General features: G+C 46.3%; 1 protein-coding gene across 2 annotated transcripts; it reads left to right on the top strand.

The window, feature by feature from the left end:
* The first annotated feature begins 86,438 nt into the window (after window positions 1-86,438).
* LOC115600725 (core-binding factor subunit beta) lies at window positions 86,439-129,516 on the top strand. Of its 2 annotated transcripts, none has more exons than XM_030470016.1 (6): window positions 86,439-86,733; window positions 86,944-87,030; window positions 91,566-91,682; window positions 109,137-109,253; window positions 114,281-114,407; window positions 127,197-129,516. In XM_030470016.1, the coding sequence occupies exons 1-6, from the start codon at window positions 86,656-86,658 to the stop codon at window positions 127,217-127,219; spliced, it is 549 nt and encodes a 182-aa protein (XP_030325876.1). In that variant the 5' UTR covers window positions 86,439-86,655; the 3' UTR covers window positions 127,220-129,516. The 2 variants fall into 2 exon arrangements, with proteins under 2 accessions (XP_030325876.1, XP_030325875.1); XM_030470015.1 differs by having other exon boundaries at window positions 86,445-86,733; window positions 114,281-114,376.
* Window positions 129,517-139,005: the final 9,489 nt, after the last annotated feature.

Raw genomic sequence — 139,005 nt, 5'->3', positions numbered from 1 at the left:
GGGATACAGTCCTAGAGGGCAGGGGAGCCCAAGACTGCTGGTTGGTATTCAAGGATCACCTGCTACGTGCTCAGGAGTGTTGCATCCCGACTAGAAGTGCAGCAGGAGGGCCAGGAGACCTCCATGGATGGACAAGGAGCTGCTGAGGAAACTTAGAGGGGAAAAAAGAAGCTTATAGAAGGTGGAAGCAAGGACAGGCGGCCTGGGAAGAATATAGGAGCATTGCCCGAGAAGCTAGGGACCAGGTTAGGAAAGCTAAGGCCCAGCTAGAATTAAGTTTGGCAAGGGATGTAAAAGATAACAGGAAAGGATTCTATAGATACGTAGCAAATAAAAGACAGACTAGGGACAATGTAGGCCCTCTCCAGAAGCTATCAGGAGAACTGGTTACCATGGATTTGGAGAAGGCTGAGGTTCTTAATGACTTCTTTGCCTCAGTCTTCACCAGCAAATGCTCTGACCACACAACCCAAGTCTTGGAAAGCAAATGCAGGGACTGTGAGAACGAACACCTTAGTCCCACTGTAGGAGAAGATCAGGTTCGAGACCATCTTAAGAACCTGAACGTGCACAAGTCCATGGGACCTGATGAAATCCATCCACGGGTCCTGAAGGAGCTGGCGAATGAAGTTGCTAAACCACTGTCCATCATATTCGAAAAATCCTGGCAGTCAGGTGAAGTTCCCGATGACTGGAAGAAGGGTAATATAACCCCCATTTTCAAGAAGGGGAAGGTGGAAGACCCGGGGAACTACAGACCAGTCAGTCTCACCTCTGTGCCTGGCAAAATCTTGGATCAGTTTCTCCTGGAAAACATGCTAAGGCACATGAAAAACAACGAGGTGGTTTGTGACAGCCAACATGGCTTCACTAAGGGGAAATCCTGCCTGACCAATTTGGTGGCCTTCTATGATGGAGCCACGGAACTGATGGACAGCGACAGAGCAGTTGATGTCATCTACCTGGACTTGTGCAAAGCGTTCGACACTGTCCCACATGACATCCTTGTCTCTAAATTGGAGAGACATCAATTTGATAGATGGACCACTCGGTGGATAAAAAACTGGCTCGATGGCCGCACGCAAAGAGTTGTGGTAAATGGCTCGATGTCCAGTTGGAAACCTGTAACGAGTGGTGTCCCTCAGGGATCGGTGTTGGGACCAGTCCTGTTCAACATCTTTGTCGGTGACATGGACAGTGGGATTGAGTGCGCCCTCAGCAAGTTTGCCGACAACACCAAGCTGTGTGGTTCGGTTGATACGCTGGAGGGAAGGGATGCCATCCAGAGGGACCTTGACACGCTTGTGAGGTGGGCCGATGCCAACCTTATGAAGTTTAACCAAGCCAAGTGTAAGGTCCTACACCTGGGTAGGGGCAACCCCTGGCACTGCTACAGGCTGGGCAGAGAAGAGATTCAGAGCAGCCCTGCAGAAAAGGACTTGGGGGTGTTGGTTGACGAGAAGCTTAACATGAGCCGGCAGTGTGCGCTTGCAGCCCAGAAAGCCAACCTCATCCTGGGCTGCATCAAAAGAAGCGTGACCAGCAGGTCGAAGGAGGTGATCCTGCCCCTCTACTCTGCTCTTGTGAGACCCCACTTGGAGTACTGCGTACAGTTCTGGTGTCCTCAACATAAAAAGGACATGGAGCTGTTGGAGCGAGTCCAGAGGAGGGCCACGAGGATGATAAGAGGGCTGGAGCACCTCCCATATGAAGACAGGCTGAGAGAGTTGGGGCTGTTCAGCCTGGAGAAGAGAAGGCTGCGTGGTGACCTCATAGCAGCCTTCCAGTATCTGAAGGGGGTCTACAAGGGTGCTGGGGAGGGACTCTTCCTTAGGGACTGTAGTGGTAGGACAAGGGGTAATGGGTTCAAACTTAAACAGAGGAAGTTTAGATTAGATATAAGGAAGAAGTTCTTTACAGTGAGGGTGGTGAAGCACTGGAATGGGTTGCCCAGGGAGGTTGTGGATGCTCCATCCCTGGCGGTGTTCAAGGCCAGGTTGGACAGAGCCTTGAGCCACGTGGTTTAGGGCAAGGTTTCCCTGCCCATGGCAGGGGGGTTGGAACTAGATGATCTTAAGGTCCTTTCCAACCCTTACGATTCTATGATTCTATGATTCGCCGTGTGTACCTTTGAAGTGATTACAAAATGATCAAACAAAAGCCCAGCAAGGAACTGAGGATGTATCCTGGGCAGTTTTGCCATAAAAAAGTAGTAAGGTCATGTAATTCCTCTATCCATTGTAGCAAATGGGTTATACAGCTGGCTGGCTCAGGAATAAATACGGTTTTAATCTCTTACCCATGCCTACAACAAATCATTCCCAGTGAATCCCAGCTAAAATAACAGATATAATGGATATATTTGAGGAAAGAAAAATCTGCTTGCAAGTGTGGTAAATGGGTTGCTGTGCTCACCTTCTGACCCAGGACAAGGCTCACTCGGACAGACAGGACCATTCTCATGTGCCTGGATGAGGCAGCTGACGTTGGCAAGTGACCCTTAGGCACACCCTGGGGTACTCGGCCACCTTCTGGCACCTTCTCTGGCAAGCAAACAGCATTGTTGGTTGCTGGGTGATGCCAGCACAGAACGGCAGTACAAACACATGCTTGTGTCGCTGGGCTGGTCCAGGTAGGGGCTGGCAGAGCATGAATCTCTGTCTGTTTTCCCTTGTAAGAACTTCATCCCCATGTCTTACTGTAAGATCAGATGGAAGTCTGACAGAATTCATTACTTTGTAGAGAGAAGTGGAAAAGCCTTTTCTGAAGAAAATCTTAACCTGTGCAAACCTCAGATGTCTAAGATCCTTCTCCAGACTGTGATTTACATTTCCTCTTTTCTTCCTGCTATGTTTTGTCTCCATGGTTTTTCTTCTCTCTTAACTGCCTTTTATCATTTCATTCCACACTGTTATTCCCAGGTTTGTTTTGTCACTCGAATTCCTGCTCCCTTTCAGAGAGCACTGGGGATAGCTGGGAAGATGTCTGCACCCCACAGATAAACAGTCTCCACTGCAAGTAACTGTGTCAGCTCTTGCTATGCAGCGACACAGGGTGCTGTAGCTGCCTGTTAAACAGAAACCCTCCTTGGGGAGCGTGTCCTAGCAATCTAGGGAGCTTTTATCTTCCAAATAACTTTAAACCACACTTGAGTCTGAGCTTGCTTGCCTCAAGACAAAACTCAGTAGCCATTGTCAGCACTGCCAAGGCAAGAGGACGTGAGTCTGTGGATACTGGTGCTCTGCTCTGGTTCTGCTTGCTTTCTATGCTTCCAGGAAGCTCTCTGGAGGTGGTTAGACATGGTTTATTTGCACAAGGCTGGGTGCTGCAGGAATCGTATTCACATGACTTCAGGTCAGCTTAGAGCAGCGCAAACCCAGGCAGAAGGATGTGTCTCCCCACCCTGTGTTCAAGTGGGAAAGTCTGGTGGCAGTTCCATTTATTTGGGGCAACATCAAAACACTTGGTTGTGATCCTCCAAACACTCTCCATGCCAGAGTGACAGCCTGAAATGTGCCTTTCTCCTTGTGGGGAGCAGCAGATGGGAGCAGGTCTAGGGAGCAGGAGATGCCCATACCCCCACTTTAGGCTTCCTGAGAAGTCTCTCCTCTGGATCAGCTGTGTGCAGTGGGATGCAGTGTTCCTGTGGCATTTCAGGAAGGTGTAGCAGGGTGTCCTGGGTTCAGCTATAGCAGTCATTTTTCTCCTGCTTAGTAGCTGGTGCAGTGCTGTGTTTTTTAACTTTCAGCCTGGGAACAACGCTGATAACACCGATGTTTTTAGTTGTTGCTAAGTAATGTTTATTCCAACCAAGGACTTTCTCAGTCTCATGCTTTGCCAGGGAGGAGGGGAAGCCGAGAGGAAGCAGAGACAGGACACCTGACCCAAACTAGCCAAAGGGGTATTCCATACCACAGCACGTCATGGCCAGTATATAAACCGGGGGGAGTTACCCGGAAGGCCCTGATCACTGCTCGGGTTGGGCTGGGTATCGGTCGGCGGGTGGTGAGCAATTGTATCCTCTCCCCTTGTTATTTCACTAATCGTTATTATCGTTGGTGGTAGCAGTAGTGGTTTTGTGTTATACCTTAGTTGCGGGACTGCTCTTATCTCAACCCGTGGGAGTTGCATTCTTCCCATTCTCCTCCCCATCCCTCCGGGAGCGGGGGGAGGAAGAAGCGGGGGGGGGGAGTGAGCGAGCGGCTGTGTGGTTCTGAGTTACCAGCTGGGCTCAAACCACGACACAGGGTCTGCATTGCAAGTCTGAGGTTTCCTTGCCAGGAGATTTGCCCTGTTGATATTCCTGTTGTGGTGGTCCTGGGTGGGCACGGTGTAAGAGCAGCGTGGCTGTTCCCTGCTGGCAAAGAGCAACTGAGGCAGCTCCCGTCTGTGCAGTGCCTTTGCTGATACAAACAGTTTTGCTTTTCCCCTGTGGCAGGACAATCTTACCTTGGTTTGCTTGGCTTTGTTGAGAGAAGGAAGCTGAAGGAGTAGGAGTTATCTGAAACTCCCACTCATCCGCCTGGTACATTGCTTCTCTTGCAGAATATTTAGCTTTCAGGCCATAGAGACTGCATCAAGCTTCATCAGCTGATGTTGAGCCTTTTTGAAGTTTCAATTGCTTCCTTGCCTGAGATGGAGCTATCATTTTTTATTGCTTTGGTTGCTTAGGCAGGGAAAGGGAAAGATGAACAAATCAGTCCAGCCCTCTTGAATTAGGATTGATTTTCATGAATTCTTCTTGTTGATTTTGAAACACAATTGTTTCTAAAACATATAATTGATTGAAGTTTTTTTTTCCTCCCTTTTTTTCAGCAGCATTTGTTCTCAGCCATTTGCCACTGCTGGGAGAGGGGGAAAAAAAAAAGAAAACAGAAAATAAGCTCTGTGTGAGATCAAGATTTCAACGCGTTACACACCAAAACATTTGTTGCTATTTACTTTGAAAAGTGCCCTTCTGAGACTGCATGGCTAGAGCTGCCATCTGTTCGGGATTACGCTTCGGAACTCCTGGTTACTCTGCAAACCTCTCTCCTGGCACTGCTGTCTGCAGAGGGAAGGGGTGGCAAGGAAGGTGCTGGCTCTGGAGGAAAGGCACCTTTACAGCTGGAGCTGCAACCCTGGCCAGGTTGTCAGGGGACCACTGAGATGAAAAAAGATTCCTGGTAGCAAAGGTGGCTCCAGAGCATCTTCTAAGGTTCACTGACATGTTAGGTGTTAAAACAGAAGAGGACCAGGACAGGAGTGTGCTGTTCATCTCTTCTATTTAGGCAGATGTCAGGGTGATCTGACAGGCATGTGCTGGAGCCCCTGTGAGGTTGGCCCCTGAGCTGCAAGGAGTGACAGCAAAGGCAGAGCTTTTCCAGACACAGGTGGAAAACACCAGACCTCAAAGAGGCAGGAGTGTAACTGTGTCCTGGAGTCCATTGCTCAGGCAAGGGTGAGCATCTTCCAGGGCTGGGAATCCCTAAGGCAGAAAGTGTGCGCATTGCTTGGTGAAATTACTGAGTGAGGTTTTCTTCAGGAGCCACTGCAGGCTGTGTTTGGCTTTGTGCTTTGGGGACAAAGTGCTTTTAAATGCAAGAAACATAAGGTTTCATTGTGGGCTGGTCTTTTTCTCTCTTTTCCAAAATAATAGGTTTGTGCACAAAGTCTCTGGGCCTTATTTGGCAAGGAGGAGGATCAGCTTCTGTTGCCAAGCATACAGACCTTGCTATAAACACAAAATTTTCACTGGCTCCCAGAGCCTGCACTAGTGCCTGAGGGTGATGGAAAGCTGGAGAGTCTCATTGATGGGCCACAAACCCACTGGAGATGCTGGCTCAGCACACAGTATTTTCAACCCTGCTTGGGTCTGCCTTACAAGCTTTGATGGCAACAGATGCTGATTATTAACATGGCAATTGTCATCTTTGTGGCTGTAACACTCCTCTACCAGTCTGTCTTGTACCCTCAGCCCATCCCAGCTCTGACATCGCTGATACCACAAACGGTTAAGCTACGCAGGAGCCTGGAAGTGGGTCTGTATTTACCAGCTTTACAAATTGACAAATCGAGGTGCTGGGGCCAGGGTCTTGCTTGAGCTTGAACATCAGGGAACTTGAGCACAGGTTTCTGCTTGGTTGAGAGGGTCCTGGGTTTTGCAACACCATCTTCTGGGGACAAATTTATGAAATTGCTCAGAGTTGTGAAAAAAGAGCATTGGTTTTCACAAGTATTCAGCAAACAAGAGCTCTCATTGTGCTAGTGCAGTGTAGATGAAGGAAACTTGTTTCTCTGGGCCTGATTTTGGGTGCTTTTATATATTTTTGGACATGTGGTCTTGGACACCTCGGGGAGCTCTGAGTTATGGCAAATGTGTTAACATGAATCCTTTGGGTTCCCACTATCTCCTCTGAATCCCCAGTATACTTATCATAGAATCATAGAATGGTTTGGGACAAAAAGGACCTTAAGATCATCCAGTTCCAACCCCATGCTATGGGCAGGGACACCTTCCAGTAGACCAGGTTGCTCCAAGCCCCATCCAACCTGGCCTTGAACACTGCCAGGGATGGGGCAGCCACAGCTTCTCTGGGCAACCTGTGCCAGGGCCTCACCACCCTCAGAGTAAAGAATTTCTTCCTCATATCTAACCTGAATCTCTCCTGTTTAAGTTTGAACCCATTTCCCCTTGTCCTATCACTGCAGTCCCTGATGAAAAGTCCCTCTCTGGCATCAGATATTGGAAGGCTGCTATGAGGTCTCCACTTCTGCTTGCAGAGGCTAAATGGATCTTCTTTTCTAGTCTCTTACCTGTATTTATAAATACAGCCAGAAATAATAAACTTTTGAGACTGAGTTTAAACTCCTGAGCGCTTGAGCAGTTTTTAAAGATTGCCCTGATGCTTCTCAGCAACCTCAGTAAGTTAGAGAAATACCTTCTCTTCTGTGCTTCTCATCTATTTACTTACATTTGTGCTGCACAGAAATTATCTGCACAGTTAGCAAAAAGGCCAGCCAAGGCCCATTAATGGCCCACCACTGTTTATAGCTGTGCTGCCGTTTGGAGGATCTGTTCTTGCTTTGGATAACCCAGGCCATGCAATCTTCCCCCCACCCTAGGAGCAGCACCGCGAGCTCAGGGATGCTCAGCACTAGCACCCGTTATTCAGCAGCAAGCTCAAGGGAGAGGGTTTGGTTTCAAACTCTAAGGCAGGGAGAAATCAGTGTGATTCTCTGGCTTGATTCCCAGCTCTCACTGATAAGGAATCGTAGAATCAGAGAATCAGAGAATAATTTGGGTTGGAAGGGACCTTCAAAGCTCATCTAGTTCCAATCCCCCTGCAATCAGCAGTGACATCTTCAACTAGATCAGGTTGCTCTTCATTCTGTGTTCTCCTTTCAAGGACACTGCAATGGACAACACATTCATGACATATGGCCTCAGTATCTTCCTTTCAACAGACTCTAGTGTGAATAAGGAGCTGCTGTACATTTGGTGTGCACAGTACAGCTGCTCCAGCGGAGCCCTGTGATGGGATCATTCAGCCATTTCACTTCATAGGTGCGCCAGATTTGTACCGGTTTATCACTAATCACTTTATATAAGCATGGTGGGAACATATGCAAGGTTGGACATGTAGAGCTTTCCCACTATTTTAACCATGTTGACTCAGAAAAGAGTTTCTATTAACCAGCCTTCTCACAAGGCTTCTCACAGGGGTTGTGAGAAACTGGGAATGGGAGAAAGCACCTCTGGTACTCTTCTGGTAGCCAGAGGGGCTATGCTGCGAAGTTCAATCATTTGGCACATCTATTCTGGAACTAAAAGGCATGTTAGACCTTCTCTACTCGTCTAGGGAAGTATTCTCCCGTTCTTTGTCTGTGTGTCAGTAAGGTCTGGACAGAAAGCGTGCCAGTGTTCTTCCACATAATGGAAGCAAATGCAGAAGGGAAAAATAATGAACTTCCTGCATGGGTACCCAGGGCTTGCAGGGCTCCTTCCTACAGGAAGGATGTTGGCTGTGGGCAGAGCAGGAGTCGAGGGCCACCTTGATAGCACTGGTCTGGGAAGGCTCTGGCCAATCTTTTCTCTGACTAATCACATCAGGCAATGGAGCCAGCAGGAAACTGTGTCACAAAGAATGTAAAATACTGACAGCATCCCAGGCCTCTCCATTAGGTCTGGACTTCCCGTCTCCTCTCTCTCCTTCCTCAAGCCCATGTTGCTGCTGGTCTTTCTTGAAGAATTGAAATATGTCAGATTCTGGCTTCTGTCAGGTCTTGGTGTTGTCAACCCAGACATCCTGGGGCAGTGCTGTGCCACAGCCCAGGAGAGTCTTGGGGAATGTGCTTTCTAAGTTTATGAAATCAAGGCTTAGATTGTAATAGAGAATTAATGTTCTCAAATTCCCCTTTAACCTGTGAAGTTCTGACCATCTCTGTATCAATATTTTAACTGGGTTTTATAAGCTTGCTCGTAAAGTTGGGGCTGAAGGAGGTAGGATAGGTCCTTCTCCTTGTTGGAAAACAACACTCTTTAACCCTGTGGGTCTGGTACACATGGCTGGAGGGAGTAGGATTTGCTTTTTGCTGAAGACTGAGGTTAAATCAGGGCTGACCAGCATTGTGGTTTTCAGCTTCTTCAACATTTTCCACCAAAGGCTGGGCTAGCAGACCATACACTGAGGTCTTCACGGAACTGTGAGCATCCCGTCCTTGCTCCACCACCGTCAGCAGCATGGCCACATTTAGTCTTGCTTTTCTGATGTGGCTGCTAGCTTGAGCTCAGGATTCAGCAACATTTTGGGCAGAGATCAGAGGTTTCCTCAGAGAAGAGTGGTGCCATTACCCATGTTTGGTCTCTAATCAAAATGGCAAAACCCGTCAGTAAGTCTCACTGACAGGACACGCAGGGTGGTGGATCCCTTCCCATTTCTTGCCACCAGTGCTTGGGAGTTGACTTTGAGTTTCGGCTGCACGATTGTGTTCCACAGTTGTCAGGCTGTGTTTAATTATTTAATTAGTCATGCAAATTTTGCTGGAATTTTTGTACATCTAAGTCATTACTCCAGCAATTAAAAGGCTGCTTTGATGAGCTCCTCTTGCAGTGCGTGGCACAGTGGAGCCTGCTCAGCAAGGTTTGGATGGGGTGGGTGGTGAAGTGCCAAGGGAGCTTTGCTTTCTGGCTCATTGAGGGAACATCAAGTGTGTGGAGAGGAGTGGTCTCATCCCAGCATTGCAGGACCCTGCATAAATTTGTACCAGCTCTTAGGAAGCTGAAGATAACAAGCTGTGGAGTAAAAAGCTGGGGTCGGGCACTGCATGAACTCATTACTTGCAGTGTTATTGTTGCCAGTGAGAGTCCCTCATAGGATGCATCATCGGCTATCCAACTGGGCAGAAGTTTCCCCATTCAGAGGGGCTCACTGGGAACCATCAGGAGGAGATTTTTCATGGATAGCAATGAGCTTTTCTGAAGGAGAAGGATGCAGGGCTATTTTCATTGGTGCCTTCAGACCAAATTGTGCATATTTCCTGGTGTAAATTGGACTAAAACTGGCCAAGGTAACTGGAAGAGCAGCAGTCCTCAGGCTTATGTGATGGGGCAAGTATTTTCCTGGGACTATGTGCAGGCTAAGAAGCAACATGCATAGGTACTTATCCTGCCAGAGGAATCGGTGGTGAAAAGGAATAGTTTCCAGTGGCCCATGAGGACAAAAGGAAGAGGGCAGTTGTATTTCCTCACCACTTTTGGCTCTGGAGCTGGTGGCTGTGGGCTGGGAGGTTAATGGTGGTGCTCATTGTGTGGACTGGCTCATTACAGGGAGTACAAGTTGCTTTTGTGGACAGGTCTGAATTTTATGGGCCTACAGAGGCTTGAGGTTAGAAACACGTTTTGTTGGTCCTTGAATGGCAGGAAGGACCCTCTGGACAGAGGCGGCTCAAAGGGCACTGCCTGTGGAGTGCTGGCTACTTTAATTCAAGCCACTGTCAGTGGGCCCAAAGTAAACTCAAAAGCTTTGATTATTGGTTCTTTGGAAACCCGTTTATCATGCCTATCACCCCCCTAAAATCAGGTTTTGTTTCTCAAAGTGCTTGAATTTGTCAAATACTGTTTGATGGAAAATCAATCTCAGTGTTTTTGCTATTGCTTTCCCAGTGAAGCTACCCCTTTCTCCAACTTATTCCATTAATATTTATTGCACTGGCAGGTAGGATATGAATTAAAGTTTCTGTTACTTGCCCATCTCCCTGATGCTTTCTCTGTACTTTTGATCAATGTTGAGGTCGCTTTCACTCTATAAATTTATTGCCCTACATTTTCTGTTGCAGCCTCTAAGCTGCAGCTGTATTTTGCTTGCAGGTCTCCTGAAGCCACATCTCCTTAGTACTGTCTTCTTCCAGCCTCTTCTGTCTCTGACTCTTTTAGATCCCCTGTAAAGAAGAAGCTGCTTAAGGCCTTGTCAGCCACTGCTTTAATCAATGCTGCATTTGAGCCATGTATCTGTTGATACTGGGGCTATCTGGGGACAGATTTCATGTTGGAAACTATTAAACCACTGGAAACTATGAGACCACTGGAAACTATTCCTGTTTGCCACTGGTTCTGCTTGCAGGATAACTACCTATGATTGTTGCTTCTTAGCCTGGACACATACCCAAGCACATATTCCCAAGAAAATATTTTCCCCCATCATGGTGGTGAAGTTCTCTGTGGGGGAGGCATTAGATTGAGACACTGTCCTTCTCCAAACAGAAGCATGGCATTGGGTACACAATGATTTTGGCATTAGTGACTGAAGTGCAAATTCCTGTCTTTCCTGGCCTCCTGGTACTGAGTTTTAAGAGCTAAACCTGTCCTGAGCTGGGCTCTGCTCTGTTTCAGAGAGTGACAGTTTCTGTATGTGGACATGGGTGAATCACTCCATGGGGGGTGAACGGCTGCTTCTCGCATGCTGCCACTCGGGATGGGTAATAGAGATACAGGCTAACTTGCAGCTTTGCCTTTCAGCATGGGAACAGGCACGGTAATTCCTGGTTTTGCAGTGACTCCCTGAAAAATTAATGTCGTGTCTACAGGGGTCCTGATGTGTTGTGCCAAAGCCCTTAAGATGGGCGATGGGTGCATGGCTGGAGGGAGCAGGGCACGCACCTCTGTTCATGTGTAGATGATGCGATGTGCTGGGTGTGTGAATGACCACTTTGTGCCTTTGCCAGTGAGATGCTTGATTACTCTCACTGGGAAGCAGACTTCCTGGAAATCCTGGCTGGGAAAGCATGGAATCAGATGAATCCTCTGGGAAAATTCACTGAATAGAAAAATGTTGTTTCTGCCTTTTGGAGCAAAACAATTCTGGGGCCCAGTGGTGGTCATCTGAATGGGCTTAGCAGGATGGGCTCTGCCCAGTGAACCACAGCCCTGAACGAGGCAGCACAAGGCACCAGCCAGGGAGGTGAAGCTTCCCAAAGGCAGTGTTCGTCTCCTAAAACATCTCCCCTTTTGGGGCAGGGGAGTTGAAAAGGTGCGTGGAGTGGGGTTATCAGCATTAGAGAGCAGGTTGCTCAAGGCCCCCTTTGTTACATGAGGCCACGTATAATTCAAGGAGCTCCAGATCGCTTCGTAATTGAGCATGGAACAAGTACAAGAAGTGAGAAAAATGCATTATTTAGTGATAATTTATTACTTATTTATATTTCCAGTTGGTTCCGCATCTGAACGTGGTGAATGCAGGGACCTGTGATGCATGCTGTGTTCCACTAGGGGCTGTGTCCCAGCTGTGTGCCCAAGCACAGGATGCTGCTGCATGGTCTGGGAGCCAAAACCCAAATTGTAAAGGCAAGTGAAAAAAAAGGGAACTTTCCCAAAGTCCTGGAGAGGAGATGGTGTTTGTGCAGCCACTGAATGCTGCACAGATGGAAAGCCAGGGTGGGAGGAAAACACTCCTCGGATGAGAGCTGAGAAGACACCCATTGCTGCACCACCTTCCTCAGACCTGGGTGTTTTAAAAAGCCTTTTTCTTCACCTCTGTCCCTGAGCCAAAACTCCAGCCCCTAGGCAGTGACGTTCCCTTGCTCTATGGCTGGGGGTGGGTCTGGCCCCTCAGAGTGCTGTTGCTGGACCTTTTTGCTTGTGTGCTGGATGCAGAAGGCACATCTCCCACGAGGAGGATGGTCAGGGTACATCATGGCCAAGTCCCCCAGCTCAGCCCTGGGCATCCACATGAGGGGAACCATGGGCTGCAGCCACTGAGGTGCTGCCTTGGCTGGTGGGAGCTTTGTCTGCAGCCAGTATTTGCCAAGCCAGGCCCTTGCTTTTGGTCAGTGACTTCCTGGAGCTCATTGTTCAGCTGTGCTTCCTTCCTCCCTGCCCCACACTGGTGAGGGGCTCAGAAGGTCTCAGCTCCCCGGTGCTACCTCACCCCATTTTGGCACATCCCTCTCTCCATCCTGCTGCAGCACCCATTTACAAGGAACAGTCAGGCTGCAGAGGAGGGCAGAGATGCTCTCTGCCTGCTCTCTCCTCTACCTGTCCTTAGGTCCATTGAACACCCAAAATCCACCACTGTCTTCTGAAACTAATCCTCGTGACAAGCTAAGTCATGGCAAAATTGGGGAAAAGCATGTTTGGATGCCCTGACCAAAGTGGCTCACTTTGATAGCTTCGTATTTTTCGGCTCTGATTAAGTAGAAATGGGTGATGTGAAGAAGATGTTCTTCAGAGGCTTTTGTGTCTTACAGAAAAGGAGAGATAAATGCGAGTGACTTGAAAAGTGCTGAATGAATGATGGATGAAGCCCAGCTGTGTCCAACTGGTATATGTCTTCTGCAGAACTTGGTCTGGCTCATCATTTGGCACCTACGCTTTGCTTAACCTCAGAAAATAGGTTCAGTCCCTTTCAAATATGTCCAAAGAGTTATTCAGTCCTGTCTGTAACAGGATTTATACCTTTCTCAAGAACAAACTGATCTCATCTGTGCTCTGTTCAGCCCATATTATCTTTCTTCTTTGTGTTGCTTCCTTTCAGCCCTCTCTTAATAAACCAGAGCTAAATTACACCCTGAAAAGATAATGCAATAGGTTAATGGAAATGATGAGCAGAAGTAGACTTCTGGGAGTAAACATCCATTTCTAGAGGCTTTTGAAGGTGGCATAGCTCCCCAGGGAAACACATGGCCTTGTGGAGGATGGGACAATGACTGGAGCAGAGCAAGGCTTGGAATAAACCCTGTGTCCAGTGCAGAACTGCATCCTTCCTGCTCCAGCTGTGCTTGGAGGCTGGTCTTAGCCCCAGAAGATGCCTGGTCTGGCCAGATTACCTCATTTCAAGACCCATCTTCAGCAGAGCCCTCCTATTTGGCTGCTCCCAGCCAGCTCCTGGGCTTCCCGCAACTCTGGCAGGTTGCTTGGCCATAGCTCACTGCTGCTGTTCCTGCCGCAGCGATGCCAGTGCATGTGGTGCATGGAGCAGGGATGCTTGGGGAGGTTCAGCACCTCCTGCTGTTGCTCACCTGGCAGAAAATGCTCCAGTTTTCTCCCGGCTTTCTGGTTTATGGTATCGTGGTAGGATTTTTCAGCGGTTTAATATCATCTTTCTTAATAAAAAGAAAAATCATATTTGTCTATCTTGCTTTGGATTTGTAATTCTGTCTTTTCACTTTTTCCCTTCCTTCTCATCACACTGGTAGTCCAGCTGGCCTTTCCAGAGTGGGAAAAAGCCCTTTTCAGAAAATACAGGGAGAGATTTTACTGTCTATCCATTCTAAAAATAAAGCTGCTCTGCATTTCTGGAGCATCTTTCAGCTACTGATTTCAAGGATCCTTGAAATTTGCCATTAATGAAGCTTCCCAGCTCTCTTGGGAAGGAAGCACTGGGTATCATTATTGGTATGCCCATTACTGGTATGTGCAGGAAGGACTGTTGCTGGTTCTGGGATTTGTACAGTCCCTGACACTGCAAGGACCTGCATGACAAGAGGGGATATGAGGGGATTTGAGCCCTGGCTTGCCCTCTGCCAAATCTTAGCTGAGCAAAAACTCTGTTTCTTGTCCTAAATTAGGAGATTTGGTCCCATGCTCCTGCATCCTCCCGTCTGCATCCCTCTGTCTGCATCCTCCCCCTGGCTCTTCTCTTGTATTTCAATTGCAAGAGGTGAGCTGACTTTCTTACTTTAAATTTTGCACTGCACTGGGCACAGCCAGGGCTTAATCCAGAATGCCCCGCAAATTAGAATGTGTTAAAATTAGGTTTTTTTCCACCGAACAGGTTGCGTTTCAGTGGAAGAAGGGATGATTCCCATGTCTGATTTGGCAGAAGATCGATACAACAACCCCATGTGCAGGCTGGTGCAGACATACAGACACAACTCAGGCTCCCCAACTGTCCTTGAAGCATTTCATCCCTGCAAGAGCAGAAAAGTATTCAGCATCTGTGTAAATTCCTCCAACACAACCCCATGTACTGAGCAGGCTTTCAAGGGCCTCTTTTTTTTCCCTTTTTCAATGAAGTGTCCTTGAAATATACCATTTCTCATACTAGGTGCTTGTTAAAAGCTGACTGCAGAGCACCCTGAGCCCCTAGCTAGGGGAGAAGCCTTGGCTGGCTCTTAGAGCAACCAGGAGCATTGCCTCCCTGCACCCTCTGAGAGGCTCAGAGCAAGGAAGAGCAGGGATGGGATAGCACAAACCAGAGCTCTTGGGATCTCTTCCAGGGCTGGGGGAGGGGTGGGATGGAGGACGTCTATTTTAGGATTTGTGGCTACTCTTCCCAGCTCTGGCAGTGGCCATCGAATGTCTGCTTGCACAGGCTCTGCCTCTTCTGGTGTTGGGTGTTGCATTGAGCTTGTGGTGGGCTGGAGATGTTTGTAGAAAAGGGTCTGTCGGTTAGCAGGGAAGATGGGGAATTTTCTTTTTCTCAACCAGTTAAATGCATGGAGAATGAGATATTTTTTTCTCTAAACCCACCCCTTCCCTTTCCAAGACCAGCCAAATAATGTTTGAGTTAGATCAAACTGGTGAGTGGAAACTTCTTGATCTTTCTTAATAAGATGTCTTGCACTCCTTTGGGGATTAAGGCTCTGTGGTGATCACTCCCTGCCCCTGACTACCAGCAAGGGATGTTTCCCCCTCCCCTTTGGGGTACTCTGGTAGTGGCAGAGGGAGGAGGGATGCATATTCCTGAGGAAAGCAGGAGAAGGGAGAAAAGCAGATGCTGAGGCATTTTGAGTGGTGCACAAGCTCCTTATATAGCCCTCAGGCCCTGGTTTCAGGGGTTGGAGCCCTGTTGCGGTTTTCCCGTGGTTACCAATCCATGCTGCCTGCTCCATTGCCACTGTGCCTGCTATTTCCAAAGGGGGCTGCACAGCTCCACAGCCTGCAGAACTCATGGCAGTGAAGTTTTGCTGCCACAGGAGCGTGTGCGATCCCTGCAGCCTTTGATCCCATTTTCAGCTTTTTTATCTTTCCAAGAATCACTCTTTTCCAATCCTATTTTACTATCCCTGTAGCAAAGCTTTCATGTGCTGAGGCATCAAAAGCTTGTCTGAAGTCCAGGGTAAATCATGCCCACTCCTTCCACCTTCCTGTGGATTTGATCGCCTCCTGAGCAGACAATGGCCCTACATCCCACAGTCTCTCCTGCTGGAGCCTGAGCTCAGCCAGACCCAGTCCTGGCACAGGGGAACACAGATCCATCCTTTCTTCCTGTGAATCACGAACCTAAATATCCACGTCTATCCCACAGCCAGCTCCGGTGTCAGGAGTTGTTCAGGTGAGGAAAGGGGAGGAAAAAAAAGAAAATTTGTTATTTTTTTAAACATGATTTTCAGAATTATTTTTGGAATCTAGTGCTTGAGTGTGAATCATGGGTTTTGCCACAAAAACCTCCTTTTCATCTTTTTACCTTGCTGTTTTATCTGTAGTTTGACATCTTTTATAGCCAGCCTTGCAGGCAGCAGGAAGAAGGGCAGATCTGCTACCCTGCACTTGCAGTGCTGCGTATGCAGGAGCCTATTTCAAGCGACAATCCTCTTTTTGTTTTATTCTTATGCTGTTTATTGTTACTGTACATACTGCTTGTTGGCTTAGTCTTCTGTTTCATGCAAAATACATCCCCAAAAATGCCACGAATGCTTGAGGTTTGTTCATTATTCTCTGTGTTTAGAACTATCTCTTAAAAGCTGTCACCTTACAAAGTAACTTCCCTGCACTGCCTTCACTCGCCCTGCACTTGCTATCCCTCTGGCTCCATTTCCATTAGCACAAACCTTACGAGCTTTTAATCAAACTGCAGACAGCTCTTTGTTTGCAAAGGGTTGGAGCCATAACTGTGGGTTTGTTCCCAGAAATGGGGAGCTTGTCCCTTAGCTTTGATTTGATGGTTGGCTGGTGGAGCTTGGTACTAGTTACATTTCTTTGATGTGGCTGGTGCTGTGGGTCTGTGATGTTCATATGGCTTTGCAGTGCTGCTGGGTAGTCATTATCCCATCACTAATTGTCATGCTGCCTACAGCTTTTTACATGGCCTTCTCCCCACACACCCCCCCTGCCCCAACCCCTGCATTTTGAGACTAAACAAAAATACATCAAATGGCATTTTGTCCTCTGTTTTTAATCTGTCCCCAGCCTGCAGTTTTGGCGCTAAGGAGAGGGGTTTGTATTCATATGCACTGGGATGCAAAGCCTTCCTCTGCAGTTCTACGGAGGGAACTGTGAGAAAAAAAACCCAGAACAACACCTAAGCTGTGGTGTTGACCTTATGTCTTTGAGCTGTGTTTTGGGTTCCCCCCAACACCTCTCCCTCTGCACACAGCGGTAAAGGGCGGTGTTGGTCCTCTCAGCAAGGCTAGCCTGGCTGTAATGCATTGGGGATGCTCCGTGAGAGGAAGGACTGGGGGGCACAAGTTGCATGCAGGAAGACTGAGGCTCTTTTCTCTGATCCAAGGTAGGAAGTCACTGATGTCCCCAGCTAAAAGTGCAAAGCTCTATGCTTCTGTTCAGTGGCGTTACACAACCTGGCGCAAGGAGATCTCATTTATTTTCTCCTATCAGCCTAATGTGATGATTTGGGAGAGGGGGGAACAGGCCAGGCAGTGATCTCCCAAACAGTTGGGCTGGGATTACACTTCTTCTATTGAGCTCATCACCGTAATGACCAGGAGCTCTGTTTATCAGCCCACCAGCCATGCCCATTTAGCAGATTACCATTTTTCCAATCTCATAAAAGAGGATTGCTGCCCGTTGCCTCCCCGTCCCAAGCCCCTTGCTTATGAGCATTTATCTGCTCAGAGTGTTTATGAAACCCCAAGCAGGAAACTTCTGTTTATCCTCTGCGTCATCAAGAGCTGGAAACTCGATGGGATAATTACTCTTTCAGGAACATACGTATAGCAGCCTATCAGTAGACTTTTGCATCTTGCTGGTGTCAATAATACATACATTCACCCTGTGGAGATGTGTAACACTTATTTGTTTCTCTTTCCCATGCCTTTAACTTGGCATGAGAAACCCATGGCAGAAAGCCAGGGGTTTCTGGCTTTCAGGGTGTCTCGTGGAACCAGGAGTTTTTACTTAAGGTCAAGGAGGGGTGCCTCTCTTCTCAAAGGAGGTGTTATTGAGGGTGTACCCAGCAGCAGGGGACATCTTGCCCATGCAGTGCCAGCCCCAAGTCACTGCTTACCCTGGCAGGGCATCACTGACTGCAATTAGAGAAGCCATATGTAGAGACAGCTCCTTAAGATGCTAACATGAGCACCTAGCCTGGGAGAAGGCTGGGTAATGAATCGTTTATTTGACAGAGCTCTTCCCTTTTCTCTCTCTGCAGGTTGCAGGGAAGATGTTATGACTCCCTTCACCCTTCAGCCACCAATTTTTGAACTGTTGAAAACACAGAAGTAGTTCGTTAGCGATATCCACCCAATGAAATTCAAGACATGAAGTGTTTTGACTAGCACTGTTCAAATAGAGGAATCACTCAGGAGTATATTGCAATCAGTGCATTAAGATAAGATCCCAGAGCATTTGGTTTCCAGAGCATTGATTATAGATTAGCATCCCACTGCTTCAGAAATGGAGTCTGCAGTCCCCGTATAAACCAGGACACCCGATGGATATGGATGGACTCAGGATGAAGTGGGGAACACTGGAAAACACCAGTGTGCAGCACGGCCCCCAGTGCCAGGGCCAGCTGAGCATTACCATGTATTTTTGTATCAGAATATTCCCAGGGGCAGCATCTTCACTCTGGCACTGGGGCTTCCCTGTGGCCCCCAGGAACTCTCTTGCTGACCATGCATTGAGCAGGTTCTCGGCGAGGCTGGAAATGTGGAAACCTCTCGTTGCTGGTCAAGGCAGATTCATTCAAAGTGAACTAGTGCTTGCTTGCCAAGTTTCCTTTTTTTTCTGTCTTTAATTCTTTCTGGCTGTATTCACAGAACACAAATCTGCAGGCAGGAACAGGAGCTGTGTTTCTAATTTGGTACAAAACTTTTATTCCCTCTTGGCGCAGAGCAGTTGCGAATGATGGAGGCTGTTCCTAATCCTCTGCCCTGGGCATTGAAAATGTGCTCCGTCCGGCTGGCACTCTTGGAGTTATTTGCATTGCATAGCAGTTTTCAGGAGATAAATACGAGGTTTGGTGCTTGTGGGGAAAAGGACGTGACATCCTTACTGCATCGTATGCAACCAGAAAGCAAAGACAGCAGTGAAGCAACCCAAGAGGGCCTGATTTCAGGAGCTTGTAAGTGCAGGGCTGCAGAAAAAACCCTAAAATCTACTTTTGCCTTAGTAATCAGAGTATTTTCAAGATCCTGTTGGAGGAAGTAAACACTTGGCTGTGTGCTTAACAAGGTGACTTGCCCAAATTTTGTTCCAGTCAATGGTGTTAGCTGCATGTATGGGGATAAGTGCCTGCTTAAATAGTGGGGTGTTGGGGAGTTGTGGAGCTGTACCCAAGCAGGGCAAGTCCTGCTGACCCCAGAGAGTTTCAGGTGGTGCTGGTCATCAGTCAGGATGTGATGTGGGAACACATAGGGGTGTGAAACGTGCATTGGGAGTAGGGGTTGTCTCCAAACTCCTTCACCAGTCCAGAAACTGGCAAACCAAATAAAACCAACCTGCCTCTTATTACAAGTAAATGTGTTCATATACCACCTAATAGTACCACTCTTCTGCATCTCCCAGCATGACCTCGTGCTTTCCATCCAAGATGAAACCAGACCCACAGCTGGATGTAGGTGGAAATAATATCTCCTTTTTGATAATGTTACTGCCTTCTTTTTCATGCCCTTCCTTGAATTTAGATGTTTTCCTTAGAGATGGGCCAGATAACTCTGGCCCAGACAATACCCACAGAATTTGTAAGAGGGTTTAAAAATCCTTGTCAGTGTCATTATAGCTGCTAACACTGCCAGGGACCACGGCAGCTCCACACGGCCATCAGCTCTGGGCTGGTGTCCTCTTTTCTCCTTTTCCTGGGGCCGTATGTGCCAGCAGAGCACTTGTCTTGAGGCTCCCATGGTAGAAGTGGATAAGCATCTCCTGCAAACTGTGAGCAGGGTTTGCATCGCTGCTAGTGAGGGGCAAGAGCAAGAATTCCCTTTCCAGTGGTGTGTTTTTTCTGGCAGGTGACAGATGCTTCACCTGCATTTGCAGAAGTATTTGTGAGTTAATAGTGGACAAGATGTGGAGGAGGGCGACCAGAGCAGTGTTTTGAAACATGGGGGAGGAGAGTGATTAGTGTGATAAACTGGATATTTGTCAGAACTTCTGTTTCATAAAGGGTTTAATAGCATAGGGGAACCACAGGACTTCCAGATCCCAGAGGAGAGAAGTTTGATGGTAGTAAGAATAGCTCTGCAGGCTGGCACAGTGGGAACAAACTCTTGCTCCTTCACTAAACCAGCGCCATGGAGCAATTCAATCCCTCTGGAGCACTGAATGGAGGATAGCCGGCACAACATCTCGTCGAGCTGCTTGGAGCATGCATCCCTCCTTATACAGCCGAGGTGCTGGCGTGACACTGTTAAATAACAGCCTGGGAGAAGAGCCGAGCTGCAAGGAAATGTGTGTAGGAGGCAGAAGGGTCAGAGTGAGGATAGCAGGGCTGTGATTATTTGCCAGAAATCTATTTGAGACCTGGGGGCAACAACTTACAATGAGAAAAAGCTTTATGTGTGGGTCTTATTCCTCTCATGGGAATGCATATCTTGCATCACCCCAGGCCAGGAGCCAGCTATTTTCACATGCCACCTGCAAGTGCATCAGGCAGAGAGCAAGGCATGCGTGCCTATGGGATCCTCCGAATTACCGAGCAGATGGGTTTGCTCCCTACCCTGCTGCTCCTCACTGCTGCCACCAACCAGAAAATACCACGAGGAGCGACGGGCTTAGGGCAACGCCAGCCTGGGTGGGAGGGAAATGTGCCTACGGAGATGCAGCGTCTGACGTGGGGCATCTCTCGAGGTTGGGAGCTGCCCAGCCTGGCTGGCACGTGTGTGTGATGCTAGTTTCCATGGAAACCCAGCAAAAGATGTGGAGGAGCTGCCAGTGAGGCAGGGTGGTCCATAGGGTGGATGCTAGTCCCTGCATCGGTGGCATGCGGGGACTGTAGGACAGAGGGGACACACAGACCTGCTGTGGGATGCAGCACCACAGAGCATGTGCACCGTGCTGCTTTTGGGGTTATGCTGGGTGCTGCACTGCTTTTGGGGTGCTGCTGGGTGCTGTGCTCCTTTGGGGTGCTGCCCTGGAGGGAGGGGGATATCATTGCCCTTTGTTCCTCACCTAGGGAATTGCAGGGGTGTCCCATGGAGTTTCAGAGCAGCTTCAAAGGCATCCCAGGATGTGGAGAGAACACCTTACACAACCCTGGGATGTTCAGGCCCTGGCTGAGACAGGAGCAGGGCTGAGACAGGCTGAAGAAGAAGCCAAGCTTCTTCATGAGGTTTTTGGGATGTCTGTGGTTTTCCTTCCTCTAACGGCTGCTCAGATGTTAATGCTGCATTAAATTGCATTGCAATTTTCTGGCCAATGGAGACAGCACAGCATCTCCAGGTGGGGATTCATCCTGTCCAGAGGCAGCTAATGAGAGCCATGTCCTGGGTGTCTCCATCGACCCCCGTGCAGGTGAGGCATCCACCTCTTGGAGATGCAATGCCCCAAGCCCGATGGCCTTGAGCTGCCCGTGGCAGTCTGGCCCAAGAGATGTAGCAGTTGATACACCACCGATCTACCCCGACCAGGGCAGAGGGGATTTGTCCTGCCTCACTTCCGCTGCAAGGCTGAATTGGAGGCAGCTTGGGTTGGTGGAAGAGGGAGAGAGCAGGATTTAGCCCACAGGGGCCATGTACCCCCATGCCAGAAGCTGGAATCTGGCAGCCACAGCTGGGATCAGTCACTCCAGGCTTAGTTTATCATCCCAGGAGGAAAGCAGTATGACACAGTGTCTGAATGCAGAGGTGTGCTGGGGTGGCTGCTGTAACTTATGCTGCCTGTGGCTCTCTCCTGGCTATGTGCTTTACAAGGGACCATAGAGCTTAGGGGTAGAAATCCAACTCTTAGGTGCTGGGAGTTAGCTGAGCTGAGCCTATGACCATCTCACACAGTCAGAGTGCAGCACCCAGTGGATCACGTCCTAAAATCAGAAAGCAAACTGCCAGGAGGAGGACCTGGCACTGTGACACCCAGCCCAGGGACCTTGCTGCTTCCCACCCTTCCTTACAAATCTGGGCTTCTCCTGCCCTCCCATGCTTTACATCCCATTCTCTGCTTCCTGCGGCTTGATCCTCCCATTGCCCAGATTGCTGGTTCCCAGTGGAAAACCTGCCTGCAGGAAGTGGTACCCAGTCCAACACCTGCCGGTGTCTGCAAGGAACAAGCGTGCCTAAAGAGGATGCTTCTCAAGGTTGGAATACAGAGTAGACGGGCTAGTGCTAAGTTATGTGTTGGTGCAGAGGCAGCACTTCAGCTGGTGAGGGCTGGGAACACTGGTGTCACACACCACTGAACCAGCTGGGGTGTGCAGGGACGGGGAAGCGGTGTCTGTGCCTGTGCTACCTTTGCTGGGGTCTCCTCCAGACCAGGAACCAGAACCAGCTTTGCAACACATTCACCTGCCAAGAGCCTCAGCTGCAGAATGGAGCTTGTCTTCATGGAGATGCTGCAAGGGCTGGAGCATCTCTGCGCTGGAGACAAGCAGAGAGAGCTGGGCTTGTTCAGCCTGGAGAAGAGAAGGCTCTGGGAGACCTTAGAGCAGCTCCAGTGCCTAAAAGGCTACAAGAAACCTGGAGAGGGGCTTTGGATAAGGGCCTGTAGGGACAGGACAAGGGGGAATGGCTTTAGCCTGACAAAGGGGAGATTGAGATGAGATCTTGAGAAGAAGTTCTTCCCTGTGAGGGTGCTGAGGCACTGGCACAGGCTGCCCAGAGAAGCTGTGGCTGCCCCATCCCTGGCAGTGTTCAAGGCCAGGTTGGACGGGGCTTGGAGCAACCTGGTCTACTGGAAGGTGTCCCTGCCCATGGCAGGGGGTTGGAACTGGAAGAGCTTTAAGGTTCCTTCCAACCCAAACCAGTCTGGGATTCTGTGATCTGCTCCCTGACTCAGAAGCTCCTCACCACTGTTTTCCTCTATTCCAGCCCAATGCCCCAGTTGCAAGGCTGTTGGCTGAGCTGGAAGAGGCTTTGTTTGTTCTGCAAAGAATGGCCATGGTGTAGCCGTCATATTGAACTTTTGGAACTGATTTCTGGGTGGGAAACCTCCAGCCCCAGAAGAACGTATTCTTTCCTCCCGCCCTCCAGCTGGGGGTGCTGGGAGGGTTTCAACCATCTCTCAGCCTTTGCTGGTGTAACTCCGAGCACACTGCTGCTCTTGGGCATTATTTTTTTGGTGCCCAGGTTTCCATCAGCTGCAAATGAAGGCTTAGGCATCTGACAGATGGTCAGGAGAGGGTTTTGAGGAGAATAACATTGGTGTAGGTGAATGTAAGTGATGGCTGGCCCTGCCTGTCCTAGCTCCTGGTCTTTGTATTCAAGATGGAAAATCACTTGAGCCCCTGTAGAGCCCGTGGCATGGAGACCTCCAATGAGCTCTCTGCTCAAGTTAATCACCCTGCTCAGAGCAGATAAGGAGTAATGAAATGGGCTGTGGGAGATGCACTTAGTTCAAATGAGTGTGAACACGTGGTGCCCAGGAGTCTCCTTGGTGTCACTGTATGTTTTGTCTTTGGAGGTAAAGCAAAGCCCTGTGGCTAATTAAATGGAAACATAATCTCCGGGCCTTTTTTTTTTTGGGTTTCTCAGCTAATCCCGATTCAGCCCTTGCAATGCCTTTTAGATTTAAGGCAAGGGCATGGCTCCCCAGGGAAAACTGAGCCACAGGGAGGAGAAAGGCAGCTCTCCCTGGGATGCTGCCCATGGCCTCCGGCTGGTTTTGGGGTCAGCCCTTCCCCAGAAAGGATTGACCCAGGAGGGCTGGTTGGGTCCAAGCCGTGGTGATGGGCTGCATCTTCCCACAGTCCTCGGCTGTTCCCAGAGGACATTGCAGAGGTGGGGAAGAAGTGAGCAGAGCGACTCCGGTTACAAATGTACAAGCATAGGAAGCAGAGTAGTATATACCCAGAATATTATTTGCCTTTGAAATATCATGTGTTTTCCGGTGAGCGGGTACTTTAGGCAACTGGATATATGATAGGAAGGAGATTGTGTCAGGCGGCAGAAGGACGGCCACGGCGAGAGGTGGCTGGACACCACTGAAGGGCTGGATGCTGGATGTGGAGCATCCCGATGGCCCGGAGATGTGCTTGTCACCCACATGCCCTGTCCCCCATGGGGGCACTGCCCTCAGACACTGCCCTCTACTATGGTTGTGAAGACTGATCTGGTGTGGGACTCATCCCTCACTGAGCACGCTCAGTTTGAGAGCTTAGTTCAGAAGAAAAAGCTTGAAAACACTTGGGTTTAAGAAAAAACAGCTCCAAAAAGTGCTATACAGCACCATGGTGTGTTCTGAACTGGGGAAGACGCACGATCTCTCCCAGTATGTAGGGCAGAGGCTGGACAGCAGGATGCTGCTGGGAATAGCCACTACGGTGCAAGTGGAGATGTCTGTCACGTCGTCACCCTGTGAAACTTAACTACAGGAGTCACTGAGAAAGGTATTTTCTGTATGCTACTGCTGGGCTCAGATGTCCTTGATTGGGCTCTGTAGGTCAAAGCTGCATTTTGAGGGGCCTTAGTATGGTGTAAAACCACTTCTGCATGAGGGCTAGCATGCCAGCCAGTTCCAGGCAAGGCTGGTACCTCCACTGGGGTCTGCCTTGGCCACTCCTGCCATAAAGGATCATAGAATGATAGATGATGATGAAGAGGCAAACCAAAGCCTGGGGGAAGGCTCTAGGCTCTCATACTAATGCTTTAGCACAGAGCAGCAGGAAAACCAGCCATGTGCCTTCCCAAAATGTCAGAGCCTTTTGTTTCACCATTTTCTAAATGAAACACTGCAAATGTTGACCTTGAACTGGCCTTTGGTCACAAAATTACCTTGCCTCAATTAAATATTAAAACTAAACAAAAAGTTCTGAGTGTGGAATGAATTGTTTCGCTCCAGCTATAGGAGTTATGTTTTTTACTTCAGTGGAAAACCTAAAACCCCAGTGTCACACTGGCTCACCCTGAAATGAATTTTTACTCTGGCTTATCATCATTAAATGGCATCAAATAAAGAAAAGCAATTATCTGAAGAGCATTGTTCATGACATGAAAATACTTCTCACCACTACCACCTCTGCTGGGATTTACGTGACTTTTTTTTTATGCTGGGTCTAGGGGAGACCCACAAAACCAGTTGGGCTGATGTGCCAGGGTCTCCTTCTCTGCCCATAGAGATCCTGCGGCAGGGTCCGAGTTCTTAGTGGTGGGAATTGTGATCCTCATGGGATTTTCTTCCATAAGCCTTTGCTCCTGGAACTCCGTGAATTGTAAGATGATCTTATCTTATTCATCTGCGTTTCTGAATGTTTTTTCCAGCTTTTGTGGTTTTGCAGTCAAGCTTAAAGGACAAAAAAAAAAAAAAAAAAAAAGAAAAAAAACACCAAAGAAGAAATACCACAAGATCAGCGAGTAAATAGAAAAATTAACCAGTGTTCAAGCCGAGATGCCAATGCACAGTCACAGAAAAGAAATTAAGGAAGAGATTCTGAGAAATTGTGACCAGTGATGTGTTGCTTCTCCCTGACCCAAACCACCTTGTGAACCTGGTAGTGGCACCTCTGGCTCCATCATCCCCTGGGCTCTGCCCAGAGCCATCATTGCTCTGATTGTGTCCCTCTCCTCCAGCCCTGGCAGCAAAATCAATGTGCCTAAGGCTTAGGACCTTAAAAAGTGTTATGCCCTTCCCAGTGTGCTCCCCATCCATTTGCTGTGCCTGAGAGCCTTTGGATGCCTTTCACAGCTTCCCCTGCACAAGTTGTAGACATTTCCATTTGGGAAAATACTACTGTGAAGTTGCATGGTCGTCGTTTGCATGCTCGGTTGCTTTTCATGCCTGGTAGGCCCAGGATGGATTACATGAGATGGTCCTGTGGCCACTGCAAAGTCCAGAGCCAAGTTCTTGCTGTTCCTTGGTCTTCACCTACATCAGCACATTCATTGTTTCACTAGAGTATTTATTCTATGTGGCTGCTTTGTTGGTTTTCCCTTTGGGATGCTGAAAAATCAGCACATTTAAATACCCCATGAATAAAATGGCACTTGAAGTGGATACTGACCTTCTTATCAACCTGATAGGAAATGTTTCCATGAATTACCCTCCACAGTAGCCCAGACCATTCCTGGGCTGGCTGCCGACCTGGTATGTTGATGTTCAGCAGCTGGATTTCACAGCAGGTTTGTCCCTTCAGTCCCTTTGCTTTTTGGAATGGACAGGATGGATGGGGTGGATGGGATGAGATGAACAGGATGGATGGGATGGATGTGCCTACCAGCATCACGCACACCTGAGACACAGATCTCATGCTCCAGCCTGGGTCACTGCAGGTTAAACATGATGGCGTAAACTGGCCTGGAGCGAGATTTACAGCCCCAAATCCCATCCTGACCCTGAAGATGGATATTCATATTTCATTCAACAGGGGTATTTACCTACTTAGGAAAAAAATAATACAACACTAAGAGCTTTCTTCCCCAGGCATGTTTTTGCCTGACAGTGTGTGTAATCCTAATCCCTTGGCAGGGCTGAGCCAGTGTCTGAGCAGGCAGGTGCCTGGCACAGGGAAAAGGCAGGGTCTGGTGCGGTACTGGGGCTGGAGAAGGACTGGAGACGTTAAGCAAGGTGGCTGTGGCAGTAGAAGGTGAGAAAGAGTTGGTGTAGATAAGAGGGATCTGGGTCCCACACTCTGCTAATGGCAAAGGGTACCCATGGACAATGAATTCTGGGACAAAGCTGCGATGTAGGAAAGCTCAGATCTGGTTCGGAGGAAGACCATGGTGGGCTGAAGGTGGGTAGAAGGGGCTGGAGGATGTCAGTGTATCAGGTCTCCAACTGGGACCTGGACTTGGGGCCCTCCCCAGCACCGTCCTCCCCAGAAGCTGAACTTGGCCAACTTCTAATGCAGAAAAGGGATGCCAAAGGAAGAAGGAGCTGGTTGATATTTTCCTGAGGGAAGCCAGCCTCTTGCACTCTTCCCCCAGCCAGGCAGGATTAAATTGCAGCTCTGCATATGTACAAACATCCTGTTGTTTTTGCAGCACTGAGCTGGTCTAGGGGGCTGACGGGTCATTACTGAAGTTTGGGTTGGTTTGGTAGCAAAAGGGTGACTCAGAGAACAAGCTCAGGTTATGTTTATCATAGGATTACGGAGAGTTTTAGATTAAAATCTTCTTTAAAGTCCCTGGATCTCAGCCAGATGCCAGATTCCTCTCTGAGCATCCACCCCATGGGGCTCAGCTCCAACAAGGAACCTCTCGAATACAGTGGCTTTTACTGTGAGCAAAGAAATTGAGCCCTGAATGCCACAGAAATATAAAAGACAGTGGCTCATGTAGCCCGTGGCTCATGTAGCCCATGGCTCTGCCTCCGAGCTCTCAGGGTGGGCAATCCTCTGGTTTGAAGGGTTTGAATTTGGCCCCTAAACTGTTAATAGCTGCTGCAGGATGAGCAGCAGCCGGTGGGTTGCTCGTGGGGATTTGTCTGCTCATGTTTAATGCAGCAGCCGCAGCCCAGGAGCTCGGCTTAGTGCGCTGTCGCTCTGATTTCATAGCAAAGAGCATCCTTCATATCTCTGGTGGTGCAAAGGCAGAGACGTGGAGTGGAGGTGAGGTCTGCTCTGCTCTATCAGGGCTCTTCTACCCAAAATCAACCCTCTCAGCTTCCCGCTTGCATGTCCATCCTCTTTCTCTGCCTGCTGCCCATCTCCTGGAGCTGAGGCTTCCTGTGCCTTCCTGGAGTCAATGACCCCATGGGGACCTGAATGAATGTCTTTGCTCTGAATTAAACCTGAAATTTCAGCCTTTGCTGGCAGAGATGGGTGATGGTGAGCCGGATCTCAGCACTGACTGTTGCTAGCATCCCCTGTGCTGCCGAATTCTTTAAAATGGCTTAATCTGGGAAATACTGCAATCCCTCAGCAGACTTTGCAGAGAGAGAGATCCAGGTGGCATTTTGCAGCTCTAGCAGCAATCCTGTTATCTTGGCTGCATGTTTTAAACTCCCTTCATCTTGTTGTCCCTCGAAAAGATGAGACCATCAGCTCTGCAACCGTCAATGCTACACAGTAGAAAGTTCTAGAAAATTAGAATCTTTGCAGGGAAAAAAGCGGTGCACCAGCAAGTCCATGAAGTCTGAGATGTTTTAGCTCAGGAACAGGGCAGCACCAGGGAGCCTCCTTTCCCTGGCTGCCAGAGGATCCTAATAGGAAGCAACCTGAAAAGAAATGAGGAATCCATGTAAAATCACGGCTATTTTGGTGGGAAGAAAACAAGCTGGCTCCTCAGCCCACTGGGGAGATGAAAATAGCATCCTCTGGGGCTTTGCTTTGGAAAATAGTTGGAATATTTTCAGAAAAAAAAAAGGAAAAGTCAGAGTTATGTTTAGCAGCAGAAGCCGGTTGGCTCCTGAGCTGGAAGACAATGTGGGTGAGAGTCACTTCAGTACTCCAAAATCACACGTGGCCACGCACCGGCATTCAGGTTCCAGCTCCACAAGGAAGATCCCGCTGCAGAGAAGGGGGATCTGAGCTTTGCAGGGTGGCTGTGGTGGGGACTGGGGTGCTCCCAGCCCCATCAGCAATCCCAGGATGCTGGATGGACCTGGTGTATGCAACACAGGCAGTCACCAGCCAGGTGATGGTCACACTCCCTTCCCTTATGTGGGCAGGCCCTTAGCACTGTGTTTGTCATTAGCGTGATCCATAATTTATACCTTTTTCGAGCCTAATGATACAGGAACACTGGACGCTCATAAATAATGTCCACTGGTGCAAGGTTGCATTAAAGCTTAATGAATGTTCTTCTGGGTCAAGTAAGTGGCCACAACCGCAGCCCTTGGTTGTTCCTGTTCAACTCTTATCACTCCAGTTAGGTGCTCTCCACTGTTGTCCTTCCCATCCTCCACCACTGCTCTCTCCATCCTCCACCATCACCCTCTCCATCAATTGTTGCTGCCCTCTCCATCATCGTCTTTCCTATTCTCCATCATCTCCTTCTCCATTTGCCATCATTGTCCTTCCCATCCTCCATCACTGCCCGCTCTATCCTCCATCATCTCCTTCTCCATCCTTCATCATTGTGCTTCTCTTTATACATCACTGCCCTATCCACCCTCCATCACTGTCCTCTCCATGTGCTGGGTAGCTGTAGGGGATGGCAGCATTGCTGCACCCTGGGCCTGGAGGAGCCAGCATGGAGGCTTGGGAGCCCCCAGCCAAGCTCCTCTTTGCACATAACCTGGAATTCAGGGATTTCTCTTGGTGTCGTTTAGTGGAAAAGGAGTTGAGCACTCACGTCTGGTTCCCTAGCAACACTGCTGCTTCCAGTTCCTGAATGTTTTGTTCTTTTGGGGATCCTTCGCATATCGTGCTCTGAGCCACAGAAAAGCATTGTCCCTGCAGCAAGGGAGAACCTGGGCAGGTGACCAGTAACAACGTGTCCATGAACAGCCAGGGGCAGGCAGGGCAGGATACAAACATCAATGTGATGGGTACAGAGACACCCAGCCCTCCTTTTGCAGCACAAACTGCCTGGTTTTCCAAACAAATGGCATTCATGGGAATGTGTAATTATGGGGAAGCCCTTCCCAGCCCCATAGGTGCTGGGTGCTGATGTCAAGTCCAGACATAGGTGAAATGATAGTGTTAACTTTCCACAACTAATAGGTGATTTTCCATGCACACAGGAGAAGTGATTCAATAAATCAGCCATCTTATGGACTCATAGAATCCCAGACTGGTTTGGCTTGGAAGGGACCTTAAAGCTCATCCAGTTCCAACCCCCTGCCACAGGCAGGGACACCTTCACTAGAGCAGGTTGCTCCAAGCCCTGTCCAAGCTGGCCTTGAGCACTGGCAGGGATGGGGCAGCCACAGCTTCTGTGTGCCAAGGCCTCACCACCCTCACAGGGAAGAACTTCTGCCAAAGGTCTAATCCAAATCTTCTCTATTTCCGTTTACTTCAAATAAAAACAATTACGTTCTTAAACAAGGAGGGGAAGAATTTTAAAGGCATATTCAAAGCTATTTTAAATTGTGCCATTGCTTGGAGGAGAATTTTCCTTGCTGTGTTGGAGCAGAAATATGTGTCATTACTGGTTAGGGCGGGTTTTTGCTGGAAATGGTGGTTTCAGGCTTTGTGGGTTTGGGTTATGAGGGGGAATGCTTTCCATGGGGAAAATAAATAGTGCTCTGATGAGGACAAATGTTTTTGGGGTCCTTTAGGTCAGACATCAGGAAAACTCTCCCAATATTGTTTAGAAGGGAAAATGGCAAGAAAACAAATATTTCACGGCTTTTCAGTGTGGCATCCACCCCAAAACCCAGGGATGCATCCTCCTTGCCTGGCAGGGAGAGGATATGGACCCATAGAATGATAGAATCAACCAGCCTGGAAAAGACCTTTAAGATCATCAAGTCCAACCTTTATCCCAGCCACCACTAAGGCCACCACTAAACCATGTCACTATGGGCCTCATATACATGGTTTTGAACACTCCCAGGGATGGTGATTCCACCACGGCCCTGGGCAGACTGTTCCAATACCTCCCTGTAAAGAAATCTTTCCTAGTCTCCAGTCTAAATCTCCCCTGGTGCAGCTTGAGGCCGATTCCTCTTGTCCTACCACTCATTACTTGGGAGTAGAGACCATCTCCCCATGATTTCTGCCAAGAGGTTTTGGGGCTCCCCAGCCCTGCTGCATTCCCCAGCACCTCTCCTAAATTGTCTCCTAAATTGTCTGAAAGGTAAAATGAAGCTAAAACCTGGGGGAAAATGCAACACACACAGGCTGCAAAAATCAGTCTACAAATGTCAAATTGGGACCTTTTTTTTTGACACTCCCAGGTCCCATGGGTGCAGCTGCATAGGATGTACCTTAGGGAAGAGCTCAGCTGTGTTTCACAGAGCTCCTTTGGTTTTCTATAGCTTTTACTATTATTTTTTTAAGCAACATAATGGAATGTAACACAAAGTCCTATCCATGCTGGAAATTTCTTTTGCAAGGAAAAGCCTGCCCAAAATGTATGATTTAGCTCTTTCAAATATCTAAATACACATTTGCATGCAAATTTGTAACTTAAGGTTATAAATTGAAATGTGCATTTCCCCTCTGCTGATGTTAGGAGTGTTTTCCTTAAGCCAGAAACATTATCCTCATTATCTGACCGAAACGTGTAAGAATCTCATTGCCTACAGAATAAATGTTCTGGCTATTTAAGGCATATTGAAAAAATTTCTATACTATTCTCTTGGCTTCATTTCACAACAAATGCATCATTTCCGATGACTGACATGGAGCAGGAGCTGAATATCAAGTGTGTCTAAACCCAGATGGTTTATTCCCCACGCGAGTGCAGACATGGCCAGACAAAGCCAAGCGAAGCCGGCTGCTCCTCATGCCGGGGCACAGTCCAGCCATGGGCCAGATCCTGCTCCTCCCAGCACCTTCCAGCTCAGGCTTTGCTCCTTTTCTTTGTATTTGAGACCAGAAGGGATGAGGATACCTGGTTCTTCATCCCCGTGCCCATCATTGCATGGAACAGCACAGTTTAGCACCCGCCTGTCCTGAGCACATGGGATGACAGTTCAGCCCTTGATGCTCCTGTGCATTTCTATGTGGTTTTAAAGGCAATAAGCTCCCCACAGAGCTTCTTTTGGATTTAGCATACTGGAAGCTCCCATTTTCCCTTATTACTAGCAAGGGTGCCCCTGCCCTTGCAGCCCTGCATCCTCACACCATTTAGGTGTCCACAGGTGATGCTCCAGCTCTCCAGCTGCCGAGCATCCCTGACCCAGGATCTGAGCATCCTGGTGCCATGGTTTGCAGCTCAGCCCCATCTATCCTAAAATCTCTCATCACCTGTGTAAAATCATACATCCCTTGGGGCATATCGCCTGATCTCACCCACCGTGTTCCCACCTACTCCTACCAGAGCCAGGATCAACCCCTTGGGAAAGGAATATCCCCTCTGGGGCATCACACCGCCTTACACTGGTCCTAAGGGTGCTCGCTGGGCTTGCAGTGGAAGCACTGTCTCCTATCTGGAGCTGTGCCAAGCAGCATCTTGAAGGATGCTCCAGGTGTTAAGCACAAGACTGTTTTGATCGCTCCTTTAGGGTAATATTGCTTTGACAATTCTTTTCTTTTTTTGGTGTAAGCAAAGCTACAGTAATTACCGAGGAGAAAAAAAAAATTTCAAACCCTTCAAATGTTAACATTTATATGAAAAGGGTCTCATGATGATTAAATATTTCAATGGGTTGCTCTTTAGTAATGCAAAACTAATCAACTTCCAGATGATATTTAAAAAGCAGAGAACGGTGTGTGGTTTAATATCATAATTTCAATAGGCCAGGTTTTAGAAGACAGCTAATTACAAAATAATCCTTTTATGTTGTGTAAAACATCATTTTAAAGCAGATCCTCACTACAAACACTTCCTTCTTGCTGGAGGTAGTTAGCTGGGTGCTGATTTAAAATGGGACTGCTAGTGTGGAGCAGCTCTTGGGATATGCTGAGCTGATGGAGCTGCTTTGGGGGTGAAATCTCCACTCTTTCAGCTTGGGACTGGCTCTGTTTTACCCTAAAGGGTGTTTTGGCAGTGCAAAGTCTCACCAGAGTGGCTGGGAAGAGGGCTGGAGGTACACCAGAGCCTGGTGCCATAGCACAGCTTGATGAGAAGAGGGGTGATAAATGATATGGGTGAAGCAGCTGTATAACACAGCCTGGTGTACCCCACAGGGCCATGTCTGCACCTTCACTCCATTTCTATAATATCCCAGCAAAGCATCCCATGGGATGTGCTTCAGCAGAAGCACGGGGTGCCAGATCCGTGAACATCCCGGCAGGCTGGAGCCAGGTTCTTCACTTTGCACCGGGGGTGGGATGCTCCAGAGCCAGTGCAGAGCAGCAGCAGGCAGGAGGCTCCCCAGGGCCAGGCATCCCCTCGCAGGCAGCTCTGGAGAGGGGTGCAGAGCTCTGTCTCCTGGCAAGAAGCACAGCCAGGCAGCACCTCACAAATCCCTCTGCACCCCAGTTCTGGGGCAGGAGCAGGTTAGATGAGGGGGAACCTCTTTTCTGTGGTCTCATATCCAAGGTCTCGCTCCCATGGAACCTGCTCCAACAGCAAGCAACAATTAATTGGAGTCATAATTAAAGCCTGCTCTGGAGCATCCCAACTCTTCCCGAGGGCTTTCCACCAGTGAGCAATTTTCACCAGGTTTTTCAGCTTTGTGACTCTAGTTTTGCCCCCTGAGAGTAGCAGAAAGTGATGGGAATCAGCGGCAGGAGCAGCACTGAGCAAAAATGAATTAACCTGGAATTTCCTCCCTGGAGCTAGTGGGAAAACATTCCCAAATGACCCCTAACACCAAGTCAACACAGGGATTTAAGGATCTGGATGGGATCAGCACTAGGGAAGAAATGCAAAGGGCATTGCACATGGCAAGCACAGAGGCAGCACGGCTTCAACTTGTTCCTTGAATTATAAACACTATGGAATATATTTAGGCACACTCTGCTCCTGCCAGCCTGGGAAGTGCTGTAGCAGTGTGTTGGCGTGGGGTTGCTTCCCAGGAGCATGAGGAAGCACATAAAATGGGACCTGGTGAGCTGCTTGCGCTGCCCATTTCCCTGCCCTCACCAGGACTGAGGATGCCTAGCCCAGGGATGCAGCCCATGCCTTCCCCTGCAGTTACAGCACATGCATATTTCATGCCCAATAATGGGATTTTGCTGTCGATACCGCTCCCAGATTTCTTTCCACCCTGCTACGTTTTCAGGTTAAATATATGTAAGTCCCTGGGATCCCTCCAGCTCTGCAGGAAGGAGGTTTCCCTGGTGAGCTGGCCATGTCCCACAGTCGGTGGCCAGCACTGTGGGGGCTTAGGCTTGCCAAAGTGCAAATAATGTGCAAATCCAAACCATGGCAAATCATCTCTGTGAGTCCAGGCAGGGCTCTGAGGGCCGGCTGCAGCCTGACCAGATGTCTTCATCCCGCACTTGTCCTCATCTCTGCTGGTGGCCTTTGGCTGAGGCGGATGAGGACAGGGATGGGGAGCGCAGCCCCAGCATCACCCATGGCTCTGCATGCAGAAAGCACCCACTGGGGACCATGAATGTCCCTCCCCAAGAGATGGGAGAGCAAATTTCTCCAAACACCCTCCCCATGGTCCCAATCCGCTAATAGCCCAGTAATCCTCTTACGGGGGTCAGCCCGGGTTGCCGCAGGAGCTTTTGTGTAATGCCAGGGAGGAGAAATGTGTTTTCACTGTGATGGCAGAACATCGGCACTCGCTGGCTGCTGCTGCCCCATGCCTGGACCCAACACTGCCCCATGCCCATGGCTGCTCCCAGCGCGTCCCAGCTCCAGCCCTGACAGCCCCTGCCCTGACAGCCCTTTTGGGGAGCTCCCTCACAAAAGCATCCCTCATTCAGGCATTCCCTGGCCTCGGCAGCCTATTTTGGGACCCGTAAGCAGTGCGCTCCGCCTCGGCTCTATTAATATCCTGCCCAGCCTCTCTGGGTGGTTAAGCTCCCATTTAACGCTGGGCTGGTGCCAAGCGGAGCCTCCGGGAGGATGAGGCTGGAAATGAAGATGAGGATGGTTTGGCAGCTGGTTGGGGTTGCCAGCCCCGATGGAGCTTTAGGATGTGCCCAAGCCCGTTTGGCCACCATGGATTGGGCAGGGCTGGCTGGGTGCGCAGGTCCTGCCTCTGCTCCCAGGCTCTCACCACCAGCAGTACAGCATCCCATGGGACTAGAATTGATGATGCGGCGCAGGAGGACTGCACGTTAATATGTATATTTATCTGTAGCTTCTTCCTAAACCTCCTACTTTTTTCTGCAGGTAGAGGAAAATGAAGTGCAAATTCCAAAGCAGCCTGGATTTTATGGCGGCACCAGGCAGCAGTTGGGCACTGAGTGCCAGCAGATGGAAAAGAGCCATATCGCAAACTCTGGGGATCGGTGGTGTTGCTGAGGAGGCGCAGGGTGATGTGCTTGTGCCCATGGTGCTACCAGAGCCATGGCCATGCCCTAAGGCGCAACCCCAGCGTGTGGGCTCCGAGCCCAAAACCCAGCCCAGCCCCTTCCCCAGAAGGCAGGAATATGTCCTTTTTATATCTGTAAGACCTTGCAAACTCAAGCTCAGGGCGTTATTTACATTTTGTGCAGGTGCTGTGCTGGTGGCACATCTCTCCTGGGCCGGCACGGGCAATGCTTCAACCAGGGAGAGGGTTTTAGGGTGTCAGACCGTGAACCAGTGTTGTCACCAGCTTTAACATCCCTGGCAAATGAGCTGCTTCCTGTCAACAGATTTATTTCTTCATTGTAGTGAGGCAACTTCATTTCTGCGGGTTGCTCAAACAGCGCATGGCATCTGATTATTAAAAATGCTGCTGGAAGCCAGCCCACAACCTACTTAGGATTAATCTTCCCTGACAGATGCTGACGAGGAATCGCTCCAGCAGCCAGGACCTGCTCCTCTGCCCAACATGCTTCATCCATTAAAAGCTGGGTATTATCCCCATTACTGCCAGCAGGAGCTGGTGCCTAATACCAGGTCGCCAGGAAACGTTGAGCCAGGTGAGCGGTGGGACAGACATCTCATGTGGAAGCTGCCGTATGGACCGACATGAGCTGGGAATGCTAGTGGTGAGCAGCGTGGGAGCTGCTGCCTGCACCGGGCAGCAGTTTGAGTCACAGCATCATGTTGGGGGTTTCTTTTTTTTTCCTCAAACAGAAATAGGCAGAGTCATGTTGAGTCGAGCATTTCATGAACTCCTGTTTTGTTCAACACAGTTTTTAGGAAGGGGGAAAAAAAAAAAAAAAAAAAATCCATGTTTTCTTTTCCCCCCAAGTCAGACTCTTCACACCAGTTGTCTCAGAAGGATTTTACACTTCTTCTGTACTGACATTTCCTCACCAAATGTAACCCAGCACAATTCAAAGAAGCAATTCAGGCTCCAGAATGAAACATTCCACCTGAGTCAGTCTCCCTTTTCTCATACCAAGCCCAACTAAACATTTTATATCTTCATTTCCTCTCCACAGAAACTCCTTTCCTGACGTCTTTTCTTGCCTTGTGGTCTGGAGAAACCCATTCTGGTTGCTGCTCTCCCATGAGCTCCCTGGTGCATAGATTCAGGGTGCAAATATAATACACGAGCAGCTGAGTAATCACCTCAATAGGATAAAAATATGTATTTCTGGTGCTTGCTGGGACCTTCTGAACATCTGAGGCCTCTCGGCAGTTTCAATCACCACTGCTAGACAGAGAGGAAAACCTGAGGAATATTATCCTGATGTTTCAATGGAGCTGTGACACCCAAGGGTGCAAGTGTGGGCTCACTATCCTCCCCCTACACCTGAGGCTGGATAAACCCCCCAGACCACAGAAAAAGCCCAAAGGAAGCCATACAGGCAGTGGCAGCAGCACCCCCAGGGCTCCTCCAGAGCTGAGGAGTCCCCTGGCTTGCAGGGGGCAGTGGGGATGTGACCAAGGCCATCAGGGGAGCTGGTGGCAGGGGCAGCACCGTTGCTGTCAGCATCTCCCGTTCCTGGGAAAGCAGATGGGAGGAAACCAAAGTGGGTCTGGCACCTCGGTGGAGCTTTTCTAGCCCTAATTGGGGTGTGGATGGGGAAAGGCAGATCCCCCCCAGCTCCCAGGGCCCCTGGAGATGAGAGCATGGCCACGTCAGCCCATCCAGCTCCGCCTGCCAAAGTGAAAAACCTCCATGAAGCAAAGCTAGGAAGTCTTGGGTGCTCGTTGCCTTCTGTTTGCTGCCTTGAGATTATTTCTAGCAGCCTGATACTGGGAGAACAGCAAGGAGCCAAGGTGACACACAGCAAGGCCAGGCCCACCTCCAGCCCCAGAGCTGCTGGCCTTCCAGGCACCCACGGGTTCTGCAGACGACCTTCTGGGGACGTGGGCACTGGCGGGGGGTGTCCTTGCTGGGGTGCAACAGGCGCTGGCTGGCCTCAGTTTATTGGTGGGGCTGATAGAGCAGGACTGCTGTGTCCCTGGGGGTTATGAGACCTTGGTAAACTTCCCCTCCCTCCTTGGAGCTTGCTGGCTGTGTTTTTTCCACTAAAACCCTTCACCCAGCACCCACATAATGTTATAGGTCACTATAACCTCATAGCTTTGCTTTAGCTTTAGCTATAGGCTTTAGCTTTGCAACAGGGGAGAGCAACTTAAGCCAGTTTTCCTGCTTCACTCCAAATCACCATGATGTCCTCACAGCCTGGGCATCACCTACATGCAGCTTTTCTCAAAGAAAAGATGACATAAAACGGAGGTGGAGGGCCCAATCCAGCCCCCCGCACTCACCCCTGGTGTCCGGCAGCCTCTCCAGGATATCCTGCGGCCCTGGCCGGATCTGGGAACAATGCGCAGGGCATCGCGCAGCCACCGAGAGAGATGCCGGTTCCTTCCCGTCTCTCACCCCCTTCCCTGGGGTCGACGGCACTTGAGCCCGAGGATCCGCAGCTGCAGCTCCTTTAGCACCCGCGTTTCCATCCAGAGGCTCTTGCTTCCCACTCCAGTGAGCTGAGGCTGCCCCCCTTCCCTTCCGCTTTGTCCAAGAACAATTGCAATTAATTAGGATGATGGCTTCATCCTCTGCCACTCTGCCAATAGCAGGGAAATTAGCAGCTGCGTGGCATTCATTTCCCTCTTCTCCCTGTTTGTCAGGAGCCTGCGGGAGCTGGGCAGCCCGGGGCCGCAGGAGATGCTCCGGTCTCCTGGGGTGTTCCTGTCATGCCCTCGGGCCTTGTGCCCCTTTGCAGGACACCACTTCTTTGCTTCCGAGTTCTTTAGCCCAGCTTCCCCCCTTTCTGCATCACTGTGTGCTGTACAATCGCTGAGAGTAGTTGTAGTGCCAAATAAACGCCCTGGGATGGGGAAAGGAGCATTTCTTGATGAAGGACAGGCTGGAAAGTGGCAGTTCCAATGCTTTTATTCCCAATGGCAGGAGAGGGTGAAGGTGCTTATCAGCTCTAATGGAACTTTCGGTAATGAAGAGCCATTTTGCAAATCAGCTTTCATTAGGCAATAGCTCTCCCTACCGCAGATCCCTGGTTTTACAGAAGCCAGATCTTGCACCCTCCTTACCTGCCATGGTTTTGCATCCTCAGGCTAGGGGAAGCATCCTTGCCTGCAAACAGCTCACAATGAATTTGGGCTATCAATTGCCAAATTCATTAGGCAATAGGCTTTCGTTAGGGGAAAGTTGGCTGCTTAATCACTGCTAAGCACCAAATCTGCCCCCTTCTGGCACTTCCTGTGTGTGTGAAGACAGGGGGCAGCTTTGTTGGACACCCAGTCCTGGCTCCTGGAACAACATTTTCAATGACCTCATGAAGCCCAGGCACTTGAGATCACTTTGGAACTGCTGCTTAAAGATGGCTTTTGATGGGTTTAATTCCTTACCCCGAAGCCTTGCTCTCTGGATTCTACTTGGATTTTAGGGTGAGGGTTTGTTGTCTGGTGTTTAACCTCTTGGAGTTCAAACTCCATGAATATCCTCACTCCTTGCTGAGTTTGTGCTGGCTGCAAGGCCTCCTGAATCGCAGGAGCCCCAGGGCTGCTGCAATTGGGATACCCAGGGATTTTGCAGCACTCAGAAGAGCTGGGATTTGGGCATGAGCCTGGCCATGTCCCACCGGCAAACACGGCCTCCCTTGCACGCTGTGAGTGATGCTCATTTGATTTTCTCCACACTCTGAGCTTCTATATAGCTTTGTTGCTGCTTCCACTGAGTGCTGGGTGGTTCCTATTCCTGAGTCTTGGAGGACTTTATCAACAGGGAGAGCACTTTGTTCTGGGAACAACAGAAAGAAAAATGAATGTGTCAGCTCCGGTGCATTGTTAATTTAAAAATAAGCCTCTGAAGTGACTGGGTTTTGTTTTCTTCATTACTACTCTCCAAGATGCCTTCATTCCTATTTTTTTTACCCTTCAAAATTCCAAACATTCCTTTAAACTGCACAGAACTGAAAACAATTATTTCTGAAATGAAGCATTTCCCATGTGACAAAGCAAATCTCCCTGATTTGAACTTAATGCTGGAGGGGCAGGGGAGCCAATTCCAAACCCAAACCATATTCTCCACGAATTTTGCAGCACGGCATTTCCAGCCTGGCAGGTGGGGCCCAAATGCTGCTAATTATGTGCCTGATTGCCTCCCTCATGCTTTAGGAGCCAGAAGCATCACTTCTTGTTACCCTTGCTGGCCCGCCGAGCTGCAGCTGCTGCACCCTTGGCTCTGTGGCCTGGAATGGAGGGTGCTTTCCCTGCATCTCCCTTTCATCACCCAAAATATCTGCCTACAAGGCTTGTGCAAGCGAGGGAGCAGCTGGGTTCACCAGGAGCCACCATGGCATACTCCAGAGCAAAGCCTCTGGAATTTGGATGAATCCTAGAATCATAGAATGGTTAGGGTTGGAAAGGACCCTAAGATCGTCTAAGTTCCAACCCCAATGAAATACACTGAGCAAAAAGTATATCCAAAGTATGTTCTCTTCAGGGCAGGAGGATGGACATCAACACAAGCTCTGCATGTGGCTTGTGTGGACTTAACTAAGCAGCACCAAACCCTGCTCTTGCCCATGAGCACATACATGCCATACCTGGCTTTTCTCAGGGTTGTAAGACTGGGGTTTATGAGCTTTGGGGTTTCTTTGTTTTTGCTCCTGGCCTACAGCAAGAAAACTCTATGAACTCATGGTTTTCTTTGCAGGGAGGTTTGCTGCAGGCGAGTTTGCTTTTGCCGGTGCATGCTGCCATCTTCAGCATCTCATAGGAGAAGCCACCTCTGCCTCATCACTTGCCCCCTCCAGCTGCAAGAACGGGCTCTTCGGCTCCTTCTGACTCAGTAGCGTTTGCTGCTGGTGTGTTCATTTAGTTATTAAAGAAGAAATCCCAGCAGGAGGTACACTTGGACACACACAGGCTGGGAGGCGGAACGGGAGCAGCCGGTGGAATAGCATGAGCTGTGGAATGGCAGCTGGTCAGTGGTGTCCCAGCCAAGAGCTGGTGGGTGACAAATGCAGCACAGCTGTGTAATGATTTACAAGGGCCTGTAGTGACAGGACAATGACTTTAAACTGACAGAAGGAGAGATTGAGATTAGATATTAGGACTAAATTCTTCCCTGTGAGGGTGCTGAGGCCCTGGCACAGGGTGCCCAGAGAAGCTGTGGCTGCCCCATCCCTGGCAGTGTTCAAGGCCAGGTTGGACACAGGGGCTTGGAGCAACCCATCTAGTGGAAGGTGTCCCTGCCCGTGGCAGGGGGTTGGAACTGGATGAGCTTTGAAGTCTCTTCCAACACAAACTAGGCTGGGATTTTGTTAATTAAAAAAAAATCCCAAGCACATGAATGTGACATTACTGGAGTGTTCTGTGTTAGATGGAGCATCTCACACACTAAGCAAGCATTGTAATGCCTATCTATAAAGCAAATCTAGAGGTGGTTATAGTAGGAGACCACAGGTGATGGTGTGATACAGACATGCAGTGTCCATAACCCCAACAGCTCCAGACCCGCCATATCCCCAGCATCACCCCAATGACTCTACAACCCCAGGCCCAAGCCATGGGGCTCTGCAGCTCCTACTGTCAGCACAGGCTGGAGCTACCTGCTTTTTGGAGGTACCTGCTTTGTGGAGCAGAAGGTGGCCGGCAATTAATTTCAATTCCCTTTTCAGCCACCAAGAGCGGCTCCTAAAGGAGGGAATTCACCGGCGGGCTGGGATCCCACATCCATCCTGCCTGCTGATGCTCCACACTGCTGCTGCTATTAATCACAGCTGCGGTAATGAAGTTAACGGTCTGGGATCTCTTCTAATTACGTCTTCCCCAAACTCAGGCCTGCCTCTGCCTTTGCTGAGGGGACTTAGTACTGGTGATTCAAACTCCTCATGCTACTGATGGCTCAGGTGTCTAAATTGGCTTCAGTTCACAGGATGGTCTTATCTGAAGTCCCGTGTTTCCCCCAGGTAGGCTGACCTTTCATTGTTTTTTTCGACAGCAGCCCTGGGACTACTTACAAGGGTTGTTTAGCTTTTGTAGCCAAAGGATGTGAAAGGTGGTTGCAGTCTGTAGCATCCCCCAGCAAGAACACCTCTCACTGCATCCTGAACACACAATTTTTTAGACAACAGTAGGAAGACTTCAAAAGTTTCCATGGGTGATACCAGTTCACAGCTCTGGAAGCTGATCAGGTGCCTCAAATGATAACAACATCATTAAAACTGTAGTTGGGGAAAAGCTGTATGGTATCATCCTAAGCAATGCTTTAATTTCCTCTGTCTTCACCAGCATTTTATAAAGCTTAGATGTTTAAGACTCCCCAAGAAGTGGCTCTTACTAGAGCTGGGGACTTTGTTTCTGGTTTGCTGAACCCAGATTAACTGTAGCCCTGCATGGGCAGCAGGATGAATGTTGCTTGCTTCTTGGGGCAAAAGCAGTGTGTTAGCACAAAGCACATTTATAAACTCGTGGGGGTTTGAGGTTTGTTTGGTGTTATTTTCCTCCCTTTCCCATATTCTTCAAATTTGAGCACTAAATCAACACCACATGATGCCTGGTTAATTTTCTCATTAGAGCAGCTCTGTTGGCTGTATCATTTCCCAGCGTCACATTGCAGCTCTGCTGCTTCTCCAATGCTACCCCAGCAGCTGTCGCTTGCATGTCTGAGCATCGAGGTCTGCTTTCCACAGGGATAAACCCCAGTTTGGCTCGTGGGGGTTTCTCTGTATCGCAGGAGGCTGGGGAGCACGTCCTTCCCCCCCAGCCCCTCCTGCCCTGGTTGTGTCCCCACCAGCCATCTCCACACCCAGTCTGACGCGGCTGCTCCAGGTGTCAGGGCTTGCTCATTGAAGGGTCTGCTTCTGGGGCTGTGGTGCATGCAGTGCCCCCAAGTCTGGCTTGGCTGTGGGCTCTGCTTGTCTCATGCAAAGAGTTGTGGTAAACGGCTCGATGTCCAGTTGGAAACCTGTAACGAGTGGTGTCCCTCAGGGATCGGTGTTGGGACCGGTCCTGTTCAACATCTTTGTCGGCAACAGGGACAGTGGGATTGAGTGCGCCCTCAGCAAGTTTGCCGACGACACCAAGCTGTGTGGTTCGGTTGATACGCTGGAGGGAAGGGATGCCATCCAGAGGGACCTTGACACGCTTGTGAGGTGGGCCGATGCCAACCTTATGAAGTTTAACCAAGCCAAGTGTAAGGTCCTACACCTGGGTCGGGGCAATCCCAGGCACTGCTACAGGCTGGGCAGAGAAGAGATTCAGAGCAGCCCTGCAGAGAAGGACTTGGGGGTGTTGGTTGACGAGAAGCTTAACATGAGCCGGCAGTGTGCGCTTCCAGCCCAGAAAGCCAACCGTATCCTGGGCTGCATCAAAAGAAGTGTGACCAGCAGGTCGAAGGAGGTGATCCTGCCCCTCTACTCTGCTCTCGTGAGACCTCACTTGGAGTACTGTGTACGGTTCTGGTGTCCTCAATGTAAAAGGACATGGAGCTGTTGGAGCGAGTCCAGAGGAGGGCCACGAGGATGATAAGAGGGCTGGAGCACCTCCCATATGAAGACAGGCTGAGAGAGTTGGGGCTGTTCGGCCTGGAGAAGAGAAGGCTGCGTGGTGGCCTCATAGCAGCCTTCCAGTATCTGAAGGGGGTCTACAAGGGTGCTGGGGAGGGACTCTTCCTTAGGGACTGTAGTGGTAGGACAAGGGGTAATGGTTTCAAACTTAAACAGGGAAAGTTTAGACTAGCTATAAGGAAGAAGTTCTTTACAGTGAGGGTGGTGAAGCACTGGAATGGGTTGCCCAGGGAGGTTGTGGATGCTCCATCCCTGGCGGTGTTCAAGGCCAGATTGGACAGAGCCTTGAGCCACGTGGTTTACGATTCTATGATTCTATGATTCTATTCTATGTCACCAATCGGTGGGACACAAGAGCATGTTGTGGCTGGCACCCAACACCCACACAGTGGGGTCCAGCCCCGCGCCTCAGCTCCCTTTTGTAGAATCACAGAATCCCAGACTGGTTTGGGTTGGAAGAGACCTTAAACCTCATCCAGTTCCAGCCTCCTGTCACCTCCTGTCCATCTGGAAACCTGTGCTGTGTGAGCCACCCCTCCAGAGGAAAACACCATGGGATCTGGCGCCAAGCTCACCCGTTGCAGCCCAAACCTCTTCTTTTTGATCAGTTGATAATTTGGCATGTACATTGTGCAGGGCACACAAAACTAACCATATGTTGACATCGTTTGCCCCACTGGCAGCCCTATTAGCTGGCTGCTTACCTGCACCCCAGTGATGTTCTCAAAGAGTGAGGGCACAGGCAAGGAGGATTTAGGGGTGGTGTAACAGGGTCTAACCCCCATCCCAGGGTGATGCCTCTCTTTAGCTGCTCTAACGTCATGCCACATCTGCAATCACTTGCTACACAAGTGAGCATCTGTTTGCATTGCAGCACCACCGGAGCTGCTTGGTGCTATGGAGGCATCCACCAACTCAGCACCACTTCTGGTCAAACAGAAAAGGTGTGGAGCAGAGCCAAAACAAGGAACAAAGAGAGGAACTCGCCTTGGCACTGCTGATGGGCTTAGCCATGTCAGCATGTGGGTGGGTGGTGACAGAGGTCCCCATGCTGAGGTCCCCCCGGCTGCCTACTTGCACTCTCAGAGCCCAGCGTGTCAAATGGCTGGCTCGAGGTATCAGGATGCGGTACCCGGGCTGTCACAGGTGAGGTTTTAGGCCAGAAATGTGGGTGATGACACCACGGATGTGCGGTGCAGGCCTTCTCCCAGCTCCAACAGCAGCCATGGGTCGAGCACCCAAAAAGCTGTGTGTCATGTCTGTGTTGGTGTGCCATGCCTGTGCTGCTGTGTGCCATGACCATGCTGCTGCACCTGTCTGTTTTCCAGTACCAAAGCTATGAGTACTCAGAGCATAGCACTGCACAGGGTGTCCTCCCCAGCGAGGTGTTCTATTTCCATTCCTGACTCCAGGGTCAGCACTGTCAGGATGTTTTCAATAACAGAACCAAGGTCCCATGCAGAAATCACTGATGGATGAAAGACGTTTGGGATGCAATGGGTGAGCTTGGCACCAGATCCCATGGTGTTTTCCTCTGGAGGGGTGGCTCACATGGCATGGGTTTCCAGATGGAACCAATGGGTCAACCCCTCTGCTGTTATCTCACTCCTGAGATGGCTGGAAATATCCCTGCAGACACGCTGGTGCATAATACCACAAACACTGAGACACTGCCTTACATTCGGAGTCAAAACTCAAGATGGAGAGATTAGAGATTGGCACATGGAATTGGGATAGAATATAGGAAAAATGTGAACAAAACGTTGAGACAGAGGGGACACAATATTTTGTTTCCAAACTGTGCAACGTTTCACTCTAAATTTTGCAAATAAGTCTCCAAGAGCGTTAGGATCAGCCTGTTGTGTGTGACCCGCAGCCCCAGTGGAGCAATTCACCAGTCATGTCATCCCCTCTTTGGAAAAGAAGGCCTCCAGAAAGTGTTAGTAAACAATTTTCAGTGCTGGAAAAAATTATTTACAACTCAGTGGGAGTAGCCAGACATTAAATAGCTTTTAAATGCTGTGGGATTTCACAGAAAATGGCAGCTTTTCTAAAAGCCTGGTAGGATTGGAAATAGAATTTTCTCCTGGCTGCAGGGAGGAAAAGCTGCTGCTGATGGTGAAGAGGAGGTCTCCCAGTATCCAAAGAGGCTACAAGAAACCTGGAGAGGGGCTTTTGACAAGGGCCTGTAGGGACAGGACAAGGGGGAATGGCTTTAACCTGGCAGAGGGGAGATTGAGATGAGCTCTTAGGCAGAAGTTCTTCCCTGTGAGGGTGCTGAGGCGCTGGCACAGGTTGCCCAGAGAAGCTGTGGCTGCCCCATCCCTGGCAGTGTTCAAGGCCAGCTTGGACACAGGGGCTTGGAGCAACCTGGTCTAGTGGAAGGTGTCCCTGCCCATGGCAGGGGTTGGAACTGGATGAGCTTTGAGGTCCCTTCCAATCCAAACCACTCTGGGATTCTGTGATTTGGAGAAGCCACCTTGCTCGGCAGGGTGCAGGCCACCACCTCCTGCAGCGGGGGGGTTACCCGGGACAGCCCAGAAGGTTCTGCAGGGATCTCTCTAGCCCAAACATCCCCCTTTGTCTCGCTGTTTCCCGCACTGTTCCCGGTCCGTCCCCTTAGGGCTGTGTGCCGGGCGATGCGTTATAACCCCTGTCCGCCGCCACCGCTCGGGGGGACGCGCCTCCTGCGGCCAGCAGGGGGCGCCGCAGCGTAGCCCACGCCGCGCCGGGCGCCGCGAGTGGGAGCTGGAGGGGGGATGGGACACGAAACCCGCATCCCCGCGGGGGCAAAGCAAGGCGGAGAGGGGGTAATTGCTTTGTAATTGGTTTAATTAACAACCCACACACACCCCCCGAGGGCTGTATTGTGCCCACAGATGCAGAATGGCACCCGGGCCGTGGAGCTGAGCCTGTCCCAGCCTGGGGTGGGGGTGGTTCTCACACTGCCAGACAAGGGACGAGAGCTGTGATTTCTGGAAGCTGAGCTCTGCTGCTCCTCCACCTTAAACACATTTTAATGCTGTTGTTAAACAGCTGCCTGCAAATGCCAAGCGAGTGTTGCTCCATGCCACTGCGGTACCGACAGGCAGCCCGGCCTGCAGTCTCTCCTTGAAACTCTTCCTTGCCTTTATTGACTTCCTCGCTGGGGCTTCTTAAGGTGCGGACCTTCAAAACGAACCTCCACCTTGGAAATGGCCTTGCCATGATGAACCAAATAGGGCTTGGCAGCCTGCTGTCCTCGGAAATGAGGCTGGGCTGGAGGAACACTTTCCGGCCTGGAATAACCATCTCCCCATCAATGTGCTGTCAGCTCGAGGTCATGGCCGCAGCTGCCCCATTGCACTGCAGTTGCTGTCCCCACCAGACGGGATCACCTCTCATCCTGTGCACAGATTTGGCTCCCAGTGTGGTTTCCAGGCAGAAGCACCACTGTGCCCAGGAAAGCCAGGCACGTGGTACCCACAGCTGCCTTATGGGATGGGTAAGGGCACAGGTTTGCAAATCCTTCCCCAAATGAGAAAGATAAGTGCCTTACAAATCCTTCATCAGGGTGAAATCCCAAAGTGAAGTCAACAGGATAACCTTAGTTTACCTCATTATTTTTAACTCCTGGATACATTTTTATCAGTTCCTCTCTCAACTGCTTTTATTCTTTCACACTTCTGACAAAATTTTCCTCCTTCTCCCTTTGAACCTGTGGATTTGGCACACCGGGGGTATACCCCCTGCTATGGGATCATATGCTGGGTTAATCCCCCCAGGAGACCTTTCCTTTCTCTTCTCCAGCCCATTGATAATGTTCTCTGATTCCTTGGCCACTGTTCAGAAGTACAGATTCTGATAATCAGCTACCCAGGTGCCAGCCTGCATCCCAGCGCTGCCCATCCTGGGCTGGCACGCTCAACTGGGACCCACATTAATGTCTAGTGCACCCCTGGCCGGCCAGCACCAGTGTCACTTGGCACATCAGCGTCACAGATTTATTCACTGGGATAAGCGCTAGCACAGCTGAAATCATCTTTCCTGGCCTTAAACAGGAGGTGGGAGCAGACAGAGAATTCAGTCCTAGTGGGGGTCAATGGGGAGTGAGCCCATGGGATGCAGCCATGGGGGTTTAACCTTGGGAGAGGCTGACCACAGGTGGCAAAGCTGGATGGTGGTAATGGGGAGAGGCTGCTGCTGCAGAGCAGAGAGCTTGCAGACATGACCACCCCCAATCTCATCTCCCTCTTAGTCCTGCTGCTGGTGTGAGCCATGGTGGTTGTTATCCATCACAACCATCTCCAGTGCTGTGGAAATGGTTACCAGCTCCTTCCAGAGATGGGGATGTTTTAACAGCAGTGAACAGAACTGGCTGTGAAACCAAAATGGGAGAAAATTGGGCTGGGGAGAGGATGGGCAAGGGGACAAGCTTCCCCTTGGGGAAGCGCAGGGACCAGCTCTCCTGCACACCTCTTATATTTATGGCATGGCTCTGCTGCCTCTGAGCCATAAATTTGGCAGTGCCTGTGCCTTGATGCCTCTGGGAGATCGTCAGCCAGGATTTACTGCTCAACTTTGCAAAGGAGAAATATGGCACTGGCCACAACTCACGGTGCCGTACCTGCTGGGATGCTTTCCCAGAGCCGGGCCCCAGGCAACATCGCTTTATTTAAGACCTTGTTTACTGCTTCGTCGCAGCTCTTCAGGTCAGGATCTCTTGCACTGACATGTCTTTGAGGTAAGCAAGAGAGCCAGAGCTCCAGGGGTGAGCAGGGTCTGTCCTCGGGGGCTGCAGGCAGAGGAGCGTGGTGATCCTATCGTGTGCTGTTGTTGGGTTTTATGTGCTACGCACAGGCTTAAGCTTCCTGTCCTCTTTGATATCTCAGAGCCCATTAAGGTTTCACATCTCATGTTAGGAAATATGGCACACATCAGGGTTTTTTTCGCCTTCCTGGGCTCCTCTCAGCTTTCAGCTCACCGCCTGCAGCCCTTCTGTCCAGCAGCATCCCAGAGGGGCTGGTACCCACCACACCACTCCCCTCCCTGCTGATGGCCCCCAGGGAGCTGGATGCCCCCTATGTCCCTTCTGCCCCTTCCAGAACACTGCTGAGCCTGGCTGCCTCTTCCAACAGCTGAGGCCAAGCCCTCTGGCTACAGGAGTGGCCACCCCATATGCATCACTGCTCTGCTTCTCCTCCTGCGCTTAACTTGAGAGGATTTTGCCCATGGAGTGATCCACCCTCGGGGTTTTATGGGATTAGCCTGGCCCTCCGCCACCTCGAGCAGGCGGGAGGAAGTTTCCCAGCTTCTCCTTGGGAGCAGGACAGCCCTGGAGCCAGGGCAGTGGGTATGGTGGGAGACAGGGTGCTCCCGTGGTGCACTATCAGCCCCGGCATCTCCACATGCGCCTTCCGGGGGGATTTATCTCCTCCAAATCTGCAAATGGGAGCAGATTTTCCCTCTTCCGAGTGCGGGGGAGGGCTTGCGGCTGGAGCGGAGCAGACAGATATTTGAGGCTCGGAGCAGGGATCCTGCTGCGCCACGCTCAGCGCTGACCCCGCGGCAGCCTCGCCAGCGCCAGAGATCAAAGATGCTGTTTGCCGTCGCGATCCATTCTTGGCAGCCACGGGCTTCCCACGGTGAGCAGGATACTTCATCTCAGGAAGAAGAGCCATTCCATGTCCTCATGGAGGGGACAGGCACTGTGTTTCACTGTGCTTTCCAAGCCCAGTGGGCTGGCCACCCACAGACCCAGGTTTCTACACCAACATCCCTATTTCTCAGCAACATCTCAGCTCCCTGCTGGCAGCAGATGAGGATGGTTCCAGCTGCCCAACCTGGTGCACAGAGACTGTCTCCACATTTGTGTTTTTTTAGTGATTTCCCCCTTTTGCAGCTCTCACAAAATGGTAGGTTCAAAAGGTGATCCTAATGACTTGCATCCTGATTCTGCTTAGCTGTAAGGCACGGAAAATAACATTAAGCCAGACAAGGGTTAAAATAGCCTGAAGTGTAAACAAGCATGTGAGTATCTGGACTCAAATGCTCAGCAAGGAGATTTTTTTCCCCCCTCTGGCCTTTGAATCCATCCCCTCTCCAGAGCTGGAGGTGCAATAACACGTTGGCAGCTGGCTTGCTACAAAACCTGCCTTGGGGAAGGGAATAAAAGCAAAGACCCTGGGGGTGGGCATCCTCTGCACTGAGGAGGAAGATGATGGTGACCCAATCTGCTGACCTCCCTGCCCTCTGCTCGGCACAGCTCAGCAGCAGCGTGGCCAATTAGTGTGGGCTCTAATTGGGTTGGGGGTCACCAATTAGGCAGCAAGGTGCCGGTGATGCCGTGCGGCCGAGCGCCCGCTGCTGTGCCGTGATGAGATGATTGGTGCCCGGGGCAGCTCCCGCCCGGCTGGCTCTTTCAACACATGCTTTTGTTTCTTTGCCACAGGCTTGTTGCTTCCCCAGGCTCCCCAAAGGCGGGGGCTTTGTTTGCACCGGGAGCACGGGAACCTGTGTTCTCCCTCCAAAAGCCGAGGCTGTTCTCCCAGTGCCGTGTGATGGGAATAGCAATGTCAGCCCTGGCGATGGCAGGGAGCGGCTTCCCCTCCACGGTGGCCATTGAGTGATGCTCAATTTAATAATGCTCTCCCAGTGTTCCCAGTATAAATAAACGCCCCCAGCTCTGAGCAAGGTTGATGGCTCAATGCCTGCCTATGGACGAGGGCAGTGGGAGGGGAGTCCATCACCCCTTGGCTATGCCAATGGAAGAGTCTTTCAGGGGAGCCGCAACCCAGGCAGCAGAGAGTTAGCAAAGCCAGGCATCCCCAGCACGCCTGCGCTGCTCCTGCATGCCAGGGTGCTCCCACCCACTCCCTCTGATGTGGATTCTCTGGTGTACAGTAAGGGTTGGGTCCCCCTCTGTCTCCCTCCCCAGTGCCTGCTCCCCACAAGGAAGAGGAGGGGGCACACAGTGTGCAAAGGGGGATGAGCAGACACAGCCACAACAAACTGCAACTGCTCAGCTGGGAAGGCTGCGTGGTCACATCCGAGCTGTTCATTAAACCACCCAGCTAATTAAAGCAGAGCACAGTGTCTGGTGAGTGGCAGCAGCCCCAGGTGCGACTGTGTGGGCCGGGGCCACCCAAAGCCACAGTGGTGGGTGCCAAGGCTGCAGCACCCAGGGGAGCAGAGCTGCAACACCACCTCCCTGCCTGCTCCTGCTGGCCATCGCCCTACTGTTCACAGACTGGTTTGGGTTGGAAGGGACCTCAAAGCTCATCCAGTTCCAACCCCTGCCATGGGCAGGGACACCTTCCACTAGACCAGGTTGCTCCAAGCCCCTGTGTCCAAGCTGGCCTTGAACACTGCCGGGGATGGGGCAGCCACAGCTTCTCTGGGCAGCCTGTGCCAGCGCCTCAGCACCCTCACAGGGAAGAACTTCTGCCTAAGGTTTCACCTCAATCTCCCCTCCGTCAGGTTAAAGCCATTCTCCCTTGTCCTGTCCCTACAGGCCCTTATCCAAAGCCCCTCTCCAGGTTTCTTGTAGCCCCTTTAGGCACTGGAAGCTGCTCTAAGGTCTCCTGGAGCCTTCTCTTCTCCAGGCTGAACAAGCCCAGCTCTCTCAGCCTGTAATTCACTCGTCAACCCGCTGCTTCCAGCAAGCCCCTAGAGACCACAGCAGAGCAGAGCTGCAGGGCTGCTGTACACGAGCCCACGGGCACCCCCGGGCTCCTCCCCACTGTCTGTGTCAGCCTGGGTAGCACCAGCAGCGGATGAACCCCTGGATGCTTCCCAGGGCTGGCAGGTTCTTGCTGCCGTGGGCCAGAGCACAGCAGCACTTTGGTGAGTGATGCTATCAGAGGCTGGTGTGAGGCATTGCCAGCAGTGACTTTGCCATTGCCTAAAATAAAATCCACGGGGAGGGGAAGAAAAGCATAAAGAAAGAAGCCCGTCTGGATTAATAATTCAAGCTGGCAGGAGAACAAAACCTCCAGAATCCACCTTCCATTATGTGCCCACAAACCACATAAAATGGAAAAAGAAAGAACAACAAAATGCCCGACGACCTTGAGACTCAGCGGCAGCCCCAGAGGTGCAGGGCACAGGGTGGAGGCGACGGGGTGCAGGGATGGTCCCTTGGAGGGGGTTCAGTGCCCTCCTGCTGCCGGGGCCGGGCAGGATGGGTGCTGGGGTGCCAGCGGTGAGGCAGGGTGTGGGATGCCACACTTGGGGGTGGCCAGACCACACAAAAGGCAGCCTGGCCATCCCTGAGCCCTCCCTGTGAAACACCGCGCAGCAGAAATGTGCTAAATCCTCAAAGTCAAACAAGGTTTGCCCACCACAAATTGCAGGGGAGATTTGGAAAGGAATTTGCTACCAGAAAAGCGGTCGTGGGCTGGCTGTTAAATATCTGGGGTGGAGACCTCCAGGTGCTTTGTAGCCCATGCATGGGGTGGGGGGATGCTTTCTTTAGCACTGAGCTGGGGCCGGGCTGCGAGAGATGGTAGGAAATAACTAGAACCATAAACAGGTAATTATAGCCCCCTTTCCAAAAGAAATCCCTTTGAAGGCTCTTTTCGTTCCATGCTCACTGCCCTGCCCGGCCTGCCTGGGAGCTCACCAGCATCGCCATGGAATGCGGATCCCAGCCCCATCCTTCCCTGCCACCTCTCCATCCGCTGACCTGCCCTGACCAGGAAACTCTCGTGCTAGTGAAGCAAATGAAGCATTTCAGCCCCTTTCTCTCCCTGTCACTTCTTTTTTGTTGTTGTTGCAATGGGAAGTTGTTTGAAAGATACCCTCTGCTACCAGATGTCTGCCTGGGCAGTCTAGGGAGTTAGGGAAGGGGATAAATCCTGCCTGTTCGAGGCTGATGGAGGCTCCCTGCTGCCTTCCCCATGGAGGAAGCGAAATATTGCCTTGAGGAACCCTGGCAGAGCATCCTGGGAGAAGCCCCCAGGTTTGTGGTCTCTGTCTGGGTTTTGTCTGAGCCACCAGCTCAGGGAGCAATGCTGCCTCTAAAGCCCTGCCTGGTGCCCAGAACAATTCACTTCTGCCAGACAAACAGCAAAGAAACGCAGTTTAAACATTAAATATGCTGCTTACTCCGAGCTTGGGAGCGACGTTTCCTTAATCTCCTCAAACAGAGACAGGAAGTGTCACTACAAGTCTCCTTCTCCCTCACTCTGTTTTGCATGTTCAATATTATTATTATTCTTTTCTTTTTTTTTGTTAAATAAACTGTCAGCACAGTGTGGCTCCAAGCACTGCTTCAGCCACTGCTGTGCCAATTCAAACCTCTGATTTGCTATTAAAAGCTCCCAGCATCTCCCCAGGAAGGTGTTTTCCACAGAGGTGGGAAGGGAAAGGGATGCGGAGGGGTGTGGGACAGGAGCCCTGCCCAGCCGCGGTAGACAGGGGCTCCGATGGAAATCCTTTTATCTTAATCCCACCCTGGAAAAATTCTCCTGCCTGCCCAGTTTCCATCTCTTGTGGATTTGGATCTGCTTCATGCCCCGGTGGCAGCACCACGGGGGTCTCACCCTGCAAAATGGGGCGATGGTTGTGGGGTGAGCAATCCTGCATCCTTCACTTAACCAGCATGTATGTTTATATGTGCTCTTAGGTCATGGGATAAAGCCAGGATGAAGGTTACGTATCTCTATTTCCCCAGCCCAACTGGAGTGTTGCTCCAGTGACCCACAATAAACCCCTTATCCCTGGGCTGAAAGGGGAAAATATCCATAAACCCACTTTTAATCCCAAGCAGGGTAACAATCCTGGCTCTCTGCAGGACTGTGCATGCAGCAGAGCAGGACTCTGGCTGCTCAGGCTGGCAAGGAGGGACTGGAAATCCAATACCTCTGGACAACAGGGGAGTAAGCATTAATTGAGCTGTATTAACGAGCCGGCAGCCGGAAGGCAAAAGCTTTTAGCGTGGGAGCTGGCGGCCACGGGATGTTGGGCAGCATCGTGACAGGGACCCGGCCAAACCTGCAGCTGGGAAAGCACAAACCCCCGTCCTCCGAAAATCAAAATATATATGTATATAAAAAAACACAGGCGTTGTAATGAAAAAGCTATATGTGGTTTGAAATCCCCAGCTCAGCTCATGCCAAAGGAATTTCCAGGCCTGGTTTAGATCTGATTCAGCAAAGCTTTTATAACTGCGTGGGGTGTGCGGTGGAGCTGGGGCCACGGGAGCTGCCAGGGTGCAACAGGCCCTGCCCGTGCCAGGGTGCTGGGGCCAGGCTCACCGTAGGGAGCGTCTGGGTGGGAGAAGTCGATGTGTGAGCTCGGGGATGCTTGTAAAGCCTTTATTTTTATCCTCCAGCCTCAACCCTGCAGCAAACGAGGCTGGTGCCTCCATGGGTGGGATGTGTGTGGCGTTTGTGGGATTTGCCCCAAATGCTGCACAAGGAATCAGCCCAGTGGCATCCAGGATCAGGGTGATTGTGTGTCTGCAGAGTTCATGAAATCTCTGGCTGGGGTATAGGGAGAGGCTTTCACTGCAAGCACGACCCTTTCTAGCCACTGGAGAATCCTCAGTGGGGTAGCTCCTCCAGTGACCAAGCACTCCCCCAGCCTTGCTCTGCTGCTGGGGGCTCTGGCAGCAGGAGAACCTCCCCCTGCCCCGGAGTGAGTAGGTCAGAAAAAACAAAGGGAAACGTCAAAAGCCGTGGTGTCCCAGTGGTGGGCACTGGGGAGGATGGCTTCTTTAGGAGGAAGCTGAAAGAAAAATAAGTGGTGCCGACAATTATTTCCCCCGTGAGTCACTCGGAGGGCTGGGAATTTTCTTTCCATGTCTAAGAGTTCCCAGAAACGGGTGAGCCATTTGTCTGGGGGTGTCTGTCGGGGGTGTCTGTCGGGGATGTCTGTCCAGGAACGGGTGAAGCAAACCAGCCATGACCCCAGGGCTCTGTGGGTCCCCCCAGGCAGCGAAAGACCTAAAGCCGGAAAGGGACCTGGGGTTGTTTCCAGCATCCATCCCCAGGGATCTGGAGCCTCCCAAAACCCTGCAGACACCTCCACATCCCCCAACCCCAGCTGCATTTTATCATCAGTTTTAATAGACCTTTTTTCTACAGGAGTATGAGAGAGAGACCAAACAGACCATCAGGGCTTCAGAGTCAGTACTAGGAAGCAAGTTCTATGTTGAGTGTTAGGGTACTTCCACCCGTGTATGGACTGTCTGCAACAAGCATCCCTCTCAATCCCTCTCAATCAAGTCCTGGACTTAGATCCCTCTGGCTGGGAGTTATCTGAAATCTGCAGATGACAGCCCTGTAGCTCAGGGTGGACCTGCAGATGGAGATGCCGCTGCTTTGATCCAGCTCTTCAGAAGCTTGATTTAAAGCTTGTGAGCCTCTTCTGAAACAATTTTCAGCCTTTTTCAAGATAAAAGGAAAAAATCCCCAACCAAACCCTCCTCTTTACTCCTGATTTTTAAGATAAAGACTTCAGACAACTCCGTGGGGTGAAGATGCCCCGTTGCCAACGATCCTGGCCAGGGGCTGCACCGGCACAACCCATGCATTACAGCTCCCAACTATGACTGCATACTCTCCCCCCTCCTCCTCCTTTCCTAATTATATTCCATTTCAAGATTATTGAGGAATAATTGCATTACTAAAGACAGCTCTAGTCTGGCATTAAGGAGCACTTCTGCCCAACTGCACAGCACTGAAGGTACCAAGCCCTGGCATGTGGTAATAGAGCTTACCGCAAGCACTCAGGAAAAGAGCTCCCATTGCTTCAACTAATACACTTATTTGCTTTGAGCGCATCCTGAGTTTCTGAATCTCTTTCCTTCTCTCAAAAGCCCACACTTGCCAAGAGTGCACCCAGGATGGTGCAGGGTGATGGCTAAGGGGAGGCTGAGCAGCACAGTTGTTGGACATGCCTGTGGGATGCATGGCACTCCTTTCTCTGTGTCCTAATAAACCACTGCAAGGCTGCAGACAAACCGGGTCTTCATAGGAGGCAGAGTGAAGGGAATGAGTGCATCAAAATACAGATGGATGTGTGCAAGAAGGGTGCAGCGCAGCGTTACAGACTCGCTCCCCTTCTTCCCTTCATCCTCCTCCTCTAAAGAGGAGAGAGCACCTTCAGCAGGAGCTGGCCCCCTCGGCACAGCCGCTGAGATCCTTTTGATTTGGAGCCAGGTTTTTCGTTGCTACCTCAATCCCTGATCCCTTTGAGCTGCTGCCACTGTCTGCCTTGTGGTTCTTATCAAAGCCTGTCTTGAAACCCAGATAACTGGAGGCGTGTGCAGCAAGGCTCCCAGCCCTGTGTGTAGCCGCTCAGACACGCTGAGAGATGAGCCAGGACCCAGCCCTCCTCTGCCTGCCTCGCTCTGCCAAGAGCCCTGCTTAAGCTCATGATAACAGCAAGTGGGTCTCCCCGAGCCTGAACACTTGCTCGCACAATAACAAATGACATGCACAACTGTGCCACACAGACATTACCCCTGGTAAAGTGCTGCACAAAGGGACAACATGTCTATCTGAAATGTATGGCCCTCAGAGCTGGAACATGGTATTTGGAGCCAAATCTGGAATATATTTTGGCTAGTGGCTGGGCTTGTCAGCATTGCAGATGGATGAGCTGTTGTCACAAGCCTTATGACAAATGCTCTCATGAGTTTGAATGTGAAAATCTGAAAAGGATCCAAGAACAAGCCCACCTCCAAGCTCAGATGAGGTCTGGATTTGTCGTCATCCCTCCTGTTCCCATGTAAGGGGCTGAGTGAGGGCCAGGCTGTCCTTGGGGGCTCTGCACCAAGTGGGATGAACCCATGGGGAAAAGCACTTCTATCATGAGCAGAGGCAAATCCAGACTTAATATCCCCTGTTTGGAGATGGGAGAGATTGGGGGACTTGGGGAAGGCCACAACAGCAAGAGCCAAGCTCAGGCTGCAGCTCTCCACCCCAAAAAGACCATGATGTTGGGTGGACAACGTACCATTTTAGCCTTGGTAGAGAAGAACAAATGGCAATGCATTAAGATTAAACAGTGGCACTCAGCTGAGCAGCCGCAGCACTCTCTGCAAGGCTAGGTATCACTGCCTTGCTTTGCAGCTGGGGAAACTGAGACAGGAAGAGGCAGGGTCTCATCCCGGATCACCCTGCAAACCCGTCTTCTCCTGCTGATGCTCATGTCTGCCACTCACCCTCTTAACTCCACCAGAGCCATTTCACACCCTTGGTCCCACCACAGCCAGCAATGCCAAGCAATAATGATTTATTATTATTATTATTACTCCTGCTATTATTATTCCTGCCTAGATAATCCCCTGTCAGAATATAAATGTGCCACCCCTTCCAGTGTGAAAGTGTCCTGCTTAATGATGCTGTTTTCCTCTCACTGGTACCTTCAGCTCGGACATATTGAATGTTAATGGCACTGGGAGAGCATTGGGTGCTCTGCTTTTTCAGAAGATGGGTCATTATAGCATCAGCCATCCTGGTACAAGTACTGCTCTTCCCTCCTCCTTTATTAAGATTTGCTTCTCCTCGATTAAATTAGCTGCACACTGCACAGCTTGCTTCCGTGGGAGGGATGGATGCCTCCATTATCACCTATTCCCTCTGAAAAGGATGGGGGGAAAAAATATACAATGCAGCCCAGGATAATTGAATGAAAATTTAATGAGCACTTGCGAGAATACGTTAAGAGAAATGCCAATCGATAGCAAACTGATTTCCCGTTTTTAACACCAAATGGACTCGTGCTGGAGAAGTCAATCCCCTCTGCCCGTGGCAGAAGGCACAGGAAAGGCTAAAGCAGCCAGAGGCGGCTGCACATCAGGGACTTGGAGGCAGAATTCAATTATTAAGGCCCTATAATCATTGATTAGATGAATACCCAGCGTGTGTGTAACAAACTGCCCTCTGACGGTGGGCAGAGCGGGGCGGCTGTTGTGTGAGCAATAATAGCCACCGACCACAGCAGAACATGGACGGAGGCTCAGCTGCCCCTACTGCCTCTATTTCTCATGTAGGTTTAACTGTTTGGCACCAGCCAGATGGCTAAGTGGTGGGGATGGGAAGCCCAACCTCCCACAGCGAGGATGGAGGTGGTCCTGCCACCTCCAAGGCTCTTGCATGAGCATCTTGACACAGGGGTCCAGCCCCCTGGTGCCCCACACACCTCCCACCCCAGAGATGCCAAGGACGAATGGCCTTTGCTATCCTGTAATTGCCTCCCTGGCTGACCTGGCTGACCTCCCTGGAGGGAGATTTCAGAGGAGAACCATGCCAAGTTTGCAAAGAGCAGCGCACGTCCCAGCCAGGTTTTCCCAGCCTAGATTTTCCTGGGAGCTCAGCCCATCACCTTCCCCAGCTCAAAGCCTCGTCGGCTGCTGAGTACTTGATGAAAATGTGGTGCTTTCTCTCTTAGGGCCAAAGGCACCCTCAGTGGTGCTCCCATGGAGGTCACTGGAGCAGCACCAAGATTCAGTCCTGTGGGTAAATCCTCAGTAAAACGAGTCTATAAAGTAAATCTACCTGGGAAGAGTGGGGGTTGCAGATCTCTGCCTCCTGCCATTGGGAAGTGGTTTTCACGCTCTTGATGAAAAAGCAGGAGGCTGCGCAAAACCTGCGCTTGATTAACTAAAACAGCCCCACGTGGGGTTCTTGGCAAGCAGCACGGGCTCCTCCCCGCCTGCAGCAGGCACCCTCCCGCAAGCCAAGGCCCTGGAAACTCAGGGCCACTTTTCCACTTTTTATTAGCATCTTTCCAGAAAGAAAGGCTTTGACCAGCCACCCTGGCAGAAGCAGGAACCAGGCTGCCCCACAGACACAGGGGCTGTCCCCATGTCCCCAAATGGCCCTGGAGCACTGCTGGAGGTCCTTCTGGACACGCTGATGCTCTCATGTGCACGTCCACCCTGCCCAGCCTACAGACCATGCCCACCTAGCCTGAGTTCCACCGCGCCCTGGGAAGCTTCTGTTTCACCCCACATGCCACAAGGCGGGGGGATCCCTGCACCTCCCCAGGCACCCCCACCCTCCCGCAGCTGCCCCACACAAAGCAGCTCATTCTCCGCAGCTTCCAGCGCCGCGCTGCAGCAGTAAATATTGCATTAGCTGCGGTGGGCCGGGGCTCTGGGCCCTCCTCCAGCTTGGCAGGCTCCTCTCAGCCAGGCAGCAGAAGCAGCACGGATTATGTGAGCTGGGCAAAGGGCAGAAAGCAGCCCTGGGGGGAGCGAGAAACGTGACTGCCGGGGCAGCAATGGCTTATCTCCATCCTGCTTCCTAAGCCAAGATGGGTGACAAAACCCTTGTGCAACATGTGGCTTTGGTGGAGTTAAAATCTTCCTCTTGGGGGAGGTGGGAGAGGAAAAATAATGTTTTTAGACTGAAGCACTTGGGAATCAAAGGCGAAAAGGCTTCCAGCGTCGATCTGAAAAGTGCTTTTCCGCTCCCAGGCGATGCTCTGGGGTTTTGCCGTCGCGATTTTGAAACTTTCTGGAATTTGTTGGGTTTTGTTTCTGCTTGCTGGGAAAGGTCACAGCTTCCCGGGCAGGGAGGGAGAGCTCTGCTTTCCGACACAGCCCTTCGCTCCCTGTCATTTGGGAGCCTGACTGCCTGAGCTTGCCCGCCGTGGAGGTGTGGGGCAGAGGGAACCCAAGAAGATGAGACAGAAGCATTAATAGGTCTCCACGAACTAAACCTGCACACAGAGACCAAAACCAGTGGGACAAAATAAATCCGAGGTGGTCCTTCCAAAACTGCCTGGCTAAGTGAGTTCCTGATCCTGACTCCAGCGTTTCCCCTCCGTTCTGCGCACAACAGGCCTTTTGTTAAATTTCACATCCTGAAAGAATTTAATAGCATTTTTATTTTTAATCCATCACATGTGTTTTGTTTGGACTAATCCGACGGGGCTCCGCTCACAAGCAGCTCTTTTCCAACATCACTAAATTTCTCATGACTTAACCTGTTGACAAGGACAGGACGTGTTCAGCCCTCGTTACACAAGCATCATTAGGTGCACAAGGACTCTGCAGCCTGGTGAGCAGATGGGGTGGTCAGGGTTTTTTGCTGAGGATGGGAAGAGAAACAGAGCCCTGCTTTGGAGGTGAAGCTGTGTCCCCTTTCTTTCAGAGGGGACTCCAGGGCTGCTTAGCAGCTTGCGATGATTTTGCATAGACCTGTGCTTCTGCAAACCACACCGTCTTGCCCATAAAATGTGGTTTTGCTGGGGAGGAACTGGCATTCCCGTCTCCCAGCTGAAGGACAGAGCTTGGGACTGTCTGGAGCAGCAGCACTAATGTCCCTTAATTGACATAATTCAATTAAGTCCTGCAGCGGGGTGCAGCCAGGCAATGAATCAGCCCATCCACCACAAGCCAAGAGCCGGTATGTGGACAAAGCACGTTCAAGCCTGGGCTTAACATTAAGCCCGGGTTGAAGACTATCTATCTCTGCTCAAGAAAGCGTTTTCTCCTGACGTGATGCATCCTCAGGTCCTGTTGCTTTTCCCGGGCTCAGGCGCTGGGCTGCACAGCAGACCTGAATTGCATCAGTGGTGTTCCAAAAGGGATCAGGAGGCTCTGTGGGCACTCAGCCTGCCTTCAGGCTTACGCATGCTGCAGATGTGCCTTTGAGCACATCTGGATCCTGTCATAATTTGGGCCGTGAAGAAAACACACCGACGCGAGCTAACACCCCCGTGAAGCGCCTTTGTGTGATCCCTCAGAAGTGCCCAGTTCCCAATCTGCGGGTTGCTGCTCTAATCAACTCCAGACCTTGTTTTCAACATCAGATACATTTCAGTTCACTGCTCCAGAAGACATCCCTTTCCCCTCACTCATCCCCGAGCGGGAAGCGGGGAGCATGTACACCCGCTTGGAGCTCCCTGCCTGCTGGGGGCAAGGAACTGTCCCCAGACTAAGGCTGGATGGAGGCTTTCAAGGGACAATAGCACAGCAAGGAATCCTACTTCAGACACTCCTCACTCAAGAGAAGCCTGGCCAAGAAACCAACACCAAGGCTGTGGGGCTCAGATGGAGCCCTGGTGCGGCCACGACCAGGATGTGTGGCTGCCCTTGGTGCCACTTCTGTCCGCCAGGCTCTCCTGGGGGTTGATTTCAGCTGGGAGTTTTTTGAGGGGAACCACATTGTCCATGGGTCACTCAGATGATCATCTGGGTTAAATCCAAGCCAGCAAACACGGTTATCACAGCACATCATCTCCTGGGCTGGCAGCTGGCTGCTGATGCAAGCTGTGGATGGGGAGGGTGCACTTCATAAAAGCCCATTATTTTGAGCTGCTTACTGACAAACAACTGGATTTTCCTCCTTGTTGCAGACAGCAGCCCAGTGTGCTGGGTGCAGGAGTGCCCTGGTCACAGGAGGACATGGCTCTGCGGAAGTTTGCTGGGCTTGGTGGCCAGTTGGGTTTTGGAGCATCACAGTGAGTTGCCATCTACAGCTACCAGGGTCTGGAGGTCTCTGAAGCTTTGGTTTGATCAAAACCAAAGGCAGAATAAGCAGTTAAATGCAGCTCCATAAGCCTTTTGGGAGGTCTGGAAAGTCCTGCAGCAGTCACCTGGGGACAGCCAGCAGGTGCCCTGCGTTTATTTATCCCCTTCCTTAAAATGCCCAAGCATCTTGTGCCAAACCAACACGGTCCTCTCATTAAATCAACATACGCCCCAGTGTGGCAGGGCTTCGAGCCCGCCCAGTAGGCCAGATCAGGGGTGGGTTCTGTGTTTGGAGTTGTTCTGACACTGGAGTCAAAATGAATCGTCCCACAAACCCAGGCTTTGTCACAGATTTGCAGTAAAGCCCCAAACTAGAGGAAAACTCTGCACTGGGTGGAGTCCAAGGTGCCGCATTGCACACGGGTCATGTTCAACTGGTGGATTTATTTTGCCCCCTGGAATTGGATCCCTTTGAGCTGGCTCCTGGGCTGGGACAGCACAAACCCCAGCCACTCCCTGAGAATAAACCTGGCTGGATAAACTGTGAAGAACTGGGAGACAAACATCCCATTCACCAGCTCTCCTGGAGAAGTTGTTAGGATAAAAGCTGTTGCCAAAGCCACTGTAACAAAGGCATCTCTCTCCAGCATGCTAGAGTGGGCAAGGATGAGCCTGCGGTCAGGTCTGAGCCAGGGAGGAGAAAGGAGCCATACGGCTGTCAAGTTTGCTGCATGGCCATGGGAAACCTCCTAGTGTGGTGTTAATCTCATCGGAGAATCTCTCGGTGTGGGGCTTTGGCCTTTCGCCTGCAGGAAAGGACATCAGCGCTTCTGCACCAGGGAGTTTCAAGGACAAACTGAGGCTCTGTCTGTAAAAGTGGACATTAGTATGAGGAGAAAAGGGACTGAAGAATTGCTGGTAGGAAACAGAGAGGGGACTGAGGCTGCTTTGTGCCCAGGCAGGCCTGCCCGGATCACACTTGGGACCTAATGCTGGGAACATGTTGTGAGCACGTTGGGGAGAGATGAGCTGCGCTTTCTGGCTTGCTGTAGGACAAAACCCCGTACAGCCCTAATCCTGCTTTGCAAAGGAGAGCTCTCATCCATGCATGCACCCCTCCACCCATGTGCACCCCTGTGCCCATGCATCCCTGGCAGCACCCACCTCTCACCAATGCAGTGACTCCGTGCCTGCTTTTTATGGGTTGATTTTCCACTTAAACCACTTATTCAGACCAGATCCCAAACTACTGCAGATCCAGACCTGGCAGCACCCATTTTTAGAAGGAAAGGGTCACTTGCTGTTGCTCATGAGTGCGGAGCTGCTCCACTCCATCCACCCTGGGTGGGAAGTTCCATACGGGGCAGGAAGGGATGTGGTCCAGAGCAGGATGCTGCCATGACTCACTGGCTCTGCCCTCTGTTGTATATCAAATAATAACTTCCTCACCCAGGGAGAAGCATCCCCAAAGGCATCCAACCCCCCACTGCCTTTCCTACCGGAAAATCCCTGTCCTGTGAGCAAAGCCTGCTCAGGTGCGGCCTCATCGGCGCAGCATCCCATGGAGGATGTATAGGATCCAGATGCCAGGAGAAGGGTTTGGTTTCCTTTAAATATAAGGCATACGAAAAAGTCCAAGCAGAGACTATTTATTGATTTTAATGAAAATAGCATGTTGCCTCAAATAAGGATGTTAATTAAAAGGCACCCACTGCTGTTTATCGCTGGCTGAGTCTCTGGCAGCAGAAAAGAGAGAAACGAGTTGGAGAGCTCATGCCAAAACCTCCCCATGGGGAAGGTGGATGGTGCCGGGAGCAGGATGCGGGGCCAGAGCATTCCCGCTCCTCTGCTTGGAGCAAGCAGCTCCGAAAATAAACTCCTGTGAAAGCTGGGCCTTGCAAGCCATGTTACTGGAAAAGGGGGACTAAAGCTTATAGTGCAGCCCAGCAGCCAGCCCAGTCCCACACAGCACATGGATGTGGGCAAATCCAGCCCCGGCTTCCCTGTTTACTTCATAATTTCACACAATAGCATCCTTTATATAGATAAATTTTTTGTTTTTCTTCTCCTTGTTATGCATCAGACCACTACGCAGACAAAGAGGCACCATGCGCATAAAAACTTGCTCCATCTTGCCTAGAGGCAGCAAATTTAAAAGCGAAATTGAATTCTTAAGGCCCCATGGAAAGTCACTGAACCTGCCATGCAAGGTCTGCTGGCACAAAGGCAGGGACGCTAAACAAAACCCCCTGGGTGCATGCTATATTTTTCCGATACGGATCCAGCACACAAAGGCTCTGAGCACAGAAGCAGGGCAGAGGTGGTTTCTTTGTCTGGAAAAGAAAGATGATTTTGCCTTGTGAAGGAAGCATCTTGCTGGTAGCTCCCCAGTGTGTTGGCTCACTGGGTTTCTGCTCATGCCCCATTTCTGGCACCTCCTCCCTCCACAAAACTCTCTGCGGTGTTTGGGGGATTTGGAGGGTTTGGAAGGTGATTTTTCCTCCCAGTCTTCAGGAACCCTTGAGCATCATCCTCAAATTTCTCCTCTGAAGTCACCTTCTAAAGAACAGTGGTGGGTCAAATGCAAGGCACAGACTCCCAATGCAAGGCACAGACTCTACTCCCATCTCTCAAAGAGCTTTGATTTCCTTTCAACCCTCCTTTTCCTCCACCTTGTACAATACACTTAGGCAGACAAAATTCCCAAATTTCACCTGGGAAGGGAGTGTTTGAGCACAGAACTGGGCTCCTCAGCTGCCCGCAGAAGGGCTCACATCCCCATGCACACCCCAGCTCTCTTCAGGAACATGGGCTGAAGCTGACGACAACGAAATCTATAGAGAAAATACATTTGGCCTGCTTTTAGCAATAGTCCATTAAGAGCGCTTCTGTGGGCTATGGCCTACTTACTACAGAGCTTGGGGCTAAAAGCAATGTCAAAGCCAAGATCAACCCATTACTGAAGGTAATTCCTATAATTTTCTATTAGATTACTGGCATGAGATGTTCAGTAAGCCTTCCAGAGGCTTTTGAAGTATCTGAGCTTTTTTCTGCTCTTCGTTTTGGCATTAACTCTCCTGCAGCCCACCCATGGCTGGTCTTTTCTGGGGGTACCCTGTGTGTCCCCCACCATGCACAGAGGATTTATGGGCAGGCAGGGACATGCCTAATGTGGCTGTGCAGAGGTGGAGCCTGGGGTCCATGCTGTCTAGGGGTAAATGGTGCTCAGGAGACTTTTCAACCAACAATTAGACATGTTTGCTCATGTATTAGCCAAAGGTGCCTCCCTGAGCTCCCAGTAAACAGCATCAAGATCCACCTCTCCTCCACAGAGACCTCCTGGGGCAGATCCTCATGTCCATAAGGCTTGTGGTAGGGATGGCCACATTACCCTAGTCCATGGCAGTGGGATACCCAAGTCCTGCCCACCAGATGGTGGCAAGTTTGTGTAGATGGGGAAGAAAAGAGCGAATGCAGCCGTTCACCTGTATCGGCCCTGTTCCTTCCCATGCTCTCCACATCAAACAGCCCGTGTGGGTTACTCAAAGCGGGCTGGCAGCCTCCACAGGGCTGGTCTCGCAGCCTGCCCCTGGACACATCGAAAACAAATGCAGTGAAACATTTGGTTAGAAAATGGTTTGGGTTTTTTCCTTTTTTTTCTCCTTTTTTCCCCCAGGTCTGCAAGCCAGGGCTGAGTCATCTCCAGCTTTCCTCAATGAGAGATCTAAAGCACTTCAGAAAAAATAAAAAGAGACAAACCAAAACACGTCTGTTGTTTTAATCACGGCTGGGTTTCACAAGACATAGCTGGTCTGGGCTGTGATGCAATCGGGTCTCTTCTTCCAAGTCACACACATGGGGTTTGTTTCTTCTGTGATCCTCTCCCAGGCTGGCAGAGCTGCTCCATAAGCACCCTCAGACACCCCTGGGACCTCCTGCCCTGTATGTCTGGGAGCACATAACATCAACATCATAATCAGCAGGACTTCTTGCCTTGTTTTGGTCCTCTCCAGCTTGAAACAAGGCGGTTGCTCTTCTTAAACAAGCAGCCATTGCGATCAGCTGCCCAGCAAGGCAATGGCGTTGCTGTGTGTTAATAGCCGAACAGCCAAGTGGTTTAAGGAGCCAGCCAGTGTACCATGACCATGCACACTGGTGGCCAAACACACCTTGCCTTGTCCTCTGTCTTAGTCCTCACTGTGCAAAGGCATCCATATGCATGCGAGGAAAGTTCAGGCATGATTTGTTTCACCCGTGGGAAGGGGGAGAGCTGCAGCCATGGGGATTTCTGATATAAAATAACAATCAATCTTAGGAGAGACATGGACCTGCTTGAGCAAGTCCAGAGGAGGCCATGAAGATGCTCTGAGCACTGGAGCACATCTCCTATGGAGACAGGCTGAGAGAGCTGGGCTTGTTCCGCATGGAGAAGAGAAGGCTCCGGGGAGACCTTAGAGCAGCTCCAGTGCCTAAAGGAGCTACAAGAAACCTGGAGAGAAGCTTTGGACAAGGGCCTGTAGGGACAGGACAAGGGGGAATGGTTTTAACCTGACAGAGGGGAGGTTGAGATGAGATCTTAAGAAGAAGCTCTTCCTTGTGAGGGTGTTGAGGTGCTGGCACAGGTTGCCCAGAGAAGCTGTGGCTGCCCCATCCCTGGCAGGGTTCAAGGCCAGGTTGGACACAGGGGCTTGGAGCAACGTGGTCTACTGGAAGGTGTCCCTGCCCATGGCAGGGGGTTGGAACTGGATGAGATTTAAGGTCCCTTCAAACCCAAACCAGTCTGAGATTCTGTGATTTATCCGGGGGTAAAACACAGCCACAACCCAGGGCACACTGTGCAGCACGGGCACAGCCAGCACTGTCTGCCTTCTCTGGGAATGATCAGAAAATGCACCAACGAGAGTCTCAGGGGTTGCTGCTGTGCCTGCAAAGGTAGGCAGCCATAAGGAGCCTGCATGAGGACACTGGAGCAAAGGGCAGAGCTGTTTTCTCCTGCAGCAGCTAAACCCAGGCAGCTCCATATCCAGAATTGCCAGGTTCTTCTTCCTTGCCTTTAACACAAAAAGAGAGCCCACAATCCCGATCTGGTCCATTTCCACCTTCTCCTCCAAACCCAGCCACTCCCAAATTGTAGGGTGAGTGGGCATGTTTATGAACTGAGAGAACATCAACCACAATGCTATTTATAAATTTGTTTTTTGATGAGCACCTCTGGTTTTTCCACGATGTAAATCAGCCTGTGGGTTGCATTCTGCTGTGAGGTCGTTTTTTTGATCTGAAGGTGATAGCTCCATCACTGGGAAACACCTGGAGAAGGCTTGTGTCCTGCGGGAGATCCTGCTGGGCTCTTCCCATCTGTTGTTGGGATCATTTGCCGTGTGTTATCTTTTAGAAATGTGCTCTTTTCATTTCGCCAGGCAGGAAAAGCAGTTGGAAAACATCACAGGCAGGAGCCTTTTCCCTCCTCCCCTGCATCCCGTGTCTCCTGGGGGAAACAGAGCACCTGGTAGGTTCCTCTATAACACTAGACAGCCTGGATCCAGACTGCAAGTCTTAAGAGAGCTGATGCTGAGCATCCAAAAGAAGCATATCCAAAAGGTGCCCATTTAGCTCCAGTGGGCACCAGCTCCGAACCTGCAGTGAAGTGTGGGGAAGACGCTGCCAGCACCCTCCTTTGCCCTGTGATGGGCTCAAGCTCTTACCACACAGAAATTCCTACCTTCTCTTGAGAAGCATTAAGTTTTCAATGTGCCCAAACATCAGCTCTCAGAAATCTACCTCTCTACAATGCATGGAAAATGTAGCCCTGGACTTACTATGACAAATGTGATCAGAATGCTGGAGCACCTCTGCTCTGAAGACAGGCTGAGAGAGCTGGGATTGTTCAGCCTGCAGAAGAGAAGGCTCCGGGGAGACCTTAGAGCAGCTCCAGTGCCTAAAGGGGCTGCAAGAAACCTGGAGAGGGACTTTGGACAAGGCCCTGTAGGGACAGGACAAGGGAGAATGGCTTTAACCTGACAGAGGGGAGATTGAGATGAGATCTTAGGCAGAAGTTCTTCCCTGTGAGGGTGCTGAGGCGCTGGCACAGGCTGCCCAGAGAAGCTGTGGCTGCCCCATCCCTGGCAGTGTTCAAGGCCAGGTTGGATGGGACCTGGAGCAACGTGGTTTACTGGAAGGTGTCCCTGCCTGTGGCAGGGGATTGGAACTGGATGAGCTTTGAGGTCCCTTCCAACCTTCCAACAGTCTGTGATTCTATGAAATATACAGTATAAAAAATATTAAACCTGCTTACTCTATTATATGTATTTTCCAGACAATGGCTTTCCTTCAAACACAAGGCTAACCCTGCTCATGTAGGCACCTGCTTCCCTTGTACCAAATCTGGATCTTCACTTTCTCAAGGTGACAATTAACCCCTGAATCCCCCACAGGGGATGTGCAGCCCAAGGGGCATCCCCCTGGGGGCTCTGCCCTCCTGACCAGCAATGTGGTGGGCTTAGGCACAGGGTCGCTTTGGTAACAGGGTGGTGGGCAGCGGGAAGGTGGCCATGGGTCTGGTTTCAGAAGGGATGGGATGTGGGAAAGAACTTGTCCCAGCCATCTGTGGGGCCCTGCAGCTGAGGAGCATCAGGCAGTTGCCCACAGGGCTATAAAAGGCTCCAGGCAGGCTGGGGATGTGCTTATAGGGGTATTAGTGATGTTCTTGTAAATGGAAAGGGCTTGTGCACTGCTTTTAGACTGAGGAGCTATTTGAGTCTCTGCTCCCTATGCAAAGGAAAGCAATGCTGCAAAACAGGTAAATATGGAGCAGTGAGATGGTGCTGCTGCTTGTGGGGTGTTCTGCTCTGTGTGGCTATGCTCTGGGTCTGGGCACCAAAGCAAGGAGTGGGGAGGTGTTAGAATAGAAGGAGTGTCTCCTGGTGGAAAAAAATAAAGCAGTTGGGGCTCTCAGCAACTGCAGGAGTCATCTGTGGGTCCTGGATAGAGGATTTTCTTTCTAGTCCAGGAGCCTGCATGTAGTAGCAACAGAGCAGTTTAAGGAGCCTCTGGGGCCTGTGTGTGGATGCTTTGCTAGGAATTAAATGTGCCTTTACCCTGTGGTGCTTTAGAAATGGGTTGTCTGATTGTAGGGGTGAGCAGGGCCTGGAAGCACAAATGCAAGAGTGTATGCTTGTGTGTGTGTATAGAGAGGTTTTGACACCAGAGGGTGGCTCTTTCCAGGCTGGTGTCAGCTGGTGCTGAACCACAAGCTTTGAGAGAGAAGCTGTGGTGGAAAGAGTACAAGATGTTGCATGACAGGGATCATAGAATGACAGGCTGGTTTGGGTTGGAAGGGACCTTGAAGCTTGCCCAGTTCCAACCCCCTGTTGTTGGCAGGGGCACCTTCCACTAGACCAGGTTGCTCCAGGTCTGAACCCAACACTGAGGCAAATGCACTGGCAGGCTCTCGGCTGAGATTTGTGGGGGGTTTGAGAGTTGCAAAACCCTGTGGGTTATCAAACACCTCTTCAGCCTCCCCTCCCGCCATGGAGGAGGAGGAGGCGTGCTTCCTCCTCTTCATGTGGTGAGCCACATGTGCCACCGCGCTGCAAGCTCACCAGAGGCTCTGAGATGGGTGAACATGGCCTTGCAGGAAGGCTGCTTGCTTTACAGTGAGGTAGGAGAGTAAAAAGCTTACACACATATGTTCTTTCCTACTAAACATCCTAGACACTGCAGATGGCCTCCCTGTGTGTGCTGTTGCACCCGTACAGTGAGGTACTTTGGGACAGGGGTATCAACCAGCCACTGCTACAGAAGGGGTTTTTGGGGTGTTCAGGGGGAAACAAATTGAGTGTTTACTTTCCAGGCTGCTGGGGAGTTAATCCAACTCACTCCTTGCATGCTAGAAAGGGAAGAGAAAAGGCTAAGTCTCTGCCTGACCCCAGCACTGGTTGCATGTGGCTGATGTGACCCAGGAGGAGGGTCCTCACTTAGACCCCAGACCACAGGGCAGGCAGGAGGATGTGGTTGCTGCTGGCTGAAACAAATCAGGTGAAAGGGCTGAGGAGGACCAAGCAGCAGCAGCATGGTTATTTTTGTCATCAGGCCTTGATTTGACTACAACAACAACCACAGCAGCAGGAAGGCGAAGAGCTATGGTAGTAGATCTAGAGAGTGGTTACTGCTCCCCACATTGCTTCTCATCCCTGCTGCCTGCCACAGCTCGAGTCTCCTCTGCCTGGTCCTCACAGCTTGCTGCACCTCCTGAAAGGGTCCTGGTCCCATCCACGCACAGCCACAGCAATGAGGTCTGCAGGGCTAGCTGCTGATGCCTGGGCTTGGTTAGTCCCCAATCTGCTGAGAGCCGTGCTGGCGTCCTCCTAGAAAGCATGAGGTTTTCTAACTTGGAATAAGCTATTCCAGTGTAAATCCTGCCCAGAGCTGGCATAGGAGCCAAGCTTGCACAGAGGGAACATGGTGGTTCTGACTGCCTCGGGGAAGTGGGCTGAGAGCTGGGCAGCTTGCGACTTGAGAGTGGGCCTGCCCTCTCTGCGCGTGCTGTGAAATCAGGCAGGGAGGCTCTGGAACTGCTGGGAGGAATGACCTCAGCAGTCCCATACTGTGCCCCAGCTGAGCCCTCCTTCTAATTTAAAGCAGACCAGAATTATGTGAATGGTAAAATCTGCCAGTGCCCACCTAGAGAGTCAGGAGCACTGGGAAGCCCCAGTACACTTGCCATGGAGAAGGAAGCAGTGCAGGACCCAGTATGCATGCCAGCCCCATGCCACTGGAGGATCATCCTCGGCCAGCTTTGCCTCACTTGGGGTCAGCCACAAGAAACTGGGGCACAGTGTCTGTCTAGCAATGGGCATGTAGCTCCCTGCTGCGAGCCTCAGTGGCAGAGCTGGGTGCCAAGATGCCCTGTTTGTGGCAGAAGAGGAAGCAAGAGCATATTTGCATGCTGTGGCTACACCCTGCCTCAACCAAAATACCAGCAGATGAGCACAGGCACACCTCCTGCCTGATCCCCAATTTATGGCAAGGAAGGGAAGGTGAGTAGGGGAGGGAGCAGCAAGCATGGCCATTATACATGCAAATACAGTAATTTCTGGTTCTCCAGTGCTTTACCTCTGGTGTATTTTCCCACCACTAGCAAACTGGTCATTATTCTGCACAAGCTGGGGTGCAAAAGGCTTGGCGCGGTGAAGGATGGCTGGTGCCATCCTGTCCCTGCTGCAGGTGCCAGCAGTGCTCGGTGTCTCCATTGCTGTGCCAGCACGGGGCTGTGTGCGGGCAGAGCCAGTGCCCACGCCTGCCTGCACAGCCCATGGGAATGCCGATGCTCCCAGGCTCACCTGGCGCCGCCACACACCAGGGCTGGGATGGAGAACAAAGCCGGCACTTCACCTCCCCAACGATCCGAGCAGGCTTCCTCCTGGGAGAATTTATCATGTTTCCAAGGCAGCTTCCCATGGGGATAAGCCAAGCAGAAACACCTGTGGGGTGCTGGGGAGGAGGTGGCCTCCTCATCTACCTGGTAGAGCTGCTGCATCTGAGAAGCCCATCTATGAAATGGGGGATGCACCAACTGCCCCCTTGCTCTTTTGGGAGGCACAGCTCAGCCTTGGTACCTCTGGCTTTGGGTCGATCCTGTTGCAGAGGCTGAGATTTGCCTGTTCCTGCAAATCAGGAGCAAACCTGCTGAGCAACTTTGGTATGAACTCAGCTAGTCCAGGCTTAGGCAGCGGGAGAGCAGGATCAGTCCATTTGCAGCTCCTCCAGAGAGGCTGTGTAATGAAGCGGTCCTTTGTGCATAGCAGGAATGGAAACAACAGCCCTCAAGTCTGACCCCAGACAATTGTTTTCAGCAGAGAGAGCTGGGGAGGCAATTAATAATGTTTAAACGAAAGAAATAAAAAAAGCAATACTGTATCTAGAAATTCTTCTGAGGACCGGAGCTGTGACAGAAAGATATATGGTTTAGCATTTCTGCCAGAATAAATGACCCTCCTGAGAACAGGAGGTTTTGAGGCTCTTTCTGTCCCACTGGACATAATTTAAGCAATGCATTACTGCTAAAAATCACTAATTTTACCCAGTAGATGATTTCCAAAGGGTCATGTTTTTCCTAGTATGCTGGAAGGACAGGGGATACATTATTAAAGAGCCACAATGCAAACAGTAGTTTCTGATTAGAAGAGAACATCATCAGCATTTCTCCAATTAGGCATGGGCATCAAGTTCTCCACACGCAAAGGGGCTGCTAGCAAACCTTCATCTCCTCTGCTGAGAGCGAGGAGCAGGCTGAGAAAATGCAGCCCATCTCCTCAGAGCCGCTGTGAAGCTTCCCAGCAAGAGCCAACTTTTCCGCTCCAGCTGTCAGTGTCTCAGTGTGCTCCAGCCCTGCCAAGAAGGGACCCCCTGTAAGAATGAGAAAGGGTGTTTTTCATGTCTCCTTCCAGACCTTGCCCTTGCAGAAGAGCTGTGCAGTGCTGGTTCTTCTATGACATGGCCGCTCATCCCCTGAGACGTGACCCCAGACCACCAAATTCATTTTGCAGAGCCCACCAAACGGCCATCTGAGATCAATTAGCTTGTCATTACTCATCCCCATCAGATCTGAACTGCTGACCTATGAGTGAAAGTCCATACATTTATCTCCCAGCAATGTGCAGACCTGTCCAGCTATCTAATGAGATAAAGAAAAGAGGAGGAGGTTGTAAAGAAAAGCAAAGAAGGTCATGCTCTGGCTGTCCATCGCCTGCTCCAATTAGCTTGAACCCAAGGGCCCAGTTGAGCTCAGTTGATGGAGAGACTGGAGTCTCTGGGGTGTCCAGCTCTGTGGCAACAGGCTGCTGACCAGAGCAGAATAGCTCCTGTTAGTGACGGTTTCAAACAATTTTAGAACTTGAAATGCCATTTTAACTGTGCATTTGAATGGGTGCTTTGTTACTTTAAACTGCTATTCATAACTAGTTAGTAGTTGAAACTAGAGCCTTATTTATTGAAGAAACTAAATATGCAACTCGGAGGCAGTATTTATTGGGTTGTGTGCATTGAAAGTTCATTATTTAGATGAGGATATTTAAGGTGGAAGGAGATATAGCCCTTTTAATTACGGGAACATGAACTTGACTGAAACATTTGCTGCCTGCGAAGGCTGTAATTACTGCACATGATCCAATTCTTTACTTAAATCTAAAAGATCCATAGCCCCGTTCCTCATTTAAATTTATGTGTTCTTGCATATCTGTTTTATGGTAGTTTATGGGGAGCCCTGTGAAATATCATTAGTCTGAATGCTGAATTACTTCAGTATGGCTGGGAGGCACTCTTTGGGAATGCTGCTCCAAGCTTCCAGAGGTCTGGCACGTGTGGATGCCGTGGTACAGGTGTAGTGGATGGTGGTTGGGTGTCTCAGCATATGGGCTTGGGAACAGGCTGGAGCATCGTCAGAAGCAGCAGTTCTTTGTGGAGGGTTGTAGGTCTCCTCTCTGCCCCCTGCTCTGCAGGAGATGGTCTCCAGCAGCCAGCCCCTCAAACAGCACCATCATTATCCTGCACATGACTCAACACATGGCTCAGTGGGATTAGTACCTCTGATGGGCTAGGTGCTGTCAGCATCACTAGGGCTTTTACTACTGCTTTTCTGGTTGTGGGTAAGCTTGCTCAGTGACAGCTTCATGACAGTGGCCAGCACAGGGACACCACTGGCATGGCCAGTCATCTCTGGCTATGTTCATCTAAGAACAACTGTCAGACTCACGTATAATTCAGAGGGTTTACTACTGTTTCATTTTTTTACTTCAATATAGAATCCCAGGCTGGTTTGGGTTGGAAGGGACCTTAAAGCTCATCCAGTTCCACCCCCCTACCATGGGCAGGGACACCTTCCACTAGAGCAGGTTGCCTTAGACTGATGGAGAATTTTATTGTAAGCTGCATTTCCCCAAAACCTTCTTGAGAGGGTAATAGCTATCAGGGAAGCAAGCACTGGCCCCAGTGGGTAACTCTGTGTCGGTGTTGAGCTTCTCCACTTTCAGTGTGGGTGGGGTGCAGTGCTGGCTCCTCTAAGATTGTTTTAATTAGAAATACCCAGAGGCAAAAGGCAGCAGAGTGTGACAGATGAGGCTAGTTTGGTGTTAGTGCTGCATCGTAGAAACCCAGAAAGTGCTGTTCTGGTTTTCAAAAGCAACATGCCTCAATGTAAACTGTTGATATAGAGAGCTTTTTGGAAATTGCCACAGCTTGGAAAATAAAAAATAAAAAATCCTAGAGTTCATCAAAACTATACTCTATGATTAAGACTCTTCAAATGTTTTCTTTGCTATACCTTTAAATTCCAAATAAATCAATGCCTCTATGGAATTATTCAATTGACACAAATTTGTTCCACCTAAAATGAATAGTAAGCCTGAGAAAGCAATAGGAAATTGTTAATTCATCACTGCCTGCCTTCCCCCACCATATATTTCTCCTACTCAAAATGCAACCTGATATTCAATCCAAGGAAAACATTTCAAAAAGTCCATCATATGCCACAAGCTTTCAAAACTTTTCTAAATCTGATAGGAAGAAAACATCATACATCTTAGTCATTAATGTATGCTGTGGAAAGATAAATGTAAGGTTCAGCTTTTACCACAGCTGCAGCGACCTGTAATTGATGGCCTTTCCACGAGATTCATGAGCTGATGGAACAGCGGTAGAGGGACGTTTCAATATACTGTGTTACAGTCTTGGGTTTCAGTTTAAACTTGCAAAAAAAAAAAAATCCTGTCTTTTAGGCCTTGATTCAGAAAAAATCTGAAGCACAAGTGTGAGTCTCATTCAGGTCAATGGCTTTTAGGCATTTGCTGAATAAATGTCTTCCTGAAGCAGGGCCTTACCAGTGAGCACCGGTCATTGGAAACATATTGGTAATGCAAAGAAAGCAGCTGCTCTTCATCTGGTATTTCTGCCTTCACAAGTCGGGATAAAGCTGTGCTTGACAAGCCAAGCCCTCGGGGCTAAGACAGTACATCTTGCAAGAAAATCCTACAAGAGTAATGAAACTTTGGAAGAAGCTTATGTCGTGTTGCTGTTGAAGCACCTCTGAGCTCTATGCTAGGTGTGCGTGTATTGCGCTGGGAGTGCCAGAAATGGAAAAGTGTCCCATCCTTCACCTCCCAACCCATGGGCAGCTGGAGCACCTTCTGCCCCAGATGACTATTTTAATAGCTGCTGCTGGCTCAGAACCCCAAGAAGCTGCAATTGTCTTTTTGAAACCCCATTTCTCGCAGGTGCTTGGCACTATATTTAAGTTGGAGTTTCATTGACAGCAAACAGGCACACTGTAGGGGAATGCTTGTCATGGCAAAGGCTTCACATGCTTAAAATGCAAATTAGGAGATCAAAAAGACAATGAAGGTATTTAAATAGCTTGAGTAGATTAATGGAAAATGCAGAAAAGTAAGAGAGGGAATGTGGTCTTTGCAAGGGCCCAAGGGTTTCTGAAACATCTGGTGAACTAATGATAGCACAAGGACACACTAGGAGAATTCAGTGCTGGGCAGCGTTCACAAACCTCTAAGCAAATAGTTGGTGGAAATAGAACTGCTCCAAGAAACAGAAGCTGTGACTCAAGGCCTTTGAATTGCAGCTGGTACTTCGCCCTAGCTAGCTTTTATGGAGCTGAGCAGGAACATAAACTACACTTCAGTTTCCCCACCTCTGCTCTTGGGATTTGGGGTATTCCTGTAACCATCTCTAATCTGTTTTCTTGAGTCTTTGAAGGGAAAGCAGGATGAAAAACGTGAATACTTTGTGGGACTGCTTATGCAGTCAAAGCACTGAATTTTAGTCTCCTTTTAATCTTTCGGCAGTCATGTGTTCCGTGGCTACATATGTTTTCTTACAGAGCAAAACATAATCAGCTTTGCATCCTGCATTGCCACAAGCACTTCCTCTTCAGTTCAAAGGCATTGCAGACGAATTGAGATGGAGAGACCCATCTTCATGTTCATATTCATGCACACCTCTCCTTTGACTGTATTTTGAATTTAGGATCTTGCACTTCATAACTTGTTTTCTCACTTCTGTGTTGTGGCAGTGTTGCTTTCCCTGGAGAAAAGCTTGTTTGTCATTAAATATCAGTGTTTGAGAAAGAAAGCGGAGGAGGATGGTGCATTCAAACCAAGGGCAGCAGCCTGTTTAACAGCCTGCCTCTGTGCTTGGGACTGCAGCTAGTTACTTACCCAAGGTACTCAGTTTTGTCTACGTAAGCATAAAAAAAGATGGATTACAGGCAGCTTCAGAGAAAAATGTGCAGACCTGACTTGCAAAACATTTTGCATGCCCTTCACATGAAGCGGAGTGAAAGCTGGTGTGCAGGCTGCAGCTATGGGAGCAAGAACCTCCCAGGCAGCGAGTTCAATGGCTGTGCAGTGCTCCTGGGCTTTTGTTAGATGTTTGCTGACAATCACCTTATTTCTAAATGCAGTGTTAGTGATAAATGCTGGGAAACGGACCCACAGAAGAGTGCTTGCTAGGACTTTGTGTTCTCCTGTGCCTGGGTGGAACAGTGATGGCGTGTGGCTTGGACACTGAACTCTCATTACCTGAAGACCAGACTGACTCAATCGCCTTTAATTTCAGCATGCCCCAAAGTAATTCAGGGGCTGTAACTAACTGAATTTTTTTAGTGGACAGAAAGTGGAGGCTTTTCCCAGCTTTGTGGTTCTCAGGGGGGATTTTTTCCCTGAAGACACTTTCAGGTATCTATGGCTTCTTCTATGGGAGATCAAACTCCAGCCATGTATGGCTTAGGGGAGAAAACCCACTGAAATTCAGCCTTTTGTAACCATGTGCAGACTGACGCACCTTGAAACAGGGAGAGTTGGACGTTAGAGTTCTGCTCTTACATTGAAATGCTTGAATTAATATCTTCTGCTAAGAACAATTTCCCAGGTTTTTGTCTTGTCTGCTCTCAGCCGAGCAGTGCGCAGCTTATGTCTCTCCTTTGGCAAAGAGAAACAGGTCTGCCATGGCAACTTATTAATTGGGAAGGAGCTGCAAAGTAATGGTTAGTTAAGCTTGTTTGCTCCTTCATAATGATCTGCAAGCCTTACCTCGGAGGTGATGAAGGACTATGCTGCCTGCAGGCAGATCTATCAGGAAGGTAATCCTTCAGTACCATTGCAGATTGTCTTCAGCATACTTTTATCCAAACTGGTTACTAGTGAAGCCAAAGGTGTGAATGCCTTGAATCTATTTGGCTTTTACTGGAGAAAGAAGCCTGAACTGGGTGGCCAAACATAATCCTTCCTGACCCTAAGACAGTAGCATAAAGAGTGCACCTGGTTTTCATCTCTGGAAATGAATGTTGCTTCAGGTTCCTGCCAGATAAAGACATTAAAGGGCAAAATTCTGAAATGGCAGCAGACTCCTTATGAAAGCAGAAAAAAGCCATCAAGACACCATGGTGGAAAATGAGTGCATTGCCAAACTGAGTGAGAGCAGATGTGATAGAGGCCAGGATCCAACACTATGGGAAATTACTGTGCAGAGTGCAAAACAAGAGCAGATCCTGAATTAGTTGTAGCTGTTTCCCCTCTAGAGGCAAATCAAAGAAAAAACAGGTGAACAATTTGGTGCTACTAAGAAAATGATCATAAATATGAAAGCCATGAAAATCAAGTCTAAAAGTCAATGGGGTGAAAGAAACCAAAAACCTCTGGATCTCAAAATACCTGTAAAGCTCAAGTCAAACCTGATACTCATAAATTTGTTGGTATGTGCTTACATCAAGGAGGCTGATGTGAAGAGTGAAAGAGAAGTGGTGAGGAAGCAAGCTGTTCCCACGGTCATGAGCTGCCCACCAGGCATCCTTGGTTGGGCAGCAGTAGGTCATTCTCTGTTGAGTCTTATGATACTCTCCAGTGGCTTCTTCTGATTTCCACAGGTTTCCTATTTGACTTTCTACAATTAAAATGAAGCCCTGAAAGAAGAGGAACAAAACCAGCAAATAAACAGGAATCCCCATTTTATTAAGTAGTTAGACATAGAGTGAAGACCTGCAAGGTTGGAAGTGAAAGGAAGAAGTTGAAAAGTAGGTGATGAAGACACAGAGGAAAAGCTCCCATCAAGGATCTTTCATCAGAAAGATGAAGCACAGCAAACTGCTCGACAAAAGGGATGTATGCAACCTTGGATCTGACAACAGATTGGAAATCCCCTGGCTGAAGAAGAGAGGATGAGGTAGCTGTAAGCAGATCCTAGAGCACTGGACTCAAATAAACCCTAAAGCAGAAGCAGCAGCAGCCCAAAAAAGGAACTCCATCAATCTGTGGCCATGAAAATGTGCGTGTGAACTTTTCTGAAATTCCCAGGGAGAAGAACAATTTGGGTTGAGAAGTGCTGGATGCAGAACTCTAAATACTGGTGTCATCAGTCCTACACAAAGTAGTTTTTGATGAGCATGGACAAGTCGCACAACATCCATGTGCCTCTGCTTCATCACTTCTGTCAGATGAGGGTAGAGATATTGTCTCTGTTAAAACATGGATGTGAAAAATAGATCACTTCAACTACAAAATCTTTCTACTTAGGAAAGAGCATTATTGCTCATTGTTAGCATGTGTAAATGATTGTGTATAGAGTAAATATTGAGTCTCGATTTGTCACCTGGTTCACTTTTTAGCTGCTCTTTGCTAAGGCAGGGATGCTTTTACTCCATCTGCTTCTGACTACCTCCCAGGGTGGAAACTTTCTCTTGGGAAATCTATCCCAGGACTCAAGTTATCTTCACAGTTCGATGTTCTCCTGTTACCTAATCTTGATCTTGCTTCTGTCATCTGAACCCATTCATTACTGCTCACCCTATCTGCTGTGGAGCACAGGTTTTTGTAGATACAAGAAGTGTCTGCGTTTTTATGAGTGGGTATGCACTGATCATGTGTGCCAGGTGGTTTTCATTGTGAGAAGCAGTCTGACTGCTTACAGCTTTGCCAAAGCTCAGCTATTTAGGCTAACGCTTTTCCATGCCAGTCATTTCCCTCAAGCTGTTTTCCACCTCCTGCTTTTTTCTTCCGCTTTGCCTTTTTGTTTTAAAATGCAGCCAAAAATCTCAGCTGTTTCTGAGAACGACCTTAGGGAAGGATACTGCTGAATTATGGCTGAATGGAAGAACTTTGGTGATGGGACTATTTCTGTAAGTCTTGAGTGCTCTGATTGGAAATCTGGGAGTGGGGTTGTGACTTGAAGATCAGACAGCTGGGTGTTTACTCCCCAAAATGACAGCTTTCCATGGTGGACATGGGCCAGTTGGTCTGGTTTCAGCCTGGGAATATCAGTTGATACCGAGATGTTTCTTGTGAGATGTTCAAGAGTTCAAGCAAATTTGAAAGTGGGAGGGAAAGGAGGTTTCTGAAATTCCTTCAAAAGCTTTTAAATTAGGTGGTGTCAGTGAAAGGGGAGAATGGAGGTGCAATACCAGAGGAAACCAACCTACCTTTTGCTCCCTAGAGTTTCAATGCTCCCCAGAGTAGCCTGTGTTTATGTAGAACATTGTCATTTGTTAACACCTTTGTGACAGGATCTAACTTTGAATTTGAGCTGTATTTTCCCTCCTTCAGCTTGCAAGGGTGGCTTTTTTTCCCCCCAAACAGCTAAGACTGTTCAAAATCTAGAATCTCTGATGAAACCAGATCTGCCTTTGATACACATTAATCATGGCTGGATTATGGGCTTGGAGTAGCCACTGGAATTTCTTTCTGGTGAAACTGGAAGTGACCTTTGTTTCTCCTTGTTCTTGTGGGTCAGTCTCAAGCTTAACTGGACATCTACAAATGCTGCAGCTGCTAACGGAGACCACAGAGGTGACTGAGAGGTGAAGAGTAACCTCTACTGCTCTTGGGCATTGCTTCTTTTGCTACTACTATAGCATTGGCTCATAGATGTCTTGCTGATCTCCTTCCTATTGGTAAGCATAGGCCTAGGCAGGGGGTGGAAAGCACAAAAATGCAGCAAATTACAACCTTAAAGACTATAGGGAGGAAAATCTACATCTAATAGGAAAATCCTATGGTAGAGCATGCTGAGAAATCTGTCTTAGGACATGAAGAAGGCAAAGGGGCAGATGGAAATCTACCCTTCAACTTGGAATATGCAATCAAATCTGCATGGGGAAATTCTTGTGCACCTATGAATCAACCATAGAATAGTTTGGGTTGGAAGAGACCTTCAAAGCTCATCTAGTCCAACTCCCCTGCAATGAGCAGGGACATCTTCAACTAGATCAGGGAAATCAAGGGAAGCCTGAGACTTCATTCTGACCCAGGGTGCACTTGTTTGCATCAAGGTGGGTACTGGGGCCATCCTAATTCCTAGTCAGTACAAACAAATAGCTCTAGCAACAGAAGAGAAGCATGAAAACAAAGCTACTATCAACACCCTGCCTCTTTGAAATCCTGTCCAAATTCTCAAAGGATAAGATCAATTGAACAAAAACAATAACAGCACTGTATTAAAAGAAAGTGAAAAGGCAGCTCCCTCAGCAGCGCACACCCAAGAAATGGGCTTGGCTTGGTTTTGGTTTGCTTTCTTGGAGCTGACATGAAGCTGGTGGATTTCGATAGCTCCTCAAAGCAGAAGCCAAGTATTTTTTTTTTTTTTTAATCTTTGCATGCTTCATAATGAAAGCAGCAGTTGGCACCCCTGTGCCAGAGTGCTCCAAACCCGCCTGTGATGGAATGTGCTGATAACAAGGAATATTTCTTTGCGGACTTGGTCTGAGACACAAATTTAAATATTGCTAATTTCTAACATCAGCCTCAGCAAGAGACTTCACCTCTCAGTCTTTCATCTGTAAATGATGGCAGCTCTTCCCACCCTTGAATGTTTAATTAGACAATAGTCTTCACAACTTCATCTCTCAGTCTCTGCATTCACTTCAGCGGAGCCCTGAATTCTCTGAAAGCACATTAAAACAGGCAACAATCCACTTGTTATGATACAATGAGGCATCCTGATGTGTTAGGTATATGGAAACAATTTTGATCATAGGATGGTTTGTGTTGGAAGAGACCTCAAAGCTCATCCAGTTCCAACCCCCTGCCACGGCAGGGACACCTTCCACTAGAGCAGGTTGCTCCACGCCCCATCCAACCTGGCCTTGAACACTGCCAGGGATGGGAAATAAATGTGGTTAGTGTGTAACAAGACAGCAGAACTCTGCTTGGTTCTGAAATGCAACTTTTGCTGTGAAAATTAAATTCTTTAACTAAGAATAGGATTTTTTTTTTTTTTTTTTTTTTTTAATAATCTGATGGTTTGACAGACAACATTCTTCCTGCCTTTTATGAGGGGAAATCTAAATTTGAAAAAATCAAGTTGGGTGTTTATTGTGAAGGTGGATAAAATGTGCACGACCAAGAAGACCGAATGGCAGTAGTAAACTTTTAACTTATAGTATCTTCAGGAAAACTTCCTAGAAAGAGAACAGGGGATTTTAACAAAATTCTCATTAAGATTAAAGCAAGTTGTGCTGATAAACTCCCTGGAGCTGCCTAACTCTTCTTAAGAAATATAGAATTTTGGAAGGAGAGATCTTTTTGTGCATAAACTTCTTTGTTTCTCACCAGCAAAACCACTTTCAGCTAAGATCTGCTTGTGGCAAACCTCCCCTCCTGTGAAATTTATTGTTTTTTTTAATATCAGCTGGCTAAAGTCTTAAAATCCTTAACTACAGTCGGGAGTTCATTTCTGCTTTGTCCATAGAGAAGTTAAAAAAGCTTCGTAAATTCAATTGCTTTCCACCACTGGATCTATGAGAGGAAAGAATTATAGCTCAAAGCTTACAAGAATAACCTCTTTTGAATCTAAGAGTCAGTTGGACATTATCTGCATTGAAGCACCTCTAACAGTTGTACTGAGTATAATCAAAAGTGTCTCAGACTATAACACAGCTTGCTCAGTGATAAAAATTTGCATGTGAAACAAGAACGGGGCTTTGAGTCTCTGTTTAGCTTTCTCCCCCATAATCTCAAAATCGTCCCATGAACAGCTATCTGTACAAGTGTTTGGTTTCCATGCTTTGAATGTATGCTGTGCTGCTCATGCAGGAATATGAAAGAGTGGCTGTAGGACCAGATACTCGTGCTGTCCTGCATGTGAGCTCCTCTCTCACATCAGCCACCAACTTGGTTTGTGTCAAACAATTCCTTAGTGCTGTGTATGCTAACAAGGAGGGATGCCACGGGATACCAAAAGATGCTGAAGACTGGAAACAGAAGAGAAGCAAGTAGAATTACTCCAGACAGATGATGTTGCATTTAGCTTATCAGAGATTTGGCTAGTGGAGGCTACTAGAGCATGTCTGACTGTTCCTCAGGCAGGGTCTCTGCTTGGGACCACTTTGTGTCACCCTTGTTCTTTCATATGGAAAAAAACCTCAGATATCCTTGGTGGGCAGCTCCTGAGCTGCCAGAGTACTACAGTGGCTTGTACTGGGCCTGAGGAACTGAAACTGTCTGCATCATCCATTCTCATGTTGCTTCCTGGAAGCTCTTGAGATCTGAAAATCTGCAAGGACTTCTAGAACAGCTGCAAGATTACAGATCTTGTCTGGCACTTCTACGTCTTGTTGCGCTTCATGTTTCTAAAATGTGTAAAAGGCTCTCTACCATAGCATGCCACCCCAAAACCCATGCGTGTACTTTTGAAGAAGTTTTTACGGGATTAAGAAATGCAATGTTATGAGACAGTGTTGCAAATAACAGCTCAGTAGATAGGACACATCAAAACGCGTGCCTGAACAGCATAGAGTTGAGTGCCATTAGCATTGTCCACATGCCAGCAACAGCATCTTCAGAACTCATTTCACAAAGGCAGTTTTTAAGCACTCCCTTTTACCTATGTAGGCTCGGGTGAGTCATGCCTTGTTCTCAGTTAAACTTTCTCCTCATTGCTCCACATCAGGGGTAATGACAGTGCCTGGCTCTTTACATAGAGATCTTGAGATCTTCATCTGGAGATTTCGAGTCATTTGGTAGGTGGGGGAATTGAGGCATGAGGACTCATGAGGTGAAGTGATACGCCCAAAGTCACTTAGCAGGCCACAACGAAGGCTGGAAGAGGCACCCAATCCTGCCCTCTGCTTGCTAGACAATGAAGACTCTGAGTTCAGGTAATATTTCTTTTCACATTTGTGCAGTGATTGGTAAAATAAAAAAAGGGGTTTAAATATAAAAGCTGCATAGTTCCATTGCAAAAACCTGTATAAATAACACAAAGTTACACCTACTTTGCCCATCATCACTGTTCCAAATAACGAGTATGAAAGTCAAGAAGCCTTCTGGGATAATCTGTTTAAGTTCTCTGTGCAGTTCAGCCTCTGTTGCATCATTGGAGGAGTAATGGTTCTGAGATTGAGTTTCGTTTCACGTTGGTTTCCAGAAAGACCTGTAATTCCCCTGGTTAATTGAAAGAATTTAAACAGATTTTCAATTCATTATGATGTTGTATTCTTCCAAGACAGTGCCAACCTCAGCAATCAGAGGCCGCCTTCACTACATCTGACTCTCTACCTGGTATCACACTGTACTTCCACAGTTGCACATCCTTGATCTTTTTATGGTTAGTTGCTGGCATGCAAGTGTCAGAGTGTTTTCAGGTGGACGTCTCAGGCTGTACAGGCCATGCTTTTGTGGGAAATGCCACACGCAATGTTATTGAAACAAAGGCTATTTCTTTGAGAAGCACAATGTTAAACTGCCAGGGCTCAAAAACAGAGATAGCCCAGGGTGTGTAAATTGCCTGACTGTGAAAGGATGGGGTTTTTTCCGGCTTTTCATTTAGGCCTGCCCATGAAGACTTAGGTCTTTTGTTGCACTTTGATAGTAACCCAGGTTAAAGCAGAGGTGTGAATGCTGAGGCTGGGAATTTGGGACTTCAGTGTGGGAAGGGTCTCCTATATCCTGGTTGAGTCCTCCAAATGCTTGGGAACAATAAAGGCAGGCAGGAGTCCTGTTCTGGTAAGGGAGAGTCCCATTTGGTTATTTCAAGTAGCAGTTGCAGGCAACTTCTACGAAAAAAGTTCCAGCTTTGGCATTGGAGCGAACAGATATATCTGTCTTGTAGCCTGGTTTAGAGAAGAGAGACGTCAGGTGCTGCTTCCTCTCACATACCTATCATGCTTAGCATTTTTCAACTGGTAGGCATCTTCCCACTCAGAATACAAAACTAGATCATTTTGTTTAACTGTTGTGGTTGGGCTCTTATCTCTCTGTGTGCACTATATGAGGTGTTTAGATATCAACTTTGGACTTAGCCAAGTCCTGAAAGCTGTGTGTTGTCACATTTGGAGTCCTTACATCCATCTCTGCATAAAGTGATTCCACGGACAGGAGTTGACTGATAGCTCATGGCTCTCTGCATTGCCCATATCCTTATTAGGGTTGTTTTGCGAGTCCTGAGATAACACAGATCCTTATGCTGATGTATGCCGGCTAGACACGAAAGGCTGCTCTGGAGGTGAGTTGGAGCATTTCAGGGTGGCATCTGCATGTGACTGTGGGTCCACAAACAGATCAGTAATACCCCACGCCACTGGTGGGGTGACTTCAGTAAGGATATTCTGGCTGGGAGCATCGGTTGTGGTAGTAGAGAAATGAAAATTAGTCTGGGGAAAGAAGCCAATTAATCTGCTTAATTTTCCCCCCTCTCCCTGAATTTTGTAGAACCCGTAAGTGTAGACCTTGCGTAAGGGGATTGCATTTCACGCCTAATGTGCATAATTATATCTTGCAACCAGTTTAGTAATGGATCTATAATCACAGTGTAGCTTGTATATACATAACACTGGTGTTTGATTAAGCTGCAGCTGCCATAGATCAATGGATACACAGCAGTCTTGCTTATTAGTGACTCACACGTGTGAAGTCTAGAGAACAATATAGTATCGGTGCAATGCAGTTGTTCATCAAACACTGCTACCTAAGGGAAAGCAGAGGTTTTAAAGACATGGTAGAGAAGGGTTGTAGAAAGAGCAGTACATACAGGACTTGGCACTTGAAGAAAGCTCCCTTTCTCAAAAACATCCCATCTGTAAATCTTTAAATGGTGGTCTGCCTCAATTGCCCAGGCACTGTAAACACATTAAATCTCATTTTGGAAAGGAGTCTGTTCTGAGAAATCACTTTGAAAGCAGCATGCCTACAAGCGTAAGCATTTCTGTTTTCTGTAGGTGACTCACTCAGTGGCCTGATGAACAGCCTATGTCCTTATGAATCAAGAGAACAAGGACCTGAAGACTAGGATAAGTCTACTATCATCTGAGCAGCCTGAACCACCCCGAAAGGGTTTGCAGAGGTAGCACTGAGACACCTTTAGGAAGCAGTTGAATTTGGTTATGCACAGGGAAAAAGGTTTCTCGTTTTGGTGTGTTGATGATACAGTGCCAAAAAGCAAAAAAAAAAAAAGAGTTTGAGCTGCAGAAGTCCCATGAGTTTGTACCCTACCTCCAACACGATAACCTTGGCTTTCCCTGTCATGTCCCCCAGCTACCACCTGTGAAGTTGCTTCTGATCTCTGTTGGCTGGCTGGCTGGTGGCCAGTGACTCTGGCCAAACAGGGTAAATAACTGCGGAAATCATGCTCTTGCCTTTCTTGCAGAAGCTATGTTAATTTGTGTGCCTCTCCTCTGACTAGCTAAGAACAAACAAAAGGGTAGGAACTTCTGTCTTTACGACCTTGTTAGATGTTGGGGGCTGCATGGGGTGGAGAGAGGAAAAGCTGCTCCAATTTCAGCAGCTTTCCCTGATGACAAAACAGGCCTAAAATAATTTTCTCCCAGTTGTATCTGTTACAATATAAAGTAATCAGTTCCTTTCATTAGAGAGGTGTTCTTCAGGGCAGGAACTTTTTTGTGTGTGTCTGCCAGCTTAGCGTAGAGAAACTTGATAGGTTCAGAAGAATAATCTGAAACCATGCCACTGCTTACCATCTCGTCCCTTCCAGCTATCCTGTTTCTGCATCAGACTAACTAAGGCCACAAATAAGAGGGAGTGTCAGATCTGTTACAGGCTTTCCCATAATATTGACTCAACTTTGTTTAAAACAAAAAGTTTTGTGGAGAGATGAAAACTCCAGCATGCCAAACATTAAACAAAGAGCTGCCCGGAGGAAAGCAGTCACATTTGATACTGTTTCCAAAGATCTTGAAAAATAAATGTCAGGGTCAAAACCCCAAACTTGCTAGGTGATTGTCTCTTGTCTTATTTTAGGCCTTTACAACCACACATCTTGCTTTTCACCTTGGTAAATTCTTATTATTTTTTAATTTTATTTACAAATTCTTGTTTGGAAGAAGGCCCAGTGAACCTGTGGGGGTGAGGAGGTGGGAACTGGGCAATGTACTAGCAAGAAGTGAAAGATTATTGGAGGTTAAGAGAGCAGATTTCTACCTTATGGACTTGGCAGTTCTCCTGCAGGTCTATGGTCTTGGTATTGATCTTGCTGTAAGATGGATAGTGATACGGATTTTTTTTTTCTTTTTTAATATCTTATTTTGGGACCTTTTAAATGTGCCTGACATTCAGCAGAATTTCGCTTAAGGCCTGGTATTAATCTAAATTAATCAAGGCAATATACAACATTTTTTGTTTTCAATCTCAGTGTATTTTCTTTTCAGATTTGGTTATTACTGAAGAAAAGCTTTTAAAACAGTTCTTTCGGTGCTTTTAACTTCTGAATTTACACATGGATCTGCATTAGTAACGTCAAAGGTCAAAAATCATGAGATACAGCTTAAACACATATGGTGTTATTGCCTAAATCTGTCAGTTCCTATTGATCAGAAATGTGTTAAACTTCTCATAGCATATTTTCTACATTGAGGAAGAAAAAAAATATTTTTTATGAAGTATGTATGCAATCAGTTAAGGGATACAGACAATAACCTCATTATTACTTTTATTATTAATTTGCTGATACTTGATTGAAGTCATGCCTTCTGGCTAACCTTAGCATTGCCCTCTTCCAATTTACATGAGTATATTCAAAGTTAAGATTGTAATACTGAGAGATTAGAAAACCTCATTTCTTTATCAAAAGATCTAATATGCTCTAATATTTTTTTATGTTGGCAATAGGTATCATAATACCCAGCTGGTTTTTGGCATGTGCAGCTATCCTCACGATGCTCCTGAGCTGCGAGAAACCTGGAGGAGTGGTTGTAGGAAGGAAATAACGAAGGTATGTCTTGCTGTGTTCTTTGGCTGAGTTAGCTGTAAAATGTCTATTCATGAAGATGAAGAATCAAGAGTTGAGGCTGCTGGCTTGGTGCTGTGTTTTTAGCATACAGGTAAGTGAACTTTGCAAGCATTGGTGAAGCAAAGCACTGGGTGTTTTGCTCTGGGCTGACACCAAGTTTTCAGGTCAGCCCTGCTGTGCAGCTGGATGTGGTGGTGCCTCTGCTCTCCTTGGGAAGGAAGAGGCCTGGGCTCCAGCTCCCTGCTGCTCCTGCACTGTCCTGCCAAGGGGACCGATGCGGCCCCAGGATGGGTGTGCTGGGGATGGCAGCCAGACAGGGTACCTCCAGCAGTGGTGGGGCTTGGTGCTGTGACTGCCCTTTGGGCCAAGCAAGGCCATCATGGAATCATAGAATCAACTATGTTGGAAAAGACCTTTAAGATCAACTCCAACAGTCACCCCAGCACAGCCAAGGCCACCAGTAAACCATGTCACTGAGGGGCTCATCCACATGTTTTTTGAACACTTCCAGGGACGGTGATTCCACCACTGCTCTGGGCAGCCTGTTGCAATGCCTAAGCACCCTTCTGATGAAGAAGTTTTTCCTAGTATCCAGTCTAAAATCTCCACTGGTGAAGCTTGAGGCAGTTTCCTCCTGTCCTATCACTCATTACTTGGGAGAAGAGACCAGCCACCTCCTGGCTCCATCTTCTTTCAGGTAGTTGAAGAGAGTGATAAAGTAACCCTGACCCTTCTCTTCTCCAGACTAAACCCACCAGTTCCCTCAGCTCTTCCTCACCAGAATTGTGTTCTGGGCGCTTCAACACTCTTGATGCCCTTCGTGTGCTGGCTCCTGAGCTGGCCTCAGCCCACGCTGCCCTTGAGGGAAGCCCAATGGGTCAGCATGACACCAGCACTGTCTCCGGTCACCATCACTGGAGACCGAGAGGGTCATGGTGCCAAAACATTCTGGACCCAAGCAGGGTGGCTGGCGCAGGGGCGGCCAAGCCCACGCTGTGAGGGGACATTGCCGCATTGCCACCATGGCCGGGCTGAGGTGAGAGTGATATGACAAGAGGAAATGGCCTCGAGCTGTATCAACGGAGGCTTCGATTGGGTGTTAGAAACAACCTCTGAGAGGGCAGTCAGGCATTGGAACAGGCTGCCCAGGGCAGTGGTGAAATCACCACCCCTGAAGCGTTTAACCCCCGAGCAGACGAGGCCCTCAGTGACATGGTTCAGTGGTGGCCTCGACAGTGCTGGGGCAACGGCTCGACTCGATGATCTTAGAGGTCTTTTCCAACCCAGCCGCTTCCATGCTTCTTTGAGGCAGCTCCCCTCGGAGCAGGAAGCCGGAAACCATCGAGACAAGCCCTGTGAACACGGAGGAGAGGACGAAGCGGAGCGACCCCCCCCCCCCCGGCTCCCCTCAGCCCCGCGGGGTGAGTCACCGCCCGCCCCAGGGCGAAGGGGGGGGCACTGACTCACCCCCCCCCCCACCCCGCTTCCCGCCGCGGAGGGCGGTGCGCGGCGGCGCATGCGCGGTGCGGGCGCCGGAGTTGTGAATGGTGCGGCTGTTGGGACGGAGTTTACGAGCGGGGAAGGAAGTCGGGGGGCGGCGGCCGCGCGAGCTCCGGCGGCGGGAGGAGGGAAGAGGAGGAGGAGGCTGGGGGGGGGGGGCTAACAAAGGGCGAGGCGAGCGCTGGGGCTGGGACAGCGCGGGGCGGGCGGGCAGCCGGCGGCCCCACCACCATGCCGCGGGTTGTCCCCGACCAGCGGAGCAAGTTCGAGAACGAGGAGTTCTTCAGGAAGCTGAGCCGAGAGTGTGAGGTGAGGCGGCGGCGAGCGCGCGCGCACACACACACACACACCCGTTCCCTCCCCTCCTTTACCTCCGCGAAAGTTTCCGCGGAGGGGCCGGGGGAGCTCCGCGCCTCGCCTCGGCGGGGAGCCGGGCCCGGCGAGCCGCAGTCTGTGCACTCCGCTGCGCTCTTATCGCCGCGATTGGCCCCTCCTGATTGTGCGCCCTGTCCTCCGCAGATTAAATACACCGGCTTCAGGGACCGGCCGCACGAGGAGAGGCAGGCCCGCTTCCAGAACGCCTGCCGCGACGGCCGCTCCGAGATCGTAAGTGGCGCCGAGCTCCCCTCGGGGCCCGCTGGGGCCCGGCGCCGGGCAGCCGCGGGTGGGAAGCGGCCGTCCCGCGGCCCGGCGGCCGCTCCGAGTCGCTTCCCGCGTCGGGTGGAATTCTAAATGAAAAGTTCCAGGGAGCTTTGGAGGGAGGAACGCTTCGCAGTGCCCGAGCTGAAGTGCAGGGAGCGGCGGGAGGGGACGGTGGTCGGTGCCCGCGCGCAAAAGTTTTCCTTGAGGAAAAGAAAAATTCACATCTGCCGCCCTTCAGAAGGCGAGGGAAGGGAGGCTTTCGTTAAAAGGCAGAATTTCTTTCCCCTTCAGAAGCGCTTTTTTCGCTGAAGCGTGTCGCTCTGTCTTCGCCAGCAGTGAAAATGTGGTTGGGGGGCTTGAAGGGAGGTGATGGGCAGGTGAGGAACATCTCAGAGCCACCCGCGAGTGCGAGCTGGCGGTGCTGCCTGCACGTGTCACAGTCATAACCTGCTTATTTCAGTATTCAGCTCCCCCCCCACCCCCCCTTTTTTTTTATTTCCCCAGAAACTAGCTTTCAGAAATGCATAAAATTATTCAGGAGGCGCTAGTTAAAAGTCTCGACTGAGCTGTGTGATGTGCTTGTGAACTAAATAATGGAGTCATAGAATGGTTTGTGTTGGAAGGGACCTTAAAGAAGTCAAATGTTTTTAAATAAGGCTTTGAAACTTGCAAGCTTAGTCCCATTTCTCTCATTCACTGAGGTTAGACTACTTGCTTCTTCCCAATTAAGAAGTGAGATGAAGTATGGCGCGGAGTGGTCAAGAACTGACTATATATTTCCTGGTTTGATTTCTGCTAGGTGTTGCTTCTGCAGAGTTAGTATCTCATAGCGTTGTTAAATTCTGAACTCTTTGCTATTCATAAAATGAAGAAGTAGCTTCTCATTTATAGTATATAATAAAAGACAAGGTAAAAATTCTCTTTCCATAGAAGAGAACTCCTACTTTCACCAAGTTTGATTTATGATGGTTCTTTAATTTCATGTGGTATAGATACTGCTAGTCAGTGCACGATAGAATTATTTGTATGCACAATGAAATTATTCTTAGCACATCCCAGCAAATTGAATACCAGTTACTGCAACTAATCTTGTTCATTTGCTTTTGTGAATAAAAGGATATACACTCAAGTACATGCTTACCCTTTACTGGGTAACTTTATTTTTAGCTGAATCTTAGCCTGTGGTTTTAGAACCTGTGATACTATTTTGTGAGAGGGCCCCTGTAGTCTGTCTCTTAATTTTACTACTACTTTTTTTTTTTCCACATTCATTTTTCATTGTGCATGTTTGCTTCCTCTAAAAAGTCACCAGGGAAACAATGGGTAGGTAAGGAAAACGTAGTTTGCTAGCATTTGAAGTTCCTGAGCAGGTGAAATTGTGTGGTATACCTGAGTCCTTCCCTAAAAATTAAATAAATGGACATGTAGGTTGTAATCTAGGTTTCTAATGCAGGCTTACACAGTTACCTTATATAAATGGGAAATCACTGTAGCTTCACGTCTGTACTTGCTGCTGTCTTTCTTAGGCAGAACTTCATCTGTTGGAAGCAACCAGCAATACCTATTCTGTGTATTTTTACTTCTACTTAATTACAAAACAGCCTCTCAATTTCTTGATCTGAAACATCTGGTTTTGGTTTGTGAACAGGGCACAAGTAGTCAGGTTTATTTAGAAATGTAGTGTGTGTAATGACTGATGTTAAAAAGAACTAGCTATTTTACTTTTTTCAGTCTTGAATGTTTTTCCAGACATCAAGGATTTATTCTTTTATCTCCAAAGGGAGCCTTTGCAGATGACCTTACATATTTTCAAGCAGCAAAAAAATGCAGAGAACATCTTAGGGATTTAATATAGAACCAGCAGTAGGTTGTTGGTTACTTCTGTCAAAAACTCTCGATTGAATAAAGAAAATAATTACCAATATTACTGAGAAATTTGAAGTAAGATTTCAGGCTTACTCATATTGCTTTGATAACCTAAAAATAACTTACATGTCCAGTCTGTTTTGGGGGGACTCCCTAATTACTTTCTTGTGTGGAAGGCACTAGTATCTATGTTGCCTGCATGTGGGTCAGATCACCCGTGTACTATCTGATAAGGATTTTGCAAAATGCGGGGCATATGTGTATGATAGCATTTCAGGCTGAGCTTTAAAAGGGTCAGCATAGAAAATTATAATTTTTCTTACTTTCAGGTTTAAGCCCAAACTTGTGATGTAATTTTTTTTTTTTTAATTATTTATCTCTTTTTTTAGAATTTGCTTGTTACTAGAATAAGATTGTTGGGTTTTGTGTAGTCGTGTATGCTTACTAGCAAGACTGTGCTCAAGTTTTTTGGTATTGACCCATGGTTTTGATTTGAGAAGCACTTGGACGTTTTAATTGAATGGTTTTATCTGTTCAAAGACAGGGAACAAGCTTCAAAAATGCAGAGAATAAATATCCACGTAGCTTTTTAGATAGTCTTTGGCTTAAATGTTGCCTGCGTGACTCCATGAGGATGTTGGAATTTGTATACTTTTGTTCTCTGATATTTTTCCCATGTTTTTTCTTAACCCTCTAGCACAAGTTGGGGGGTGGAAGCAGGGAGGCATGGGCACTTCACAGTCTTGCTCGGTTTCCCAGAAAGCAAGTACCGTACCCTTGGGGCCTGAAGAAACCAGAGTGGTCCAGAGGGCTGCAGTGGTCAGCTGCTTTGCACTCCTAAGATCTCACTCCTGGGCATTTTAAGCCTTATAAATTAAGGAGTATAAATATGTATTTGCTAAAGATGCTTGGAGGCGGGAAGGTAGTTCTTGAACAGGCTACGTGGTGATGACATAGAAGTCAAAAACATTTGGAGGTAGGTATAGGTATAACTTTTTTTTGTTGATACGTAAATAGAATCCCTTAGAAAAGCAAAGGTATAGTCCAAGCTAGTCAGCCTGATACTGGCCATCTGTGGTCTTGCAGTTCTAATTCTTCCTATTTGTGCAAGCGTATCATCAATGAAGCTTCTATTACACTGATTGAAATGCTTGGTTTTGCATCTTGTAAGGCAAACCAATCCTAATGTACCAATGCAATATCCCCCCCCCAGTATTACTAGGACTGATTAGTCAACTTTAATGACATTGAGAATGTGCTTAACAGGAGATTTAAAAAAAAAATAAAAAAATCTGCTTTTAAGGATAGTCTGGAAAGGAACCTGATTGCAGAGCATTAGTCTCCCTTGGTGGAGGGCAAAAAGTCAAGACAAAACACTTCTGTTTTCAAAATGGGAGGTATTAATCCTGTGATAGACAGCGTTGCAGTACGTGACCGGAACTATCTTAAATAACATAGAGCTATTGTGTCGTAGGTAGCAGTATATAGTTGCACTAGAAAGTTACTGATTCAGGGTTGCTTGAAAAGAATGTGCTTGTCAGGAGATTCCAACTATTAGAGCAGGATTTGTACAGCTTTTATGAAAAACTGTATTCTGGATTAATGACCATTTAAATCAAAGCTATTATGGTAATCAATGCAGTTATTTGGTTGCAACAAATTACATTTAACCCTGGGATTTTGGGTAGAGTTATATTCTGGGAGCATGCTTGAGCATTCACATGCTTAGAGGACATAACAGTGTGTGCAAGAGAAGCGTATAAACACTGTGAACCTGACTTGCAGAAATTTGGTTTTTTTTTAGTTGAAATAATGTCTAGAAATTTACATACTCTTCATGGCTTGGAGTTAAGATTACAAATAAGTAGAGTTTAGAAAGAAAACTGAATCTTATTTTTATTTGAAAGCATAGAAAATTATTTACTTGAAAGCAGCCTATGTTTCTAATATGGTTAAGTCAGTCCCTTTAATGATTTTACCAAGGGCTGCAGCTGAGAATTCCATTGGTTGCCTATTCTGACTGACACAGTATCTGCTGATTTGGATTTCACTGGTGTCCTAATGTGGCAAGAGGGCTTCATTCTGAAGTTTTAATTGAGCTGCATATTGATGCTGCTTGCCTGTAGATGACAAAATAGGAATATTTACATTTCGGTTAAGTACTTACCTAGGTACAGGTAGACTGTGAAAGGAAACAGCCCTTTCTTTTCAAAAAGAGTTGTCCCAAGTAACTGGTCTCAGGAGTTCATTTTCTTGCAGCAGTACTTCTTTTAGAGATATGCACGGTCTTTGAAAAATGTGGGCAATTTTTAATACTGCAGGAACTAAGTTGGCACAGGGTATCCAGACAGAACTGAAAGGACAGATTCTAATGTCAGCAAAACTGATTTGAAAGAAGTATTGATTCCGTGTTGTATTTTATATCAGACGCAGCCAATGGCAAATGTTGTCAAAATGGAATCAGATGTTTGTAACTTAATATTTAAGAAAAATGATGAGTGCATGTTTTTGACTTTAAGTATTCTCTATGCTGCCTGGCTTAAGACATAAACTGATGTAAAAATAAATGACTGCCTGCATAATTTATGTAATGTCTTGCTCCCTGATCCTGTTTGTATTGATTTTTCTAAAAGGCTTTTGTGGCCACAGGAACCAATCTGTCTCTCCAGTTTTTTCCGGCCAGCTGGCAGGGGGAGCAGCGCCAGACACCGACCCGGGAATATGTCGACTTTGAAAGAGAAGGAGGCAAGGTAAGGGGGAAATTGTTATGACTGGAAGAAATTTCTATGTTCTACTCATGATCTTATTAGTATGGGCCACATGTATGATCGAAAATTACTAATATTTCACATCTCAGTGCACGAAGGTAGTCTCATGAGTACAGATGAAAGCTGGTTGGGTAAAATCTGGTATCGCTTTGTTTTAGAGCATATTAATATTTCTGGACGGAAAGACATGGGCAGTCCTGGGGGCTTTTTATCAATTTGAAGAACGGAATTTTATTTCTGCTGTCATGCTGCAACAAAATTTTGGGGAGCAAATTTGGTGTTGAGTAGGTGCTTCAAAAACAGTTCAGAAATTAGACTTCTGGCAGTGAATTGCGGTAGACTAATGAAAATTCGCACTTTGAATAGGTTACTTCCTTAGGTCTTAAGTTTCCAGTTGCTACAGCAAGCATTTAACTTGCTTCTTAATAAAGCTTTTTCTCTCTGTTTCGCCGTGAGCTGTAACACAGAAGCACCATTGCTTTCAGAATTGATTTCTGACTTATTATTCTTTTTTCTGAGGTAGTTGTCCCATAGATTGATATTGAAAGCTAGAATTCCCTGATAACAATGATGGTTACTGTGAAGCTGTATTAGATTTAAAGGCAAAAAGCTTGCTTAGTCTCATCAGAATAAAGTTACTGAAATCACTTGCAGCTGCTTTTGTTCTACAGGAAAAACATATCTTTAAAAAGTAGATGCTTTCTTTTATCTGTGCTGCTGTAGATGGCTTGGGACTGATCCAAAGATCACTGAATTCAGTAGGAGACTTTCTTCAGACCCCAACAGGTTTGGACCAGCGCTTAAGCCCCCCCACAGCCTTTCTGTTTCAGGCTAATTTCTGTATAATTTTTTTATTTAAAGATTTTTAGTAGACCACGGAATTCTTGCTTTTACCCCCTCTTGTAACAAGTAACAGCTAATGCTACCAAACCTACTGGGCTGGAGGAAATATTTGAAACATATTCAGGTTTAATGGCATATTGGGTCTTCTAAATGCTTCTAGGTGGAAGATAAATATTTCCTATAGTGGGAAAAGTTGATTGGAACTAAAAAAAAAATTCCTGAGGGCAGTTATGGTATTTGGAATTCAAGTTAATGAGCTTTTTTGGAAAAAAATTGTTTTCCATTTAGTCCTGTGAGGCTTGTAGAAGTTTGACAAATTGGAGGAGGAGGAGTGAAGTTGGCTGTGCTGGGTACTGACTGCTTTGCTAAGGAAGCTGAATTGAATCTGGCTCTGACTGAAAAATATTGATTCTGGCTCACAATTGAATGAGGAATTTTTCTTGTAATGTGTAAGAAGACTGAAGTCTCTCTCCTTGCCAGTTCAAAATTAATTTTATTTACTCCTATGATTTTTTCTTAACTTTGTTTTCTCTGAATGAATTCTTAAAGTACTGAAACTACTTCATCCATTTTCTTGTGTTGTCTTAATCATGTAAGAGCATGGTAGATATGCTGTGTATTAAAATAGAACACGAGCCTCGTCAGTGAATGCCACTCCCTGTTTTATGTGTGTTTACAGTAAATTCTAGAGTGCTTCGCTAAAATGTTTAGAAGAATTCATCAGAATGAGGCTGGAGGTGGACAAACTAATAAATGGGAGCAGTGTAATTAAACTTTACTAGTGTCAATCACATCTGAACGCAGGCTTGCTCTGCGTAGAATTAAACTTGTCTGGGAGTAAGCTGCTCCTGGAGCTTCAGAAGCGGAGTTAGCAGGATGAGAGAGTGTTCCTCATGTTATCAACAGAAACAGTTGTTTCATATGAATTGTCCTGAGATTTTGTCTTCTGTAGATTTTTCTTGTTTGGCTGCATGAAGAGTCTCTTTCATAGGCTCCGGCAGCCTCTTAACACAGTGTGATTTTTTTGTAGCTCTGCGCAGCATTGTTTTATGGGCTTTGATTCTTGAGACTGTGCATAATGTGTGTTTGTTCATCACTGGATTTAAGCCAGCAAGGCATGTTTTTAATTATGTGAATTAAAAAAAAAATCTACGGGGGGAACTGTCTATTATTATTTTAAGCATTAGTTTGAGATCTAGAATGTGGATAAATTTCACAACACTAGAATACATTTGTTCTGGAATTCTCCTTCAGTGTTTGGCTGAGCAAATGATGGCCCAAAATAGTTTATCCAGAGTTGAAGTATGTCAGTATTGTGCCTAAGCAGTTTTGTACAAAAATTGACAAAAAAGCCACCAATGTGGCATCCGCTAGAACTGCTTCTTAAAGTGATTGAATTGTAGGAAGAGGAACACCCTTGTGAATCCATGTGAAAGTCAGGATTCTGTGAATACTGCTTCACAGGCTTGAGGTTTCTCATTCTGGTATTTCTTAACTGAGGGGGTTTTCATATGCTTAATTTGCCTTTTAATTTGACCCGTTTGATGTTCACAATGGGTGGGTAGGCCTCTAGTGGGTACCCTGTCTCTGTTAATTCAAGAGTTGGATAGCTTAGTGTTCGCTTAATGTTTCAACTTGCTTTAAACTCAAGCTTAACTTTTCTGGGGGGGGGGGGCGGCGGGGAGATAGTTTTAACATTCTGTGCTGTCTTTGACCTGTAGTAGATTTAATTGTCTTTGAGCAATTTTTATGTCATAGCAAAAGAAAAAGTAGAACTAAAAACAGGTCCCTAGATTTGTAAAAATGATAGAACATTGTTTTTCATTGTGATCGTGGGTGTGTGGAGGGTGCATCAAATTCAGTGCATGACCTGTTCCTGGATATCCAAACCATACCAAGGCTTCCTGATCCTTTGTTGTCAGCTAATGTCCAGTTTGTGGGGTTTTTAAGAGTTTTTTTGATTGATTGTTGGGTGGGTTGTTGGTTGGTTTTTTGGGTGGGGTTTTTTTTTGTTGTGTTTGGTTTTTGGTTTTTGGTTTTTTTTTAAGAATAAATGAATAGATAATGTTAAGAAATTCAAAGGCAGACAGTGTAGTAGTCTGATGTATTGCCTGAAATATCCCATAATTGAACCCTGGAATAAAATGGAGAGCTTTATATTCACCTTGGTTCTCTGGTATCATTAATAGCTTAGACTGGTTTTTGTTGTGCTTAATGAAGTTCTTGAATTTTTACTTCAATTTTTTGCTGATACCATATGCATTTCAGGCTGAATCATGTGTGTGGCCTTCAGTGCTTCTCAAAATCTGATTTTATTGAAAGTCACCTTGTTTTGGTAAGGACTGCGTGATCAACTTTCTTTGCATGATTCATTTTGTGTACTTGTTACAGTAAGATGTTACAGTTTTCATTTGTTGAGATGTTCATACAGCTCTTGTCTTTCTTACCTGAAATAAATGTGTTCTTTCTTTCTCAGATATTCTTTTTTTATTGTTTCAATACCAGTCATTAGGCTGATGAAGTGTGTGAAGTTGTTTTACTTCCCCTCCCCTTTATAATACTGTTCTCCATCTCGCTTCTAATGCAGCTTAACTTCCTGTCTGCTGTTCAGCACAGCTGCTCATAAACCAGGCTCTTCCACACAGGCTTATTTCAGTGTAATATGCTGTGAACTCCACAACTCTGGAGGAAAGCACATCAGACATAACTGAAATTGATTCGGGGTGCCTGGTATGCCACATGTGTGATGTAGCTAGGATTTCTACTCACTAGAAATGTTCTAGCCATAATCAAAGATTACCAGACTTCAGCTTTCTTCCTGAAGAAGCTGAGTTTCTACTCATTCTGGTTTTTGTTGTAACTAGGAAATTACATTTTGCTGTAATTTAGTGTTAGGTGCTTGGATGAGTCTAAAAAAACTGAGAAATCTCTGTGCTGCAGATGTTACAGCAGTTGCAGAAATGTAGTGATAAAGAAAGGTGCTTGAATGGTATTTGAATAAAAACTATATTTATATGACATCCAACAGCACCAATTTTCCGTTTGTGTCCTCTTTTCTCGCTAGAGATTTGATAGATACGGCTTGTCCCCAAACCAACTTTTTCTTTTCTGACCTTATCAATAAATTTTCATAGCTTATTTGGTTGGTGTTTTGGCTGCTCCATTTTCCGATCAAATGCAGTTTCTAGTCAAACATGTATCCGAAGGAATTTTCTTGGAAAATGAGGTTTAATTTAGGAGAAATACCTGAGTATTAGTGCTAATCTGTATTGAATCAGAAGTTTTATTTTCTTTACTTTCTTTGGACCCCAGCAATGTTAGATGAAACATTGTCATTCAAATAAAGTTGGAGTAGCAGCTTTCTTTTTGCTTTAGGTATGCTTACTTTTGAAAAATGGGTACAGGTGTCTGGGAAACTGATTTACAGTTTCAGCACCCATTTTACCCTCACTGTAGTGCTAAAGAGCCAGATTCTTTAAGTTTCTGTAATTTCAGTCCACCTGTATTTGTGGTTTTTGAACTGTCACTATCTAAAATGTTCTCAGAGTTAGCAGTCACTTGTGTGTGTTCCCTGCAATCTGTTGTACCTCTGGACAAAAATGATTTGAATTTAATTTTTTTCCAGATGAGTGAAAAAGGATGGCTGGTGTTAGGGATTTATGGAAAATTAAAAAAGCTTGCTAGAGCCATAATATTAATTAAAGATCATGCTGTGGTGTGCCACAACATGGGGTAAATGATCTCGGCCATGAGATTCATGTGGTCTTAACTGTTATCAAGACTTCATCATTTTATTTGCCTGTAGTAATTTAATGCTCCTTCAAATTATTGTGAAGGTCTCTCTTTAAAGCACTTCAGGAGATAGGGGTACAACTCTGAAGAGTTGGGCATTACCTAACAGAAGTTCATGGAGTTGTTTGTAGGTGGTGGAGGCATCTGGGATGTAACTTATTTAAAAACCTAGCAAATGTCAACCTTTAAGGGATGTCCTGACAATGCTTGTGGACTGTCTTTTAAGATGGACATGGAAGGGCATCTTGTAAGGACATTTTGTTTTGCAGGAGCTGTCCTGCTCATAAACAGTTTCTCTTCCAGATCTGAAGTTGAGTTGAGGTTTGTTGCATAGCTCTGCATAGTCGTTGACTGATTTTTAGCTAGTCCCTTAATGCACTGGTGGGTCAGGATAATGATATTTTGGGATCAGATTTCTATCACATTCACCTGCTGTTCTCTCCCTTCATGCTAGCAGAATGACATGGAAGTCCTCTTTTGGTTTAGTTTCATCTTGCTTCGGGAGTGTGGAGTATCCTCCTGCTCGAGTCTACGTGATGACTGCACAACCCCAAAGCATTGTGGTAGCTGGGAGAGATTCTTCTGTGAAGAGCAGCTGGTGGTCAGTGAAGGCACACCATCTGCTGAACTGTGTGCTCTGGCCTTGGAGGTGTTTTTGCCTACTTGAGCCAAGTGTGGTGGTGTTGCCACATCACTGTCATTCCTTTTTGTCTTTCTCGGGCTTTTTCTGTAAGGCTTAAGCAAGAAAGTTGGTGTGCAGTTATTCGGGTAGCAGATGAATGGGTTTGGCAGTATATTCAGTTTGTACCCAGCCTGGCTGAACAGCTGAATTTTTTTCTTGGAGTCATATGGTGGGAGTCCTGGAAAGGCTTGGTTAATGAGGAGAATCTACTTTCCTGGGTGGTCCCCTCTGTCAGTTTTCATCCAGGATCCTCTATATGGTTTGGGTAAAATATTACTTTTCTGCAGATGCTTGTAATTCTTAATTTTATTATTGTTTGTGCTTAATTTTATTTAGTAGAGACTGCTCAGTTTCTTGTTTCTTTTTTCTTGTTTTCCAGATACTTAATTTCTTTGTTTATGTTCCTGTTTTAGAGGAGAGTGAAATTTTCTTGTTTTGCCTAGATACTTTGGGGTGTTATTCATTATGACCTGCTGTTGCACAGAGGAGAGCTATTTAATTGAAACTCCATTTGAAGCAGGGTGCTTGTAAGTGTGTCTTTTCTCACTTTCCCTCAAAACTGGGAGATGCATGCAGTTTATATACTATTAAGAGCTGGGAACTTGGATTTTGGGATGAGAAATCTTCAGAGCTCGTATGTTGTTAGGTACATGTTGTCCTGTGCTGGCAAGCAGCCACCATCTGACATTTGGACAGTTGTTGCTGAAGAGTGATTTATCATAGGTTGCCTTCTGTCACCAGAGTGTGAGTCACACCAGGCATCTCTCATGTGACAAATATCCACAGCCTTTTCCCTGTAATCCTCTCACTCCTCCTGTTCTCCAGACACTTTTGTTACTGCACGAAGCCTTGTTCCTGTATTACAGTGTGTGCAGCAACAATGCCATTTTGAAACTGAGTGTGAACAATACTTACAGGATGGCTCTGCTGTTTGTGATGCCTACCTGTCAGCCCTTTCTGAAGTACTTATGGTCTGCCATCAGTAAACCTGCTTTTGATTAGCTTTTATTACATGTTGTAGAGCAGTTATTCAGTCATATTTCATCCATTACCTTGAATTTTTTTAAATGCATTCACTGGAGTTGTGTAGATAAGGCTTTAAACTTACTCATACGATCACAGAATCATAGAATGGTCATCCTAAAGTTCCCAGAAGAGGAACAAAGCCAGAGTTATTGAGCCAAATACTACATTTGGGAGCCAGCTTTATATAAGGACAGCGCTGTGTGGATGAAAGCAGTACTTGACATCTCTGCAGCAGAGATACTGGAAGTTAACCAGAGGATAACTAGCCAGAGGATTGTTGAATCCTCTTGTTTGCTTATCAGTCTCCACTTACTAAGCAAAGTTGTTAACATTACGCTTCTCTGCTCTTCTTACAAATGAATGAGAAAAGTAAGAGCATCACTGTTGAGGATGTCTGTTTCTTCATGAAAATTGCTCAATGCTTCATATTAAAAAAAAAAAAAAATCAATAAGATGCTGACATATTTGTTACAAGAAACTGTCATTTTTCTGAAAGTTACCAAAATGCTGCTTCAAGCTTTATTATCCAAAGCGTAAGTAACAAGATGAGCTACATAATTGTAAGATGGCTTACATGGCTTACATAATTGCATATTTGATGTTCAACAAGTTGGCCTGGTGAAATATGTACTGTGACAATAATATGGAGGGAAAAAACCTCTTGCACAAGACTGCTATTCTCAGAAGATGAGCACTAATGAAAGGATCATTTTTTTGGGAATAGTTGATGCTGCAGATGTTTTATCTGAGCAGAAAGCCTATATAATTTCTGTAACGGTGGTATCTAGACTTGAATATGGGATCCAAATTGTAGCTACTTGAGGAGCCTGTGCAGAACTTATGCTTTCTTTCTGTGTGTAAGATACTTTGCCGAGAGAGTTGCAGGCGGCAGCTCTATGTTGTGGGACTTCTGGATATGCAACTTGTTTTACCTGTTCATCTCAGCATAAATACAGAACATAAAACCAATGGAAGGTGACAAAAGTTCTTAAACCTCGCATAATTTTTACAGTAAGGGTCATTAAACATGTAATTTTTAATTGAAATACGGTAGCTAAGGGCAAATGTTGTCTGTCACATACTTCAACAGGTCAGAAACTTAGGGAAGAAAGCAGCTCTGGAACTTGGTGTGGGCTTTTATGTCCTGATGAATTGTCTCTTGATGGCAGTTGAGGAATAGTCAGCATTGTCCCACAGAACAGGTTTGAGGTGACAAGAAGAATTTTTAACTTCTTTTTGGGCTGTGTATTCCTGGGAGAAAAAAGGGGGGGGAAGCTTAGATTCTTCAGTAGAGGCAATATTGGACCTTCTCTTTTTGGGAAACTGGTATAATGCTTAAGAATAGGAAAACTAAGCCAGGAAGGCATCTAGACAAACAGCTATAGTATGTTTTGTTTTGTTTTGGTTTTTTTTTCCCATGCTACTAAAAAGCATCTGGGGATTTCTATTAAACTTGCATGCTTCTCTGTTTTTTTCCATTGTTTTTATTTTTTTAATATATTGATGGCGAGCATTTTCACTTGGGTAGAGGGCAGTGGGTGATCATCTTGTGTTCAGATGCCAACTGGGGGAATCAGTGTACAGTACCCTGCAATGTGCTTGCACCACCTGCTAGCCTGGTGAGTTTTCAGTGCAGAAACCATCAGGATTTTGGTTACAGCAAACCAGAAAGCTGATGTTTCTTACCACTTCGGAAGGTCTGACAACAGACAGTTAATGAAACATACAGGATGGTAATTTCCAGATGAAGCATTCAGAGAAGCAGTTTGAAGTTGTTTTTTCTTTTTTAAGCTCTATTCTGATATCTAGAACTTGAGAACCAGACTTTTGAGGAAGTATAACTTGTGTCAGCTATGCATTTTTTAAACTTTAAGAAAATCAATCAGTAGATGGTTTACAGGGAATAAAAATAAATAGTGCATAAGGGTTTAAATAGTTTCCCTCTCCTGCAGATTGTACAGTGTTGGTTCTGTCCTTTCCTGATCTTGTGCAAGAAGAATTCGTGTTGCATTTTGGCTGTTTGGAGAACTTGGTATTAAACATATATCTGAAAGTGCTAATTGCTCTGATAAAGAAAATTCCCAGCCATTGCTAATGATGTGTCTGTGCAGAAGCTGATAGTTTTCTACAGAATAATTATGACAAACACTATGAAATTTTACTGGGTGATGAAAGCTTTGTAGTTCTTATGGTATACAAAAGACAAAATAATTACTAACTTGCATTATTTTAAGACCTGATGTGGCACTGCTTGTTAAATAAATGTTCATGCCAGTTTTCTAGACTTGAATCCTGCTTAAGGGGAAAGGGTGAGGCTGTCATGATGCTCAAGAACGTAATGAAAGCCCAGGGGCAGAAGAGGCAACTTTTCTTGACCTTCTGCTCTGGTCAGTTCCTGCATGGTTTTTGAGCTCCTTGCCTATGTTGTCAAAATACGGTATTTTCTAGTTAAGTATATTTGCATTGTGCCTCTGAAATTTTCAGGTTTAATCTTTTATTTGCACACAGGTAGCATGGTGTGTAAATGATGTGTTTTAGATAAACCTCTCTTTCTAACCCTCTGTTAGAGTTTGTAATTACAACTCCTTTTGCTATGCTATTTTCTGAAACCTTGAAAAGACCTAATTTCCCAACCAATTTTGAAATTTCCGTCTGGAAAATATATTCTGTCAACGTGGCAGAAATCTGTGTGTGTTGTCCCTGTTAGTTAACTGGTTTGGTGAGCGTAAGCATTTGTTGGTTACATGCATGTATACTTGCAACAGGAAACCAGCAACAGTCTCCTGGCAATGTTTAGCTGCAAAGACATTGCTCTTTTTAAACGTTGCAAGAAAAATTGGGTCTTTTTTGATGTGTGCCATTTCAGGAGAGTAGATGTAAAATCCAGCCATCTCTTCTGATGTGGAGTCCAGTGGTAAAGATGTACTGATGAAAGACCCTGTAAAGTTTCACAGGGGAAAACCCCAGTGTGTATTTGCCTTTCAGATTATCCTTATATTGTGCTCATTGCATTTTTGTTGTTTCTCAGTTACAGCTGTGTGGTTGGTTTTGTCTTTTTGAAGGCAAATGGAGTGAGTCTGAGCCTGAGACGTATTTCATGTTGGGAGGCATTAGACCTTTTGTAGTAACGCTGCGGAAACAAGAAGCCACTTACTTTTTGCTTTGTATTGGGATTATTTTGGTGGTTTTGATCAAGCGTAGTGAATGTTTCCTGCATTGCAATTGCAATATTTTGGAATGATGAACTGTGAAGGCTATTAAATGATGAATAAAATTTCCTTGCAGTAGTATTTTAGAATTTTTCTCTGCTAGCTTCTAAGCATAAGTACTGACCAGTGATCTTAATCTGGGAATAAAATGCTGTAGTCTTCACAGGTTCGAATTGCACTTACTCTGACATCCTTAATGCTTCATATCTGTTCTTAGTTATAGACTTGTTTTTTAGTTAACTGACATAGTAACCTGCATAATTTAGTGAAACATAGATCAGCTTTTGAAAAGGAGTCATGTTTACATAGTTGAGCTAACTACGCAGGAAAAACCTAACAACCAACCACCAAAAAACCATGAGAATATCAGGTTTTCTCGAAATGACTTGTAAATTCTGTCTCTTCACTAAAGCAAGGAAGATTCTTCTGCTGTTCTTTGTTTGACATTTTAGAAACCAGCTATCACTATAGTATTTCAGTACTACAGAATGCACGTTGAGAGAGGGTTTGTCAGCTCTGATACTACTTACAAAGGCATTTTTCATGTGAGTCCATACAGGGATGTTTTTACTACTTAGAATTGTAAAAATGGATTCCATTGCATCTAAATTTTATGTAGATGGGCATTTTCTAAAACTTTAGTGATACTTGTAGTAAAAATAGGTGACTTATATAAGCATACTTAAAAATAGGCTGCAGTACATACTACCAGACCATCAAGTTTTGCTGTGAAGTAGAAAACTGTAGCAAGTATTTCCTGAAATGGTTTTCCATTTGTGAATTGGAGGGCATTCTTTCATCAGCGAATACACAAAGGGAATGCTATCACTCATAATCAAAACACCTGCTGTAATTAGAAAGCTAAAATAGATTTTCATGGTGCTGGTGTTCTTGAATGGAACTTACTGCAAAAGTTGTTCGAGATTTTTACTTTGCTGTGAAATGTCTTAAGCTAATATTTCAAGCTGTATCTTGAATCACCTTTGACATTACCACTTATATCTAGACATGTAAAAGTTGATAGGTTTCCATAAGGGGGGAGGAAATGCCTCTAAGAGATTAAAACTTAGATTTAAAATAAATAAATAAATATTGTATTTCTCTGACTCCTGAGCCTGTCAGGTACAGTATTTTGATATGGGTCCGACTAAATCAAATATCTTTCTGAGAAATTAAATCCTACTTGCAACTTTATTAGTAGATTAGCAGCAAAACTAGCAGAAGAATAATAAAAGGAGGAAAATACAGGGGTTTAAAATCTTTAGTAATTGTAACTGCTTATATACAGCAGTTAAACCCCTGCAAATAAGAGTTAAATTTTAGCCTTGTGTTCAGCTGTCTTTACTTGTTGCTATTAGGATTCTAATACAGGCTGTTAGCAATCCAAGGGGTTTTTCTGTATTTCAGCAAATTCTTTAAGATACTTTGTTCCCTGAAGTCAGTGAATTTGTATTTCCACTGCTTTTTGTAACCTGAAAACATTGTGGTAGGAAAGACTGTATTTAGAACTTACTTTTGGTTTTTTTTTCTAAGTGTAATATTCTGGATCGAGACTCTTAGCAAGCAGTACTGTTTGTTAATATTTCTGGGTTTGCTTGAGTTGACCTTTGTCATAGCTGATGAAATAGAGTAGCCCTATTTCATTTTGACTGTTAAACTTTCTTTCCAGAAATTCTTGTGTTCTGTGAAAACTAATGCCTGGGTAGTTGTTTTTTGGTCTATTTCTGGTTGGGTTTTTTTGGTGTTATGGCATATGTAAGTAGCACAGAGGAAAGAAGAAAACTGACAAGTTGAAAAGGGCTTTTTCCAAAAAATATTTCATGCATTACAGCAGGCCTGGTTATTCTTGGTGTTACTAGCCCCTCTTCAAATTATTTATGTAGCCTAAAGTTGCAAGTGAAAGTCTTTGTGTGATGACAGGAAGGAGGAACTTCCATGAAGGGACCAGGTCACAAGCAGAGGAGCAATGGTGCTGGGCTCAGTAGTGTCTGCTGTGCTCAGCCTGGAGTCCAGGCACCATCCTGGCAGTGCCACGTCCAACCAGCAAGGGCCTGTCGTCGGTGGAATGATACACTTGCGACATAGGTGCCACCCTTGAGAAACTTAGAGCTGTATTCATCTTGAAAGCCACGGCTGTGTCATCCAAGTACAACTGTTCAGGAAAGACTCTTTGGTCAGGAAGTGTCACTTCCTTTGTGTTTTTACAGCATAGTATGAAGTTTAAATTTTAACAAAACCTCATTTTCTCATAGTGGAGGCTGTGTCAAGATGTAGCTTTCAATAACTTAGAAAATATTCTGTTTTTCAAGGAAGAATAATAGTATGCTTTGAGGCATGAGACAGAAGGCTTGGTCTAAATCTGTTGGAGTTTTGGGCTCTTACGATTTGCAGTGATGTCTGTTGTTCTAAGGTTGAAACCTAAAAAGTCTGTTTCACTCATAGTGACTTTCTAAATGGGATTCTTTACAACTGTTTCTATTTACTGTTCCATTCTCAGTTAAAACTATATTACAAAGGTTTTGTTTCAGAATTGAACTTGCAAAGCTTGATAAATGCTGTAAACTCAGTCTATGACTTGGTTTTTCTTTGTTAGTTTCTTTTCAAATACATGTGACCAATATTTGAAGTCTGGTGTGGAGTTGTCAGCTTTTGCTGTAGCTTTAGTTGTTACACTAGTGAAGGTACTATTGTATTTTGTTCTCCAAATAATAGAGGATTTTAGTGTGTAAGTTCTGTTGCAAAGTTTTAGAAAAGCTTTTTGAGGCTTGGGGGGGGTGAAGGGGGAGGTTGGGGGTTTTTTTGTTTTAATAGGTTGCTGCCTCTCTGTTCTGGCCCCTTTCTGAAACCCAGGCTAGTGACCCTTCTCTGAATATGATATGAAAGTGAGTCTTGGTGTTTGGGGGATGGCAGGACTGACTCAGCTTTACATTTCAGAAATCATGCCAACTCTGCATGGCAAGATCACTGCATTTTGTTTATGTAAATGTATATGTACTCCTTTAAAATTTCTGTTAAACGGATGAATATATGGTTTCTTCTCTGAGCATTTTGAATAGGTAGTCTCCTTTTACTCAGCAGTGAATACAGACCGTGCCAAGAGAAGCTGAAATGATGAGGTTAGTCTTATCCAATTTAACATCTTTCTTACTTCAAGTAAGTGTTTACAGCTGTTCCTTTCTTATTGGTCAGTGTTTCATCTATGAAGTCACTGGGGAGGCTGCTGTTGAGCTTTTTAAAAGTGGGGTGCAATTCAGGGGAAGGTGGGATCAAAACTGGGATGTGTGTACTTGTCTCAAGCAAGAGAGAGGCAGCTTGTGTGGGCAGTTGTGAATGGGCAGATGTGTGTGTGGTGAGGCAGGCTGAGTCAGAGCTGAGTCTCCTGTGAAAGAATGCGTTTTGCTCCTGTGTGCTGGGAAAATGAAAACAGGAGGGAGGGACCTGCACTGCTTCACTGGGGACTGGTGTTTCCTGGGGGGGGTGAAGTTGGTCTCATCTGTCGCAGTGGCTGTTGTGAGCATGCTGATTCATTAGTCAGTGGGTGGTGAAGACTGCGTGCAATCTCTGGGGGAGGAAATGGCTTGGTTGCTTTAGGGAGAAGGAACATTTTCTGTAACTGCAGGATGTGTGGATGGAGCCTACAGATAGCGTATCTATAGCACATCAGTTAAATACCCTGGTATTGTGAGATAAGGATTTACTAGAGGACTAAAATAGGATGTGAAACTGAGGTTTTGCATCTTGTGCTCAAGTAAAGCAGCTTTTTGGGGTTTTTTTGGGTTTTTTGTTTTAAGTCATTGAGTATTGTCCTCTGCTTCTGTATTCAAATCAAGCTTGTTTTTTAAAATACAAACAAATGATGTTACAGGAGCCATGTCCCTGCCTATTTTTAGCAACAAAGCTAACTCCCAGGTAGTTGGAGTTGGAGGTGAGCGTTGCTGGTTTAAATGAAGATGAAAAGAAATACCAGATTAGTTGAAAGAGTGCAAAAACCAAGGTGAGACACTAGATGTTGAAGGAGTGTCTTTGGGACCATGCCAGCTGGTAGACAGAGAAAGCATGAACATAGCTCAGCAACTTAGACCTTAGCATATTCATGCAGCACCTTCTCACATTGATGGTGCTGTTCATCCTCCATCCAGACAATCTGCCAGGAGATAAGAGTGTTTACTGTTGCTGGTTGTTCCGTCAGCAAGCAGAATACTTGTTCTAACACTAAAAGCGTATTCCAGTGAAGTAGCATGTCTACTTTTCTCATTTAAAAAAAATCTAATGCTACTTTGATTTGTAATAGGAGTTTGAAGTGGAAGATGCGGTTTGAAGTGAAATGAAACTTGTGTAAAACAGCCACCCGAACAAAAGTTCAACTGGTGTACAGCTAGTAAAAATTGCAGATATCAATACATAATATGTTACCTATGTCTCAAAATCTGTCAAACTAATTAGCTTTGGCTGTATCAGTGTGTGGAAGATGGAAGTGCAAAATGAAGGAGAACTCACTCTGTGTGATACACATTGTTATGTGTAATAATGCTTAACTTAGACAACTGCCTGCTATCCCTGTCAGTAAAGCAGTACTTGGTTTGGTTTGTAGGATGGACTGTACTCTGACAGGAAGCAGCTTTACAAAATATCTTTTCCTCTTGTATGCTTCTATAATGATGTTTCTTTCTGTAGCATTAAATTCATTCACTGAATATGAAATTGGTAATTGCCTGACTTCAACCCCTCCTTCTTCCTACTGCTCTCTAGTGCTTTTCAGTTAAGGGTTGGAGTTTTCCAAGACTGACTTCTAAATATTATGAAAAGCACCCAGAGGTGCAGGTAAGATATATAAAATTATATAAATGCAGTTAAGATGGGGTTTGCAACAAAACGTTGAAAGAGTTACTTTAACAAAGACATCCTTTATCTACTTCTAATCAAACTGTATAGCTCAGTAATACTAAGGGGTGAGTTGGTGTCTTTGCAGAAATAACGTGTCTTTTTCCTTTGCTTTTTTTACTATGACTGTAAAGGCAACTTTCAGAATAGAGAATTATACAAGTTTTTAGAAGACAACTTTGCTGGATTTTAAGGTGACATAACAGATCATGAGCTCCTAGACAAGAGCAGTAATTTATTAATAATTCTGTTAAGTTTGGAAGTTGAAAGGGAACCAGCAAGGGTTTTATCTGAAAAGGAGATTTGTGGTTAAACTATTTTGGCAACAGCTTTGGGTGGTTTCCATTCTCTGGAGAGAGGAGAGTGGAGAAAAGAGTCTAAATTCCTTTCTCTAAAATCAAGGAAAACGCACCAGTGTGCTTTATTGCGTGTTTTAATGAGAGAAAAGTTTCTGCATATGCATGTCTGGTTTCAATGTGAGTTATACTAAATTTGGATAATGATACAGTATTTTCAAAACTCAAGTATCATGCTAATGAATTCAGCCTTTCAGAAGTGAAAACTCTGTATTATCTGAGTTTTGAAGACCTACCAAATGGTGTGAGGTTTTCAGGGCTCTGGTTCAGGAGTAGGGGCAGAATACTTTATCTGTAAAGGTCAGGCTGCATGCCAGAGGTTCCCCAGCTGCTCTGTCAGCAGCTCAGCTGTTGGTCAGCATGCTTGGAGCAGATAGCAGGCATCAGTAATCACATCATCTCTGTCAACTTGTTTCCCTTTTTCTCCCTTGACTTCTGAAGACTCACAGAATTTCGAGCGTTGCTCAGGCTTGCAGGTGATGCTTAAGGCAGTGCATTGGAAGTACTGAGCCCTCAACAGCTCCATCTAAGCTACGTGCTCTTGCACTGAGCTCTGAAGTTTGCATACAGTGCACAAGCAGTGGCAGTGATATAGGTAACTGAACAGCCGCTGAAACAAAGCAGTTAGTGTTAGCATAGTATTCCTAATTGAGGAAACAAGCAAAAGTTACTCTGCTTCTGGACAACTTGAACAGCTACATTTTGTCATCTGCAGGAAGTCCTATGTAACTTTTGATGGCCCAGGCTTTTGTTGTGGGCCAGAAGGGTAGGAGAGGCTAGGTGAAAGGTAAACCCTAAAGAAAGATCAGCAAAATGCTTGTTTGCTTCTTCAAAAAGTGACTAGCATTAGCATACAGGCTGTTTTGTCTTTGCAGACCCACAGCTGGGTGATGCTGCTTTTTTCTTTGGAATTATTCTGCATTCTTCTTAGAAGAGAATGACTTCTTATTCTAACAGCCACTTCTAAACTACTTAAATGCATCTATTAAATTGACTGTGCATACTTCGTTTATTTCTTGTGAGATGAATGAGTGAAGATGGTGCTGAAAAGGTCTAATGTTGTATTTCGTGTGCTTGAAATGAGGGCTGTGGGAGGTGGTTTCCTGGTAGTCCATGTCTTACTCATGCTGGTTCTGACACCTCTGCTTGCGAAGGCTCTTGGCTGGTAGATCTGCACTCTGCATAGTGTGCTGTCATCACGGAAGAGATAGGTATGATGACTTGCATAGCTAGCCTGTGAATACAGGACAGAAAACCACTCCGCTCTTCTCAGTAGGAGACCCTGCAGTAAGAGGTGATAGGAAGATATGCTTGACCTGATCTTGCTACTTCTTCATTAAGCTACTGCACGTTTTACTAATAAAAACCTTTAGAGTATGTCACTTCATACTGAAGTGTTATAAGTTGTAGAAATCAGGCTCGGAGATTAAATGTGTATTTTCTTGGGCAAATAACACTTGCTTGTCAGTTGGTTTTGTGTTAGTTGTTCCCTTTCTTCCACTCATGGATTGCCTTTCATGTTGTTCAGTACTTAGTTTTACTAGGACAGCCTTAGCGTTAGGAAGGCTTACCTTCCTTCTGTACCTCCTGTGGCTCTAAGACTTTGCTTTTTCTGTCAATTCGACATAGACAGACTTCTGTTCCATGAGGGGTTTTGAGTTGCCAAGTAGGCTGAAATAACTCCTGAGGGTTGATTTTTTTTTTTTTTTTTTTTTTTTTTTTTTTTTTTTTTTTTCCTTTACAATTTAGGGAATTTTGCTGTGGTGGACTTTTTTTTTTTTTTTTTTTTTTTTTTTTAAGATTGATGTCATTAAATATAAGGGTTCAAATTCATTTAGTGTTGTATTTGCTTCTTTTTAAATTTCCTGTGTGGAGATTAATCTCTGGGCCTTGGAAGGGGAAATACTTCTGCTTTAAATCACTGTATCATCTGCCATTATCTAAGATGTAGGGCCTTAAGCTCATGCATTATTCCTTGCTGCAGCTGAAGGCACTGTGTGCACATTGATGCTGCAGATGGGGTTTGATCATGTGGTGGTGCTTCTCTTTAACAGCCTTTCACAAATGCTAGGGTAGACACAGGAAGCCTTATTTTAGCATGGTGTATGTATAGTTATTTTACTAAACTAGTAAAATAGTTTAGTAATTGACTAGTTGGTAAATTTGAGGAGGACTGAAACTGGTGTTTATTGTTTGTTGAAAAAGCTGGGATAAAATCCAGCGTTGCTTGGGAGTAGGAAAGCATGTATTGGTTTAACCATCTAAATGTGCTGTAAAGGATCCTCCCCGTCTGGCAGCATGCCACTTTCTTTGTGACAGAAAGGTAAGCTGACAAGAAAAACACTTCCTTTAACTGAAAGCAGTAACAGAATTCTAACCAAATCCTAGTGCACGCCAGTTTAAAATGAGAACACATCTTAAATTTATTCCATCCAGTACAGTAGGCAAAAGTTACAGCACTTACTTGATTAAAATGAGTTCTTGGAAAGGAGGCAGGAGAAGCTGTTAAGTGGAGTCTCATGTTACCAGCTGGTTTGGAAGTTCTTCTGAGAATATGTATAGAAGCTTCCTGTATCAGTATTGTCACTGTGCAGGCATGTGTGCAAATGCTTTTAAATTCATAGCATCTGTTTTGTTTTTATTTCAGGTGTACTTGAAGGCACCTATGATTCTTAATGGTGTTTGTGTAATCTGGAAAGGCTGGATAGATCTTCAGAGACTGGATGGTATGGGCTGCCTGGAATTTGATGAAGAGAGAGCACAGGTAAGAAAGATGGTTTGCCCATAGCTACTGTGCCTTAGACATTCTTCTGATGTTCTGGAAGGAAACGCACAGTCAGGTAGTGATCAGACATTCTAATGTACTTGTTTCCTGCCTGCACTTTGAGTACAAATTCCAAAGAAAACTCACAGTATAGAAGTTCAGAAATAAGTGGTTGTAGTTAAACTAGTGTTTTAGATTAGATCAGAATATTAGGGGCAGGAATCATCTGTAGTTTATAACTTTGTGGGTGATTTAGCACTGTTACTATGCTGCAAAGTAGTACATCTTGAAGTATTGGAAAAGCTATGTCTGTAATATGTAATGATTCAACTGGCTAGTCTGTTTTAGCAGTTTACTTTAGGGTGTTTGGGGTTTTGAAGTAGCTTTTTGTTTTATTACATATGAGGGAGGATGAATAGGTTTTTATCATCTCTTCTCTAACAGTGGTAGACTCTGCTCTGTTAAGATATGGCAGTTTTTGAGAACGTACTTCCTGTCTGTTTCCTACCAGCAAAGTGACTGTCTAGCAGCTGAATCTTTGGACGTGCACAAGAACAAACTAAACACAGAGGAAATAAATCTAAGTGCATATTGTATATATAAGGTTCACTTACACAGCTGTAGGGTTCCTTAGTTTAGTCAGACTTGAGATAGATGCTTGCTTTTGAGATGTAGCTTGGTAACAAAGCTACCAAACTGATACTAAAAGCAGCTGCACCAGGTTTGTGGGGGCTTCCATGCAGTGGTCAGTAAATTTGGTGTAGTAACATCAGTTACCAGAGTTATGATTTTAATCTCTATTTTGTGGTGAACTTAGCAGTTCATTTCTGTAGTTTGATAATTTAGAAATGTTAGAACTATATGAAGGCAAAGTCCAAAGTGAGTGTGAATACAAGGGGTTTTTATTTGTATGGAGGTATGTATAGCTGCAAGCTTTGGGGTGCCTTGCATCTACTTAACTTAAGAAGCCAACTTGCATGTTAATGAAATCATGTCATTGTGACTATATTCTGGGTTAAGCAGAAATACTTTGTGTCCAAATAGTGTCTGTGAAATAGTCACAGCCCTGCAAGCTTTCTTCAGGATGCCTAGAAAGAGAGGGTATGCTATGCTATTCTGAGAATATTCTGTGCCTCCTTTTGTTAATCCATGAGAAAAGCCACAGAACCAAGCTTTTACTAGAATGCTGCTATTTGCTGTGGCATTCACTCCTTCCAAAGCTGGGTGCTGGCATTTTGAGCTAGCCAAGTTCCAGTGTGCTCCTTGGAAAGAGAGTAACTGCTGTAGATGCTGTTGATTAGAAGACCTTTAGACTATAACAGCTTCCACAGCGAGGTCAGACATAGACCCCTGCGGATGGTACAAAATCCCAAGGTTCTTGAACTCCAGCTATGAAGTTTGATATGTAACACTTAAATCACATGACTTCTGAACTGAGACGAGACTGATTTGAACGTGTGCTTAGGAGGAGATAGTGTCATTCTTCTCCAGAATCGGATAGTTCCTGAAAAAAGTGGAAACCCTTCCAAAAAGGGTGGTCACGTGACTTGTGGGTTCAATTTTCTCTTTTTAATTTCCTGATAAATGTTTTTGCATGCTCTTGGATTATTTTAGTTCCTGTATATGCTGTATTAACTACACTTGAGAATTCGTTTTTGTTGCCTTCAGAAAGTGTTTGTGCACTGAGCATGTTATTTAGCCTTTTTGTTTTGCTGGGTTTGGGGTGTTGTGTTTTTTTGTTTTCAAGGGATGTATGCATGCTTTCAGGTGTCAGGGCTTGGTTGAGTTTTGGGTACAGGGTGCTGAGCTGGAGGTGTTACACAGTGTGATTCTACAGAGATACACTTGAACTCAGATGCAGTTGTAATTTGTTTTCAGTCTGTATTTCTCAGCAATTACAGGGAGGTCAGTGGTTGTCTTATTTGCTACAGTAGTAGTACCTAAGAATTCCCAGTGTCGTAAGGCACTAGAGACACAGAAGTAGGTGCACCCTTGTGTTTGTCAGTATTATAAACGTTTGGGCAATCTTTTACATTCTTCAGTTTCCTTTTTCCTGTATCTGTCATTTTGCTTCCTTTTTTTATAACTGTATTAATATTGCCAGTGGCAGTTGACCTAACTTCTGACTTTGATCCCCAAATAACACTGATGTCAGAATGGGTTTAAGTGCCTTGTACTGTGCAGCATAGCGCCAGTGGTACCCACTGTCTTCTGTAACAAGAGGTCCTGTTGGCATTCAGACACACCCCCATATACACCCCTTGCTCCTGTTTTCTGGAGGGCTTTCTCTTATGCAAATAGAAACTCTTAAATGAAAGAATTAATAAATATTTATTAAATATTTAAATACTAATATTAAGTGTTAATATGAAAAAGCTGTCTTAAATGGAAACTCCAAAACTATTGCATTTTCCTATCTTTTACTTCTTACTGTGAAAGGATAAAATTTTTTTTGCTGCTACACTTTGGAAATTATACTACCCTTCACCAGGTCAGAAATGTTTTAGGAAGAAAGACATCCATAACAATAAGGTATTTAAAATCGAACTTTTGAGCTAGTGTTCTTTCCATTTAATTCACACCCTGTTCATGTCTTACTACTAAGCTGTCTTATTTTTTGTTACGGGAGGCCCAGATTCAGCTGCTTGTTCAGACTTCGGTGGGCTAACACACACAAAGCTCTACATATGTGCTTGAATATCTTCTCCATTTGGGGCTGAAATTTCCCTGGGTTTGATATTTATCTTGAGGGTCATCAAAAGGCTGTTTCTGTCTTTGGCACTTTTGTATGTCTTCTGTAATAGAGCATTCTTGCTATGTGTAGTTAAAAGTGGTGGTGGTTCTCACAAAGTGTTTTCTTACCAGGCTGCTGGGGGAGAAATGTGTATGAGTGGAGGAGGGATGTTTAAGCTTCTCTTGGTTTTTGTTTTTCTACCTGGGGGGGTTTGTTTTGTTCTGTTCTCATGTTGATATGGCTCATGTTTTGCTGCTTCTTTTTCTTAGCAGATTCATACCAGAAGCATTTTCATTGGTTAAAACCAAGGTGGATAAATTATTTGGTCTCATACAGCTGAGTTTACTAGGCTATAATTACTAGATTTGAATGAGATTTGGAAAAAAGTTTGTTAAATTCCTGTTGTACAAGATCCTGAGGTGTTTGTTGGTTTCTGTTATAACACATCACCAGGAGTAGAGCAGAATTTTTTTTTTTTTTTTTTTTTTTACTTAAACAATTAAGTTCTGATGCTTCCTCCACCCCTGTTCTCAGACATTAGTAAACCAATGTTTCAGCTGTCAACATGTTTTCATTCTGGATGTGAACATACTGATTTATTTCCCTATGAATTTCTAATCTAGTTTCTTTTGGTTATGACCATTTCTTTTACAATATTCTGGCTGAGGTTATATATTAACCTTTTATTTCATGACCACTTTAAATGATGGTAAAATGCAAAAATCTTGCATTAAAAAATATGCTTTCATTTAAGTACATTTGAAAAAATAGGGTAAAAAGAAATAGGGTGTTAAAGACGTAATATTTGTAAATAAGAAAGAAGGCAGCTTTTCTGTAGTTATCTAGGAGACAAGCTTATGTATCTTATCTCTATCCTGCTGCATTATTAAGAACAAACTTACTTTCCACTGTCTGACCTTGGTTTCTAAGCATGTGCAAACATTAAGATAGCTATAAAGGGCCAAATTCTACTCTTAAAAATAGTACGTAGTGTTAAAATGTTATCTTATTGACAGCTTTGAACATTGCCTTTTGACGTAGCTTTCTGGGGAGCTGGCTGTGCGGGGTTATTGATTGGCAGATGTTTGTATTTAAGTGTGTTAGGCCACGGGGGGCACTCATACACATCATTTCACAAAGTAGCTTCAGGCTGCACCGTTGCGCCAGCGGCAAAAAAGGCAATTTAACGCTCTCTCAGACTAGGGATGCTTTATTTTAAATTAAAAAATTTATGCACTTAATCCCTAGTTGAGCTCTCAACATGCTTGTGTCCTCTAACAGTCAAGGTTAGGATTTTTACTTTTTTAAAATAAAACTATCAACTTGAAAATAACATTTGCATGTATGTGGGAATCATAAGCAGAGTTAGTAGTAAGTATAGCTGAGGAGTTGGGAGATGGGAAACCCAGTACAGTTTATCCCTTACTCTTTTGTGGAACCTCTTTAGACTGGTCTCCTCCATTCTGAACACTTGAAAATTCTAGTGGGGAACAGAGCCATCTATTTTAATGCTGAGCAAAATTTGGGCTACAAGGTGTCTTAAAGAGAAATTATTTGTAACCCAATTAATAGTGGGTTACATATTAAAAACACTTTAAAACTTTTTTTTGCATTAATTTATTAAATGCATTTGTATTCAAAAGGCATTGTTGGAAATAAACAACAAGGTTGTCAAACCTACAGTTTCTTCCATGTTGTATGGGAATGTGCATAAATTAGTAGAGGAATAACTTCTGCTTTGCGTTTTCTTACGCATCTAAACTTAAATAATTTAAATTATACGTAAGGATTACAAACATTCCTACTGATGCACCTTCAGCAGCTTTTGGTAAAATGGAGGGATTTTTCTGTTTGTAATTTAGATAATACTTTTAAATGTAAGATAATTAAATTACCATTATTTATGTAATGATGCTGGTGAACTCTGTCTTAGATATACCTGTGAATACTGCCTTCAAAATTATTTTTATAAGAATAAAATTCATTGCCTCTTTCACGTAACTTTTAAAAGAATAAAAGAAACAGCATTTTAAACTACTTTGGAACAGCAGTTCTCCTTTGAAAATGTATTCTAGTAGTAGCTGCATTGCAGCTTTGGATCTCTACTGCTGTGATGAAGGTGAGTATTATTTCATTAACCTATATTGGCATTTGCTGGAACTCATGTGTATTCTAGCAGATTCTGTAGGACATTCTTGTCATTGCTGTCAAACAATCCCTAAAATTCAAAAGAAATGTGATCTGGTAGAAACTAGGATAGCCTCTTGTGTCACTCTGTTGTCTGGTTTGGTAGCAGGAGGATGCATTGGCACAACAAGCCTTTGAAGAAGCTCGGCGGAGAACTCGTGAATTTGAGGATAGAGACAGGTCTCATCGGGAGGAAATGGAGGTGAGGGTTTCACAGCTGCTGTCAGTAACTGGTTAGTACTTTCCCAAAACTTTAGATTTGTTTCCATTTTTTGTCTATCTGTACAGTTTGTGTGTTTGCTGTTCGATGTTGTAATTTAAAAATTGCAAAATACATTTGTTTTTAACTTGTAAAATGAATTTCAAATTTTGGAAGCTTTGACAAGAACTCTCTGATTTTGTCCTTTTATCCTTTCTGTAGATAATCTTTGTGGGTACTTAAGCTTTAAGGGTACATTTCAAGTTCACTTCATTTGATCACAGAGCTGTTGCATCTCTCTGAACTGATACTTTAATAGCAGAGAGGAATCTTTTCCCCAATGCAGTTCTTATGAACACAGGAAAGGCTTTGGGAGCTGTGGGCACGTAATTTTGTAGCTGACTATCCCATGCTGTGAGAAACATTACCAGTGTTTTTAGACAGATGCCACAGTCTGCTTTCTTTTACAGGCTGGTGTTATTTTCCTCTCACCTTTTTCTTACTGGCAGGAGTCTTATTCTTCTATTTCACCGATGTAGTTCCTCCTGTCTTCTTTGCTTCTCTAGGGCCCCACAGTCTTGAATCTTGTTCCCTCTTGATGAGAGCAGATATTACTGGGATCAAGCAAAGAGGAGCCAGGAAAGAGAATGGAAACCAGCTGCTCTGACATGTCAGAAGGGCAAGAGCTGTAAGAAGAGGGGTAATACATAAGGAGAGTTGGCAAGTTAAGGCAGGCTGTAGGCTGGGCAGAGAATAGGGAGAAAACAGAAACACTTTAAATTTCTTTCCCATATTAACTTTGTTTTCTATTTCCTGCTTCATCAGTGCAGCCTGACTTTACTATAATCAAATGTGATCAATCTGCTGCTTTTCAAGTTTTTAGAAAATTTGGTTATTGTTACTGCTAAGCTACTTCTGGCATCCTTATGGATAATTGAGATTATTAGCCAGGCTTTCTTCCCTTCCAAGTACAATTGGAAAACATTGAGCATGAGAACGAGAGGAGAAAAAGCAGATGCAAAGAACAGTACCTCTCACTTTGAAGGGATGGCTGGTGTGCCTCTCCTTGCAAGCGCTGATGTAGCCAGGTCAGGTATCAGCTGTAGCAAAGGTAAAATCCTTGTCTTGGAGGCCTCACTGCCACCGGATCCTTAGAGCAACAGCAAGATTACCTGAATTTTTCTGCCTCTGTCACAGCAGAGCTGGAACCTGCTTGTAAGATCAGTTCATCAGGAAGGTGGAATTAACTTAAAGCTGTTCGTGAAGACCTGTGGCAGCCTGCCTGAATTCTAACAACACAGTAGGAACTTCAAGCATGGCCTATGTCCTTGACCTCAATTTACTTCAAACTTTTCTTGACTTTGTTTTCCTCTACTGTTCCTTTCTTCCCCACTCCTGTTACTACAGAGAAGCTGCTGTGTGCTTAGTGAGTGCTGAAGGTTAAAAAAGCATGAGGCTTCCTGAAATATCTTCTGGCATTCTCTTGAGACTTATTCTTTCCTCCAAGTGTAGAAAACGCTTATTTGCAGCTAGGATGTGCAAGAACTCTCAATTAACAGTGAGACTGAGGTAGTATTGGGCATCTGAGTCTTCATGGCAGACATCAAAACTTGTGACACTGAGACACGAAAAGCGACATCCCTAGCCAGCTGCAGGAGCTGGATTCAATAACTTCCGAAAAGACTCTGGCTTTTAATAAATGATTAATTAAATTATATTCTTCTTAGCTGCCAGTAGACATTTTCTCTTTAAGCAACAATAGTCATTGCCCCAGCTCTAAAGCACTGGTTTAGATCACCTACAGAAAGGAAAAAAAGGAAAAATTACTCACTTGAAATATGTTTAAGCGGAATGAAGAATATTGTCAAAAGGTACTTCAAATTTGTGATGTCAAATACAGGTTTTTAATAACTGAAATACATTGTTATGCATACTTTATATTTTACTATACATGTTTAATATGTATAACCAAGAGATCATTGCCTCAGTTATTTGTAGTTCTGTAATTGGTTTTTTACATTTCAGTTTTTCATTTGTATGTTTGGCCACATGTCTGGAATGTTTACAGATGAGATTTTGCACTCTGAATCTTAAGACTGCATAAAATTGTGATCTTTTGGGGCAGGGCAGGGGAGAAAGCTGAGATAGACTTAAAATGCATTCCTAAGGAGGAATTGGGTTTCCAAACCATTGTTTTGCTGACTTTGACTTCAGTTGTATTCTAACGCAGTGTTGGGGAGAATCAAATGAACTTTAGTCAGTAAGCACTTACGTAAGGTGCTCATGATCATCATACAGAATTCTCAATAGAAAGTAATGCAGAAATGTGTATTCCTATGTTGTATTTATGGCCTGTATCAAATTTTCCAGTGCTTACATGCTGGGTCAGCTTGTACCCTATTGACAGTTGTGTTGCTGACAGTTATAAAAACATTAGTCCAAACTGTATTGTGTATTGTTTGTGTAATTTCAACAGGTGAAATAGTATCTTCGTTTGCACTTGAAGGTTTTTATGGCTAGAAAAGGTGGGTTCTGAGTGTGCTGGGTGAACTTTTATGTATGTTACACTGCACACAGATGAAGATCCCCTCAGCATAATCTTTTCAATATGATAGCTGTACATCTTTCATCATTAACTAAAACTGAAAATTTTTCTTTCCTGCTAAGCTTGGGCAGTAAAACTCAGAATTGCCAGACCTGGAACAGGATCTCATCAGTGTTAATGATTATTTTAGGAATTGCAACACTGTATAAAATCAGGATGTTTCAGACAGCAGAATTACTGCTGAAATGCCTTTAATAGAGACCAGATTCTGCTTCAGTGGGGGAGGGAAGGGGAATCCTGCAATATTCCACCCACTCTTACACAAAACAGAGGCGCCAGCTCTTTGGAAACATTTATCCACCCAAAGCCTGGCAGCATATGAAAATGATCAGATTCAGTTCTTTTCTTACACAGAAAAGAGGCTGTATAAATAACATTCCTAGTCTAAGTCTCTCTGTCGACTTCTAAAACTAAGTGGTATATCCTTGCCTAGGAGTCATCAGCGAAGGCTGTTGGAAACAATAAAAATGGCTTGTATGTGGCATTGCCTATTAGAATGATGATACTTTAAAGGTGGGAGGAATAGCAAGTGCAGTAACAATTTAGGAGTAATGACACTACTAATTTTAATTTTTAAGTATCCTAAAAAAAAAAAAAACCAAAAAACCCAACCAGTAAAAAGAAAAAAAAAAACCAAAACCCCCAACCAAAAAAACCCACCACCAAAAAAACCCTCTTGAGTGCTGTCAGGTTTGTTTGCTTTCCTTTCATCACATAATGTCACTTCCATTGATGAGTTCATTAGTACAACAGATCTTGTATTTTAGTGAACATTTTCTTTGCATCTGAGGGCAGAATCAGTGGTAGTTGGTAGCTTGTGCTTGAATTTCCAGAAGTGATCAGATTTCTGTGTAGTTACAGCACTCTAACGTAAATAGGGTATGAGTGGATTTAAGAATTTTCACTGAAATTCAAGTGCCTCTGAGAGGAACTGCGTTCTGTTGTATTTTTAATATTTCAGTTCTGAATACAAGATGCTTTGGGGTTTTTCTATCAACTTACATAGCTTGGTCACATCAGATGCTACAAATCCTGCCTCACTGTTCAGGATTCTTTTGTTTCAAAGATGCTTTTGAAGTCAGTGTTCTTAATTAATGCCTTCAAAATTAATAATGAATTCCAGTGGCTTTCACTTCTACAAAAACGTTGGAATACTGAGGCAGTAAATGTTTAATGATACACATGAGGAAAGACTTTATCCCCAGTTGAAGTCTATGGTATGTTCAGGAACACTGAGCAACTTGGCCAACTTGCACTATTTAGTGGCTTCATACCACTAAGGCAAAATTCTTTTCCCATGAGCAAGTGCCTTACAACGGGGAACTTGGTCCCAGGCCATTTCTTTAGGGGTGTGTTCTGGAACTGATGCCACTGAACAGGTATATGAACTTGAAGTATTTGTACTTTTGCCTTTGCCAAACTAACAGAAGAGAGTGGCGAGGCTAAAGGAGTATCAGCAAGGCAGATGCTTAATTTCCACTACTCTTTCTCAACTGAGATGCAAGGGGATAGAATCAGTACTAGTGTGTTTTGCTGTGTTTTCGGTATGAATAACCAGAGTTCAGTGTCAGGATGAGAAGTGTTTTACAGAAATCACTGTGAGGTTGCTCTCTAGATGTACTTGAATCTTCCAGCACAAACAACTGCTTTTTATTCAGTGTTCTGGCCATAGTAGCATAGTGCAAAATGCATTACACTGTCCAGAATGAGAGATTTACACAGCCCCTGGTTGGAGAAATTAGAATACATTGAAAGTAACAGCATGTGTTCAGTCATGAAAAGGAGCAAGCGGGTGCCTCCTGCAGCCCTTCACTGGAGCAGCAGGTACAAAGCAGTGGATTTCAAGGGTGTGGGTAAGGAAAAGATGCCAACTCGTGTTGCTGTGTGCAGACAGTCGTTTTTCTAAAGGTTTGTTTTGTATAGGCAAACTGTAACTTCAGTTTTTAGGTGATCCGTTTGAGTGCACAGTTTGTCCTACTCTGCTAGTCTTGAGCTTAGCCAAGGACGTTCTTCACATTACTCCATTTTTGGAGGAGGGTTGGAGCTCTTCTCAGTTTTCCAATGTGATTTGTTCAACCAGCATCTTTTAAATGTCATTTTTCTGTGTTGTGTTCATTTCCCATGCTACTGCTGTGCACTGTATTTTAGCAACACCATGAGTAAAGAGGCAGAGTGGTTTGCTCTTCCCTGAAACAGTCTAGTCTAGCAATCTGTCTGGCTGTGGGCTTGTGCTAAATATAAATTACGTTAATGGCTAAGCAGAGCCATTTTACAGAACTGCATGAAATTCTCGTTTAAAATCCTTCATTGTGCTGGAGAAGAAGAAGAAAGAAACAAAATCGAGTAGCAGAACTAGCTTTCCTAGTCTTCCAAGGTTCTAGACAGTGAAGTTATTCTCTCTTTTATTAAAATAAAAGCGGCGGGGAATTTAAGATGAAACTACTAGTGTATATATAAATGCTGTAATTTTTGTCGAATATAACTGGCTTCAGAAGAAAATAGTTTTTTGGGGGTTTTTTCCTTCTTTCTCCCATCCTTATCAAACTCTCTAATTTTTAAGGCTTTTTTTCCCCTCAAAAATTAATCTGGAATGAGTGTAATTACTTATTTTATGTTCATACTTAAAATACATGCTCCCCAAACAATATAAAAATAGTATAACCGTTAATACAGCTTTTTGGATGTGAAAGAAACCCAAAATGTTAATTCTTCATATGTGGTGGATAGTGCAGACTTGTGTATGTGTGTTTGTGTATGAGCATATGTGTATGTATATAATGTGACCTGTTTATTTTCAGGATAAATACAACACAATTTAGGAAATAGATTAAAGTACGTGTATGAATATGCGTTGCCTCAAAAGGCTCTAGAATTTGAGTGTAGTACAAGTAGGCCAGTAAGGTTAAGACTAGATTGTTTCATTGTTTCACAAGAACTTTTCAATAGCTGTACTTGTGCAGAAGTGCTATGGAATGCATATCTCAAAAAAACAATTTGTGCTGTACAGAATCAATGCTGAGGGTAGTAGAGAGGAGATCAATCTTGCAAATCAGGCAATACTGTAATATAAGCATCTTCTTTCAGTCAATGAAGGTTAGAAGGGGGCTGAGCAATAGAGGAATACTGTCTAGAGGTAATCAATATTAATTATAAATTTATAACCTTTATACCAGCTTTCAAACAATACTTTCTAAAAGGGAGCATTTCACTTTTTCTCCCTTGGAAAAGAAGTTTTCATACAGGAGTAAAAATTGTAGTGAAGCTCTTAAGCTATACACTTGCCATGCTTCTTCCTTTCTTGGTTTGCTGTAAGTTCAGTTACCAGTGTGGTGGTACCAGAATCTGTAGCTTCATAATAGCTTTAAAAGAAAGATGCAACCATTTTCAGGCAAGAGAGTGCATCAGGGCTGGTAAGCAAATTATGCTCCTTGGCCTGGTTGCACTCTATAACTCTCTGCAGCTGGTGGTGGGAGAGCAGACTCAGCATATAACACAATGGACGTGTGTGTTTAGTGAGGAGTACTCTATTTCTAGGAAGTAGATTGTTGGAGGCTTGAAAGGAAATCTTGATGGAGGTAGGTGCTAAATTATTTTTATCTATGGCCTTTGTCAAGAAAATTGTTTATTTTGACTTTCAGTATAGACTTTATAACATTAATCATTCTACAAGGCCTTTAGTCTAACAACCAGATCTCTTAGCAAATTTGAGACTGTTTTCCATTTAGCGGTGCTTGACAGTATAATTAAGAAAGATGAAGACTACTTCTTCCCAGGTTGAAGTGAAAAGGAGAGGTGACTGGAAAATGGCTGTTGTGGCCAGCAAACAAACTCTAGAGGGTGGATCTGGGTCACAAAGTCTTATGCTGATAGCTACACCTGCTGGGAATGTGGTAAAAATCGTATCCTCTACTGAGTGCCAGCAGGTTCTAGGTACAATATGTAGTGATGATGGGGTCCCTTCGATGCTGTAGCTAAAGCTCTTCTGAGAACTGAAGATTGAGAGGAGGAGTCTCTTTTCAAGCCCCACAGGGACCGGAAAGCACACAAGGTGCTTCATCAGGCTGCGACTGTGACCATAGAAGTTCTCTTATGTGTAAGCTGTTACTCTTACTGTGTTGTAGTGGCCTGGTTTTGCTGACTTCAATTCTGAGAAGGCTGTTTCCCCACCCCTACTCTTCTATTGAGTAAAGGTGACTGAAGTGGAGGTGTGGCTAGCATTTTAACCTGTACAGCAGAGGTTCTTACTAACCAGCAGCTCAGAGAAGTTTCCAATTTGTTACTTTTCTTGATGTGGGTCTGCCTCAGTTAGCAGGACTAACATGGAGGTGTGCTTGATTGGAACAGGTCATTTTTGAGTGGTGCCCTCTTTGTTTCAGGTTGGGGTTTTTTGGCTGGGTGTTGGGGGTTTTTTTGTCCTGCAGTTGTATGCTTTTTGAAAAGTATCTGCAGTGAGTTCTCAGGTTTGTGATTTGTTTTGGTATTTTATTTAAATCCTTTTCAGGAGGTTGACAGTCCTTCTAAGAGAATCCAAATGTTCACTGTTTAGTTTTTCATAACATACCCTGATTTTTCACTTATTTAGTAAATTATAGACGACAGATGCCAAGGCACATAAAGCATCTGCTCTGTCTGTTTCAGCAGTATGGAGTTGCCAGAATGCAGTTAAAGAATTGCAGTGGAGTTGTCCATGGAGAGATTTTGTTTTGGCTACTCCTTGTGACAGCCCTTCTTCAAATTACCTCCCTCCTCTTTCCCTCTTCACCAGTGTCCCAAGTTATAGATGCAGTGCATATTGTTATACTTGTGGTTGCACTGCCTAGTATTCAGAGGTCCCAGTTTTGCCTGCTGGTATTTTTTTAAGTGATTCGTTGACAGGAAGGGCCATCTTCATGGCAACCCTGTCCATCCTTACTAAATTTACTTCCAGCTTTCCCAGTTCTGCTTTCTTAGAGCTATCGTGTAAACCACATGGTGGGACTGCATTATCTTTTCCTGATGAACTCATGTGGTAAAAGGAGTTGGTTTCCTTGGGTATCTCGGAGGCCTCTGAAGATGCACAGGAAGGGGGTAATTACAGATGTTTTCTCAAAGCCAGCTTAAGGAGTTTTATTGGCGCTGTCAAATGCACAATCAACTGCAGCATGGGTCAGGATTGAGTGGCCAGAGGAAGATGGTAGTGTCCAACTGTCTTGGCTGCTGGAGGAACTGCTTGGGTGCCACCCTCCTTAACCACCGTTATCCTTAGATTTCTTTCTCCTAAGTGCCCCAGTAACAGATGTAAATGCCCCAATGTGATCCGTGTCCAAAAAATCCTAAGTTAATGACTTGATGGTTTCAAGCTATCTAATTTATTAAGAAGAAAATTAATATAATATAGGTATTACTGCATCATTCTCTTGGTAGGACTTATAGCCCATGCTAGGTAGCCTATATTTAAGCTTGGGAAAAGCTCAGAGATCACAGAGTTGAAGGGAGTATAGGTGTAAAAGCATTGCAGCTTCTTGTGTTGGTGTACCCTCAAGTCAAAATGGTTTTGTCAATAACTTTTTTCAGTTAGTATATTATTACTCTCATGGTATCAGCATTATGAGTTCAGGGTGAATAAATCTAGAATAGCATGAGGAGGCTTTGAAATGTTTTTTGCCAGATACATTCCTGCAGTTCTTTCTGTTGGTCATCACACTGTCTCGAACATTAGAGGTTTTAAATGGCTTGTGGCCAGTTGTAATTCCTTCTGTACTGCAGAAGATTTGCGTGGCTTCATGTGCTGAAAATGGTGTGAAGTATTTTGGGATATTGAAACTCCCTATGTGTCCATCACATTTAACTATTAAACTTCAGGGTATTTTGAAGGAAGTGTTCATTAAAATACATTCATTTTTAGGAAAATCACAGCTGTAGTGATTTTGTAGGGATCTGTGTACTACTTAAAATTTACATTGTTTGTTAACATTGTTTATTCAGCTAAATAACAGATGAATGACATTTGAAGTAGTGCTCCTTCAAATTGAAAATCAGCATTTGAAAAATGAAATATGCTGAGATAAGATGAATAACTACTGTTTTCTCATGACTCATTATGCATGACTCATGGCACAGTATTCCATTTCCCAATGGCAAAGATAGATGCATCTTTCTTAATTGAAGCAAGTGTCCTTAATCTTGGACTAGCTGAGCTCGTTACTCAGAGTAGTTCTCATGCTTCTGCATGGCTTCACAAGGTGTGCACTACTTCAAAAATCACAGCAAATACTGCAATTCAGAGGATTCACTACCTGTGCTGTCAGTATGGGGCCCCAAATTGAGAGAATTGTGGAAATTGAGATTTTACATCTATAAAAGTGAACTTTTAGCTTCCTGTAATAGACTGAAGAGAACTGCCAGATACTACTATACTGGTAGTCACACTCCTTCTGCGAGTATTAAGGATCTTGTTGCATTTCTTATGGAAGTCGTATTTTGTCCATTGTCAGCAGACAAAAATACCACCCCATGCCTGATGCTGTAAAACATGCTTGCTTCTACATACAGGGTGATTTCTCCTGTCTTTTATGAGTAGTGTTATTGTATATACATACATATATATATGCACATACGGTGCTTTTACTTTTTAATGCATGTAAAGCACAGTTGTAGTTGTTACATACTATGCACATACGCCTTGGCTGGATGGTGACGGGTAGAATAAGCATGTTTCACATGTGCATATTCTTGCATAGTTGTATAGCACAAGTAAAGGAGGGTGTCTCAATGAGACAGAGCTGTCATTCCAGTATGTTGCAGTTGCTTGTATAAATCCCCACTTACTGAAATGCGAAATTACATCTTTATCTGCATGTACTAGTGTAAGAGATTGTAATGACTGCTTTTGGTACATTTGAGGGTAATTTGTCATGCCTTTCACAGATCACTTGAAAGGGTAAATCTGGTAGTTGTTTAGTAGTGGCTTCTACAAACTCTGCAAGTAGCAATGAGGTCATGAATCATGTGAATTCTTTCATATGTTTTGAAAGAAAAGGCCACTTTAGGCAAAGCATAAATGCAACCATATGCCCATACCTCTGAGTCTTCATGGAAATTTGGCGATAAAATTGCTGTGTATATGATTTGTTTACTGAAGAAGAAACTCTCTTGCTTTTAGAGCAGTAGTATAGCAGCAATTAACTCGCTGGTTTTTTTTCTAGCTAAGTGTAAAAACATTTATAGAGTACAAAATTGGTAACTAGATTGGTATAAGTAAGATTTTTGGTAGTTCTTAAAGGTGGTGCATGCCTTCATTACCTTTTGGGAGGAGGCAGCAGTTAAAACCAGAAGAAATCTCGTTACAGTCTGTTCAATAGGAGAAAAGTATGCAAAATGGAACTGTTATCATTTTATTAATCTTCAATTAGTGTGGAAGTATCTATGTAGACTTGTTGAACAACCATTTTGTTTTAAGAAAAAAATCTTCACAGCACAGTTTTCTGTTGGAGGTAAAAAAGTGTGAGCTTTCCCATGTTGACTTTTCCACAGTGATCTTGACTGTCCAAGTTGAATGATTTGGCTTTTGGAAATAATATGAAAATCTCAATTAAATGTTATCTCCCAATATTCTGCATCTCTTCAAAGAGGGCATTTTGCAGAAGTTGCTTCAGGGGCTGAAAGGAATATGCCCTTAAGCACTTAAAATCTGCAGCACTGTATGTGATTGGAAGTCTTTAATGCGATTCTTCAGAAAGATTACTGAGAAATCTGTGGGTTTGTGCACCAGCAGTGACGTCAGTTGTCCTATTCAGAGTTCTTCTGCATGTAGGAAAAGCAGATTGTTTCGTTTAGTTGGAGTATGACCAGTGTAGATAGAACAGAGCGAGAAGATTATCTCACTCCTAAATACCTAAAATGCAACCAACAGCAGTACTGGATGCGTAAATGTAATAGGTAGCAATTGTGATATTTAAAATAGTGAGGGTGCTTCCAAAACAAGAATGGCAATACAACCACTAAAGAAGGACAAGAGGGAATTGTATTATCTGGGAACACGCTGATTACTGGTAGGATTTATTGAATGAACTCTGTGTACATCAGAATGGGGTCATTGCATGTGAAAGGAAAATGTAACTTTAAATCAGTATTTAAATGGGAGGAGAAAGAAGAAGTTCTCTGTTTGGGTTAAGCTAACCAATTGTACTGGGAGCGTAAAATGAGGCAGGCAAGAAGAATGGTAGATAAGGGAGGAAGAAGTCAACAGAGAAAGAGAAGTCTAAATTGGAGAAGATGGCGTTGGCAGTATGTGCCAGAGGCTTAAGTCTCTTCCTGTCTCAACAAAATACGAGAAGTCTCTCCAAGGAGGGAGGTAGTCTCTTGGTTTGCGTTTTTTTGGAGAGCTTTTTTTTTTTTTTTTTTTTTTTTTTTTAGCCCTGAATGTGGCAACTTATTGCAGCTGGTGAGACCAATGGAGGTATGTGGAACAATGCTTATGTAGTGAAGCCTCCCACCAGCTAAGGAGGTGGCCCTGGTACCATTTGGGTAGGCCAAGGTGTCAGCTATTCAGTCTGTACAGGATAAATAAAAGTATCGGCACTGAAATGTCTAAAAAACCAGCTAGCATGTATTAGATGTTCCCGGAATTGAAGTATTGCTTTAAAATCCAAGTACATCAGTGTTTTAAAGTATTTACCTGCAGCATTTGTGTGTGCTGCTTGAAAGCAGCCTGTAGGTAGAGAAAGTAGGCAGTAATATCTTTTATGGTGACTGATATTGCTACAACTGACCATCCTTAACTTCCTCTTTAAAATGCCATCAACTCCAACTGTTTAACAGAATAATTTATTTAAAGGTGTCCTGGGTTCAGCTATAGCAGTCATTTTTCTCCTTCTCAGTAGCTGGTGCAGTGCTGTGTTTTTTAACTTTCAGCCTGGGAACAACGCTGATAACACTGATGTTTTCAGTTGTTGCTAAGTAATGTTTATTCCAACCAAGGACTTTCTCAGTCTCATGCTTTGCCAGGGAGGAGGGGAAGCCGGGAGGAAGCAGAGACAGGACACCTGACCCAAACTAGCCAAAGGGGTATTCCATACCACAGCACGTCATGCCCAGTATATAAACCGGGGGGAGTTACCCGGAAGGCCCAGATCACTGCTCGGGTCGGGCTGGGTATCGGTCGGCGGGTGGTGAGCAATTGTATCCTCTCCCCTTGTTATTTCACTGATCATTATTATCATTGGTGGTAGCAGTAGTGGTTTTGTATTATACTTTAGTTGCGGGACTGCTCTTATCTCAACCCGTGGGAGTTACATTCGTCCGATTCTCCTCCCCATCCCTCCGGGAGCGGGGGGAAGAAGGGGGGGAGTGAGCAAGCGGCTGTGTGGTTCTGAGTTACCGGCTGGGCTCAAACCACGACAAAGGAGAACACACATTACTTCTTTTTTAATACAGGACTGTAGTAAGTACTGGAGTTTCTCAGTTTTGTATTGCTGCTGACTTCACAGGTGCACCAAGGGAAAAAAAGTATGCAATGGTAAAACCGCAAGAGTTAAAACTGTGTCTGTCTACAGCTAAAATTGTGCTAATGTGTTATGTATATCATGTTGTATGTATTTATGTATCATGTTTATTCCAGACAAAGCTAAAGTAAATGTTTCTTGCGTAAAGATACTGAGGGGAGATCTATTTGGCAGTGATGTAACATGCTCTGCCATCTTGCATTGTAGCCTTTCTCCCCAAAATCTTGATCCTGAAAATATTTACAGAAAAGGTTAACAAAGGGAATTTCACAGGAAGGAGAACGTTTTGGAAGAAGAGTGACAAAATTGTTGCCTAACTGTTTTGGAAGTCTCTTGCTGATGGTTGAAGCAATGCTGAGAAGTGTTTCAGCCTGGCTGCAGGAGAGCCTCTGAGGCAGTCTGAGTGTGCACATGTACGCACACTCACTCTCCAGAGCACTAGCCTTGTCTGCTCCCAGGCCAGAGCTGTGTGTCCATCCAGAGGGAGGAGGGTACCGCACTGCTGGGTCCACAGCCCTCCCCTAAGATTGCTGTTGGTTCTGGGGAACTGTTGAATTGGGGGGAAGAATGATTGTGATGTTAAAAATTAATGCATTGATTACTGCTAGAAATGTAAAGTTTGTGCCTTAGAATCATTTATGGTCTTAGTCATGTCAATATGCTGAAGAAATTAACTGATAACGTCTATAAATGTTTTTCCTTTTTTCTGATGCTAAATATGTCTTTATTAATGCAGGCAAGAAGACAACAAGACCCTAGTCCTGGATCTAATCTAGGAAGTGGCGATGATCTCAAACTACGTTAATCAACAGCAGCAGGCGTACCATGGGTCTGCACACATGCATTGCTTCTACTTGGCAAAGGATTTAATAAAAGACCAGAAACTGTGATAACTGGGTATACTATGGTCTGTTTCCTGACCTGCGGCAGTCAGAATCACCACAAACTGCCATGGTTTGCACTATGTTTATGTTACAATACCTGCATTTCCCATTTTAAGCATGTAGCCAATGGCAATTTGAAATTTTGTTTTTTTCTATGCAAACTTATTTTTGTTGGCACTATTTTAGTGAAATGGAAACTTATGCAGCTATAAAACCATTTTTCTCAACTGTAGTAAAAATTGTCACTTAAAAATAGGTCAAGATATTACAGATTTAAATCTTTTTGTTTTGGTTTTGTTTTTTGGGTTGGGGTGGCTTTTTTTTTGTTTGGTGTTTTTTGGGTTTTTTTTTTTTCTCTTTTGGTAAACTGCTGGAAGCCAGTGCATTCCAAGCTTAATTTTTTTAATATGGGCTTTTGGAATTTTGATTGTCCTTATTGTGCTTCTGCTTTATTTTAGATACGCATTCTTATCTTTGTTTCACTTTTCCTTTTTCTAAATTTGCAAGACCTTCTTAAAACTGCTGACATTATTTTGCATTATTTCCAAGCTAAACCCAGTGAATCAGAGCTGTTGGAATCCCTTCTCAAACTGGGGGTTCGTAAACGCTACAGTTGCAGTATTCTTTTAACTGCTAACAATTCGTTCGTTCCACTTTTTAAAGAATAAAATCTTAAGATGTAATTTTCATGCCTTGATAATGCATTCTGCCCCAGTATCTGTCTCAGACTTTATTATGATATCAAGTGAGTTTGGGTGGTTATTATACCCCTGTATATAGTACTTTACCGAAACTCATAGGAAGTCGCAGGCTGGCTTCTGTTTTATTCAGGGATTTTTTTTTAACTAGTTCTTCAAAGGGATACTGCAACTCTACAATCAGATTCAACAGCGCATTCAACTGGGAACGAAAGGTGATATGTATTAAATCATGTTTAAGATAGCTGCTTTAAGTATATTTTGTATCTTAGGCTTTTTGTAAAGTTGTGCTGAATGGTGAAAAGTTGAGATGAGGTTGTGTGCAGAGAATCTCATACTGTGCATAGGACACTTCTCTTAATCTTATGCAAATTAAGACTACATTGCAGTATATATTGCATTTTCTAACAGGGTAAGATTTGGGATGAATTAATCTGTGTGAATTATATTGTTTTGTTTGGGGTGATGGTGAATGGACTTGTTCCAAATTTTTCATTGCATCCAATGAAGAAAATTGATTGGAAATGTGATGATGTCATTTGGCTTTGTTAAAATGTGGTGCTTCCTGTACAGCCTGATGAATTAAAATGTCACTGCAATTCCTTTTTTTAAAATAGGTGATCTGGCTTCAGTATCTTAAGAATTATTTTGACGGTAGAAACTCTGTATGGTTAGAACAGTTAAATCTTTATTAAAATTCTATGATGAAGATAATTATGTTCCTCACTAATGGCAAAACGATGCAAAAGAGGTCTTGCAAAAATGTAAGCAGATGTCAATGTGAAGGAGACCATATGTTAATAATATGAATATTTAACATTCACATCAAAATGTCAGTAACTGTAAACTGTGAGATTGTCATCAAATAAGAATATTTTGATACTTCAATTTAAATGTGATTCACCTGAAAAAACCTTTTTCACTCTGTGGCCACGTATTCTTCTTGCTCTTCTTCCCCCAAAGAAAGAATTTTTCTAAAGTGTTTCTGCAGTGAGTTATTTAAGGGACACCCGCATGCCCCCGCACGCATCCCTAGCCTTGGAGCTCCTCTGCCATCTGTGTATTTTTGATGGAATAGTCTGAAGATGTATTTTAAAAGGTTTTCCTACAGTTTCAGACAGTGGTTTTACACCATGAGTACACAGGAAATTACGCTATCAGATATTAACGTTGCTATCTTTGTGTAAATACTGAACTTTCCCTATCATCATTTAGCATTCTGCTGCTTTCGATATCTTAATGCTGGCATTAAGATCACAAGCCCTTACCCTCTGCTGGTTAGTGCAGACTTTTTAAAGTGCATTTTAAGTTATTGATGCAATTTGATATTTTTCATAATTTCTATTTAAACTGAAGTTGCATCATCTTTCTTGAATTCATCTCCTGTAAGAGTTGCCTTAAGCTACAGGATTGCTTTTGCTACTTTTTGTGTTGTATGTTTAACTTTCATAATAAACTTCTGTGTAGTGAAAACAAGTCACTGTAAATTTATTTCTGTCATCTTGGCAGTCCATTCCCATGTGTTAGGTGTTTATGGGGTGATTTTCCAACCCACTGCCTGGGCAGGGCTGCCTTTGTGTGCATGGGTAAAGCAATAGTGACATCCAGTGGTCACGGAATTAAAGCGAGGACCTCCGTTGTTCAGGGACTGTCCGGAGGGTGTTCATGGCTCACAAAATCTTTAATATAAGGGCATATGTTGGCGAAAATGCGTATTTTTCTGCCCTAAAACTCTTGTGGTTTTTATAAGTGATACATCCTGCTCACTGAAGGGGATACGCTTTCCAAGTAACCCTAAGAAATTTTGTATCACTGGGTTGCAAGTTGTGCATGTTTCTAGAAGAGTCTTGTTTCTGACCATGTTTTTACAGCAGCCATTAAACCTTGCTAATTGTGTGCTTTGGATGAGGAGGAAAACGAGGTAGTTTGCACATTGAAATTCAGGAAATGGGGAAATGTGGTGAAGTCCTGTGGGGAAAATATGAATGGTACATGCTACACCTGCAAACCTCGTGTGAAGCTGCTAAAATCTTAGGTGGTATAACTTCAGTGGTGGTTGTGTTCTGAAATCACATAGAGGATTGCTTTCTGAATAACTGAGGATCTGCCGCCTGCTTTGGGAGTGTTTGCGTACAAAACGACAGTATAACCATATATGCTTTTAAAATCTGACTGTAAACAGGTTGGAGAGTGCCTCATAAAAATGGTGTTGACTGAGACATGTGGCTCTTCTGAAGAAACTGCAGTTTGGAAGAGAGGTGGCTCTTAAAACAGACAAAACCAATGAACTGTGTTACTACGATTACATGTTCGTGCTGGCAAGTGGTGTCCTTTTTAGGTACCGTAGGCTCTGCCATGAGAGCAGCTGATTTTGAAGGGCATCTGTAAAGAGCAGTTAGTAAAGCTGTTGGATAACTGTTTACCCACAAGCTCATGGGATGATGATTCACTTCTCTGCCCAAGGTGTATCACAGGTGGATGGGTACCTTGTTTATAAAGCCTTTTCTTGAGTGGAGCTGTCTAAAGGACGGAGGCACTTTGTCCCTGACTCCCCCTAGGCTGAGGTTGCCTCTTGGGTGCATGAATAGCAGAGGCAATCTGAGAAGCTTCCTGCATGAGGCACCTGCAGCAGAAGAGGATTTTTAAAACATTAATCATAGAATCCTAGAATGATTTGGGTTGGAAGGCGCCTTAAAGCTCATCCAGTTCCAACCCCTGCCGCGGGCAGGGACACCTTCCACTAGAGCAGGTTGCTCCAAGCCCTGTCCCACCTGGCCGTGAACACTGCCAGGGATGGGGCAGCCACAGCTGCTCTGGGCAATTACTTACAATCCTTTCCTTCAATTAGCATAATGTTGAGGTGGCTGTGTTCAATTTGGGAGTGAAAGATCACTTGGAGCTCACTGAAATGGAGAAGGATATTGGTGACCTGGAGCCCAACTGGAGCAGGTGAGGTATGGTCACATCTGGATTGCTCTTTTCACCTCTTGAATTACACAGCCTCTTCCTAACCTGAGAGAATCCATAGTATTACTTGTTTAGTCTGTTTTACTGAAGCTTCCAAATCCTGAACCCACAGGTTTGCTCATCTCTCTTGAAGGACACGGTAGCTCTGAGCTGCCCTGCCCTGGTCTCCTGGCCCCCCTTTTGAAAGCAAGCCACCATGGAAATGAAACTGCAAGTGAAAACAGCAGCTTTTCTGTTCCTGCAGATCTGGGAGGGTTTGTCTAATAATGAGCCTTGTTCAGGTAAGGGCTGGGAAGTTAAGTGAAGGAGACATGGGTTTGGAGAACTCCAGAATTGCGTGGCCTGACAGGGTCTTGGCAGGACTTCCGTATTTTTTTTGCCTGCCATTGGTTCCGGGCCCCACTCTACTACAGCTGTACTCAGGAACCCATTCTGTGTGTAGGAACAGGACCCCTTTCTGTGGTGACATTATTCTGTTAGTACATTTCCCATGCAAATGAGAATGACAAAAATGGCTTCGAGGATGAGAACTGCAGTGTGAAGTCAGAGCAGAGCCAACATTTGCATAGGCCACATTTCTCGTAACTCATTTGCCTGACATCCTGTCCTCACACTGCTGCGACATGGAAATCCCAGGACATGCATATTCACCAGCTGCCGCGCAGCTCAGACTGCTCACAGGTTAAGTAACTTTATTAAATAGCTTTCTCAATTACAGGTTGAGATAAGTGACTTGCCAGAATTGCCTCAGGCTTATTTCTTAAAGCTCAGGAGTGAGGAAAGGGGGAAAGTAACACAGAAGAGCCAAGTGATGCTTCGGCTGGTGCTGTCACTCCGCAGTGGGTGCCTGAGAGAGGCTCAGGTACCTGTAGGGAAGGGAATGAAGTGGGAAACGGGAATGTTTCTTGCTCAGCTGGATGCTTCTTACTTGGCCTGGCCCACAGTTTATCACAGCTGGTGAGGCTTCTGTGAAGTCTTTGTTGTTCCCCACAGCTCTTCTGATGAGTAATTTGGTGTCTTGGGGGATGTGGGTTTGCCTTGTGCTCCACTTACCCTCACTCCACGCTGTAATTCTGTTTTTCACAGGAACTGGTGGCATTATCACTTTTCACCCTTTGCAATCCCCTCTCTTGCCCATAGCAGGTGAAGGGGAAGGGTTAGCTTGAAAATAGGGAAACCACCTAGAGCTGGAGGAAAGTTTGTACCGGAGAGCTCCTGTGTTTTCCAGCCATTCTCCACTGGTTTGCTGAAAGAGACTGTCTCTACAAGCCTTGCCCACTTGCACCCCCAACTCTTTCAGCTTTTCCTATTCATACCATGCAAAAATCCAGCAAAGCAGAAAAATTAGCAGTGTAAGAGAACTAAAACATTTTGACTACTGGATGTGCTTGGCCTTGAAAGCTTCTTATGTGAATATGCCGTTAGCGAAGAACAAGGTTGGGGTGGTAGTGGTGCTGGGATATTTCTGGAGTGTTTCAGGGCTTTGGCTCTTCGCAGCAGGGATGCAGATCATGGCTCTTTAGGCTGTGCTCCCTGGGGAGAGCTGGGATGTGAAGAGCTGAGGTCTGCACAGGGAGAAGTAAGTGGTTTGTGGAAGAAGCCACTTGAAGGTGGCTGGGCTTTTCCTTTGGGAAGTGAGCAGGTACCTGAGCACATCAGGTGGAAGAGGGAAAGGGGAACCTGCAGGGGCAGGCATTCCTAACACCAACCAATTTCCTTCAAGGCTAGCAGGCAGTGTTGTGTTTGCCCTCAATGTAGGCTGGCCAAAATGGTTGTGGTTCTTGGCTTGAACGGAAGGAAGAGGGGATATGCGGTACTGAGGGCTCCTACCTAGCGCAGCAGTGCCGGGTGGCAATTACTGGATTTGTTCTAGCCCACAGATTTGGGAGGATATTTGAGGATGCTCAGCCTTCCATGCGGGCTGCCTTGTGGTCCAGCTCCAGGTCACTTGCTCCAGCTGTGTTTGAGGACAGGGGCCAGTGTGAGGAGGAAAGGGTGCATGCAACATGCGGTGTTGCATGCACAGACTGCTTCTAGCTGTCCTGTGCTTGCCTTCTGCTTAGGACAGAGATGATGCTGCTGCCTCTGAGAACCCCCTGAACCCCTTCCTGCAGGGACATCCCCGCCCGGAGCTGCTCAGCGGATGCTCCCATACAGGGGAGAGGGCAGATCCTCTTTCTGGTTCTGCTTTCGGTTCTGCTCTGCAGAGCACGATTGGTGTACGGCTGCTGGGACCTGGTGTCAGTGGAACCATGGGTGTGTGACTCTGAAACCACCAACCCCACCAAAGGTGCCTTTGTCACCAGCTCCTTCAAACCCTCTCTGTGTCTTGCCCTTTGCTTCCGCATCTCAGGCAGGGCATGCTGGTGGGACCACGGGACACCACGCTGCAAAGCAGGACCAGAACAAGAGAGAATAAACTGGAAAGTGAGCCCCTGTGGTCCAGCAGTGCGAGAGATGGCTGCAAAGGGAAGAGGAGCAGGGTGGAAAAGCAGGGTCTGCAGGAAGGACCTTGCTCCAGCTGCTTGACTTTGCCCAGAAGGGATGCCAGCCATTCCTCAGGCTCTTCCAGCATGGCACACAGCCATAGCAGGACCTCTTCTACCAGCAAACTGGGCTTGTGCTCTGCTATGATGAGTCTGTAAGAGACTTTTAGTCATGTCAGACAGCAGGCCCTATGAAAAGCTGTTCTTGTTACTGTATTGAAGATCTGCCGCCCTTTTAACATCCAGCCCTGCATTTTAGCGCTGTAGCCCATTGCTCAGGCTGGGGATTTTAACAGAGCAGCAACTGGTGGACGTTTCCCACTTGGTGCTTGCTGTGGCACATGGCACAGGATCTGCCCGCTCCCCGCCCCCCTTCCTCCCTCTCTGAAACAGTTTCTTAGACCAAACAAACCATTAGTGAGGGTGATGCTCCCGTCAAAGGAGGTAGAGGGTTTGCACCGGAGACCAGCGGCTTGGCTCTGTGGCTGAAGCACATGGAAGGGAGCTCAGCTCCTTCCTAAGTGGGTCTCTGGTGTTTTATGGCTGTTGGCAGTGTTAGCTGGATGCCACATGACAGCAGCAGCAAACACGGATGTTGGTTTGCGTGCAAAATGGATCCTTTGGGTGTAAGACTCTCTCTTGCTGGGGCTGAGCTGGCGGTGGGGATCTGTACAGCAGATCCCTGCTAGCAGCGCCGGAGGCACATGCTCCTCTCAGCTTCCCAAAGGGCTGCAGGGCACTTGGCTGCTGTCCCACGACTACAGAAAACCAAAAATGGGACAGAAATATAGCCTTGGCTATGTGGACTGGGGTTGCTCTCAAATGTCATTTAATGAAGCTGGACTGCAGGGAGGAATTTCCAGTAATGCTTGCATTGGATTAAGTAATTTTCCACTGGAAACAAACAGGCTGCAAAGGGGGCTAGGACCTGGGAGTGGGGCTGAGCATCTCTGTTGTTTTATCCATCACAGGCTGTGAGAAAGATTCGAGTCATTCCTGCACTGCTCATTCGCAAGAAGTCAGCGACAAAGGAAGCAGCCAGAGATCCCAAGCACAAACTACAGGCTAGGCAGAGAATGGGTTGAGAGCGGCGCTGAGGAGAAGGACTTGGGGGTGTTGGGTGATGAGAAGCTCCCCATGACCTGGCTTCAGTGTGCGCTTGAGCCCAGAACCCTCCCGCATGCTGGGCTGCATCCCCAGAGCGTGAGCAGCAGGTCGAGGGAGGGGATTCTCCCCCTTCTCTCTCGGGAGACCCCCCTGCAGTCCTGCATCCATCTCTGGGGCAACAGCACAAGAGGGATGTGGAGCTGTTGGAGCAAGCCCAGAGCAGGCCGTGGAGATGCTGTGAGGGCTGGAGCACCTCTGCTTGGAGACAGGCTGAGAGAGCTGGGCTTGTTCAGCCTGGAGAAGAGAAGGCTCTGGGGAGACCCTAGAGCAGCTCCAGTGCCTAAAGGGGCTACAAGAAACCTGGAGACGGGCTTTGGACAAAAAGGGACAGGAGAAGAGGGAATGGCTTTAACCTGAAAGAGGAGAGGTTGAGATGAGATCTTAGGCAGACGTTCTTCCCTGTGAGGGTGCTGAGGCGCTGGCACAGGTTGCCCAGAGAAGCTGTGGCTGCCCCATCCCTGGCAGTGTTCAAGGCCAGCTTGGACACAGGGGCTTGGAGCAACCTGCTCTAGTGGAAGGTGTCCCTGCCCGTGGCAGGGGATTGGAACTGGATGAGCTTTGAGGTCCCTTCCAACCCAAACCAGTCTGGGATTCTGTCCCTGGCCAAGAACAGAATCACTGTTAAAATCATTATTCTCTATGTGCTACACAGCCATGAGCCCAGTACACTCTGTGTCCGGCAAATAGGAGGAGGACGCTCTTCTGGAGCGTACAAGCCCCAGCCCCAGAGGGTCTCTGGATGAGGCTCACCACATGCTGGAGAGCCATGTGTACAGGTGTACAGCCCATCAAAAAAGGCTCTTTCTGCCCTGCCGCCACACAGCTGCAGCATCACAGGCAGAGCAGGGGTCAGATACTCACAGCCCAGCCGCATGCTGATGCTGTGCATTGTGCCCGTGTTAACCTTGGTCACTGCTCCAGCAGGTTTTTGGGTGATTGGAACCATCCTGGCAGCACTGCTTTGTGCAGATGAGGAAGGGAGAAGTGCTGAGCCAGTGAAAAACAGAGCCAGGGGTCTCCCATGGGAAGGGCGGTGCTCAGCTGGCACCAATGGGCACAGGGTCCGGTATCGCTCTGCTCCAGCTGGGTCCATGGGTGCTGCCCACCCTGGTGAGACCCAGAGCACCCAAAGCTCTTGGTTGTCAGATAAACCCCCTGGAGAGGTGGGATAATCCCTGCATAGAGTCTCAGGACTTCCCCAGCACAGGAGCTAAGCCCTCCTTGCTCTGTAGCCAGAGGAGCTGTAAACACCAGAACTGTTTCTAACTGCAAACTCAGAGCTTTTCAGCAGTAAATGCACCTCCGAAAAAATAAAAGAAGCTTCAGAGCTTTACAGCAAATATTCTTCCCCCAGCTGGAACACCGCTGCCAAGTTTGAATCTGTTTCCAGCACATTTTTGGGCAGCTGAAGGGCAGGTTTCCTTACGACTCGTTTGTGCTGTTACAGTTGAATCCCATCAGGAGAAGGCAGCTCGCCTTCACTGTGAACCACCGGCGTGTTTCCCCGCCCCGGCTACAGCCTCACCAGCCCTGGTGTGGGTTTGGTCCCCCCTTTTGGTTGCTTTTGAATTTCCCCCCCTTTCTTTTGTCTGGCTGGATCACAAAGCCCAGCTCTTCTCTGCCTAACATCTGCCTGCAGATGTGTGGGATTTGGGAAAGTCAAGTTAAAACCCAGTAATTCCCTACAGCTGCTGATCCCACCTAAAGCTGTGATGGCATTGTAAGCCCTTGGTAGCAGTAACCTGGATGGACACACTGGTGCCATTCCTTCAGTCTGAAATAATTATGTTGTTCATTTATTTGTGTGGCATAAATAGAGTATTATGACATTTTGTACAGTTCATGTGAACACTTACATCAAGATTGAAGTAAAAACTATCCTGTGGCTGCCCCATTCCTGGCAGTGTTCAAGGCCAGGTTGGACAGGGCTTGGAGCAACCCGGTCTAGTGAAGGTGTCCCTGCCTGTGGCAGGGGGTTGGAACTGGATGAGCTTTAAGGTCCCTTCCAACCCAAATCAGCCTGGGATTCTATGAACTGTTAACAACTGAGCCAGTCTTTAAAATAAAAGTGAATATAAGCTTCAGAAAGCCATGTATTGCTTTCTGAGCCCCAGGACCAATTTTCTGTGAATTTCTCCATAACCTGGAGAGTGAGAAGGATATTATTATTATTATTAAATCTAGTTTTTGCCTGTGCCAAATTGCTGATGAAATGATGGTGCTTTGCTCCCTCCACCTTGAAAATGCCATTTGGCCTGGTGTCACTGGAGGACATGGAAGGGCTGCTCCAGTCAAGTTGATCTCCACTTGTGACCTTTGCCAGCCCCAAAGTGCACCGTTCATAGTGGGAACATGTGGGGCAGCTCCATCACCTGGGATACCGGCTGCTCCTGGCCCCTGGACACAAACCCCAGCACAGAGGTGTCCAAAGGGAAAACAGTGCCTGTGCTCCTGGGCAGCTTGCTGGTGCTGGCTGTCCTTGGAGCACAATAGGTGATGGAGGAATTGGGAATCTTCATAACAATTGCTCAGCTGTGCAAAAGCATCCTCCAAAACAACTCATGCGCTGGATCTCACCCAGGATGGCCTCTGTAGGAGAGGAGAAAGCCAGGAGACGGATGTGCCTAGAGGAAATGGAGGTGATCCCAGCGGTCTCCAGCCTCTCTGCAGAGCAGATCCTGTCATGCTGTCGTTAAAGCAAGGGGCTCGAAAGCAATCTTCCAGCTGCTTGTCTTCAGTGCTGCAGCCACCCTTTGTACAAACAAAGCCTTGGGTGAGTTTTATGCCTCTAGTGACTTGGAAATTATTTTTTTTCTTTACCTGTACTTGTTCTTTACTTGGTGGAATGAGAGCTGCAGTCTGAAAGGGAACCAGCCCCTCAGGGAATCCAAGGAGGATGCTGTACATGCATGGGGGGTATTTTCCTGCACCCAGGGAGTCAGAAGGCTTGGTCTTGGTGGTGGGCATGGGTGTGAGGAGATGCTCTGCCTCCTGCTATGCCACTGCTTGCTCTCCTTCAGGCTGCTGTGGTGGGATTTTCATAGAATCCCAGACTGGTTGGGTTGGAAGGGAGCTTAAAGCTCATCCAGTTCCAACCCCCTGCCTCAAGCAGGGACACCTTCCACTAGAGCAGGTTGCTCCAGGCCCCATCCAAGCTGGCCTTGAACACTGCCAGGGATGGTGCAGCCACAGCTTCTCTGGGCAACCGGTGCCAGGGCCTCAACAGGGAAGAACTTCTTTATATCTAACCTGAACTTCCCCTGTTTCAGTTTGAACCCATGACCCCTTGTCCTATCACTACAGTCCCTGATGAAGAGTCCCTCCCCGGCATCCCTGTAGGCCTCCTTCAGACACTGGAAGCTGCTGTGAGGTCTCCACGCAGCTTCTCTTCTCCAGGCTGAACAGCCCCAACTTTCTGAGCCTGTCTTCGTATGGGAGGTGCTCCAGACCCTGACCATCCTCATGGCCTCCTCTGGACTTGCTCCAGCAGCGTCATGTCCTTCATACATTGGGGACACCAGAACTGCGCACAGTGCTCCAAGTGAGGTCTCACGAGAGCTGAGTAGAGGGGCAGGAGCACCTCCTTCAACCTGCTGGTCATGCTGCTTTTTCAGCCAGCTGGGATTCACTGCTGCTCCATGCCTGCGCCCTGGGATCTCCCTGCTCACCCTGGGCAGTCCCTACACTGAACCAGAGAACACCCAATGGCCCAGCAGCTTTGCTTTGCCCTCCCAGTTATTTCAGGGTGTATTTTAAGTTCAGAGACGCAGAGAGGGCTGGCACGCTCCCTGGATGGCAGCTCTTTGTCAATTCACTGGTTATTATTCTACAAAGCAAAGCACAGAGCCTGTCCCCACCTTGCCTCAGGGCTTGAGGTGATGGTGAAAACTGAAGGAGGGTGGAGGCGCATCCAGAAATCATAGAATCACAGACTGGTTTGGGTTGGAAAGGACCTTAAGATCATCCAGTTCCAACCCCCTGCTGCGGGCAGGGACACCTCACACTAGGTTGCTCCAAGACCCGTCCAACCTGGCTTCAATCAATTAGCTCAGGATTTATTTTGTTCCCCAGTTGTATTTACCTTTATCCTCATTGCTTTCCAGCCTCCAGACCTACACAGGAATTCCAGCTCGTACTTTCGATATTCTTTTCCAAAGGTTGCTGGTTTTTTGTTTTACTGAAGCCGTGCCTGTGTCATTCCCCAATTTGCAGCACTCAGCATCCAAAGGGCATCACCGAACACAGGGGTGAGTTGGAGAAGAGTTCCTGCAAAGCCCAGCGGATCTGCATCCACCCGCTTTCCACTCAGCATCCCTACCCGAGGAGTGTGTGCGCCCTGGGCC

The sequence above is a fragment of the Strigops habroptila genome, chromosome Z (assembly GCF_004027225.2).
Source record: "Strigops habroptila isolate Jane chromosome Z, bStrHab1.2.pri, whole genome shotgun sequence".
Classification (NCBI taxonomy): Eukaryota; Metazoa; Chordata; class Aves; order Psittaciformes; family Psittacidae; genus Strigops; species Strigops habroptila.
The sequence above is the reverse complement of the archived record's forward strand: the minus strand, read 5'-3'. Positions and strand labels throughout refer to the sequence as shown.

Coding starts and splice junctions, on each gene's coding strand:
- LOC115600725 (XM_030470015.1), top strand. CDS start 86,656: ATGCCGCGGGTTGTCCCCGACCAGCGGAGCAAGTTCGAGAACGAGGAG. Junction 87,031..91,565: donor GCGACGGCCGCTCCGAGATC/GTAAGTGGCGCC, acceptor TTTTTCTAAAAG/GCTTTTGTGGCCACAGGAAC. Junction 109,254..114,280: donor TTGATGAAGAGAGAGCACAG/GTAAGAAAGATG, acceptor CTGGTTTGGTAG/CAGGAGGATGCATTGGCACA.